Source organism: Lytechinus pictus, chromosome 9, assembly GCF_037042905.1.
Source record: "Lytechinus pictus isolate F3 Inbred chromosome 9, Lp3.0, whole genome shotgun sequence".
NCBI classification, from domain to species: domain Eukaryota; kingdom Metazoa; phylum Echinodermata; class Echinoidea; order Temnopleuroida; family Toxopneustidae; genus Lytechinus; species Lytechinus pictus.
This window is the reverse complement of record NC_087253.1, coordinates 5,488,259-5,632,437: the sequence shown is the minus strand read 5'-3', so window position 1 is coordinate 5,632,437 and position 144,179 is coordinate 5,488,259. Positions and strand designations below refer to the sequence as shown.

At 35.9% G+C, this 144,179-nt stretch overlaps 6 protein-coding genes across 7 annotated transcripts; 4 read left to right on the top strand and 2 right to left on the bottom strand.

Annotated features, from left to right (window-relative positions):
* The first annotated feature begins 6,575 nt into the window (after positions 1–6,575).
* Positions 6,576–24,308, top strand: LOC129267925 (ets DNA-binding protein pokkuri-like). Of its 2 annotated transcripts, XR_010294630.1 has the most exons (9): positions 6,576–6,907; positions 7,798–8,004; positions 9,355–9,423; positions 9,869–9,994; positions 10,438–11,109; positions 12,706–12,837; positions 19,489–19,738; positions 20,044–21,692; positions 21,939–24,308. XR_010294630.1 is itself a non-coding variant. In XM_064104550.1 (8 exons), exons 1-8 carry the CDS (start codon positions 6,751–6,753, stop codon positions 20,624–20,626), a joined length of 2,196 nt encoding a protein of 731 aa, XP_063960620.1. In that variant the 5' UTR covers positions 6,576–6,750; the 3' UTR covers positions 20,627–24,308. The 2 variants fall into 2 exon arrangements, 1 of the variants encoding a protein (XP_063960620.1); XM_064104550.1 differs by having other exon boundaries at positions 20,044–24,308.
* A 3,576-nt stretch (positions 24,309–27,884) lies between these two features.
* Positions 27,885–40,750, bottom strand: LOC129267929 (very long chain fatty acid elongase 4-like). Its single transcript, XM_064104549.1, has 6 exons — positions 40,632–40,750; positions 39,536–39,723; positions 38,249–38,329; positions 36,678–36,849; positions 35,671–35,798; positions 27,885–35,384 (listed from the first exon to the last, which is right to left on the bottom strand). The coding sequence occupies exons 1-6, from the start codon at positions 40,696–40,698 to the stop codon at positions 35,082–35,084; spliced, it is 939 nt and encodes a 312-aa protein (XP_063960619.1). The 5' UTR covers positions 40,699–40,750; the 3' UTR covers positions 27,885–35,081.
* Positions 40,751–52,410: 11,660 nt separating this feature from the next.
* LOC129268396 (very long chain fatty acid elongase 4-like) lies at positions 52,411–68,187 on the top strand. The gene is made up of 9 exons (XM_054905950.2): positions 52,411–52,513; positions 53,485–53,551; positions 54,743–54,930; positions 55,222–55,305; positions 58,896–58,952; positions 60,211–60,325; positions 61,085–61,212; positions 62,035–62,169; positions 63,732–68,187. The coding sequence occupies exons 2-9, from the start codon at positions 53,494–53,496 to the stop codon at positions 63,867–63,869; spliced, it is 903 nt and encodes a 300-aa protein (XP_054761925.1). The 5' UTR covers positions 52,411–52,513; positions 53,485–53,493; the 3' UTR covers positions 63,870–68,187.
* A 10,140-nt stretch (positions 68,188–78,327) lies between these two features.
* On the top strand, positions 78,328–92,889 carry LOC129268403 (ubiquitin-conjugating enzyme E2 variant 2-like). Its single transcript, XM_054905954.2, has 4 exons — positions 78,328–78,461; positions 80,979–81,130; positions 84,190–84,315; positions 87,090–92,889. Exons 1-4 carry the CDS (start codon positions 78,455–78,457, stop codon positions 87,228–87,230), a joined length of 426 nt encoding a protein of 141 aa, XP_054761929.1. The 5' UTR covers positions 78,328–78,454; the 3' UTR covers positions 87,231–92,889.
* A 1,325-nt stretch (positions 92,890–94,214) lies between these two features.
* LOC129268401 (ubiquitin-conjugating enzyme E2 variant 2-like) lies at positions 94,215–105,247 on the bottom strand. The gene is made up of 5 exons (XM_064104548.1): positions 105,151–105,247; positions 102,018–102,163; positions 101,390–101,512; positions 98,998–99,194; positions 94,215–97,566 (listed from the first exon to the last, which is right to left on the bottom strand). Exons 1-4 carry the CDS (start codon positions 105,158–105,160, stop codon positions 99,054–99,056), a joined length of 420 nt encoding a protein of 139 aa, XP_063960618.1. The 5' UTR covers positions 105,161–105,247; the 3' UTR covers positions 94,215–97,566; positions 98,998–99,053.
* An 18,234-nt stretch (positions 105,248–123,481) lies between these two features.
* LOC129268882 (CD151 antigen-like) lies at positions 123,482–137,845 on the top strand. Its single transcript, XM_064104547.1, has 8 exons — positions 123,482–124,106; positions 128,069–128,221; positions 128,594–128,800; positions 129,291–129,365; positions 131,524–131,628; positions 132,347–132,562; positions 132,829–132,912; positions 133,910–137,845. The coding sequence occupies exons 2-8, from the start codon at positions 128,090–128,092 to the stop codon at positions 134,096–134,098; spliced, it is 1,008 nt and encodes a 335-aa protein (XP_063960617.1). The 5' UTR covers positions 123,482–124,106; positions 128,069–128,089; the 3' UTR covers positions 134,099–137,845.
* Positions 137,846–144,179: the final 6,334 nt, after the last annotated feature.

Below are 144,179 nucleotides of genomic sequence, written 5' to 3'. Positions count from 1 at the left end.
TGATATTATGCCCCCCTTTCCAAAAAGTGAGGGACGTGTCCCCCTCGGGTTCCCGCCCATGAAGAAGAGAAAATAAGAGTAAAGAATGAAGTATTCAGAGAAGTTTCAATCCAATTCAATTAAATTTTATTTTCATCTGATATTTTTATCAAAGTCCACATGAATGAAAATGAGAATTATTATTAAATATTACCCATGAAAACTAGAGCTTATTTCCAAAAGGAGTTCTTAAGAAAATCTTAAGTTTATAGAAATATTGCAAATATATATTCTACGTTTTCTAGTCACTTTTTTTCAATGCATATCACACATTTTTAAGCCATTTTATGCAATGCACTTCATACTAATTCGCCATTTCGTCTCAGTTTTCTCTCCCCTTTTCTCTGATTTATACAATGCACTTCGTACTACCCATTCGCCTTCTTTTTTTTCTAACCTTTTTTTCTTTGTTTCATGCTCTCACCTCTTACTACTCATCTGCCCTTTCTCTCTGTTTTTTTTTCCTTTTCTCTCTGTTTTCCCGCCATTTTCTCTCCGTTTCTTGCAATGCACTCCTTGGGACCGATTCACCCTTATCTCTCCGTTTATGCACTGCACGCCTTACTACCCATTCGACCTTTTCTCTCCGTTTTCTCGCCCTTTTCTCTCCGTTTTATGCAACACACGCCTTACTACCCATTCGCCCTTTTGTCTCCGTTTTCTCGCCCTTTTCTCTCCGTTTATTAGCCGTTTTCTCTCAGTATCTTCACTCCTCTAACAGGATCCTTGTCCTTAACATTCGCCGTTTTCTCGCCGTTTTCATGGGGAAATCAATAGCTCCGCTTATATTGAACAATGATGGCACTCCATAATAATTCAAGGTTTACATAGGAAACCTAATGTAGCCGTTTTTTGGCCGTTTTTTCTCCAAAAATTCTCCCTTTCTTCGCCCTTTTCTAGCCGTTTTCAAAACGGCGAAAAAACTGCAACTTTGAATTTCCCATAGGTTATAACACACAAAACGGCGAAAAAAGGGCGAAAAAACTGCAGTGGCTCACTGTGTTAGTGCGAGTGAGCATTCATGTATTCTTTTTTTTATCAAAGAGTTCCTCGACCTTTACATCTAATGCTACGTTCTGTAAGCACAGACTCAAATTCGACACATTAGCAGATCATAAACAGGTCTAGTGTGAAGACTAGACTCCAAACTCTTATGTCTGTCAGCCATAGCATATGAGTAAATCTAGTCTCACTCCTTCAGACTCTACATTATGCACTATGCGAAAATAAAAGGTCTTTGCCTGCAGACTACACAATTCCAGGTATGCAGTAATGTCCCCCCCCCCCCTCCACCAGCCGCCCTCACCCCTCCCAATATCATGGCCTCGTCATGACCTACATACATGTTTTATAGGTCATATGACACTAATGAACTTTTTTTAAGATGGGAGGGTAATTCTTGGAATATGCAACTGTTTGCATTTAACATACATGTATGAACTTTCATCTTATATTTAAATGTACCTGCTCATGACCTATGCAAATGAGTGTCTATAAGCTCTCATGACTTGTTTGATTTAAAGGGATAGATCAGTCTGATTAGTGGTTGTTTACATGTAGATGAAAGAAATTAAAAGAATCAGAGTAATTAATAAAGCTCTGGTAGATCCGTGAAAGCATAACATTTAGGCCTGTATTTTGAAGTCAGGTTTAACTTAGACCATGGTCTAACTCTGTGCTAAAATTATGAGGAGCCAAAAACTAAAAAAAATCTGTTCATATTGTATATTTCATATTTTTACTGTTTTATTTCCATTTGCTTTCAGAATGAGGAAAAATACTTCAGTTATCATTTCCAGTAGTTAAGAATGAATTGAATTCATGTGAGTTAATAAATTGAATGTGTATTGATAGAGATTTGTGCCCCAATTGGCTATCCATAGTTAAACCACAACTTTCTTTAAACCAGGGTTTAATTTAAACTCGAGCTCAGAATATGAGCCTTAGTCTTTAATTTTGATTTTTAAAATGATGATTTCATAATTTTGCATGCAAGCAGCCCCCCCCCCCCCCCCCCGGTCTGCAGGCACAGACGTTGGTTTTTGCATAGTGCATAATGCAGAGTCTGAAGTAGTAAGACTACATACACTCATGTACTGCATGTATGGCTGCTTCTGACACACAGGCTCGTATTCTGAGGTCAGGTTCAACTTAGACCACGGTCTAACTCTGTGCTAGAATTAATGGGAAGCCAAAAATTCTGCTTATATTGTATATTTGTCATATTGACTATTTTGTTTCCCTTTGCTTTCACAGTGAAGAAAAATACTTCAATTATCATTTCCAGACATTTATGAACAATTTGAGTATCAAATGAGTATAATAAATTGGATGTGAACTGTTAAAGATTTGTGCCCAAATTGGCTCTCCGTACTTGAACCACAACTTTAAACCAGGGCGCCGTAACACAAAGATTAGCGATTGCATCCATCTACCTATCCATCCATTCACCCAATCAAGATCCTCGTTGCATGCGCATTTTGCTAGGTAGACTGACTATGAACCAACCAGAATTGTTCTTTTAAATTAGCGATCAATCGCTAACCTTAGTGTTTATATGGGACCCTGGGTTTAATTTAAACCTGAGTTCAGAATACGGGCCGCAGTGTTTGGATACTAGTCTTCACTCTAGATGTGGTATACATGTGATTTGTTTAAGCGTCAAAGTTTGAGTCTGTGTTTGCAGACTAGCATCCCTTGCCTTACATGTACATACTGTATGTCATTTGATATAAATTCCTTGAAATACTATTTCCTCAAAAATTGAAAATAGTTGACAATCTACATGTACAAGTAGTACCATTCATATTTATTAAACACATCATTTCATACACAATTTATGGGAAAGATATGTTTCAGTCATCACAAAACATTGAAAATTGGCAATTAATAGAATTTCGATTTCAGAATGTAATTAGCAAAATGCGTTTTGTTCCGAAATCGCATCGTTGACCAGTCGTAAGGTGTGGGGAGGCCTCAAAACATCCCCTTATATTTAAAGACTCTTTCCTTTTCTGAGTTTTGTTTCATATCCTTGTTCGAAGCTTTTACCACATCCGTAGATTACTTCATGATGTTGCTGTTTAAATTGGAAATCAAAACTTGAAACTAAACAAGTGCTTGATAGAAAATTCCCTCACAATGAGTGTAGCAGAGTTTCAATTTATATTCATTTCCAGGGCTGGAAAGAATTATTTCCAGAAATTGGGACTTCTCTTTCTCCGAAACCCCCCAAAAAGTGCTTCATACTTGTACTTTTAAGAAATTTCCCTCCAATGAATTACTATATAGATTTTGTTTCAACATGTAGCAGAGTTTTAATTAATGTTTGTTTCAAAATGTGGACAGACATATTTCAAGAAAAAGGGTCTACGTACTCTCGCTCTCTCTCTTTCTCAGAAATTTAACTGAGGAAATTTCTCAATGAAGAATTACTATTGTTGTTGCACAGTTTCAATTTGACACCATGTTAAGCAACATTGTGTAAAGACCACGGAGCATACATGTAGTTTTTTATTATTTCTAGGGCGGAAAAGGGTTGTGTCAACTTCTTTCATCAGAGATTTCCTGAAGCCTGTTTTTACGGCATTGTTTCTATTGATTCATTTCTAGTGTATTTGCTGTATTTGAGAGCTGGTATGACATATGTTCTTAAGAATAAGGACCTAATTTATCTCATCTTTGTAGACAAATAATAAGTAGACCGCCTCGATAAGAGTACCTGTTTAAATTAGAAGAACTTGTTCAGCCTCGAAAATACCAATTTTTTTTTCTGCTTTCATACAGACCGGAAGAAGACCCTTTAGGGGTAAGTTCTTGAAGTTACGAGCATGCGCAGTACTCTTATAAGCAGGCACGGTGCGAGATTCAACATCGATTAAAGTCAGCAGCCACCCACAGCGTCCACGCCCAACTACATGTACTCACTGGGCGTAGGAAGTTCCTGTAATTTGCTTTCACACTACCAAATACACCCTGTACCTGCAACATTGGTATTGGTGGTGATTTTTTACCTGATTGCTAAGCATGAATGCTTGTAAGCAAGCAACCAGAGGACCGACAGCTTAAGGTCCCTTCCGAAGGACCTGGTAGTGAGGATTAATGCCTTACCAAAGGGCACTAGTGCATCAAGTGGGAATCAAACTGGGTCACCGGAATACGAATCCCCCGCTCTACCGACAGAGCTATTGCGCCTCAACATTGAAAAAATCCTTGCAAAAGTTCTGAAATTTGACAAGTACCTACTATTTTCATCTTCATCTCATATCTTCATCTTCATATTATAATATTGCATTTTATGAATTCATGTTTCGTATTTGAAAATATATGCCCATTCTGCTTTATAAATGTATTAATTAATTCAATTAGTATAAGTTTGGGATTGTCATTTTTTTCAAGCAATCTGCTTATGATGACAATCCTTCTCCTGCAAATTGTGAATATCATATAGTTAATCATTTTTGTCTGGAATTATCTTTTTAATACTCTTTATTTATGATTCATGACAAAAATGCTAGCATATTATGTTTATTATGTTATGAAAAATGTATTATACGAATGTTATGGATGCAGAAGAAAACAATAAATCAAATCAAAATCAAATATTTAGCGGGTATTTTCTTTCAGGGATATCATGCATAATCAGCTATCACACTGCCCAAATTACCAGGTATTTTCTGATCGGGGTACATATATAGATCAAGGCGAATTCCCTGATCAGGTAATACCTCGAACAATACTGTAGGTCCATGCTCGAACTGAGGAAATTCAAGGCAGTCTTTAGACCTGACAAGAATGTAGTACATACATGTACAGTGTATATATGCTGTTCAATGAATGTTAAGTAAGTACTAGAGAATTATCTGACAAATAAAGAGCACAGCCTTTGCAACCCACAAACAGGTGTACATATACATGTATAGTACAAATTATATCTAGCCTAAACATATTTCTAAGCTGTCAAACACTTTGGAATAATGATTAAAAAAATTATTGACTCTTCTCCGCTCTATGCTGTACTCTTTGCTCTCATCAAGGGGCGTTAAGTTCTTGGAAGAAAGAAAGATTAAACGTAGCCTGAACATATTTGTTTTAAGTTAATAAATATTCTGCATTGCTGTCTGGGTAGGAAATAATTTTATTTTTCAGGGGCTAGCTTTTTCCCACATTGGGGCGATCACAGAATTTTGGGGGGCTAGTTCTTTTATTCTTATGCTACGTTTTAGGGGTAATGAGCAATTACGCAGTAAAAGAAAATATCATTATCCTTCCATCGTTAGAATATTGATTAAATTCTGAATAAACTTGAATTGTTTGTGACGATCTTGGGCTACTCTAGAAAGAATAGTTGCCGCAATGCTTGCATTTCGGGGGAATATTAGTGGGCAATTGGGGCCGTCATGAGGGTGAAATGGCCCGTCGCCCTCATGTACATGTATTTCTAACGCTAATTTCGGCATTCTTTTGTTTTTCATACATAATTTGTACAATTCTCTGATTTGATTCTTTTTTATTTCATAAGAATCTTTTATGATATAAGAGCCATGCATCTACGAACAATATTCCTGAACTGAACACACACAAAAAAAGAAATCACTTTATTGTATAGCTCATCCGAACCCCCCCCCCCAATCACTTTACATTGTGCAAACAATTCCAAGAACCTACTTATGATAATTCGTATCAAGCATGTATGAAGAATTACAATACCCCTTGACCAATGAGCTTCAGATATATGACAAAGGTATAATAATATCTATGTAAATATACATACACATATATAATAGTAGAGTGGAGAAAAGGCGGGAGGATAGAAGAGAGAGGAATGTCCGATCCAACAATTTGACTTTTAAGATGGGCTTGTGAAAGAGGAAATTACATTTTGGTGTGAGTTATTTATTTCCTTATTGTGGAATTATGTTGCTAGGTGTGCATTATAAAAGTGTGTTTTGAGATTTGTGCTTGCTCTGTATGTTTTTGAAATGTTTTGTGTGAAAGATACTTTTGGAATTCAAAATGCTTGTAGTATAAACTACATGTAGCTATTTGTTGAAGCAATTTTTTTTCTTGCTATATCAAAATGATGCATTGTTTTGATGTAGGTCTCTCTAATTTGGTTATAATCTGTTCTTGATTCTCATTTTGTTTGATAGATTTAACGCATTGTAAGGATTAGCAATAGTAGTATTAAATAGTAGAAGTAAGTTGTAGTAAGAAGTAGTGATTGTGGTGGTAGAAATGGTGGTTGTATTTGTAGTAGTGGTTGCAATTTTAGAAATAATAATATGCAACATTTATATAGTGCTTAACACAAAGTGCTGCATACTACATGTATTACCCCAGCTGTAGCATAAACTTGATCAAGCACTCAAGAATTCAACAACAACAAAATCTTTTGACAGGGTATACATTTACTACACCAGGGGGTAGAGTGGCAAATGCAGATAAACACCTTGCTGCAGTGGAAGGTTTTTATTTGGATAGCCAGTATTTTTTTGGTCAGGTAATATCTATTATTGTCTTTTTTTCAACTATGCAGATCTATTCAGATGTGTCCATTCCACCTGATGATCTGAGAAAGATGTCTTAGGAAGCGACGCCTTCTGACAGCATCTTAAGAGTCCTTCAGGTTCACAAGACCAGGACCCATCCACCAGGAACTGCCCAGGACCAAGAACCGATCCCACCGCTGCCACTAAAAGTCAGGCAGTCATGGAGCAGGCATCCACCAGACAGGTTCCGCACCAGCACCACCACTCTCCGCCTCCCATGATGCAGGATCACCATCACCATCAGCAGCGTCCGTCGGTCGGAGCAGAGAAGGCCAGCGACACGATGGTCCTACAGACCAATTCTCCCATGCCTACGAGTAAGGGTCAACTCCGAATCTTTATTCTTCCACATAAATCTCTCCTTGCAGTCGGATAATAATTTCTCTGACTGCTGTTATTCCGATGGCAATTCTATTGCTGAATATAACGATATGTGCTTCCATAAGAATAAACTCAGAAGTAGATTAATTGCTGACATGGGTTTTCTTGTAAATGATTTTCCAACAAAGTGAACAATTCCCATCTCTTGCCTCTTTCAAAGACAAATAAAAAATGCAATAATTTATTGATGCCGATAAGCCCTGAAATATAATGAGAACACCAATATTTACCACCCACCCATATCTGTAGTTGTCTTTGAGTACTGTCTATTTTTCCTATAATTATTATCTTATGGTTTCAGGAGCCCAGTCTTTGTAAGGCCTTTGGCCTATACTGACTCCCTCACATATTCTTCTCATTTTTCTTATTTTCTTTACATAATACAGAGTATACTGATTTCTACAGTGCGAATTGTGTGTAATTTGCTTTTATTGAGAATTTGAAATAAACCAATTTATCAGAAATGCCACTTTTCAAACTGAAGTCTGATTTCAGACATCAACCATAGAAAACACATTTTTCATGTAGGAAGAGGTCATTCTAAAAGATTTTCAGACTTTAAAAAAATATTATACCTGTTTATAAAGAGTGCTTTTTGATAGACATTGACTTATTGTTCAGACATGTATCATATGTAAATATTTTTTGTCATTCTGCTCTGAAGCGCCTTGAGCATCTACTCAAGATGGAAAGTGCGCTATATAAATCTCATGTATTATTATTATTATCAAACGTAAGTGGTATCCCTGATTTATGATAGCTGGCGAAGTGATATTGTAATATTCACATGTACTGGACTATGTTTTATTTGGTCTATTTTTCCTAGACCAGGACCCAGTGAAATGGTCCAGGGAGGAAGTCCTGAACTGGTTAAAATGGTGCCAAGAGGAATTCTCCCTCGACAGCGTCAATGCCGAGAAGTTCACCATGAATGGGAAAGCCCTGTGCCTCATGCCCAAGCAATCGTTTTGCGACCGGGCGCCAGAGTGTGGCGATATCCTCTACGAACTTCTTCAGAAACTGTTCCGTAAAGGTGAGTTTAAAAGGGGATACCCAATGGCTTTATATTATACAGCACATATTGGCATTTAACCTGGTGGATGTTTCATTAATCTGTTTGGAAGTTAGGAATGACTTTGCAAATGACTTTGCAAATGACTGGTGATCCTTTCTTTAGGTGATATTAAAATCAACATCATTGAAGATTTGCTCATTTTGCTGTATATCTTTTACCACAAGAAAGGATCACCAGTTGTGCTTTAGTGCATATCACTGCCAAATGCATCATTTTACGCTTTTGAAAAAGACAGAAAAAATTATGAAGAAAAGGATTCAAAATCTTAAATGCCGCTTCATTCCTTTCATCATCTTCCTTTACTTAACATTTCTGTCTCTTGAATGGCTGGGATTCGAACCCACGACCCTCTGAAAGAGAGTCAGAACTACTAGACCACGACACTCCCACCAGTCATAACAGTAAACTACATCCATGCCTAAGCTCCCAAGGCTGTCATTGACCTTTTTATTTTGAAAGAATCCTATTATCATCACGGACCAGGAAATGAATTTTCAGCTGGGCTGGGCTGGGGTTCGAACCCACAGAACCCACGGAACCCACGACCCTCTGAAAAGGAAGGCGAGAGTCAAGAACCACTAGACCACGACACTCCCACCAGTCATAACAGTAAACTACATCCATGCCTAAGGTCCCAAGGATGTCATTGACCTTTTTTATTTTGAAAGAATTCTATTGTTATCACGGACCAGGAAATACATTTTCAGCAAGAATATTACATTAAAAACTAGGCTGCTGGTGGTCAGACACTATCGGCGTTCTAGCTTGAGAATTCTTAGTGTTTATCGCAATTTTATGGCAATACACGGTTTATGGAGGCATAGTAAATTGTGTTAAGCTGAAAAGGATTGAAACATCATGTAATTAATAAAACAAGATTGAACACGGAAATTAGCAGAAGTGCGATTCTTCTTTGAAAGGAGTTGTGTTTGAAACGTTTTTCATTTGAAAATTAGTGGCGGTCAGAAGCAGTGTTTTATCATGATGAGTGGTGGTCAGAAATCTTCTGTGCCAGTTGGGCCCATCCACTGCTGACCATAGCTATAATACTGGTCATTATGCACAGTTTGGATTTTAATTACATTTTCAAATATGTTTTTTTTTTAATTTATCTTATGATGGCTCAATCTTTTATCTTTGAATGTGGTTTGAAAATGATTGAAGATGGGTTGTTTTTGTGGTATATTTGGATGATGCATTACGGCTGAACATGTTTCTGACTTTGTACAAGCAATGAGGTATATGATTTATGTATATCATTATTTAAAGACTTATCAATGTTCTTTATGAATATTACTTTTCCTCCAGAATGCCGGTTTTATCATCCGAATTCTTCAGAACCGAGAAGATCACCTGACCCTCAGTTTAACAGAATAAGTAAGTAGACTTGAGCCTCTAAAGAAACTTGTGAAACAGTGAAAATAGTTAGTAATTGAGTACACTGAAATTCCCTCAAAATTACAAACACAGATAAGCACACACGGGCACATATATTAATCATTGTTTGGAAGATTACCCGTCTAATTTCAAAATTCCATGCTTTTCCTATTTATTACTGAGTAGTTACTGATTCTTTTGCAGTTATTTTTAGCTGAAATTATTTTTAATTTTTTGTTCTTGAAATTTAAAAGAATGAAAATTCAGCCTCTGCGTAGCGCCAGATAGACGTTGCTCTATCCCTTAAATCATTGATCGCTATTAAAAGGGCCATAGGGACTTCATAAGAGCACTTGGTAGCCATTAGTTTTATTTTATTGAAACTCATTATTCATTAAACCGTTAATGGAAGTTATCTTCAACATCATATTCCTTCCCTTTGAAGGTGGATCTTCGGAAAGTCAGAATGTCTCAGGATCATCGCAAGAAACGCTAGGATACCAGGGGAACTTGACGATACCCCCCTCAAACTCCAGTCCACGTTTACCAATCGATCTTTCTGCTCAGCCAGGTACTATACTGTAGACATGATATCTCAATAGTTCCTCCGCAAAACAAGAACTGAGCGAGAGTGTATATTTTAATTTCTTACTCTGTCACTCACCCCAACCCCTTTGGCTCAGTGACAGGTTTATAGTCTTACCTTACTTTTTAAAACAAAATGTTGAAGTCAAGAAGTAAAATTTTCACATTTTCATGATGTGTCAACCATGATCCCTTCTTATCTAAAACATTGTTCAGCAAATTCTATGAGGGACGTTTTACTGACAAAATTGTTCTGAGCCAATCAGAAGTAAGGATTCCGGTAGCTTATAACAATATTAAGTATAAAAAAACACTGACAAAAACCTAACACTCCATGAACATTGATTTTGTCATTTTACTCAACTTCGAAAGAGAGATACCCAAAGAGAAATTCCAAAAGTAGTAAACTGTTTTATTATTTTATTTCAGAAAAGCCTAACACCCCATGCAGTGATTCAGGTCACAGTTCACCCGACACGGCAGAGGACCTACGACTAGCCGCAACCAACAACCCTGCTTCTGCGCCCCACTACCGTCGTGTAAATGTACCACCCATGATTACCCTCACTTCGTCAAACCGTAGCTCACCCCAGCGCATGTTTGAGAAACAGTCCCCGCGACACCTTGGCGGGAAAAGCCTACAGGACGGTCTGAGTGAGTCAGTGATGGATACCACCGCAGTTCCGCCTTCTCCGACAAAGCGGCTTCGGATGGAGTATGGCCATCCTGGCGGGGTCGCGTCAGCATTCCCGCAAGTCAACACAGGCCACATTGAGCTCCGGCATCGCGCCAACACGGCAGAGCGGATAGAGCAGCAGAACCTGCATCAGGGCTCGCACCAGAGCCTGCATCCTCACTCGCATCCACGGCTCCTCGGGCGACGGAGATTGAGCTCCGACGACGGACTCGCGACAGGGAGGGCCCCATCCACGTACGGAGTGGAGCGACACAGTACCGGAGCCTTGATCAGTATGGGAGGACTTTATAGTCATAGCGGTTTACCAACGCTTCAGGTGCCGTGTACGGTACCTAGTCTAGTAGCAGGGTCGGCGATTCTTTCCAGGTTACAGCAGAGGAGAAATAGCACAGGTGGTGCAGAAGGTCAGTTCCATGCAGGCAAAAACTTAATATTTTATTTTCAGAGGCTTCCTAAATCTGCAACATTGGATAAGCTTTAATATTGCAATGAATGGGGAGTTTCCGGAGCTCTTTATAGCATTTCGGGGGCTTAATCGCCCCGAGCCCTGTTCTATTTTTTCCCTGGTTCAATGGACTTTTGGAAATTAATCACAGCATCAAGAGACTCTGAATCAGAGGTGTATTCTAAAGATTCACCTAGAGTCCCCAGTTTTGTGAGGTATCGAAAATGTGAAGAATTTCATCATGAAAATCCAATAAAACAAAACTGTACTTATTAAAAAGTAAAATTTAAAAAAAAGTTTAAAAAAATCAGCCCACCAAACCTACTTGCAGTGTTTAGCATGCATTCGCTGAGCTTTGCTTTGTTTTTTTTGTTTTTTTAATATTTTCACTATCTACAGTTGCTTTACCTTATGTTATTACAATGTATGTCAACCGAGACCACAGAATGTAATGTTTAGAACCAAGGTGTTTAAAACGGAAAATGTGGACTCCAGGTTAACCCAACTGATATCAAACATCTACATGTACATGTATAGTCAGAATTAGGTCAAGTTCACCCCAGATGAATGTTGACTTGAATAAATTGAGTAAAATCAAACTACCATAACACTGAAACTTTCATCAAAATTGGATGTAAAATAAGAAAGTTATGACATTTTAAAGTTTTGCTTATTTTTCACAAAACAGTGATATGCACAACTCAGTGACATGCAAATGAGACAGTCAAGGATGTCCCTCACTCACTATTTCTTTTGTTTTTTATTGTTTGAAATATACAATCTTTCATCTTTTACAGATTTGACAATAAGGACCAACTTGACTGAACCGTATAGTATATTAAACAATGCTAATACCACATGTTCAGGGAGGAATTAATCGTTGTTTCACTTGACAATGAGGAGAAAATTAGAATATTTCCTATTTCATATAATAAAATACCAAAAAAATAGTGAGTGGATGATGTCATCAGTCTCCTCATTAGCATACAGACCAGGATGTGCATATAAATGTTTTGTGAAATTAAGCGAAACTTTAAAATGTCATAACTTTCTTGTTTTACATCTGATTTTGATGAATTTTTTAATGTTATGCTCGTTTGATTTTTCTCTTTTTTATTGAAATCAACTTTTTGTCGGGGTGGACCTGTCCTTTGATAAACTGTATTGGGATATTATATACAATTAATTGAATTCAATTGAATTCATTTATATTAATTCATTTATATTAAATTCATTTTATAGTTCATCATTCAGATTTGAATATGGTCAATTTCATTTTGGTTTGTTTTTATTCGATTCGGTTTTCTTTTGTTTGGATTTGTTTTGTTTGATTTAATTTATGCGGCCATAATTGATTTAAGTGTCAAATGCGCTGGTAAATTGAAATGAACCCGAACTTTTAGAGACTTATGTCACAATGTTATATCCATAGATAAACTACAACTTAGACCAAGGATTGGAATTAAATTTTTGGAGTTTAGAATATGGGCCAATAGGTTTAATAACAACCACAATTTATAGTTACATTTGATCATAATTGCCTCTCTCAACCCAGGTATAGCTGATAGTCTCAGTCAGAGCCCTCATCATCCCGGTAGCATCTCGTCAATGCCGCGGCGACGGAGCATGGATCCAGACGACGTCTTTCTACTCGACGAGGACGGGTTTGAGACGCGCAAGGCTGCAGGTAATAGATTATTCTGCTTCGAACGATGTTAGATTTGCACTAAGTGATATACATGTAAGGGTACATAATGAGCATTTACGGGTATCCGTGGGCTAATATTACAGGCCAAACGAACTAGTAGCCTTAATAGCCCCACCTCAAGTCCTCAAAGGAGAATGAAACCCTTGAAACCAGCTGAATCCATATCAAAGAGAAAAATCAAAGAAACATATTGTTGAAAGTTTGAGGAAGATTGAATGAATAATTAGAAAGTTATGAGCATTCGAATTTTGAGATCACTAATGCCATGTAGATCCTCCCATTGGCAATGCGACCAAGATCTGTGATGTCACACACATACAACTCCCTCATTGCTTTAGTATTTATTTCACTTATATTCTCACTTTTATAGAATCTATCACAAGGTGAGGTGTTCTCTTTATGAGAGGACAAGTACAGAGGTTTCACAACATTATATCATTGATGAATCGTTTGTCATATAATTAGAATGAGCAAAAAGATATGTTTTGGGGTATATTTTCAGTGTCCAAAAGGGTAGAGTTGTTCATCTGTGATATCATAGATCTTGGTTGCGTTGCCAATGGGAGGATCTCCATAGCATTAGTGATCTCAACATTCAAATGCTCATAACTCTTCTATTGCTAGTCCTATTTTACTCAAACTTTTGTTGATCTTATTCTTTGATTTTTCTGCTTTCACAAAAGCTAACTTGCTCCAAGAGTTTCATTCTCCTTTCAACTACTTATATCTGGCCAGGTTTATTACCAATAATCCACCATTTCCAGCAGTGTAGTACGTATTGTGAATATACTTGAATGATAACACATAAACTCACTATTCAATGCATTCATTTCAAAATAATTTTGTTACCAAGTATAAAAAAAGCTTCTTTCCACTCAGAAATATATTAGTTTATTAGTATGCGTTCATGACATATTTTTCCCTTTAAATTGGGGATTAATGAGGTGTCAATTTTTTTTTTTTTCACACGGTAGTTGCCATTTCTTGGTTTCTTCTTCCTGCTCGCACATGACCGTAAACGAAAATCTATGCCAAACGAGGGCTTATAACACGAAGCTTTGCGATTAATCATACATTGATAAGATTGATTGCACCTAATTACCAACGCAATCCAGGGAATAATTTTGCTTTACAAATTTGAATAGCATTTTTTGGTCATAAGAGAAAAGCTCTCAACTAAGTAATGTAAAGTCCTATGTAAAAATATGCTATACAAAAGACTTAATATGCATAGCAGTCTTTCAAAAATGTGGAGCAAATTGCGATAACAGGTAAATTATTCCCTGTAATAAATGGTTAAAATCTTTTCTGCAATCAATTTTGAAGCTTTGTGCAAGGAGATCTCGGTCCTATCTTATATTAAAGAGTTATGATTTACATGTATCGGATCAACCTCAACTTTATACATGTAGAAATCCACCATTGTCATAATTTTTTCCTGCAGAGAATTCATACAGTGTCCTTTGTAAGCAAAGAGGAGTACACACTATAATAATTGTCCAGACAGCGATGAATGTATTAAGGGGATGGTCCAGGCTGGAGATATTTCTATCTCAATGAATAGAGTAAAATTCACAGAGCAGAATGCTGAAAATTTGATCAAAATCGGATAACAAATAACAAAGTTATTGAATTTTCAAGAATTGCATGATTCTAGTGAAACAGTTCTAGGCATTTCTTTATGAATATCCATTAGGTAGGCTGATGATGTCATATCCCACTTTTACTTTTGTATTTTATTATATGAAATTAGGTTTATTCAAAATTTTTCTACCAAGAATAAACAATTGGATTGGCAACTGATTAAATGCATTAGTTATTTATTGCCGCAACTTATTTCATCATAACGGAGACACATTATTTACACATGTATAAAAAAAATGAAACATTTATGATTTCATGTAATAACATAAGAAAAAAGAAAGTGGTGATGTGACATCATCAGCCCACCTAATGAATATTCATGATGATGTACATACATGTATGATCTGTTTTCACACAATATTTAGCTAGTGAACACTTTTTGCGAGAGTGATCACGAATTTCCTTGTTGACCATAGTAGATTGCAAGACAAATGAATACCCTCTAGCGATGAATATTTATCAACTTTAAAATTCAATAACTTTGTTATTTGTTATCCGATTTTGATGAAATTTTCAGCAATTTGCTCTCTGAACTTTACTCTATTTATTTAGATATAAATGTTTTCAGCCCGGACCATCCCTTGAATATATATCATATCTAGAATTTTTTTGAACTAGCACGCATCTTAAGGCGACCGCACACCTTACGACTGGTTTGCGACCCGATTTCAGAATAAAATGTAATACAATTTTATGCTTATATTGAGACTTGGAATATCTTACTGTGTAATGTTCTAAATCATCGTACGAATACCTACATGTATGATAAAATTCGTGACTATGCTATCATCCTTCTTAGAATAAAAGCGAATTTAATATCTAGTCGTAATGACGTCATAGCAGTCGTACGATTGACTACGATTTGAAACTAATTTGGCTTTTACTCCAAAATAAAGGCTTGCAATCTTTCAAAATGGTTATACTAGTATTCTTTCAATTAATATTAACCTCAAATAAAATGATAAGTTCCATTCACATCTTCAGAAAATTAGCAAAATGCGATTTGTTCCAAAATCGGGTCGCAGACCAGTCGTAAGGTGTGCGGTCGCCTTTAGATGTTAACGTTGCTGGTTTTCCATTGTTGTGGTTAATCGGATCAATGGCAACCCCTTGTGAGGCATGGCCGAGGGAAATGTTCCCGGCAAAGCTGACGAAATCCCCAAGTTCTAAAAATAGCACCACTTCCCCCTTGTGGTTTATACTGAACATAGCGCACGTACACAAACAACCTTTGTGGTTTGCAGACAAGTACATGTAGATGATGATGAAATTATTCTTCATGATGATATGGCAGAATTGTTTTGGGCTAGGTTCCAGTGATAATTAATATTTTCCAAGAATCATAGTGAAAAAAAATGTAATTCATGTAGAGGATGATGAACAAGTTCTTATTGATGAAATGGCAAAATTATTTTAGGTTTGGTTTAAGTGATCATTCATGTTGTCTCAGAATCATATTTTCAAAAAAAATTGAATGGGAAACCACTTTTCATGCGCTTGTTAATGGCACTAATCAAATTTATACTCTGTATGAATGCACTCTCAACAAAATGTTATGATTATTGAAATTTAGAATGCTGACCTTAATAATACGGATCTCGGTCTCAATTTTGCCCATTATGCAAGGAAATAATTATTGAACTATTTATACGTGATGTACTTTGGAGCATCTACACTCTTTCTCCTTCACCATGGAAACCTATAGAAATTACATATATTCATATTCCGAATTATACAACTCCCAAGAATGTTCTGTAATCTGATTGGTCTGAATCGGATCACATGATATTCAGCGAATTGCATTATTGCATCCTAAATACACTATCCTTGCCATCTGACGTCCGAGTGCAGGATATTGCGAGTTCTGGAATTATCTAGAATTTAGATCAAATATAGCATTCGGGGCAACTCAGTAACATGGATGACGGGGGGGGGGGGGGGGGGGGGGGTATAATACAAACAATACACGCATTCTTGTGCATAGAGGACCTCGGTGCGGTATATCCATTGGCTCTTCTCCCACATCATTCATTATTTGGCCGTGCATGCACGCGCTTACGTGTATTATTTGTATAATATTGTGTGGGGCAATTCCATAAAGTGCACATTCAAACCCATATATTCCTGACATCATTTGTCTCCTATTTCCGATTCTTATGACCGTCTGTGATGCTATTGAATGATCATGACTTTGATAGGCAGAACTCAGAGGTGAAGTAAGCATGAGAAAAATGGGGGCCGGATGTAAAAAAAAAAAGGGTGAGCATTTTATTGATTTGCCCTTTGACTTTATTGCAACACATTTTGGTAAGGAACATTGACTCTGGGATACCCCTGCCATCGAGTACCAGTATTTCTCTGAACAATATAATTTCTTTAAGAAGTCTGAATGATTAGACTACATGTACTTGGCAGAAAGTGAGTGGTTCTGTTTTCAAGACAGTTTTCCAGGAAATCTGTACGTCTTTCCTGAATTTCTTGTGCAGTGGGCATTTTCATATTCATTCATCACTATATATCTGTACATGACATATAAATCTGTATACATGTATAAAGGTTATTTCCATGTACATGTAATTGTAAAATATATTTTCTCTCTCTCCCTTTTAATCACTTCCACATTTTGCTTTCATTAGGTATATTGAGCACTGCAATTCAAGGAATATTTTTCTTGTATTTTTTCACAATTTTGCATTATATATATTTTTTCAGTTGAATTTTAAACAAAGTGAAGCAGGTTTTACTTAGAACTCTACAGAACCGTGTTGAATTTTCCTCATGAATCCTCCCCCTAAATAGCATAGCAAACATGGGAAGTAATATTATTTCCTGAAATTCAAAGAAATGGCTCGTTTTAGTCGGCAGAGTCTGCAAAAAGTGAACCTTCCTGTGTTCTGGCAGTATGCCACAAAGTGACGCAAACACAGGCCAAAGACACAAGTTGTGAGCCAGGCTTAAATAGGTGTTGGTCCGATGACCCGGGCTTAATCTGCATTCGATACCCTTCGACGATGAATGTAAAAGGGGTATTGTGGTTTTTGAAGGATCAAAATAAATTTGCGTTTCCGTTTTGGTACTTCTGCAAAATAGATATCCTGTTCAATGCCATATCGTGGGAGATATTCTGAGAAAAGCAATAGAATAACAATTATCAGAAATATGGAGGAAGAATTAGAACGCTTTAATACGTAGTGCTAGATGAAATAAACAGAGCATTTATGCTCATATTGTGTTAATGTGATCATACATTCCCTGCGCTTAATTGCTTTTCAAGGTTAGGAAACATTATTCATGTATGGGCTCTTATGCAGTGCGTGGAGTAGGTTTTAAAAGGGAAATACCTGTTTATAGTTTCATATGCATGAAATGATTGGTATACATGATCACATATAATCAGGAGAGCTAAAATTAGAGTGAGTAATTTTTAATCAAATTTAAACAAATTAAGATGGACACTGTTATGTCCCTCCCCAAATCTCCTCAAATCTCCCCCCAAAATAATCTAATAGATATAAGAGTACCGAAGTGATGACGTCACAAAAAACTTTTTTTGCATTTCAGAATATTTGATACCATGTTTTGGTAGAGCATGATAAAATGCCTCCACTACCAAAATTTGTTGCAAATTGGACAATCGGTCCTTGGGGGCCTGAGATATGACCTCATGAATACGTAATTAGCCCCATTGAAGTCCATGTATAATTGGCCTTTTAGAACCAGGCCAATAATACATTGACTTCAATGGGGCTATTGTATTCATGAGGTCGTATCTCAGGCCTCCAAGGACCGATTCGCAACAAATTCTGGTAGTGGAGGTATTTCATCATGCTCTACCAAAATATGTTATCAAAAAATGCTGAAATGCAAAATTTTAAAATTGATGACGTCACATTTCAGTACTCTATGTTAAAGCTAGACTAATGATCAGTTCTAAATAGCTTAACAGCAAAGGTATACATGCACTAGCCTACCTAAGGGGGGGGGGGCAGGGGAGTCCGACTGCTCCCCTGACGAGTCAAAACTTATCCCTGACGACCCACAAGTGGCCCCCTCCTTTGAACTTGAAGACCCTTTTTTTTTTGTGCTTGTCAATTTTTTGGGCGGACGAATTTGCCCCCCCCCCCCCCTGTGGAAAATCCTAGGTACGCCACTGTATACATGTACATGAAGCTGAATCCTCTACCTAGATGATTGCTAACCTTGACCCTCTAGTGTTAGCTAGTGGCTCAGTACAGATTACAGATAACAAATGTGGAATTTATTTCAACAAAATTGAGAACATGTTTCAGAGTCTTTAATTGTGCATAATAATATTCATTAACAATAGATTGAATGTATGTTGCTACAAAACAAAAGCTAAACTTGAAGAAATTTATGTCAAAATGGGACAGTTTTGCCAAAGAACGCTAGAACGTTGGGATTCAAACACATGACCCTCTGTTTACGAGACGAGAGCCAGAACCACTCCACCACTGCTCTTCTATTTGTCGTCAGCGAGACAGTATTTGAAAAGATTCAATGAAATTTTCTGAATATTTTGACAAAATTTGATTTTTGTAATAAAAATGTCAACATTTTTGCTCGCTCACAACGTTTTATAAATTGGAACAAATTACAAGGACAGTCAGTGGTTCAGTATGTAAATAAAATCCCAGAAAGATGGCTTCCAAAAATGGAGTCTAAAATGGCTGATGTTTTTACTTATAAATGGACATTCTTTATTTAAATCCACCTGGGAGATATGGATCCGGTGTCTACACTGTGATTTCAGGTGTGAAATAATACTTTTGGACGGGTTACAAGGACAGTCATTTGTTCTGTAAGTACAAATTCCAAGATGGCTTCAAAAAAATGGCTTAAGTTACATGTACTTACAAAAGGACATTGATTATTCAAATTCCCTGTGTCTTGCCTTAACTCTGCTTGTATACTTATCAGTATATGATCATCTTTCTTAAATAATCTTTAATCTGTCTTTTGAAATAGGTGGGGATTGTCGTCTTCTCTGGGACTTCTTGGTCCAACTCCTAAAGAATAAGACCTACATGCCATACATCAGATGGGAGGACCGGCGGGAAAGGGTCTTCCGGATCCTGGACCCGGTCCAAATCGCCAATCTCTGGGGACTGCAGAAGAACAGAACCAACATGACCTACGAGAAACTCTCGAGGGCGCTCCGCTACTACTATAAAATGGGGATATTGCAGAAGGAACAGGGCCAGAAGCTCACCTATAGGTGTGTAGTCCTAGTCATAATGAAAGATGTTGGATTATCATTCGTAATCACAGCAACAGGCAATAAGCAACAGGGAGGTTAAGAACTCTACAAAAATGATGGATAATCAGCTGAATTGTAAACTTATACAAAGGGAATAGGATTTTTTTTTTTTATTTAGATCACTTTTTTCAGCATGCAACGGCGCATGACTTCACCCTTATAGAGCAAGTATTTTCCTTCTATGTTTTGTTACGTTGTGTTTCTTAGTGCAAATGTCTTCAGTTCTTTCTCAACGACGCAATTCTCAATTTCTATTGCTTCAGGTTTTTGCAAGACCCTAAAGATATTGCCAACAGCCAACGCTTCTCAAAGATGGCCCGAAATAAGGACAATCCAGAACATTCCGAGGTCACGGGATCACAGGCCTCACCAATCCATCCCTTCTCGACGGCATCGTCGACCTCGCCGCTGGTCATGTCATCAACCCCTTCGACAGCGACGTCGATGTCGATGCATTCATCGGCCATGATGTCCTCAACGATGATGCCCTCATTGATGACACCCTCATCGCTTGGTTCAAATAGAATGTATGGTCTGCCCACTCAAGTTCCGCACTCGACGGACCGCCTCTATCCCGACCACGAAGACTCATGTCCAAGTTCATCCATAGGTCAGAGGTCGTCCGTTCACATGGCCTCGACCTCATCCACCCCCTCCCCATCGCCCCCTGTAGCTGGCGATGACCCCGTCGCCGTCGCAACGCATCAGATGGAAGGCGTGTCCATGATGGCGCTGACGGCACAGTGGCAAGCCGCTAACTCCGGAACGTCGGAGACCAAAATTGAAGGGTTAAAGGTCAAAGAGGAACCGAGTAGTAGACCCCAGTCACCGGAAATGGAATGCTAGATAAAAGCAAGGACTATTTGTATTGCAGCAGTTGAGGAGTCTGTTTTGGGGCATGGAGATGTCATCAAAGACATACAAATTCATGAAGCACAGTGTAAATCATATGCATCTCATAAATCAGAACATAATCTCACAGTTAAAACGTTGGAAATCATGTAATTGCATATTCATAGCTGTGTTTTTGTAATACAACTACTACGACTACTAATAATTATACTTCCTTGTGTTATGTAGCTGCGCTTATCAACTGCTTTATCAGATCTCTGTAAGCGCTCTACAATATTCCTGCAGCATAATTGTATTACAGTGAAACCAGTCTGCAAAGACCATGAAAGGAAGACAAGGAAAGCAGCCCATAAAAGCAAGCAGTCTCTATGGGCAAGTTCTTGTCACAGAGGCCCCATCTTACAAAGTTGCGATTGATCGGATCAACCTCAACTGTATGGAAATCCATCAATGTCATAATCATCTTTCAGGAAACTTGCACAATGTCCTTTGTGAACTAAGAGAAGTACACTGAATTTTCAAGAAAACATTATATGAATATGTAGCATACATGTACCTAGTATTTTAGATGTTGACGTTGCTGGCTTTCCATAGTTTTGGCTGATTGTATGATATGTAAAGAATGGAAAGAGTTTTTCTTTTTTTTACAAATGGTCATGATGTAATGTACTCTACATGTATATTCCACAAATGGGCGTCAGCGCAGAGGATTGTACTTTGTTCATGGGGGGGACATCTATTGTTGCGATTGATCCGATCAATCGCAACTATGGAAAGCCAGCAAAGTCAACATATGAAATGCATGTTTGTTCAAAAGTTTTTCTAGATATGAACGTATATCCATAAAGTCATTGATTTCTTGACAAATTGGTGTGTTTTCCTTTGTTTACAAAGGACATTTTGCAAAATTTCCTGGAGAAAAAATTATGACACGGATGGATTTCCATAGAGTTACGACTGATTAGATCAACTCTTTGTAAGACTGGGCCCTGGTGGGTGTTTCATAAAGCTGTTTGTACCAAAATCAGTAATAAGTCTTGAAATTAATTGGCAACTTTGCATTTCACAGTAAGGGCCAATTTATTATGGCAACTAAACTGGGGCCGTTTCATAAAGCTGTTCGTAAATTAAGAGCCACTTTAAGAACCACTGGTGATCCTTTCTTGCGCGCTAAATAATCACCAATGAACATTGAATGGTGAATATCATTTACCACAAGAAAGGATCACCGGTCATTCTTAAAGTCACTCTTAACAGCTTTATGAAACAGCCCCCATTTTAGTTACCATAATAAACTGGCCCTTACTATGAAAAGCAAAGTTTCAAATTAAGACTTATAACTGATTTTGGAACCTACAATTGATTTGCAATAGATAATTTTTTTTTTTTTTTTGGGGGGGTGAAATTCGCTCTTATCAGAAAGAAGGAGAGGGATGTACAAGCATAATAGTTGTATGTGGAATGGTGTGTACAATTTGGTTCATTCAATGTGTACATTCACAAATTACCTGTTACCAGATGTTCTGATAGTACGGAAAGTTGCTGGACAGTTGTGGATATTTAAATGATGATCATTATTTCAATTATTCAACCGCTATTACCCGGCATATGATAATAACTTAATATGTATATATCGTTATTGGCAGAAAATATTATTGCAATTGAATAAATGAATTTTCGCACTTACGTGCACCACATCACAAATTTGATATTTAAGGATTTATGAAGTCATGTATTGTTTATTTATATAAATTACAGTTTGTTGTGCTTTGACGTTACAGAGTCTGCCATCGACTGGTATGCAGATTGATTGCCTAAACTATTAAAAAAGCCAAAGTTTCACTTTTTATTTGGAATTCAATAGTCATGTTAATACTTTTGTCATATTCAGAGTTGAATTACTGCCTCAAATTAGCTCAGTTTTGCAGCAAAGCAAGGGAATGAAAAAGAATTTTTATCTGCATGCACTCTTGACACTAAAAATCTAAATATTAAGCTCACACATTTTAGACACAAGTGTATGATAAAATTGTTTGCATCCTTTTGATATCTTGAAAGCAATTACTATTAAACACAATTGAAACAGCAACTTTTGTATGCCACTGGAATTCCTCTGCAAAACCGATATTTACTGAAAGTCTTGCTGCAAAATGTATCATAGTTTAAGTCACAATTCCTACTGTTTAAAAGAAATGCATTGTTCCAATGATGTCAAGTGTTGACGTCATAATCAGGGACGATGGCATGCATGTATCTGTTAATAATTGATTTTCTAATCCATCATATCTGTGCGAGAAGGCCTTTAGCATCTAATTTTCACACATTGAATATCCACGTAAGAATGCATTTAGCACTATGAATTGGTGCATTGTGTAAGATCGTTTCCGTTTTGAAATGCATAAAAGTTGCTACTAAGAGCACTTACATGAACCGCCCTGCTTTTGTAAAGAATTCTGTCACCTCAGTGCAAAAAGGCCTTAGCATCTATTTTCACACATATTATCAACTAAGGGATGCATTTAGCACTACTACCAATTTGTGCACCTTGTAAGATCATATCTGCTTTGATTAAATGTGTGAAATTCCACTAATAGCACTTTTAAAAAGAATTTCTTCACATCAGTGCAAAAAAGCCCCTTGCGTCTTTTTTCACAATTAACATCCAAGAAGTAACGTTTTTGCAGTCCACATCCATACATTGCATAAGAGCATTTCTTTGCTGATACAGTGGGCACTTCCATGAAGAAGCAATGAGTTTTCTGCTATTATTTTGTATATTAGCAAACACTGGTAAACCGTCAAAGCCGCTATTTCACATAAGAGTATTATAATCATGATTCAATAAAAAAAAAGATGGCAATATTGAAATTTGATTTCTTTATAGATATGTACATGTACCTTTTGATATGTTATTCAATGCAAATGAGGTGATTCGATGGAGGAAATTTGAATCGACATCAGTGTGGTATATTTAGAGAGTCTAGCCAAGTTTGTCTGTCATTTTGTTTAATGTCCGGGGGGGGGGGGGTCACAAAGATTTTAGTGTGATTTTTTTAGGGTGTTGCAAGAAACTTTCAATTGATTGCAGGTCAAGTTCAGGTCCTGAAATCAATCATAAGTCTTGCAATTGACAGCAAATTTACAGTTGATCAGTGGTCTTCTTGCATCAATAAAAATAGATTTATTTACTTTATTTAAAATCGATCCATCACTTGTAAATTTGCAACTGAAATATGCAATTAATAAAAATGACATGCACATGATATGTAACACTTCATCTTATTGATTAATACGCAGTAGTGCGCGTCCTCTTTAAGCATGATTTGACCAATGCGGTGATGCGTTTAATACTGCGCGCAACTGGAATTATGAGCGCGACTCAAAGTCACAGTGAATTCTTTGTGAAACAAATGTCGTCACTGGTCATTAGTAAATCTACGCATTAATCCACCAAATAAATGACCGGTCACGTGTGTGTGCAACCAGTTATATCATTTTGACCCACTTCACCGTCTTATAAATATACATTCACACCTGTTAAAGAGGTATGCATGTATGAACAATACACGTTTGTTGTGCATTTTATAGGGAAGATAAGTTGTGATCATAATTTAAGATTTTATATTTATTGTATTCCAAATGTACACTCAGAGAAATAATTATTGTGATAACCAAAGATTTCATTGTTATGTTTTTTGCCTTCTTTGTGTGGTGTATGGATGGCAATGGGGAAAGGAATCTAATAATGGGTGATTTCAAGTTCAGTGTTGACCTCTTGGTGTTGGTGTTAGGTCAACTTTTACATGAGTATGACACCAGACATAAAATGAAGTTGGTCCTGAAAAGTCACTCACTAGGTGTTGAGCTGTCAATACTGTTCGTAAGCTAAGAGCGACTTAAAGAACGACTGGTGAACCTTTCTTACGCGCTGAACCATCGCCAATGGTGTATACCATTTACCACAAGAAAGGATCACCAGTCGTTCTTAAAGTCGCTCTTAATTTACGACCAGCTTGATGAAACACCCACCTGGATTATTTGTTTTAACTCAGAATAGGTTACGCATTCCAAAATGTGCTTCCAACACCAAAGCCGAACTTGAAATCACCCAATGTAACTACGGGTAGTGTGATAATATCAATTGCAAGGAAGTACCGGGAGGCCGTTTCATAAAGCTGTTCATAAGTTAAGAACGACTGGTGAACCTTTCTTACGCTCTAATTAATCACCAATTTACATTTAATAGTGATTATCATTTAGCACAAGAAAGGATCACCAGTTGCTCTTAAAGTCGCTCCTCACTTACAAACAGCTTTATGAAATATGAAACGGCCCCGGTACTGGTATAACTCCTGAAAGCAAAAAGTTATGTAGCCCTCATGAGCCCATAATCGGAAAGTTGGGTCAGTCGATCGCTTTTCTTTTTTTTTTTTTAATACCTTCGCTGCTGCGCGTCATAAACAAATTCATGCATGGGATGGCTCATTTATGATGTCAAACATGTCAAAAGTGTCTTTTTTAAAGCCATTTAATACAAATTTGAGCAATTTCTTTGCCCAAATCTGACATAATCTCACAAAAACACTGCATGTTTATTTTAGGTCTGCTAAAAAAAAAAATTTAATAGCAACATTGTTGTTTTTTATTTCTTTTCATTTTAGGATCCGTCCGATGAGGTGAGGAAAACATTACAAGGGGGGGGGGCTAAAGATATGACATAAAGAGAGAAGAAAGACTTATAGACAGTTAAGTGAGTTCCACAAGAAAGGAAACAAGGATTTCCAGTTATTTTCTTTTTTCAATATAGCCAAATTTAATATTGCTACTATTTAAATTCTTATTTACATCATAGAATTTAGCTTTTCTTCTTCATTTTGATATCAAACAGGATCTTCATTTACCTCACTCTCACAATCACATATCTACTGTAACGGCACCATTTTTTTTCTAAAATCTCTTTTCGAATCGTTTCATGAATGCATTTTCATTCACTCTTCTCTATCAGTCTCCTTTTCGTATTTCCTCCCTCTCTTTGAATCAACACCAAAGGAAAGACTAAAAATAGATTATGAAATCAATCTAAGTTTCAATTTTAGCACAACACCATCCTGTTTTGATTCAATTAATTCAATAACAAGGACCCTTTTCTCAGAAAGACTTAAAAATTGCTTTACCGCAATTTCGTAATTCTTTTGGAGGATACAGCTCGAACATTTACTGTGGGGAAAAATACTATGACGTAAACTTTCAAGACGTAATGATTCTGCTTTTGGAAGCTTAAAATCTCATTAATTATCTGGTTATTGTTTAGACAACCTTTTTCTCTTGCTCTCTGTCCCTTTGGCTATTTATTCTTTATTTTGTCGATTCAACCTTCACTTTATGGGCAACAAGCAGGGCTGGATCCAGCATTTTCCAAAAGGGGGGGGGCACATTTTCCCGATTACAAAAAAGGTCCTCACTTGTGTACAAATGACATAGGGGGCACACCTGTGTAAGAACAGTATATTTGCATTAAAAATTTTGATTGGCTGTCAAGGGGGGGGGGGCATGGCCTGGATGTGCCCCCCCCCCCCCCCGGAGCCACCAGTGGCAACAAGCGTTATCATGTGCATGTATATCAGGACATCTCACACTGTGCTCATGTAGATAATAGGGTTCAAAGCAGATTCTCCATTTATTTTTTGCGGAGCGGGATGTTTTTACTGAAACTCTAGTACTTTTAACAACAGATAATAAAATGTTCACAGAATTGAACAAAACTTACACAGAATTATAAACACTATGAATAAATGATATCTGCCGAATGATTTTCAGAAAAATGTTTAATAACAGAGTAATGAGCAAGTGAAGATCAGAAATATTACTGGAAAATTCTTTTTTATAGTGTGGTCCCACACCGGCAAAAGAATGCGGTAATGCAATCAATATAATTTCAAGCAAGCATGAATTATTTTCATTAAGGAGTGTTCTAAGTATTCTGGGATTATGATAAACATTTAGGATTGCTTCCAACCACTCACTATCAAAATTAGAATTGTATACCAGGGGGGTGTTTCACAAAGATTTAAGTACAACTTCAAATGCAACTTATCGGTAAAACTAAGTCGCACTTAAATGCCGACGCATACATGATATGCAACGATGCAACGTGCAAGCTTATTGGTCATTACGCAGTAGTGTGCATCCACTTGGCATGATCTGACCAATGTTGTCATGCCTTTTATACAGCGCGCAACTAGGCATTTGAGTGCTACTCTAAGCCATACTTAAATCTTTGTGAAACACCCCCCAGAATTCGAACTTGGCTTTTATGCCATTAGACCTCCCTCATTCTCTCTCTTTATCCTACATTCTCCTCCTTTTTCGTCTTCTCTTCTTAATTACAGAGTGTCATGGTCCAGTGGATTAGTCTCTTGACTTTGAAACAGAGGGTCGTGGGTTCAAATCCCAGCCATGGCGTAATTCCCTTCAGCAAGGAATTCATCCACAGTGTGCTGCACTCGACCCAGGTGAGGTAAATGGGTACCGGCAGGAACTAATTCCTCAAAAAGCTGTGTGCACCTGAATAGGTAGTCTAGCTTAGCCGGGTAATAATAATAGCAGGGCCCGATGGTAGAACAGTTTTCGGAACTGAAGTGGCTACCCTGGGTAAATATACCGTTATCATTATTATTATTAATTTCTTCTCCACCTCCACTTTTGTTTCTCTTTCTCCTCACTTCCTCTGTTAGCTGAATTTATTTCCACCTTAAACTTTTCCTTCCCTTCCTTCACCGTTTTTTTTCTCCCTCAGGCCTCTCTTCCTTCATCCCATTCTCCTTCTTCTTTTCTTTCTAAAGTTGTTTATTCTGAGTAACATGTAACAATTCTACTCTTCATATCTCAATGGGAAAATAATCACTGTGGAGAAATTTCTAGCAACGTGTCTTGCATCGCTCCAATTTGAGCTCGAGCTTTTTCCATTAAATGAAAATGAAAACAGAACATTTGACAGCCAATCACAGCTCGTCGTTTAGCGTCCATTGTCTTTTTTCGGTTCTATCATATATTGTTTCCTTCTAGCGTTCTGTTCATTCATGCGATATTACTCTGATGAGTGCATTCAAAATGTTAAGTATGTCCGTTTTTAAGGCTTTTTTTTCAATTTCACTGTACAAAACATTTAATTACAAAAATGAAAACCCAAACGTTCTGTCCATGTACAGTGCATTTCCATTTGACAAAGAAATGATACACATTGAGAATCGAATTATTTGCTCACACTACACTGAATTTAATTCTTTCTCGGAGACCATTCTACAAGATTCTACTCCAAAAAGTATGCAACTATATACAGAATTAAAAGTGCACTTGAATGGCACTTAAAACAGGTTGACCATCGTTGACATATAATGCACTTTGTAATGTAATAAATATCATATGAAATACAACTGATTACAAATGAGATACTGAGAATTGATTTGTTTAAATATGAATCACAAGTTCATCAAATATGATTGCATCTAGAAATGAGTTGTTTATAATTGACGTTGTAACACACAATAATCACATATTCTAAAGAGTACTGACAATTTTTGATACAATTATACATCGCATGATTGATAAATTGAAAATTGTGCTCTTCAGCAAATAAAGAATAAACAAATGAAAAAAAAGAGTAAAAGGAAAATGTTAGTATGAGAAGTCCCATCTTTTCTTTTAGGAAAGCTCTCTCCATCTCCATTTACAATTTAACTCGGACAAGTGCAATTAGGCCTATATGAAAATACATATACAGTAAAAAGACACATTTACACATTCATAACATGCATTTAAGGCAGACATGTCCATGCACAAAAAGGGCTGGATGATTGCAAATCAGGGCCCCGTCTTACGTAGATTTACAATTGATCCAATCAATCGTAAGTCTATGGAAATCCATCAGCATCATAATTTTTTCAACAGGATATTTGCAAAATGTCCTATGAAAACGAAGAGAAGCATACTGAATTGTAAAGAAAACAGTTGATGTATGAATATACATCATATCTAGAAAATATTTTGAAGAAACATGTATTTTAGAAGTTGATGTTGCTGGCTATCCATAGTTGTGGTTGATTGGATCAATCACAACTCTTTATAAGACGGGGCCCTGTGTTGATGGCTGAAGCACAAATTGAACTGTCTTTCAAAATTGTGAGTTTGTATAAAAAATGATCTATATCGCATTATTGAAAGCTCAAAACCTAGTGAATTTCATCACCAATATTCAACAATCTGGGTAGCTTCACTCCATATGCATATAAAACTAGAGCTTTGTCATCAAATATTTACTATTTAATGCGATAAAAGGGAAAACTTAAATGCTCTTCTTAATGGCGGTTTGAGGTTCTACATATAACTATTGTACATGATTGCATCTATTTAAAAAAATACTAAAATATGTATAATGTTATGTTAGTTACCATTACATTGCAATTAATATATTTCAGACTAAATCTTATAAACTTCAAACTAACAACCAAATATTTTTTATTCAATTAAGTGTCCATGGCGGCATCGGCAATCATTAACATAAAAAACAACTTCGAATGTCCAGATAAAATGATTTTATTTTTAACCAAGCAAACACAACATTATCAGAATATTGAAAAATTGTCAAAACTTCTAATTTGAAGAAAAAATGTTTCTAATCATTCTGAAAACATTTTTTTTTACTAAAGGGTGTTATAACATTTTTTAAAACCTAATTTAAAAAATATAGCTTTGCTTGGAAATACTGGTTGAGTACTTTCTGATGTAACTTTTAGAGATACCATAATGTCATTTTTCTTGGCATATACATCAACATGTCCAAAGAGGGATTATAACATATGATATTCACATAAACAAAACTTATCCAAAGCCTGCTGCTTGAACCAACTACAAAAGCAATTAAAAAAAAGACTGTCAGTGCCAATGTGCATACAAAAAAACAAGTGAATGCCCAAACATATATTCATGCACATGAGAAACTACATTATAGAAAATATTCATATTTCTCCCCTCAATCATCTGGAGTACAATGCTACGCTACACTACAAATCAGACACATCCAAGAATGAATCAACAATGATACGCCAGGCTTCACAATCTGACATGAGAGTTGGTAAATCATGTGACAAATTATTTGTATCCCTACATAACAAAATTTAAAGGTCTCCGACCTCTCATTTTATGAGGGAGTACGTAAAATATATAGAATACACAAAAGTACATCAGAAATAACTTCCTTCTCACTATGGAAACAGTGACCAGCAAATCTCATACTACGTTTAATTACTGTGTTGGAGATACATGTAGGTGGAAGATCTCCATAAATTTCATCTTTTGTTTTGTACTTGTACGTACAATGCATGTAAACTCTATACCTTGGCAATCATATCATTAAAACGGATCATTTTTTTTCAAATATGTGACCTTTGATCCATTTTACATTGCACATCAAATGAGGTTTAGACTTTACTTTTTATTTCATTTTTTAACTTTACATCAAATACTGTATTGCCGAGGGGAAAAGGGATGCAAATTTGGGTCACTACATGGACAGGTCCACGCTATATCACATTAACAGCAACAAAAACTTCCATCAATTTTGTATAACTAATTCAAGCAAGCAAACAAAAAGATAAGTTATGTCGAAGATAAAATTACCCCTCTCTTAAATAACGGGAAATATCCATAGTTACGTGTATGAAACATGATTTAAAACTATAACATGAGATGTACATAGTATGTCCTTTACATGCAAATTTCATTGTTCTACTATCTAAATTACAATCTAACTCTTCGAAATCATTTGCTATTCATTTTCGTTCAGATTATTGATCCATTACAGAAGTTTTTGATCGGGTTTCAATATTGCATCACCATCACAAAAACAAACACTTCAAAAACTTCATATAACTATTCCATGAGAGTAAAAATATTGGTTAATGCATACAAATTCAGAACAAACTTTACAAATAGCCGTCAACTACCATTAAATTCTTAGAAACCATTTGCTCAGATCAGATCTACCAGCGACACTTCATTTGTACATGTAATTCACTGCTGGAATTGGGAAAAAAATACAAAAAATCTTTGCATATTTTGAATATTACTCAGCCTTTAAAATATTTGTTTACTTCAAAATAATATTCAAGTACTGGTATGAAGCATACAGTACAAACTATGGAAGCAGCTTTCCAATACATGCAATGAAATGAAACTTGCCTATGTAAAGACAACTCTGTATTAAACAAAAGGGCCAATGAAAATCTGCAGTATACAAAAAAATGTAACACTTCATATAGCCGTTTGCAAAGAATGACTTTGTGAACAATTGCTATATGAAAAGCTAAAGTGCAAACCAAATGTTTATTTTGATACGTTTCATGTTTGCCAAAATTCAAAGTGATTTTTTTTTTACTGGGGGCAAAACACAATCTGTGATGTTTACAATAAGAATGAGAATTACATGTAACATGTCAATAGTTACCTTTACCTACAGTATTTGGAATACAAAGACAGAAACCCACTTGGCATCGCAGGCCCCATTCATTTGCGAAGGCCTTAGTAACTACACAAAAATATCTCTATACATTAGAGCTATAAAGCTTGAAATAATTGCAGTTTCAAAAAAATTAAAAAAACTTGTTAAGTGCAAAACAAAATACAGTAGTGTCTGTATAACATGCTGCATTAGATCGAACACAAAAAACCAGGTATAACTCCTTCGATGAAATCACTAATAATACTATTTTGTTCATGAATAGAAAGAAAAATTTGAACAAGACATACAGGAGGGCACTGGATCTTGTCCATTGTGTGAAATGTCTGTAAATACTACAGAGACATTTTGTCCAGAACTATTCCATCGTTTGCTCTGAATAAATTGGTACATGCATATATGTGTGATTGGTGATCAAGTGGAGACACACATACTGTGGTGCTAAAAAGTTTAATAGTGAACCCCACCAGAAAATGCACTCCTGCATGCCGAGTGTTGAACGCAGACAACAATGCTACAAATTTGGCGAGCTCAGAGAAATAAATTAACCGCCCTTTCACACGGTAAAAAAATTGTAATTTGAATGATGGTTCCAGTAAAAGATAAGGCTAATGATGAATTTTTAGCACGTGTGAAACCAAAGTAGAATCACGAATGCTAATCAAAATCACAAATTCAAATTCTACTCCAGAGGTGAATTCCAGTTAAGTTTCACTGAAATTATACAGTACGAATTTTCCGTGTGAAAGATCCGATGATTCTAAAGACGAATTGCAATCATCATTACAATGATGATTCATGTGTGTAAAGGCCCTATATTAAATGAAATATTCTTTCATCTTAATACCTCACAATTAAATATCTAAAACATGGCAGAATTTTGAATACTTTAAATGTTCATTTTCTGGTGGGGTTCACTAACTTTTTAGTGGCACTGTATATCATTAAACATAAAACCCTGTGCTTGCTATGTGTCTTTCAGCTTTACATCATGATTAAGAGCGAAAACACTGTTCAACTATAAAATCCACAATGGTACATTGTAGAATTGCCCATAATTATCTAAGCTCAGGGAGATAATTCCTATTGCAAGATAAATAATAATAATAGGCATTTATATAGCGCCATCTATGTAGAAATATTCTATTCCGAGGCACGTTGTTATTATCATTACCCCGGCTTTAGCTCGAGCTGCCTTTCAGCGCTCATGCATTCCAGGGTACCCATTCACCTCACCTGGGTTGAGTGCAGCACAATGTAGATAAATTTCTTGCAGAAGGAAATTACGCCATGGCTGAGATTCGAACCCACGACCCTCTGTTTCAAAGTCAGAAGACTAATCCACTGGGCCACAATGCTCTACATTTTTAAGATCAAACTGAGATCACACTACATGTATGTGTAAACTAGTGACATGCTAAATCTATACACATATACTATAGAGTTTATACACAAAATACTCATCTATTCATTGCTGCTGTTCGTTCATTTGGTATCACCTGTGCCAAAGCAGCAACTATCATTATATGATATTGAAATCATGGTTGTTAATATGTAAACATAGTTAATTTAAGTCACAACTGACACATATTAGAGAATTTTGAACTTCCTCATATTCTACTATCACAGTAGGTTGGCAAGTAATACACAAATTAATTTAATTTCTTTAGAATTATCATTCCAACATGATTGATTTAAATATACATGTACTTGTATTTTTTTATACAGTATTTTAAAAAAATCACACATTTTTGTAAAAAAGAGAGTTGTAAATTGATCTTTTTTCTCTTATGGCAAGTGATTTTGTGAGTTGCAATGATCAACCATTATATCATCCATTGCAATTGAGATACATCTTTCTCATTCTAAATCATCACTGGTTTATGTTCACTGATAGACACATGGACGAAACTGTATGAAATATAGTGCAGAGCTGCCAAGTTGTAGAAAAAAAACATTAAAACATGTGTATATCTTCACCCTGGTTTTAACAAAATGATTGAAAAAAATATAAGTTACCTGAAATTACATTGATCTACATGTAATAACCATATTTGTGTACGTTTTATGAAATGGAGACATATAGAGATTATTTTTCTCAATAAATTACGATTTAGTAAAAAAAATACGTACTTTTCAAAGAAAAAACGTACTGCCGGATTTTGGTTGCAAGAACATACTAAATATGGCTAAAACGTACTGGTTGGCAGGTCTGATAGTGTACCGAACATAAAAGAGTCCTGAATCTCCTCTGTTTTGGTAATTAATCATGACAGGTGATTTATGAGTTGTAATGAACAAATACCATCTTCATCCTACAGTTGATTATTATCACCATTTTATAATAATGTACTAGTATGAAGATAAAATAGTGAGATTTTAACGAGTTGTTAATTTGCCTATTCTATTTTTCGATGCATTTGTTTTATCAGTTACCAGAAAACGAATGTTAATCAAAAATGTTCTCCTAGTCTCCTGCCTCGCTATATCATCAACAGATATATATACGTGCACATGTGTACAGTGTCGTAGGACACGAGTCCAGACTGGGACTAGAATCCCAATTTGTAGGACTCTATCTCAGACTCATACCACCAGAGGGCGGTGTAAGTTTTGTGATTACACAGTCCGTGGGCGGTAATCTGTAAGGAGGCACCGACAGAACAGGATCATATATAATAACAGTATTAATCCCATTATCAACCAGCATACATGTAGTAGGACTCCAGTGCGAACTCGAGTCCTACAACACTGCATATGTACCTACACCAGGGGGGTGTTTTACAAAGATTAAGTATGACTTAGAGTCGCACTTAATGGGCTAGTTGCGTGCGTTATAAAAGGCATGACCGCATTGGTCAGATCATGCCGAGAGACTGCATATTGACCAATAAGATTGCACGTTGCATATCAAGTACGCATCGGCATCACCACATTTTAGACTTACGGTATTTGTGCAAAGCTGAGACTATACAGCTACAATAGCAAAGCAAAGCTGAATACAGTTTTCAATAATATTTGTTTACAAGTTGGGCCATACTGGTGACACTCCGTTCACACAAAGGCATTCTCATTGATAAGACTTGATAACTCATTGGCTAATAATAAATAACATCTCTGAACACCACAAAATAGCCTGCATATTGGACTACATGCATGTTTCTTCATGCAATGGTAACCACAATAGCATCTTAAATCTCATCCCAAAGCATATTGAATGGAAGCGAAAGGTGTGATGCCTACTTGAAAATGAATGCATCCTTCATGAAAATGAATGCATTCACTGTGAATACCAATGCACTCACTGTGAAAATGAATGCAACCTCCATGAATATGAGTGCATTCACCATGAATATGAATGTATTCACAGTGAAAATGAATGCATTCACCATGAAAATGAATGCATTCTCTGTATATGGATTGCATTCACCATGAACATGGATGCATTCACTGTAAAAATGAATGCATTCAAAGTGAAAATGAATGCATTCACCATAAAAATGATTGCATTCACCCAGAAATGAATGCCTTCACCGTGAACATGAAATGTACTCTCTCAAAAAATGAATGCATTTTTATTTTTCAATACTTGGAACTACATGTATACACGTACAGTCAAAAACTCAAGTTTGGGGAGAAGACTGAATCAATGGTTTTTCCAGTATTCGGTATCTTGCATCTGAACTTACTTCAGAACACAGCTCGTTTTTGGATCGGATGTTGGTTCAACAGCTTTTTCATGCTCACAACATCAACACAAACACAGAAAGCAGATCTTGAAATCGCAATAATTATTTTGTTCCACATACAATCTATACATGTATAGATCTATGGGACAAAATCTTGTATTGTTCCATGTATTGAAAAATGTGTACATACAGTATGTACATCACATTCTTATATCACAACTTACTTCGATAACACCTAGCCCATGATTTATTTCACCTTCTTACTTTCTCCTATACTCTTCTGTTTCCCACGGCCATTCTGAACACCGTCGCCATCCGCGCCGTTTTTCAGCACGTCCGTTTTCGAGCCGTTCTTCTTCAATGCGCGGACAAGCTTGAGCTGCGCCTTGGGGAGGCGTTCGCCCTTGATGTATGCGTGGAGGTAGAAGTTTGCAAAGAGGAGGAACATGGATGTCGCGTAGCCGATGAGGCCGTACTGCATCCAGAGGGGGAAGGGGCATTGCACGTAGAGGGAGTTGATTGCATGAAACATACCAAGACAAAACTGGACCTGTAAAGGAAGAACAATATTGAGAGGGTTTTATATAAAAGCTGATGCAGACCTCCCAGCCCATGAAACTGGTTAAAAGTGATGATTTTGCTCAAAAAGGGGGAAACAGTATTTCCCATCTACATGTAGGTTACCAAGAAAAATAGGAAAATCATATTGAAACAAAGAGCTCAGAATGGTTAAACATTCATATTCGTTCCTCCAAATAAGAATAGTTTAGACATCTGCTAAAGGAATACAGAAGCAGCAAACAAGGATATCATTAGAAGTAAAGGATGTGACTTACAAATTGCAACATGGTGAGGTACTTTTTCCACCAGAGGTATTTGTGAAATTGCTGCCCCATGGCGGCAATGCAGTAGTAGCTATACATCACCACATGAATGAAGGAGTTCATGACGGCTCCAAACAAGGCTGGTGAGGAGAGAAATGGGAGACAAAAAAAGGTCTTTGAACGTACATGTAGTATTACAGATAATTCTTAATTTCAAATTATACAAATTTCTACCACTATCATGATACACAATTGTTTAACACAGAATCCACAATAATCACAAACATCTTTTGTCTCCAACACCATCACTACCACCACCATCTTTACACCACCAACCGCCACCATCACCACCACCACTAGTCGTCATTCTCACCACAAATGCATCTTGAACATCAGCCGCTCAATACATATCCATCACCACCATAAACGTCAATACCACCATCATCAACATCACCGCTGCCCTAACAACTACCACACGCACAACATAGCTTACTTGGTCCACAAGAAATATATTTGACGCCTAACCACAACCACTACAAACAACATCATCACCTCCTATGACTATCGACACATTTACCACTACCACCACTAGATCTGCTGCCACCGCCGTCACTCAAACACCTACAACGTTATCTTACCCATTTGATGCCTATCCACCAGAGCACAAACACTATTACCACCACCACCACCAACCCTGATCAAAACCACCACCAATGCCGCAACCACTACCACACCTTCATCACATCTACCCTGTCCTCCGGCAACCCACTTGATGCCTATCCACCAGAGCACAAACACTATTACACCACCACCACCACCTTTACCACCATCAACCCCAATCAACACCACTACCGCTGCAACCAAAACATATCTTACCGTCCTCCGGCAACCCACTTGATGCCTATCCACCAGTGCAGAAACACTATTACACCACCACCATTACATCCATCACTACCAACCCCAATCAACAACGCCACCATCAATGCCGCAACCACTACCAAACCTACATATCATCTTACCCTGTCCTCCGGCAACCCATTTGATGCCTATCCACCACAACACAAACATGGAGGCGTGATGGTAGACATGAAGAAATGTGACTTGGTTGTTTCTTTTCCTCAGTATAAAGAACGTGGTATCCAACATCTCAAAGAATTTAGAGAAGTAAAACCACCAGAGAGCTTTGGCGATCTGTCCAGGAGAAAATATGATTTAATTAATATAAAACATAATTTTTTAATTACACATGATATATTACTGATAATTATAAAGTATATTTGACCAAATTAAATACAATTCATTAAAACAAAATTACTTTATTCATCCTGGTGTAAAGTTGGTTAGAAAATAAGAAAAAAAAAAAGAACCATATTTGTGAAAATTTTGCAAATCCATAAAAATTAAAAGAAATATGGATTCTCAAAGTTTTGAAGTAAGAAGCAGCAAAAAAAAATTGACCAACTTGTTTGTGATTTGGTTGCATAAAATTCAGGATGTAAAGATGAAAAAACTTTGAAATAATAAAATAACAACATTATGCAACATTTCTAGAGTGCTTAATACAAATGTTTCTGAGTGCTGCATACTATTACCCCGGCTTTAGCACGGAGCTACCTATTAAAACAGATGCTCGAGCATTCAAGGAATTCCTTCCTACCAGGTACCCATTTACTACACCTAGGTGGAGAGAGGCAAATGTAAATAAACACCTCACGAGTGCTTCGGTGGGATTTGAACTCCGGACCTTGTGGTTTAAAGTCCAGAGACTTATCCACTGAGCCACAACACCTCTTACACTTCTGTAATTGCATATACTATACAAATTTATAGTGGATGATGATTACAATTAATTCATGCAGATTTGAACTTTCAAGGTCACAAAGCAATTATTCCTCTTGACATACATGTACTGTATATACAATTAAGGTATGATCTTCATTGGATTATGCATGCTTCCAATTTATGAATTGGCTTAATTAATTAGCAGATACCATCACCGCAATCGCAATACAAAGCCAAGTGTGTGACCTTTCTGGCTACTAAACCATACTAAATACTTCATAGACGTACATATCTGTTTGTCATATTTATACAGACATCTAACAAAAACTGTTATCTACATGTTTTTGCCATATTTGTAAAGGCATCTATGGAAAACGACTACGCTACAGCTTAGCATTAAACTCTACATTGGCAACATAAAGAGAAGTATTATGCAAACTGGCAAATTTTCCTTATGAAATCTTGCAAATTTTGTTTGTTTTAAATGTACATGTATGGCATCTTGTGTGTTCTATCCAAAATTCTTCATTTATTTTGAAAGTATAAGTGTAGCGTATCCAGGTGGGTGTTTCATAAAGCTGTTCGTAAGTTAAGAGCAACTTTAAGAACAACTGGTGATCATTTCTTGTGTTAAATGGTGTACACCAAAATGTTCATTGGCGATGGTTTAGCGCATAAGAAAGGATCACCAGTCGTTCTTAAAGTCGCTCTTAACTTACGAACAGCTTTATGAAACGGCCCCCAGGACCAACTACGATAGAAGGCCCGTGTATGGCCCGTGATAATGATGAAACAATTATTCACTTACCCTATGCTCATATTCATCGTAGCTATGGACCACTTGTTGGCAGCTTAGGCTGTACCCTGCCTTGTATCCACAATATATACCCTGCAAAGATATAAAATGAGTTCATCATACTGTATATGCCTGTATTCTGAAGTCAGGTTTCACTTAGACCACGATCTAACTCTGTGCTAAAATCATGGGAAGCCAAACGTTTCAAAACTTTGTTTACAGTGATTGCTTCTCATGTTAACTGTGCTCTTCACTAATTATTTAATGGTGAAGACAATTGTCATACTTATCCTTCCCAGGCAGTTAATAATGTTTTGGGAGTCAAATGAGCTACTGTTAGAGTTTAATGTAACAACTGGCTTTCCATAGTTAAACCACAACTGAAAACCAGAGTTTACATTAAACCTGACTTCAGAATACAGGCCTTATTGTCCAATTCATTAATAACTTTATATGTCGCAGTGTAATTATTTGAAAAGAAACAGCAAAAATCTCTACAAATATCATGCCAGTCATATAAAGCCAATCATTAAAAGAAGCAAACCTCTTACAAAGAATCAAATAAAAACATTTACGCAATAAAATTGTTCTGGGACCAGTTTCACAAAGAACAATAATGATTCTGGGTCAAGAGCATTGTTGGCTCAGTCGGTAACGCGTCTGCCCGTCGAACCAAAGATTGTGGGTTCTTGAGCATTTCTCTTTCTAAGTAATTGTAAACCTCGTTTAAACACAGCAGTTTTCCTGCATTCTCACTTACAGACCCGGAAGGGACTGGGCTATTTGAGATGTATTGAGGGCACTCAAATTATAATTTGATGGGGGTGTGCCTCACGAAACCCTGAAATTATGGGGGTCTATTAAAGGAACTGACCACAAGGGTAAAATACGGGGTCTTGGGAACTAAATATATACCAAGCGGTGTGAAAAACAGGGTCTACGGAACGGGATCGCGGTACAGTAGGTACGGTGCATGCTATTGCTCTGCACGTATATGTGGGCGTTAGCGCTGGCGGTGCATGGAGCTGCTAGCGAAGAGAGTTGTGAAGCCATGCGTGCAGCTCTTGCATGCGGTGCTCATGCTGGACAATTTGGGCAGGGCTAGGGAACTGAGATCTTTTCGTAACGGGGGTCTTGCGAGCGGGGCGGGGCGGCTTCTGAATGGAACTTTTGTCATTCCGAGTATCTAGAGAACTGAAAATTAGGTCTGAAAAGGGGGTCATCAAAGTGGCACATCCCCGTACCAACAGTATATGTGAGTGCCCCTCCCCCCCCCCCCCCCCCGGGACGACTCCTTACCTCTATGACGATGTAACCAGACAGGACGACACAGGCGAAATTGTAGAGGATCATTGAGTTCTTGAGTTCCAGTGGCTTGTGGTTCTCCATCATCTTCGGTCCCACCCGGATCATGATGAGGTACAGAGCAGTGATGACGATCGTCGGGATCGGACTGTCCATGAATAACCAATCATTTACCCTGGGATCTGAAGAACAGAAAATATTAATATTAACAATACTAGCATTTTTCTATAATTGCCTCTACATGTATTTACGGTGACACAACATTGGCTCCTGCGACATTTGCTACGGCCTTGATATCTCAGAAGGCATAGGGTTAGAGTTAGGATTGTAATAGAGTTGTTATTTCAGGATAATGTAAAGATAAGGATAAGGGTTTATTTAGTTTCGGAGGTTAGGTTTTTTGTTTGACTTAACATGCATATTTTCCATTGGAGCACTTGTCGCCGGAGCAAATGTCGTGGAACCTTATTTACCCATGGCAAGTGGTTCCCGTCATGTTCGCCCTGATCACGATGAGTTATATGGCAGTGATAACGATCATTGGACTGTCCATAAATAGATGTACCGGTAACCAATCCTTAACCCCGGGATAATAGCAAATATCAAGTAGCGGTATTAGAAGAGATAATTTCTGCATTTTTTTGTTGGTCTTATATTCCTTAATTTTCTATTACTGCACAAGCTATCTTGCTCCAAGGGTTTCATTCTACTTAAACATGTAAAATGATGTAGTTTTGTTTTCCCTTGCAAATTTATTTTTGAAGGTATGATGTCTGCAATAAATACCCTGTTATTATTATTATTAATAACAATAATAATATTGATAAAAATAATAATAATAGTAATGATAATAATAATAATAGCTGGATTTATAAAGCGCTTTTTGCCTGAGGCAACAAAGCGCGCTGCTATTATACCCCTGTTATATAACTGCGCTGCCCATATAAGCATTCAAGGAATATTTTTCTGTCACCTCACCTAGATTGAGTGCCATGGCTGGGAATCGAACCCACATCCCTCTGATTGAAAGACGCGAGTCATAACCACTAGACCACCACACCCCCACAGGGTAAAAAGATTTTTTACTTACCACTGAATGTTAATGTATAGAGGTAGAAATTGTAGGTATCGTTGACCTTGTCTATGATGGCATCCATCTTGGTTTTGTTGTGTAGGCCCCCCTGCAAAGAATTCTTTTAAAACCTGGATAAAGATAACAATGAAGAAAATAACAAGATGGTAATGAAGATAATATCATGTATTGTATTACGTGAGGATGACAGCATTTGGTGTCCAAGACACCGTTCTCACTACCTTCCTAAGAATTTTAAAGGAGAATGAAACCTTTGGAACAAGATAGCTTGTGTGAAAAAAGAAAAATCAAAGAAACAGATCAACGAAAGTTTGAGAAAAATCAGACAAATAATGAGAAAGTTATGAGCATTTGAATATTGCGATCACTAATGCTATGGAGATCCTCAAATTGGCAATACGACAAAGATGTGTGATGTCACTTGTGAACAACTCTCTCCATTACTTTATATATTTCACTTAAATTGCCTCTTTTATCACATCTATCAGTAGATCATGTGTTCTTTTTATAGGAGGGCATGTAATACAGATTTTTAAAGAATACATCATGGATAAAGAGTTTTTATCACCATAAGAAAAAGCAAAAAGAGACATTTTGAGGGTATTTTATAGTCCATCAAAGGGAAAGTTGTTCACATGTGACATCACACATCCTTGTCGCATTACCAATGGGAGGATCTCTATAGCATTAGTGATTGCAATATTCAAATGCTCATAACTTTCTTATTGTTTTTCCGATTTTTCTCAAACTTTCTTTTATTCTTATTCCTTGATTTTTCTGTTTCAACACAAGCCTACTTGTTCCAAAGGATTCATTTCCCTTTAAATGATCAATTTAAACCATACACCGGATTCTCTCACAACTAATCATATAAACCAAATTCTTCAAGAACATGTAGATGGGGGCAAAAGTACATTATCTGTAAACATACATTGGTGTATGTACATGCAGTGCTTTGTTATCATCCTAAAACTTTAATGATGATCACTTCAATGTATGCAGCGAGCAGACAAAGAGGATATGTCTGCTGGTATGTTATGTAACTTGAATCAAAGGCCTTATCATGGATTAAATTTCTAATCTAAAAAATGCATGTGACACCAAATATTCATACACGACATGTACATGTACAAAAATATGGTCCTTAAATCAAATAATGTATGCTTCCACATAGAATAAAGCCAATGCTGAGATTTGCTGTTTAATTATCTGGCTCTAGTTAAAACTTGTCAAAGGCTTAATACTGGAAGGAGGAAGGGGGTAGGGGTAGGAGGTAGTGGTAGGGGTGGGGTAGGGGTACCGTAGGGGTAGGGGTAAGAGTAGGAGAAGAAGAGGAGGAGAAAAAAGGAGAAAGAGAAACAGAAGAAAGAAAGGAAGGAAGCAAGGAAGCAAGCAAGCAAGCAAGAAAGAAAGCAAGAAAGAAAGCAAGAAAGAAAGAAAGAAAGAAAGAAAGAAAGAAAGAAAGAAAGAAAGAAAGAAAGAAAGAAAGAAAGAAAGAAAGAAAGAAAGAAAGAAAGAAAGAAAGAAAGAAAGAAAGAAAGAAAGAAAGAAAGAAAGAAAGAAAGAAAGAAAGAAAGAAAGAAAGAAAGAAAGAAAGAAAGAAAGAAAGAAAGAAAGAAAGAAAGAAAGAAAGAAAGAAAAGAAAGAAAGAAAGAAAGGAAACAGAGTAGGAGGGGGAAATAGAAGAAAGATGTGTAGGAGGGGAAAAGAACAAAACATAGAGATGTATTAGAAGGACTTGACAAAAACATTCATACAAGATTTTTTGGAGTAAAACAAGAACAAATAATAATTTACAGACAATACAGAACGTATGACCATACATGTATTGTCATAGGACAAACGTACAGAGCACTTCATAAGGAAATCTTGTTTTAATGGGTTAAGTACATAATTTTGATAATTATATGATAATCTTGCATTATCTTTAATAACAATTTCAACATCAAGTACTTGAAGCAGTTCAAATATGAGTGATCAAAGTTCAATGCACAACCACATACTAAGGTACATTCCGTCCTCATACAGAGAAATTCACAATTTAGAGGGAAATTTATGCCCAATTCAAGTTGGTTTAGATAAAATTAACAAAAGAAAGGATGATACAGTTTATTTTGTGCAGTCTGTAGCTTTTAAAACTAAAGGCCACCGCACACCTAACGACTGGTCAGCGACTCGATTTCAGAATAAAATGTAGTAGAATTTGATGCTAATATTGAGACTTGGAATATCTTACTGTGTAATGTTCTAAATCATCGTACGAATACCTATGTTCAAATCTGTGACTATGCTATCATCCTCCTTAGAATAAAAGCGAATTCAATATCTAGTCATAATGACGTCATAGCAGTCGTACGATTGACTACGATTTGAAACTAATTTGGCCTTTACTCAAAAATAAAAGCTTGCAATCTTTCAAAATGGTTATATTAGTATTCTTTCAATTGATTTCAACCCCAAATAAAATGATATGTTCCATTCACATTTTCAGAAAGTACGGTAAGCAAAATGCGATTTGTTCCAAAATCGGATCGCGAACAGTCGTAAGGTGTGCGGTGGCCTTAATAGTGTGGAGCATACAGTTTATTTCCTTGGACCGATGAACAGGCACAACCCTACAATCATCATTGGATTAATAAAAGTAAAGTAAAGTAAATGGTATTAAAGGTCCAAATATTGGACTTGGAGTACTTAAGAATTTGAATTCCAATCTCACAAATTTCATCTGCCCAGCCTAAAAAAAATTGAGCAAAAAGACCAATAAAAGGGGGTATTAAAACCTCTATCACAAGGCTTAAGCTTTGAAAAAGATTTGAAATGCATGTGTTTTGGACTTGGAATTTAGTACTAACATTCTAATCTCCCAAAATTCATCTGTTAACACCTCGTGAAAATACTCTTTAGGAATTTAATCCTCTAATAGTTTTTAAATTGATTCATTGCAAGTGCAACCAATGACATGACATTAATGAGTGGCCTCAAAGTCAGTGGGGGGATTTCAAGTTCAGTGTTGACCTTTTGGTGTTGGTTGGTGTTAAGTCAATTTTACATTCTGAGTATAACACCAAACATAACATGAAGATGGTCCTCAAAAGTCACTCATTAGGCATCGAGCTGTCAATATTGTGATCTGGATTCTTTGTGCAAACTCGGGAACACTTTTGGACCTATAAAACACAATCCGAATTGTGCTATAAACCCCGGGGGGGCCACTTCCATTCACGAGTGGATACCATGCGCGACCATGGGGTCTCGAAAAGCACCCTAAACACGTAATTTCCATATTCTGAAAATGCACCCCTTAACAAGTATTGGCGTGTGAAACCCTACCCTTAACAAGCATTGGAAACAAAACGATACTCTTGGCAAATATTCCTTGAAATGAACCCCTAAACAAGTACAGGAATGTTTTATTGTTACGGGTCCTTCGGTCGTCGGCTTTACCTTATTTGGTTTAGTACGACCCCACCTTCTACACCTCGCGCAAATCGGACTCTAAACACGAAGTGTTGGGGCAAAATGGACATCCTTTATAAAACATTTTAATTTTGTTTTATCATTCCCGCAAATTCGACCCTAAACACGTAATTTTCCTAGCGAAATAGACACCCTTTTTTCATTATTTTTGTGTTTTTGACACCCTTATCACGTTACGTACGTAACGTGCCCTATCGTGAAAAGGACATCCTTTTTACGTGTTTTTTTGGTCGCGCATGGTATCCACTCGTCAATGTAAGTGGCCCCCCCCAGGCTATAAACACCAATACTGGACTTGAAATCACCCAATGCCCCTTTTCATTGGCCTTGAATATTTTGTGTGCCCAGTTTTTTCACTATCTCATTTACACTGTAATGACAAAATGTGCCCCACAGAAAGTGACCATGCCGTAGACATTATTCAGAAATTTTCAGACAATTCCTTGCCTGAGAAGAGGCTTTATACTATAAAGAAAATAAATATATATTTCATCTTATGACCAAAATAATTTCATGTAAAGTAAATGTCAAATCTCATTTCAATATGAGTGAACGTCATAAATGTAGCATCTTGGATTCACCAAAAACTCAAGAATTTAATGAAGATCTTGTGTTAAAAAGAAAAAAATCTAAAAATAAAAATATACCACCACCTAAAATGTTACTGGTATTGCTACAGATGTACCATATGCACTCAAGAAGTATAGTGTTTCTTTTATACTCAAAATACTGTTGTATGAAATTGTAAATTGATGTGGTTTTCGGCAGAACAATAAACATAATCTCATACTGACTATGTGTGTGGGAATGATTTCTTGTGTTCTGTATAAAAACACATTTGGTCATACTGTCATGCATATAGAATTCACTTAGTTCAGAAGAAAGTTTCACCGACTTCTTCATCGGACAGGCTGCCTTGAATGCAAGGTCTGGATATGAAAGTGACCTTGTAAATCTTGCCAGTAACACTTACATTGTATGGGTACAAACTTTGATGTATACAAGTGCATACTGTACAGTATGTGTGCTTTCAGACATGCACTATCATGTAAAAATACAAATTTTTAAAACTTGTTGAAAAGGAAAGAACAGAGTACTTAATATCCCAGCAAGTAAAGTACCTAAAAAAAAATCATTAGCCTCATTTCAGTGTTATTTCTAAGCTCTCAATAGGTGCATTCATACCCACTCATTATAAAAAAAGGATTTTCTGAAGATCAGGAAATCTACCCAAGCCAGAAAATACCAAGTGTGAAACAATTGTTTTGATACACAATATCCCCTAAAATGAATTTCACTTAAATCATTAAAGGTTCTTTCTAAAATTACAAGAACTTTTGAAGAAATTTTGAAATCATACAAGGACTTTGAATAAGAGATAAGAAGCATGCATTTATCCAATTTGCAAGAGCGCGTATTGTTGCTGCCTCATAAGTATGGGTAATTTATCCGGTCCAGGTGGGTGTGAACACACAAGAGGGATTGAATAAGTAGTAATTGACAGGTATTATTGTGATGGGCTAGAGATATTTGTAGAGTAAATACGGAAGGTTGAGGCAAGCAAATTTTTCTTCACAGAATGTAAAACAAGTGGAATGCCTCTGGCCGTCTCACCTGCATCACGCGATTCAATATAGCAGCAGTGCTGATTTTGAAAACTACTATAACTCGCACAAGATGTTCAGTGATACTTGGTTACTCTTATTTCCACGTTTTATGAACTAGACCAATACACTTATAGAGATATGATGGCAATTCAACAAATACCCCCAACGTGGCCAAAGTTCTTTGACCTTACATGACCTTTGACCTTGATCATGTGACCTGAAACTCGCACAGGATGTTCAGTGATACTTGATTACTATTATGTCCAAGTTTTATGAACTAGACCAACACACTTTCAAATTTATGGCTGTAATTCAACAAATACCCCAATTTGGCCAAAGTTCATTGACCCTAAATGACCTTTGACCTTGATCATGTGACCTGAAACTTGCACAGGATGTTCAGTAATACTTGATTACTATTATGTCCAAGTTTCATGAATCAGATCCATAAACTTTCAAAGTTATGATGGTAATTCAACAGATACCCCCGATTCGGCCAAAGTTCATTGACCCTAAATGACCTTTGACCTTGGTCATGTGACGTGAAACTCATGCAGGATGTTCAGTGATACTTGATTAACCTTATGTATAAGTTTCATGAACTAGGTCCATATATTTTCTAAGTTATGATGACATTTCAAAAACTTAACCTTAGGTTAAGATTTTGATGTTGATTCCCCCAACATGGTCTAAGTTCATTGACCCTAAATGACCTTTGACCTTGGTCATGTGACATGAAACTCAGGCAGGATGTTCAGTAATACTTGATTAACCTTATGGCCAAGTTTCAAGAACTAGGTCCATATACTTTCTAAGTTATGCTGTCATTTCAAAAACTTAACCTCAGGTTAAGATTTGGTGTTGACGCCGCCGTCGCCGCCGCCGCCGCCGCCGCCGTCGCCGCCGCCGTCGCCGTCGGAAAAGCGGCGCCTATAGTCTCACTCTGCTATGCAGGTGAGACAAAAATTGTACCGGTATCCCGTTAATGCATGTTAAAGCTAAATGAAAGTAGTTGCAGTAAAACACTGATTTCGTGAGAAAGTCTGTAATACCAAGGTTATGTATTAATTACGATATCATCATGGATCTACATCTGGTACAGTTACATAAAATGAACTTTGTGAAATCATAAAATCTAAGCTGAAAAACGATCACACTGAAGATCGCCAGCACCGATAGGCACACATGGGACAGTATATTATTATTGCTGGAATAAAGACCCGACAGAAGTGCCAGAATCCGCACTTTTTTGCTTATTTTTCAGCAATTACACAATTTCTTCCAGAATCCTTTGGCACATATTTTTTATTCATACAAACAGACACTTGGGTGGTCATTATATTGGATTCTGTAAAAAGTCATTTTGAGATCATTACCACAACTGACATTTATCTCTTATAACATTAGGTCACTTGAGGCCCCGATACCGGTATATTGATGTATTTTTTGCTAATTGGACAGGTATGAAGGTATGGCTTTTGCAAACTTGTGCATTTTCAATCCCAACATCCCACTACAAGTGTACTTTATAGGAATCTGTATTTGCTCTCACAAGTGTAATATAAACAGTACGTTCCAAGGCAGGGTCAACAAGATGGGGATAAGTAGAGGCGCAGGCCAATATTGGAGACTGTCTCCAATGTGGGAGATTATCTCCAATATCAGAGACTTTTGTAAAGAATTTGGGTATCCAATTTCAGAGACAGTCTCCAGTTTTGGAAACCAATTTCCTTTGTTTACATTTGCTGCAAAAGGATTACCTTGGCGGCAAATAAAAATGTGATAAGGAGATTCCTCATGAAAAATAACCCCTTTTCACCGTCTACTTCAAAATTCACCGTCTACTTTTGTTTTGATAAGGATTTTTGTTGTCAATCACACACAAAAACAAATGGGCTTCTGACCTCAGTGAGACAAAATTTTTGGTGGAAAAAATCATGCTTTTGTTGGTGTTGTTTCTTTTGTCCTTTTGCAAAGCAAGTCTCCAATTTGGGAGATTGTCTCCCCTATTGGAGAGAGTCTCCCATATTGGCCGTGCGCCTCTACTGGGGATAGGCACTTTTGAATGGAATAGTTCATGGCAATGACATTGACAGAATTGATGAACTTGCTAAACAAATAGGTGATAGGGCCTTCTCTACCGTTGCCCCTAAAACATGGAACTCCTTGCCGCCTTCACTAAAGACTTCCCCAACACTTTCCTCATTTAAGAAATGTCTAGAAAAACTAACCTATTCTAATTTTTCTCTACGGTTTCCATATAATGTTCATAATTTTGTAGTTATTATTCTTTAATATGTTTCATACTCCCTATTTGTGTTTCTGTTATTCTTTCTTTCTTTAATGCGCTTTGTATCTGATGAATAGGCACTATATTATAAATGAAGTGTATTATTATGTATAATTATTATTATTTTTTTATTTTTTAATTAACTGTTCTCGCTCCGGTACTTGATACAAACCCAATACGTTTTGATAAAACAATAATTTGTTTGCTTTTGTTTAGAACTGCATTCCATATTCATAAAAAGACAAATTTGAAAGAAAAGAGACACACAAAGCCAGGGACTCGGGAAGTGAATAAATAACCTAAGTTAAGTCAAGATCTATTCATCCACTCTATTGTATTGATGCACACCTGCCAACCTCTGGGAATTAAAATCTGTATTCTGTGATAAAAAACTGTATTTTCCCCCCAAAAAAAAAACTGTATTTCATAATAAAATGCGTATTGCTATGCCGATAGCAGGTCTGCCAACATTTGAAAAAAAAGGAGTCCCAATCGCGGCGCGTGCGCTCAAGCTGAAATGCGCACTGCTCTTGCAGATGAAAAAAAAAATACATTGAAACATGTGTATATCTCACCCTGGTTTAAACAAAATGAAAAAAAACAAAAGTTACCTGAAATTACATTCATCCACTAACCATATTTGTATAGGTTTTATGAAACAGAGACATAGTTAGATGATTTTTCTCAATACATTACGATATTTGTAAAAAAGAAAATCGTACAAAATCGTATATTTTAATACACAAGGGTCCGAGATAAGACCCTCGCGTATGAGCATGCGATGTTTTGAAATATGAATATGAAAAAAATTATATTTTCCCCCCATAAAATCCCACGTACCTTTGTCACTCGGGAGTATCAGACCGAGTTTTTGCCTGTTTTGGGGCTCGATGTTCGGGTAGCTGGAGCCTGCACGAACTTCGCTTGAAGTACCTCGAGCAAAGTTCGTGCAGGCTCCACTTCACTACCGCTACACTACGCTCCACCCACTCCTAGTACCAGTGAGGTCCAAACAGTACATGCGCTCCACCTACCCGAACTTCGAGACCGTGAACTCGATCTGATACAGGTGCGCTAGTCAGAGGCGTCGATCCTGGGGGGGCAGGGGGGGCGATCGCCCCACCAATGAAAATATTGGGGGGGCAAACATATCGTTTTTCCCGCAAATAATTCCGAATGCATGTGCAAAAATAAAATAAGATTGCAGTGTTACACAAAAATCAGCAAGCGAGATTGAGATACACAACTCGTTCTTTATTTAAAATCGTGCTCAAAATGTCCGTTTTTCAGATTGGAATATAAAAATTTTCAGCTCGCGCTTCGCGCTCGCATCATTTATGTACCAAAACCCATACTTTTCATGATTAATTAGGTGAACAGAATGTCCCGTTCTCAGTTCTAAACCTAAAAAGAACTCCCGCTCCGATTTGCAATAATCTTGTGTTGAATATATATCTTGATCTTTATTAACAACGTCCATTAACCTGTCAATTTTTTCAGATCAAAATATCAAAATTTTCAGCTCGCGCTTCGCGCTCGCATCTATTGTTATTTTAGATACCCATTCTAATCATTAGTTCCAAAAAATGAATCTTTCAGGTCAGAATATAAAGAAATTTCAGCTCGCTCTCGGTACTCGCATTATCTGTGTAGTGAGATATGTATCCTCCACATGAGTTACTGCTACAAACAGTCCTAAACAGGTACCATTCCTGTTTTCAGGTCAGCATTCTAACAACTTTCAGCTCATGCTTCGCGCTCGCATTAATTTGTTGGTGAGATATGTGTCCGAGTCTCTTTCTCATATATATATATATATATAATTAGGCCTGTGTGTGTGTGTGGGTGAGTTTGTTTGGTGTGATCGAGCGCCTTTAGAACGATTCATGATTTTGCCCCCCCATCTGAAAAATGGATCGACGCCCCTGGCGCTAGTGCCCTTTGGTAAGGCATTTATCCTCATTACCAGGTACCCTGGTAACCCAGGGAGCCCAGGGGCTTACCGTGTATTTGACCATACTCACGGGACTAGGGTGATTTATGGTCTAAATATTTCTCCAAATGAATTGTGAAAACAGAAAGTATACAATTACCACGATTATATGGATGAAGGTCTAACGAGTGGCAGTTTCCTGACATCTGGGCACAGACTGGAACCTCAAAAAACGAAAAGTTCTCTCCTTCTACCCCAGTCTCGATCGGCCATTTTGTTAGGATTTTTAACAAAAATGGCCGATCGAGACGGGGGTAGAAGGAGAACTTTTCGTTTTTTTGAGGTTCCAGTCTGTTCCAGTCAGGGAGCTCCCTGGGTTAGTAGTAGTACCCTGGTTGCTTGCTCACAGGCATTCGTGCTTTCTTAGCAGTCAGGTAAAAAACCTCGGTAAATAATTCGCTGCCGATTTCAAAACATCGCATGCGGATGCGATATGCACGAGGTACCGGGTCCGGTTCGAGTTTGGACCCTCGCGCATGCAATGTTTTGAAATCGGCAGCGAATTATTTATACGTGTGAGGAACTTCATGTTGGCTCTAAATCACCAATTTTGAGACTGAGATAGTGATAGAGCATTAAAAAGAAGTGAAACTTTGTATAAAGAAAGAATATTAGTTTTGTTTTTAAAGATCGTGATGTTGCATGAATTTTATATTTTCCCCCCATAAAATCCCACCTTTGTCACTCAGAATATCAGATCGAGTTCACGGTCTCGAAGCTAAGTTTGGGTACATATAAATAATAATAATATGTAAGTTTGTAACTTGTAAGTGGAGCGTAGACCGTAGTGTCTTGAGTGTAGCGTTAGTGATCAGTGGAGTGGAGCCTGCATGAACTTCGCTCAAGGTACGCTTGAGGTAACCATACCCAGCTCAGACTCCAGACAGTAGGCAGTACCCACCACCAACATCCAGGCCCCGCCCTCAAATCTTAAAGACCCTGACCGGTGTAAAAACAGTCATATATCAAAATAAAGGTAATGATTCATACAATACAAATATACCAAAAATATTACATATATATCCTTCCATTTCTGACAAATATTAAATAAAAATCAAAGAAACTGCTCCTCCAAAGTACGCTTCGATTGAGCACCCCCACGTCGCCTGGAAATGATGACGTCACGTTGTGTCAGGAGGGTTGTGATTCCATAGGTTTGTGTACAAAAGCATTGGGTATTTTCTTCCATTTCCATGTTATGAATCCATTTTTTTTTTCGTTTTCAGATGAAAATGGCACTCAAAATTATTCACTGTTCAAATTGTTGTAAACCTACAACTATTCACTACCTTTTTTTGTGATTTCTTTGTTTGGCTCTTATTGGGCCTAAATTGCTATGTCAGGAAAAGTTGTTATACATAATCTAAATGCAGATAGAATTGAAATCTGCGCCAAATAAGCAGGAAATAAAATATGGCAAAAACTAGTTCAAAACTGTAGATTTCACAAATTCAAGCTTGTGGGTAAAACTATGTGATATCCCTTTGTGATAGAAGTGAAGAGAATGAAATGCGTTATCTGGAAAGCAAAAAATCACCTAGTTTTTCTGTGTACAAACCTATGGAATCACGACGCTTCTTACACAACGTGACGTCACGGTCTCGAGGCAGGTGAAAAGCACAATAAAGCCTATTAGTATTTTCTAAGCGGGGTTCGAAGCCCGATAATTGGAATATTCACAAGCAAAATACTCAGCTGGGAAGCGGTGAAAATGCATAAAGCATACCTTGCTGTATTTAGTAGCTTATAAGCTTTCGATTGGTATATAATTTATCAATTTCATTTTCGGGTCCGGTCTGGATCTTTAACACTACAGTTCCCCGACTCGACTCTGCCCAGCTCAGCCAGCCCTGCTGGCGACCCCGACTCGAACCCAGCCGCACCGAAACGAAACTTCGAAAGCGAGAAAGACCGGTCGCGGTCGACGTCGACAATACACACACCTCTCCTTTGTCTGGAATTCCGTTAAGTATTTAAAATGCCAAAGATAAAGTCAATCAATAATAGAAACATGTGAACAATAAACCTCAAACAATTGAATTACTTTACCTGCCCAGCCTGTGCCTGCGCCTGGTCTTGATCTTCATGCATACAGATTACAGGTGCAGCAGTGCACATTGCCCTATAATTGTGAAATTGGACGAGTTCATTATTTTAAAGGGAACAAACAGGCCTATTTCTATTGACATATGCTTTATTTAACTGCTTTTTTATTAAATAAAAAAACATTTGAATTGATCAATATTTTTAATAAAATATATTAACATTTTTAAAACTTATATTTTATTCTTCATTACAGATCTTATTTACAAAATAGATGTAGAATTTTCCCTTTTGACGAATCGATTTACCCATTAAGGTCAAGAGTCAAGAGATGGCCTGGAAACGCTGGGCCTATGCAACTAGTTTGCATACCAATCAATTACCTTATGCATATGTATCAGTCGATAGCGTCTCGGTGCCGTGGACTCTTTGGTCTGTTTGGAGCAGCAGTAATATTTGAACATTAAAGGTAATAATGCGGTTTGAATTTAGGATATTAGCGAAATCCTAAATAACGGTCAGTTAGAAGAATATGTAATGGTTACAGGGGAATGTTGCTGGGTAAAAAGTGAATTAGTTTTGAGCCGCAGGGAATGTGGAATGTCGACCGCTTGATTAAAAAAAAAACATAATTTGCAAGGGGTGGGACTTGGAGTTGGATTGGAATTAGACTCTAGTCTAGATCCAGTCTACATTAACATTTCTTATTGAAATCGACGCAGGCAGTTTGGACCTCATTGGTACATTAGACAGCTGGCAGCCGTCTGTTTCCATGGTTTCGAGGAGTTTTTTGTACACAGACATCTCGCGATCGTGCAGCCACCATGATTAGCTATAAATATAAGCTAAGTTAGGCCCTAACTTAGGGGGTTAACATTATTTAAATGCAAAAGTCCCCCTGATCTGACGAATGACGTGATGGGGCTCAGAGATTTTTGTTCAAAGATTTGTTCAATTTTATTTTCCTTCGACCCTTTATTTTTCTGCTTCTCTGTTTTCTTCCTCTTTTTCCTAATCATACGTCCTTTTCCTTCTTTCTCCTCCTCCCCCACCAAATCCTCTTTCTCCTCCCATTTCCCCTCCTCGTCTTCCCCCTCTCCCTCCTCCCCCTCCTACTCTCTTTTCTTTTGAATCTTTCTTTCTCTCTCTTTTCTTCTCTTCTCCCCTCTTTCTTCTCTTCTCCTCTTTCTTCCTTTTTTTTTCTTTTTTTCTTATTCTCCTTCTCCTCCTTTTTTCTCCTCCCCTCCTTGTACGTTTCCTCTTTTTCCTTCTCCTTCACCTCATCCTCAATCCTCCTACTCACATTTTTTGTTCCACTTCTTTTCCTTATAGTTTCTGCTCTCCCTTTTCTCATTTTTTCTCTATTTTTTTTAATTATTACTTGCAATACTGAACTGCTTTACACTAGAATAATGAATTGTTTCCTTTTTCATGTTATAGATCTTCAGAATGAGCGGTTTGTTTCAACAACTCAGGGACTATGGTCAATGGGCCAATAGTGTGTCTGGTGAGTAACTCCTGCACAGTCATTCATTCTTTTGTTTATTCATAGATCTCTTAAAGGGAAATGAAACCGTTGGAACAAGTTGGCTTGTGTCGAAACAGAAAAATCAAAGAATTAGAACAAAGAAAGTGTGAGAAAAATCGACAAATAATGAGAAAGTTATGAGCATTTGAATATTGCAATCAGCTAGCACCAAATTGAATTGCCCTGAATGAACCGAATATCAATTTGACAAATTAAAAAAATAATTGTTTACAAAGGGGAAATTAGATGGTATGGCCATTGATTTGTGGAGCATCGTGGCCCAGTGGATTAGTCTTCTGACTTCGAAACAGTGGGTCTTGGGTTCGAATCCTTGCCATGGCATAATTTCTTTCGGGTAGAAATTCACCCTCATTGTGCTGCACTCGACCCATGTGAGGTGAATAAGTACCTGGCAGAAATTTATTCTTTGAAATGCCTCCGCACTGTAAAAGGCTGTAAAACCAGGGTAAATAAATATCTATTAAGTCCTTTGGAAGCCCGTAAGGGCGTTATGTTATAATCTACTATGCACTATTCAAGAACTCAGGGGTTATTGTCATTATTATTGTTATTGGAATTTAAGTTACAGTAACAAGTGGGTATTAAACAAAGTGTAATGTACACCAATCAATGATTAGACCCAGCGTGCTACATAAGCACTTACCCGATTTTCCGGGGCAAGTAAAAGTTAGAGCCGGGCAAGTGTTATGTAGTAAAGACCAAAACTACTAAATTCTCACACTAGAATGACCAAAATTAGGGTTGATGATATGATATTGACCCTAATTTTGGTCATGGCAGTTAAGTTAAAATCACTTTGGAAAAAGAAATGCAATGACAAGGTAGATCAGTTCAGGTCAAAAGAGAGAAAAAGGTCAATGGTTTATAAAACCACAAAACTTTCTTCTGAAGAGGTAAAACTTTTTTCAAGGATTTTTTTTGGGCAATCGAAATAGATTTTTGGGCAAGTATATTCCAACTATTTAAAAATTCACTTGCCCGACTGGGCAAGTGCTTCTAAGAGTTATGTAGCACCCGGTTAGACCAAATCTATGTTATAGACCAAATGGGTATAGCCCATGTTGTGTTACACTACATTATCTGAGAAATACATACCAATTTCTTGTACACCAAGTGAATATAAATTGTTCTTGTACCATCCTTTCATAGATCCCAGGACCAAGGACTGGTTCCTTATGTCTAGTCCTCGCATAACCTACTCTCTGGTGGCCCTGTACCTGGTCCTGGTCTACTATGGGCCTAGATTCATGGCCCCAAGGAAAGCCCTGGACCTCAAGCTCCCGATGCTTGTTTACAACTTTGCCCTGGTGGTCCTGTCTGCATTCATGTTCAAGGAGGTATGTTGGTGTATTGATTACAACTCTTTTCAGGGAATAATTTTACTTACCAAATTCGGTTAGCATGTTTGTTCATAAGAGAAAAAACCTCAACTGTACAGTCTTATGTAAAAATCTACGACACAAAAAACTTCTGAGACTAAAAATGTGAATTAAAGACAAATGTGTAAAAAGAAAATTTCCACTTTGATAATTTCCTCCAAGTAGATTGAATATTGACTTGATTTCAGTAATTCTTATTATGATGTTATAATAAATCTTTAATCTTGAATATCTCCTACTCTCTCGCAGTTCTTTGTGACCACCGTACTTAATCCCAAGTTCAGTGTATCTTGCCAATCCGTGGATTACTCCGATGACCCCCTGTCAGTCAGAGTAAGTAGAGATGGTGCACATATTGTTTAGGAGGAGCAATGGCTTGGTGGTCAAACAGTGTTCTCAAGGTCCTGTAACACAACGGTTAGCAATTAATAGTAAGATTGATTGATTGTACATTGTAGTCAATGCAATCAATCGTAAAAACAAGTTCCAGATGATTGTTAAGCTTTGTGTTACAGGCCCCAGCACCACCTTTTACAAAGAGTTATGATTGATTCGATAAACCTCAACTATATGGAAATCCATCGATGTCATAATTTTTTTTCTACCAGAAAGCTGTACAATGACCTTTGTATTCAATTCAATTCAATTCAATTCATTTATTCTTTTCCATTAAAAAACAACAAAATATGTACATTTGAAATACACATGTATATACAAAAATAGATCAAATACATAAGCATAGTAAATTAATATTGTAAGTAATAGAAATAAATGGAAAATGGAACACCTGTAGAAAGCTTTTTTAAAAAAGCTTGTAAATGGCAGGAGTCCAAAAGTTAACAAAATACAAATATAATAATGATAACAATATTAGATGGCTAATGTATTTGAATTCAACGTCTTGCCCCCCTATCCCCACCTGCCCCCTGTCCCCACCCCCCTATCCCCACCTGCCCCCTGTCCCCATCCCCCTATCCCCACCTGCCCCCTGTCCCATCCCCCTACCCCCATCTCTCTCTCAGGTAGAATTCAAAATTAATATAGGTTAAAATCTAAATTGAAATAAAATTAATATGACAACAAATAAACTTTAAGATTTTTTTTGAAAGTATTCAAAAAGACATTCTCCGTAATCGAAGTTGGTAATGAGTTCCATACTGTGGGCCCTGTATATCTAACTGTTTTTTGCATATACTGCTTATCAATATTCCAGATATGTAATTTTTTACTATTTCGAGTGTTATATTTGTGAATCATAGAATTAGTTTCAAACATATTGGCAAGAGGAGGCAAAACGGTTCCTTTGATACACTTGAATACAAAAATGGCAATTTGATAAGTGTTCAATTTATAAATATCTAATGTGTTTAACTGTTTGAATAGAGGTTTAGAATGAGCTAAATAATGCGAGTTTGTACAAATACGCAAGCAACGCTTTTGCAGTAAAAACAATGGTTTCAACTTTGAAGGGGTTGAATTTGCCCAAACGATATTACCATAGGACAAATAAGATAAAATTAGTGAATTATAAATAGTAAATAATATATTCAGTGGTAAATAGTGTTTAAGTTTTGAAAGTAATCCTGTAGTTTTGCTGATTTTTGAAGAGATCATTGTAATATGAGGCTTCCATGAGAGATTCTCATCCAATAGTATACCTAGGAATTGTATGTTAGATACTCTTTCAATAAGAGTTTCATCTATATATAATGGGGGTACTTCATATATTACTTGCTTTCTATTACTCTGTATTGTTTTGAAAACAATTTTTGGTCTGACATGCACTTACAAAATGTTGCGTAATTTCGTAACCGCGTACCCGGGCGTCGTGAATTTGTAAACAAAGAGAAGCACACTGAATTTTCAAGAAAATAATGAATGTAAAAATACGCATCATGTCTAGCAAATTTTCTAACAAACGTGCCTTTTAGATGTTGACGTTGCAGGCTTTCCATAGTTGTGGTTGATTAGATCAGTCGCAACTCTTTGTAAGACGAGGCCCAGATCAGATGACACCGGTTCAAAGCAAAGTCATTGCCATAGTTTCCTTTGGTAAGGTGTTTATCCTAAGCCAAAGACCTTTGTTTAAGATTTAACCCTAAAATGGCCGGGGGGGGTTGAATCAACCCCCCCCCCTCAACATTTTCTGCGATCATTCCGCCGCGCGAAATTTTTTGACCCCCGCCACTTGCAGAGTTTATACTTTTAAGTCTTGCGCATCTTTTGAGACCAAATTCACGACGCCCGGGTACGCGGTTACGAAATTACGCAACATTTTGTAAGTGCATGTCAGACCAAAAATTGTTCCAAAACGTGATTTCATGTACAAATCCAATGCAAATTGTGTATTTAGCCAAAATTCATAAATGTATCATTATTTCTACTTTTACTGATTAAACTTAATTGATTTTGCCTTGTTTATGATCAGAATTAAGTCTGGAACGATTTCCATCGAAAAACAATAAAAAAACAAAAAGTAAAAAAACAAAGAAATACATAAGAAATAAAAAATAAAAAAAATTTATTCATAAAGATATGATTATTTTTACTTTGAACAGCTGAAAGCAATTGATTTTAGCATAATTATGCTTCAAAAAAGGTTGTGCAATAAATCTGGTGAAAAAAACAAAGAAAAACAAAAGGTTGAAAAACAAAGAAATACATAAGAAATTCATAAAACAATAGAATACATAAGAAATTGATTTCCAAACCGAATTTTTTTTTGATTGCCATTGTTAAGAATGCTACAAAGAATATTTTTACCAAAAATTAGCATTCTAGGAGCTTTATTTAGTGAATTAGAGCAAAAAGTATGATTTATGCATAAATTAGCATAATTAATTCATATAAAATAAAATCTCATTATTTTGGAAAATTTTACCATACAGCCTTGTAGATTACATCGCACACCACCAGCGTGCAAATTTTTGCGGCGCTCGCGCGATCGGCGGCCGAGATCTCAGGGGGGGTTGAATCAACCCCCCCCCCCCCCCCCCCCCCCGGCCACAGAACAGCCAAAAAAGCCTGGTCTAGTTAGGGTTAAAGCCATAAGTCCTCTGGTTACATTGTAGTCATTAAAATGATCATTGTCAAATCTCCATCTTCATCACCACCTCCATCATTTTCGTCATCTAACCCATCAATGGCATCAACGTTATCAGCATCAGTATCAACATCATATCTTCACAATAACCACTATCATCGTTACCACCTAGCCCATCACCACCATCATCGTTATCACCACCTCCATTGTCATCTAACCAATTATTGGCATCATCAGCATCATTATCAACATCATATCATCTCAATAACCACCATCATCATCACCATCTTCATCATCATCATCATTATCACCATCATCATTACCACCATCATCATTGTCATCGCCATAACTATCATCATCACAATAACCATCATCATTGTCACCATCTAGCCCATCATCATCCTTATCACCATAACCTTTGTCATCATCATCATTATCATTGTCATCATCATAACCATCATCATCATCTTTATCAACAATCGTCATCAATCATCATCATAATCATCATCACTATTATCATAACCATCATCATCATCATCGTTATCATCACCATTACCATTATCATCATCATCATTATCATAACCATCATCGCTTTCATCATCATCACCATCAACAATCCATCATCATTATCACAAAATCATCATCACCATCAACAATCCATCATCGTCACAAAACCATCATCATCATCATCCTGTTAGCTAAAATAATTGACCTGTCACATGACAAATTTCAGCCAATCATGTGATTATAATCCATAACACCATTTTATAATTGTCATAATCACCCTGGGTTGCCGACCGCCACCCCATCTTTGATTATTCTCTTCCTGATATTTGATAACTATTTTTTTTTCCCTGTTATATATATATATTTGTTTCAGCTTGCTGGTGCTTGCTGGTGGTTTTTCTTCTCCAAGATCATTGAACTACTTGATACGGTAAGTGGGGGTCCATTCCATTCATACTCTTTCTCTGTATCCAATTTTATATTTTAGAAGAACAATCTAACGTTAATCAGTGCTTCAGTGAAATCCATTACTTACTATATTCCTTGTCTTGAGATTTTTGCCTTGAGAATGTACTCCAGGGAATAATTTTGCATACCATATATGATTAGCATTTTTGGTCTTTAAAAAGTCTTAAACCAAGTTCTGTGCAGTCCTATGGGGAAATCTGCTACACAAAAAACTTTTTGTTTAGCATTCTTCTAAAAATGTCAAACAAATAGTGAGGCGATACCAGAAAAATTGTTTATGTACACAAGGAAAAGAGGAGTAGTTTACAAGATAAAAAGGTTTCTCATGAAATACATGTAGTTTATTTTGCTTGCAGTTGTCGCGCACAATTCTTTTTTCCCCTGGGGGAAAATGCGAACTATTTCTTTGTTCGGACCCCCATCCCAATATGTGCATCATGCTCAAACCACTCTGCATCTTTTGTACTCACTTGAAGTGCCTGGCTTGGCTGCCTAGCTAGCAGCAAATCCGAAAAGTTTGATCAGTGCCTCTGTGATATCCATAATACTTAGTGTCACTTATGCTGTAATGTTTTTATTTGCTATTGAATAAAGACTGAAATGAGTTAACCTTTTGACAAAGTTAAAACAATGCAGCTGCAGCAAAAGTCTTTGAAATGAAGTTTGATTGCCACCCTATCATCATAGATCGATATCAGGTGGGTGTTTCATAAAGCTGTTTGTAAGTTCAGAACGACTGGTAATCCTTTCTTGTGGTAAATAGTATATTCATTGGCGATGGTTAAGTGTGTAGAAAGGTTCACCAGTCGTTCTTAAATTCGCTCTTAACTTACGAACAGCTTTATGAAACGGCCCCCAGGTCCATTAGCATGAAGTTTATTTCGTGAAATCATGAAATCTTAGCCAAAATCCGATGAATCTGAAGATCAATAAAGTCACTTACACAGAGGGAACAGCGTATTCATAATGCTTGGAAAAGGACCAAAAAAGTATGGAATGTTGTGCTAATTTTGCTTATTTTTTCAGCAATTACCCATTTTCTCCCAGAGCCACTTGGCACATACTTTTTATTTTCACTCACAAACACTTGGGGTGTCATTTCATTTGTTTTCAAACTTATTTCGAGATTGTTACAATGACGGCATTTATCTTTGAATTCTGTGATGTTCATCTTGTTGATTGATTGATTTTCTTCATCCCCTTCTTTTTTTACTCTTTAGGTCATTTTCATTCTGCGTAAGAAGAACAATCAGATTTCTTTCCTTCATGTATACCATCATGCCACCATGCCATTCCTATGGTGGATCGGAGTGCGATGGGTCGCCGGAGGAGCATGTGAGTATATTCAAATGATAATAATAACAGTTGTTATACTTGCTTTTAATTCTCTACACCTTTTTATCAGATGTCTGAAAGCTTTCTTCATAGCATAATGATAGGGGGGGCACTTCCATTGACGAGTGGATACCTGGGCCCCGTCTTACAAAGAGTTGCGATTGATCTGATCGATCACAACTATGGAAAGCTAGCAACATTAACATCTAAAAATGCATGGTGGTTCAAAATATTTCCAAGATATCACAAAATTTCAGTGCGCTTCTCTATGTTTACAAAGTATTTTAAGCAAATTTCCTGAGAAATGAATTATGACATGGTTGGATTTCCGTAAAGTTGACATTGATCAGATCAATCGTAATTCTTTGTAAGACGGGGCCCAGAGCTCAGTCTTACAAAGAGGTTTTTTTTTTTTTTTTCTGTTTTTATTATAATAAATTGAAATAAATCACAAAATTTACAAATGATTATTAGGTGATTGCAAATCACATAAACACAAGTTAGTTACACAAAAAAAGAAAAAATAACAACCATTATAATAAAAAAAACCTACCCACTTATCCTCCCCCACCCCCCAAGTCTTACAAAGAGTTGAGATTGATCTGATCGATTATATGTTTTGTCACGCGGCAGAGGCCCACACCCCTTCCCCACCTCTCAAGCCGATTAGGGTGAAACTGGGGTTCTGAGAGCTGAGCATACACTCGTGAATTCATGTTATAATGCATTTATTTGATTTAATTTTTTATTTTAATGAAGCATTTTTCTCGGGGATGGTGAACTGTTTCATCCACGTGTTGATGTATGGATACTACTTCCTGTCTGCACTGGGCCCATGGATCCAGCCTTACCTCTGGTGGAAGAGATATCTGACATCCCTCCAGCTGGTATGTATTAAAACACCCCCGGGTTTACATAGTGGAAGATTCCTCATAGTTATTTCACTGTAGAATGGAGTTTGTTCTATTATGGTAGAAGGGGTGTTTCATTTCATATACTTGATGAAACCATTTCTATTTCTCTGGTGGAAGGGATATTTGATGTCCCTTCAGCTGGTATGTATTAAAACACCCCTGTGATTACATAGTGGAAGATTCCTTGTAGTTTTCTCATTGTATAGTGGAGGTTTCATTACAGTGTAGACGGGGTGTTTCATTTCATATTCTTGATGAAACCATTTCAATTTCTCTGACGTAGGAATATTTGATGTCCCTTCAGCTGGTATGTATTAAAACACCCCTGGGTTTACGTAGTGGATGATTCCTCTCAGTTTTCTGACTGTAGAGTAGAGATTATTCTATTATGGTAGAAGGGGTGTTTCATTTCATATTCTATTTCTCTGGTTGAAGGATATTTTACATCCCTCCAGCTGACCCATATTAGGACACCCCTGGATTTCAATATATAGAGGAGGATTCCTCATTGATCAATTATCTGGTTGCCATAGTTTCCCTGCGACAAATATTCAAAAAGATGAAATGGAGTTGATTCATGCTTGATGACAATCACTGAAAGAGCAAAATTAGTGTGATTTTTCACAATTGCGTGATAGCTCAACAGGAAAAGGCATTGTCTAAGGCCTATGACAATTTATGTTGCCCTCATAAGCCCAAAATTGGAAAGTTGGGTCAGTCGGTTTTCTTTTTTAACGTTCTGTTAAATGATGGTTCAATTTTTAATAATTTTTCCTCCCCCCCCCCCCCCCACAGCTCCAGTTCTTCACAGTTCTCATCCACTGCATGTTCGTAATGTATCAGCAATGCGGCTTTCCTAACGGCTACGTGTGGGCTCTCATTGCGTATCTCATCTCACACATCCTTCTTTTCTCAAACTTCTACATTCAGGTGAGTAACAAGTACAAAATTAGCTTTTTATTGGACATCCCTAGCTGAAAAGTAGGGATAATTAAAAAAAAACACCCTGTTTTATACAGTGGAGGGTTCTTGTTATTTGCCTCACTGTAGAATTGAGGTTATGCCATTATTGTAGAAGGGGTGTTTAATTACATTCTTTTCTCAAACTTCTACAATCAGGTAAGTAACAAGTACAAAATTAGCTCTTTATTGGACATCCCTCGAGCTGAAAAGTGTAGAACACCCCTGTTTGTAAATAGTGGAGGATTCTTCTTAGTTGTCTTATACCCTTTTTACACACGCTAAAATTTCCTTAACCCCGTACTATAGGTGGGGCTAAATTGCCATTTAGCCCCACCTATAGTACGGGGTTAAGCTTAGCCCACTTTCTTTTTACACAGTGGGCTAACCCCACCTTTAGTACGGGATTATTTGGCCCTGCAAAAAAGCAGGGTTATCCCAGCAATTGCGGTGCTAAGAGCGATAGTACGGGGTTAAGATCGCTAGTGTAAAACGAAAGTGGGCTAAGCTTAACCCCGTACTATAGGTGGGGCTAAATGGCAATTTAGCCCCACCTATAGTACGGGGTTAAGGAAATTGTAGCGTGTGTAAAAAGGTACGAGTGAAGTACTTGTACTACGAATGATCGACAAAAACCACTAGTCCGGGGTTAGCGAGTTTCGTGTGTGAAAAGCAAGCATTCCTTATCCGGGGTTAGCGATAACAATTTGGCATGTGTGAAAAGGAAAAAAAATAGTACGGGGTTAAGGATAGTACGGGGTTAGCGATAGTCCGGGGTTAAGAAAATCCTGTGTAAAAAGGGTATTACTGTAGAAGTGAGGTTATTCCATTATTGCAGAAGGGGTGTTTAATTACATCCTTTTCTCAAACTTTTACAATCAGGTGAGTAACAACAAGTACAAAATTTGCTCTTTATTGGACATCCCTCCAGCTGAAAAGTGTAAAACATCCCTGTTTTATATAGTGGAGGGTTCTTCATAGTTGTTTCACTGTAGAATTGAGATCATTCCATTATAGTAGAAGGGGTGTTTAAATACATCGTGCTTTTCTCTAACATCTACATGTATAGCCAGGTGAGTAGCAAGTAGGCCTATAGAATTAGCTCTTTGATGGACATCCCTCCAGCTGAAAATACCCCCAGATGTATTAAGTGAAGAATGAGGTTAGATTTGGAGCGTCGTGGTCTAGTGGTTACAACTCTCGTCATTTCAATCAGAGGGACGTGGTTTCAAATATACAGGCCACTGCATATTTTCCTTCAGCAAGAAATTTATCCACATTGTGCTGCACTCACTCAGGTGAGGTGAATGGGTATCCGGCAGGATTAATTCCTTGAATGCACCAAGCACTATTAGCAGCTGGAGCTATTGCAGGGGTAATATATAGTGTGCCATTGAATAGGCAACAACAAATTTTGAGGCAGGGGCCTTTTAAAGATCCCTGTAGTCTTTTATTGTGTAATATTGACATATAGTTGTGCACTATATAAATAACATATTTTATTTATTACTTTGTCATCCACCCTCGTTTAGGCTTACGTCGTTAAAGCAAAGAAGGGAAAGAGCAAGAAGAGCAACGGACATGTTGAGAATGATGTCCCGTCGACCCCCGGCGGGAACGGAAGGTACAACCTACGGGAGCGCTCTCCCCGGACCCCGTACACAAAGTAGAATCGTTTGAATGGTCGTCAGCTTCAAAAGACGCGCCCCTGGACTCCCTTTCGGCATGTACAATCACGTGATTACTACATCACCACTTCTCTCCATATTTATTATTGTTATTATTATTTTGTTTGGCATCACCTGTGCCTGGGAGGCGAAAAGCGAACCGACTTTGCAAAATTGGGTTACTTCAAAATTTGAGAACCTAGGGTTTATTTCAAGAAGCACCTTTGCAGTGAATTTCACTGACAATTTATTTTGCTCTGAGCCAATCAGGTGCAAGGATTTCAATGGCTTATAACATTTTTTCCTGTGAAAATCACCAACTATATGTTTCATGAAACATGCCTTAGGGGTGGAAGCTGACTAGAGGGGAGTGTTTCCATAAAGCACCATGTTAGTAATTTTCACTGGCAAAGTTGCTCTGAGCCAATTAGCTGCAAGGATTTCGGTAGCTTGTAACAGTTGTCTCTGAAAATTGTTTCATGAAATGCGCCCCTGATTTAAAAAAAAAATCTGAACAAAAAGAGCAAAAAATAAGTAAAATTAAAAACATGACAATCCTTTATTAACACACCTAAATATAAGATTTTGAGTGCAAAAAACTTTCTGAAGTGTGATTTAATCCTTCTTTAAATTGACAAACATTTGGAAACGTAGTTGTGCACACTGTCATTGCAAACAAATTCAGTGTAACAGATATTAATAAAACATTGTAGAAATGAGAAAATATTTTATGGAATCATTTTCTCAAGTCTGATCCCATTTTCTCTGCAAATTGGCAATTAACTTGGAAACGTTGATGTGCACTGTCTTAATGCCAGCAAATCTCAGTGTAACTAACAAATTATAAAAAATTGTTGAGGTGAGAAAAATAGTCTTTGAATAATTTTCACAAGTATGATCCCCTTTTCTCTTTAAATTGGAAATTGCTTTGGAAACGTTGATGTGCATCTCACAATGCAAGCATAAAACAATATAACAAAGATAATAAGACATTTTAGAGATGGGAAATATTGCCATTGCAAGGTTTCTTTATTTTGAAATGTTTTTTTTCTCTTCAAAAGAAAAATTCAGTGTAACAAATACATGTAACAACGAAACATGGAAGAAATGTGATAGAATTCCATAGTTGGATTACCCCAATATTACCCTCCATTTTATCTCTTAAAATTGTCAATTATTTGCAAAATGTATTTATTTTGTATAAAGATTAATGAGAGATGATAAAGATGTCAAAAGAAAGACACGTTTCTATTTTAGACAGTAAAGAGGATTGGTAGATGCCCGATCCATGAATTTCCCATGCAAGATTTTTTTCACAAAGAAAAATTGTCTTATTCCATGCAAACAACCTGTATCACAAAGAAAATCTTTTGATCATTTTTATTTATGCAAAGAAATTATATGTAAAATGTCTACCTCTTTCAAACATATTTTTATAAAGATTGATAATATTGTAATATGCAGGTTTGTTTCTCAAAAAATGTAGGATTTTTGCATGTGCATTCATAATGCATAAATCCTAATTTTTTAAAGAAAATTTCCATAATTCCCCAATAATTGTAATGAATAATAAGTCATTGATAATTGCAAATATTTTGTATGAATACAATCAATGTTATATCAAACTTTTGAATTTATTATCACTAGAATGAAAAACTATTTTTTCAGAAATAATTAAGAAGTACATGTATACCATGTTAATGATCAATTTAGATTAACACACCGTGACAGGTATCCAAATTTTTATACACTGATATTTTTAATGAAATTGACGAAATACATTCTCTTTCTATTTTTATACATTGTGTGAATGTATAATATTGAGGATTTTTATTTAGCTGATGTAAAATTCCTCCATGTAAGGGGATAGTTGTAGATATACATCAATATATTCAAATTAGAAAACCAAGTCCATCTCAACAACAGGAAGACTGGAATTTAAAAGAATGAATAAGTGTAGTAGTTTTCGCACTTGCCTTGTTTTTAGTCAGAGGGTCGTGGGTACATATCCCACCATGGCCTCGGGCCCTTTGGCAAGGCATCAACCCACACTTTGCCACTCTCTACCTAGGATGTGAAAGTCCTTGCAGCTTGTCCAGTGTTGTGTCTGCCTCAGTAGCGGCTGGCTGGAATACTCCCCAGGGAGTGGAGAATGTGCATACCTTGTGTGCTGGAATAACTGGGTTAATGATACATCTGTAAGCGCTTAGATACATGTAGTATTTGTCTTATGTGCTTTATATATATAAAGCCAAATTATTATTATATATATCTTATTATCTATCAAAAAATGCCCGTAAAATCGGATGTTAAATATGATCGATAAATATAACAGCCTTTAAGTTTTACTTTTTTTCATGAAACAGTGATTGTGGGTGGTCTTTAAAAAAGGAGAGCCAGTGAATTCATGTAGTATATGAATGTAGGAACAACCCATATCAATGAGAGTTAATTTCACGTACATCGAGTTAAAGGTATAGTGCGAAATTGGTTAATCTCAGGCAAGGGCAATGAATCAATTTTTAATTATATTAATTGAATATCAACATCAATGCTCTTATCACTCAAAAGAAATTTGTATAACCTTCCAAGAGCAACAATATCCCATGTTTAACTCAAATTGGCCAAGAGAAGGACTTTGCACTGTTCTTTTTACTCATATATTTTCAATTTCAAATCAACCTGTTGTTGGGATGGGCTTGGTGTTCAATACAAGTTCACTGTTGTTGATATGCTGGTATCTTTTATTCCTTGTTTGATTAATTTTTATTGTGTGATTCTAATTTTATGATTGACGTGATCTTTCTACTGTTTGTTGTAGGTAGTGAACCCTTTGCTAGCCGGGTCCAGGTTACACAAAATTGTTCTTTCATTAGTGTTTGATTCTTACTATAAAGTTGAATGTGCCAATGTCGAGACTTCCCCAACTCTGCCCCATCGCCGTGCCAATCAAAATGTAAACAAGTCTGGATGCTCCGAGGATTTTTTGGTCTCTTTTAATTCTCTGAAAAATCTGTTTCTGTTGTGGTAATTCCCGTAGGAACTGGGTAGGACAGCTTTTGCTGGTATAATGCCGATCAGTTGTATAACCAATTATTTGGAGTCCACATTTCATAAGTCAGAATTCTTGATTTGCTTGTCTATTTACTTAGAATAATTACTATGTGACTCTTATCATGTTTTACCCCCTTTATCAATCTCTTAATTGTGCCAATCTTTGAATTTAAAAAAGATGCCTAACCTAGTGTGAGTAGTGTCAAATTCATTCAAAGCAATATATGTTGGACAAAGTAATGGGTAGCAAGTTCATGATTAATCATTCATTTACATCCCAGTTGATTTTCAACTTTTATTGTTGTGGTTGAATTACTTTTATTCATAATATAAATGATGATAATAGTGTCTGGATTTACCCCTGCTTTAGCCTGAGCTGCCATTCCGGCACTCGGTACTTTAAAATATGAACATTATGCTTTATACTATTTCTTTATTTCCTTTCGTTGTAAAGAATAATTCTTTCTTACATTATAGCTGACATGATATATTACTGTCATTATTTATTTTAATCTTAGCTTATTTTTATCTGTATATTTGTGGTGTTAATGATATGTAGTAGTGCATCTGTGTGTAGAATGTATTATGTATTATCTGAAATTATAGAAAGTTTCAATTTTTTCCTTGAGTGCCAACTTTGCTAACCAGGGCCCCGTCTTACAAAGAGTCGCGATTGATCCGATCAACCTCATCTATATGGAACTGAAATCCATCAGTGTCATAATTAATTTCAAACGGAATTTGCGCAAAGTCCTTTGTAAACAAAGAGAAGCACACTGAATTTTCAAGGAAACAATGAATGCATGAATATGCATCATTATAGAATATATTTTGATCAAACATTCCTTCATTCATTTCAGATGTTTACGTTGTTAGTTTTCTTAATTTTGGTTGATCAATCGCTACTCTTTTTAGACCGGGCCCAGTTCTACATTCCAATCTTTGAATTTGATAACAATATTTTACCTTTGTGTGTTCAATTAATCAATTTTAAATTATATTTTTAACTCTCTTAATCAACTAAATTTGCCCTCTATTAATACATACATGTAAGTCAGAATGTAATCAAACAAAAATATATACAGTACATTATATATTTAACAATATTTTGAGTAAAGTATTTTAAGGAGACTATCTATTTTTGAGCTACAAAGAGATCCCCATTTTTGTCTCCTCACCGGAACTCTACATGCAAATTTTAAAAGTTACTTTGCTTGGAGTTTCCATAGCAATCTAAATGTATCAAACTATCTGATTTACATGAAAATGCAGGAATTCTGTAGTTAATTTAAATAGAATTACACTGAAGCCGTCATAGAATCTTAGTGCTAGGAAATAGGATGCTGTTTGTCGCTATGTTTGGTAATCAGTATAGGTTGCCTTACGTAGCGCCATGGTATGGAACTTAGTTAAGTGTAGATTTGATTTGCATGTATTCCATGTACTCTTTCAAATTATTGTACCTCGTTAATCCAGATGGAAGACATTGTAATAGCTACGTTGGACTAATAGTGTGGATTGCCTTACCTAGCAACACAATGCTGGCTTTTGAGCATTTTAGACATCCTACTCATGCATTTCTTAACTCTCATATGTACATGTAGGAAATCAAGAGGGCTGTTAAAAACCTTGTATTTTAGAATTTAACAATATAATTGGATGGCTGAGAAAATAATGAATAATAATACATAAGACTTGTGTAGCGCACTTTCCATCTTGATTAGATGCTCAAGGCATTTCAGAGCAATCGAGAAAGAGCAGAAACAACAATAAAAACAAACTTACACATGTAATACATGTTCAAACTTTAACAATTAGAACAATAAGTTGATGTCTGTCAAAAAGCACTCTTAAACAGGTATTTTTTTTGGTTGTCCCTGAAGGTGATCACGGACGTCCCCGGTTTTCTAACTCTGTGGAAGAGACTTCCACAGGGTCGGCCCTGCATGAGCAAAGGACCGATCCCCATGGTTTCTTAGAAACTGGAATTTGTAAAAGTGTAGATGATGAGGATCGTAAGGTTCTTGACGGTTGGTAGTTATGTATCAAAGACTGTATGAAAATGCTCTATTTTGTAATAATTTAGGTAAAAGACACTATTCTCTCCCATAGAGGGAGTTCTTTACAGGTATTGAGAGGCTGGTTTAGACAATGATGTGGTTGTCACAATTGCTGTGATTCTAAAATGCATTTTCTTTCTGAGCTATCTTCAAAATGTTTACATTTTGATACACAGGATATTTTATTTTCTTGAATGGATGTAGGATAGGACAATGGATAAGATGTAAGCCATAGTTGAATATAGTCACTTGAAGTGCAGTTGATGAAACGGCCAGGAGATGCCACTTTATGAATTTGTGTATACATGTATATTTATTGTGTTTGCCGTTGCGTTCTGTGGTCTTAAATGCTGAGTTCAATTATGTAAATGAAGACCAAACTATAAATATCCTTTTTTGGGCCAGAATTATGCATATCTAAATCCTTTCCCACTAAAAATCATGTAAATCATATGTTACAAAGAATGATATCACTGGGATATATTTGATATTTTATATGCTGCATACTTTTGAATGAAATAACAGAAAACCAAAACATTGTCCATAACCCGAGAAAACTTTTTGTCATTATTTTTGAAGTAGAGTTGAAAAGCTTGAAGTAGCTGCATGAAGTTTATTGATATTGAAAATGCAGAAATATTTCACTTCATGAGATGTTATTTATTGAAATTTAAAAAATGTAGAAATTGGTGTACAATAGGGTAACGGGTTGTAGAGAACTTTTTAAAAAGTCTGAAATATCTTGAAGCATTTGAAATATTTGTTTGGACAATAGATCACCTTGATAATGTATTTTTCAATGCTGCATGTTACAATTCTATTTATTTGATCACAATTTCAAATTATCCATGGTCATTGTGAATTCAAGCTCATCTGTGACAGGTATTTGAGTGGTTACATCTCGTTATTCCGAATGTTCCTTATTCCAAAATTTCATATACTCCAAAGTTTTGATATTCCCAAAATTTCAATAGTCTGAATGTTTTCTTAATATGTGGTTTTGTTATTTTTATGAAAATAAAATAGGATTTGATATCCCAAAGGTATGTTTATCCACAAATGAAATAATATGTGATATTCTTGGGGTTCTATTCTCCAAAAATGAAACAAGGCTCATAAACCAATGCTTATTTTTGTATTAAGGGACCTGTGGCCTGTTTCATAAAGGACTTAAACTGTTGTAACTTTGCCATTATGGCAACTACCATGGTTACAGGGCTTGGCAACCAATCAGAATCAAGGTTTCCATGGTAGTTGCCATAATGGCAAAGTTACCATACTTGTAACTCTCTATGAAATGGGCCCCTTATCAAATTTTTGGACTGTAAAACCTTTGGAATAACAAACTTTATTTTATTTTTGGAGAAATAAACCTTCAGAATAACGAGCCCTACTTTCTTTTCAAATTAATGAAATCCTTGGTTAATACAACAAATTGTTTGAATAAAACTTTTTTATCAGATTAGTGAACATCTTGATTCTTGGTGTATTATGCAATCTGAATAATGAAGCCTTGTAGTATTCAAACATTCTAAATGAAAAATGTCGCCTATTTGAATCGGGTCGTTAACCAACATGTAAAGTTTTATGTGTGAATGTTACATGTTCTTGTCAAAGGTATTATTCATAACTCGGTATTGTGTTTTTTGGGTAACAACATTTACTTTCCTTCTGAATCAGAATTGTGATTGGTTTTAAGATCATCATCATTACAGTCATTGTTTCATTGACATTGTTATCACTATCACCATCATCATCATTTCTACCATCATCGTCATCATCAACATCATCATCACCGCTGTCATCACCATCATCACCACCACCATCATCATCATCATCAATGTAATTATCATCACTATTTTCTTCATCATCAGTATTATCACCATCATCATCATCTTCACTATCATCATCATCAATGTAATTATTATCACTATTGTCATCATCATCACCATCATCACTGTAATCATCTTCAGCACCATCGTTACAATCATTATCATCATCATCAGCAACATAAAAATTCACCGTTATTGATTCTTTTCTGTGCAGAGATGTAAATGCACCTTGATACTTCCCGCGTTAATTCAAATCTAGACTCGAACCTTACTTTTGAAATATGCTGAAACCTTAAGTCTTGTATTGGAATCTCAATCCTCAATTTCTTCCAACGAAAGAGGTGTTTTGTGTGTGAATAGTTGCAAATGGTTTTGCTATTATTCTTGTATGCCGTTTTGAAAAAAAAAAGTGAATAAAAAGAAGTCTCCTACAAAATAAAATGTAATGTTTCTTTTATTTTGTTTAAGTGCTAAAGAGTTGTGTATGACAAAGGCAGGGGCGGATCCAGGATTTTCCAAAAGGTGGGGAAGGCACATTTTCCGGAGGAAAAATTTGACAAGCAAAAAAAGGGGGTCTCACACAAAATTAAGTATATTTTATCCACGAAAAAATTTGACAAGCAAAAAAAAAATTCTTCATTTTCAAAGGGGGAGGGGGCACACTTCTGTTAACGGCATTTTTATTATTTGATGGATTTCCCTCAAATCTTCGCTAATATTTGTTCAGGTTTTTTTGTTGTTGCTATTTTTACTATAAACTTTTTGTCAGGGTGAAATTTCCCTTTAAGGGCAAATGCCACTTTCTGTTTGGTCGAATCCCACAGAAAATTGAAGTGCAGGAAATAAAATCTGAGATATTGTATACACGTATTGCTCCTTAGTAGTTTTTTTCCTTATTCCCCATTATTTCTTTTAATAATCGTTATGTGCTATGTAAGAAATGTTTATTGTTAATATCATTATTGAAAATATTGGCAAAAATCCAACAAGGATTAATGGATACGTACAGACATCCCTCTGTGCATGGTTTTAAAAGAAGACAAGAAATGGGGAATAAGGAAAAAATACTGAGGAGCAAATACATACGTGTAGCCTGCAGCCTTTATTTCCTTCACTTCAATATTATGTGAAATGTACTGTACGTGTAAAAGACAGTGATACACATTTTGTTTTTACTATATTTACAGGAAATAAGACTAGTGTTATCTGCTTCCTTTTGTCATAGCAAGGCACGGGGAGCTGAAGCCTACTCAGCCCCCCCCCCCCCCCCCCCCCCCAGTGCTTCCACTCTCCAGGAATCCGGGAAATTCCAGGAAGTTTTACTATTTTCCAGGATCACATTAAGTTATCATTTTCGGGAATGATATTATTTTCTGAATATTTAGTCAAAATCTATCACAAAATTGGGTCTTTTTAATCAAAATGCAATTTCTGCTCGCTCGCAACACTTTATAACCTTTGCCCGTTACGTCATGTTTCGCCCCCTCAAAATGTTTGGCTCCATTACGACACGGGCCCTATATATTGCATTTTCTGTGGGTGTGTAGAAGATAATTATAACTTATGGAAGACTAGAGAACATTTCGGAAAATTCTAGAAACTTTCAGAGTAAATTCCAGGTAGTTCCGTTTTGAAAAGTGGAAGCACTGCCCCCCCCCCCCCCCCCCCCCATCGGTTCCGCGCGCGCGGCCGGCCCTGATGAGCTGCGTAAAAGAGTTTCATAAATCAGGACCATCATGGTGGTGTTTTTATTTTTTTTATGGATCACGAGCATGTTAGGATTTGGGATAAATTTGAAGATCTTTATATTGTTGAATGAAGGTGAAAGCAAGCGTTACATGTTAATTAGATACGCATAATTTGTGAATATATACATTATGAATAGGCCCCGGAATAGGCCTTATCGTTTCTAGGGGTAGAAACTATATACACGGGTGTGTGCATGAGGCCCAAATCCTGAGTCCGACCAAGGGCGGATCCTTTTATTTCCGTGGGACGGATCCAGGATTTTTTAAGGGACTCGGAGGCACATTTTCCCATGCAAGTAAAATTTGACAAGCAAAACAAAATTAAAAAACATGAAGGTCCTTTTGTCCCGCTAAAATTGAAAAGGAAAAAAAATGTCCTCTCTTGTGTACGAACGACATATTCCCATACAAAAACAATATTGACTGTGACTCAAATAAGGGGGGACACACTGTGCATGAACGACAAATTTACTTTCTAAATATTAAATATGTGACTCTCAAAGGAGGGGGTATACGGCAGGAAATGCCCCCCCTTAGATCCGCCACTGAGTAAGACGTTTAATTTCTACAAAAGGTCCTATACATTTTCAACACTTCTAAAACAGGTACATGTACTATAGCCAATTCAAAACTGGCAACCCTTATATTTTCAAGACTATAATTTTTTTAACTTTGCTTGTTAAATCACCCTGACAAATGATTGATTGTAAAGCAGAAAAAAATAACAGAAAAAATATTGGTGAAGGTTTCAGGAAAATCCATCAAAGATTTTAAAAAGTTAATAGAATTCCGGGATAGAATTTTAATTTTGATTGTGTATCGTGAATTGAAAAAAAAATCAATGAAAAGTCATTTCTCAGAAAAATTTGTTTTTTTTTACATTCAGTATATCAAAAGACAATCGGTTCAAATTCAATTCTGAAAGAAGACATATTTTAGTCATCATGATTCATTAAAAATGTGGATTTTATGTATTCTATTTTATATGGGCAGCTGCTCGTATATGACTTCACAAATCAAAAATTTAAAATTCACATAGCTTTCTTAAGCTCAAATGGATTTTACTCAAACCTTCACCAATATTTTTATTATTATTATTATCATTATATTTTACAGCAAATTCTTCGTCAGCCTGAAGATGAACTTCCTCTAAGACAAATCCCCATGTTTATACCATTAAAGGAGAATCCTAGTGGAAAGGGAAAAATAAAAAGTTGATAGGTAAATGTTTGAACAATATCGGACAAACAAAGAAGTTAGGAATGTTTAAAAGTTGTAAATATTGGTAATCATTGCAGGCTAGAAGAAAAAAAATTTCAAATTATTTTTTTTTTCATGAGGAGATAAACCAATGTGCTACCTGGGTTAAATTTTATAGATTACTGCCCCAGGGGAATTGGAGAAAACCACGTCTCTGTTATCATATCCTATGGAAAAGTTGTCCTTGCCCCTGTCATAATTTACTTGCCAGTTGCCAATTGAATTATGTAACCTTATAGGGATCTCAATTTTAAAGCAGCCATAACTTTCTTATTGCTTGTCCGATTTTTTTTCTTCAAACTTTTCACCATTCTGTTTTATCTATTTTCCCCCTTTTCAACACCGTAACATTTTATGACCAAGGCTGGATTCCCCTTTAAAATTTAGTCTTTACGCCTGAAATGTGGGTATATAGGCCTATAAGGTTGAAGTCCCAGGCCTTGCCGCATAGGCCTACGTACATCACCGTCAAAACATATAAATAAATAAATAAATAACGAATTCCAAAAAAAAAACACTCAAAAGACCCCCCCCCCCGAAAAAAGGTTTTTTTTGGGGGCGAGGGGATGGGGGAGTCGGGGGTGACACAACATATTTGCTCCGAGATCCGGGCTTTGTTTCGCCAAAAATATAGGGTTATGGTTTTGCAATAGGGACGTTTTATGTTAGGTTTTGGACAGCGGCGTAACAGGGGTCGGTGGCCAGGGGGGGCAAGAGCCAAAAAATTTCCCGGTCATATCATGGTATGAACAGGCGTATAAAAAATGAGGCGACTATTTTGAGAAGGCCAGATATTGCGTATCGGGCAGAATTCATCTTTTAAAAAAAGTTGCGAGCGAGCGAAGCGAGCGAGCAAAAATTTTGACCTTTTTGATACAAAAATCAATTTTTGTGATAGATTTTGACGTAATATCCAGAGAATAATACATTTCTCTCTTCTCTTTAGATTCCCTTTTTTGTGGTCTGTACGCCACTGTGAACATGATTCTTTGCGGCAGTAGCGTGAAGAGTAAAAAAAAAAAAAAAAAACGAGGGGCACAGTATCGCACATGTGCTAAAAAGCTGGTTTATATAAGTCCCGAGCGAGCGAAGCGAGCGAGAAAAAAATCGCCTTTTCATGAGAATCTAACTTTGAACAATTTTTTAACATTATATTCAGTAAATAAAATCACATTCTACACTTTTCCTTTGCTTATCTTTCCTCCTTTTTTATTTTTGTTCTTGTTTGTAGAACTTTTGGGGGCCATGGCTCAACCCTTCCATACGCAGTGCTGTGCGTTTGGGATCCGGGGCAGAGCCCCCGGAACTTTTTGATATCAAAGCCATTTAAACCTCGCAGATTGCCGCTATTTTAATCAAATCGCGGGCATATACAGAATATAGCTTTTACACAACACATTTATTCAACCAAGTTACGTAATGAACCAAATATTTTGAGGGGGCAAAACATAGCAATGTGGGAAAAATTTTGAAAAAGTTGCCAGCGTGCAAAGCAAGCTGGAAAAAAATGCCTATTGAAATTAAATTCTAATTATGTGATAGATTTTTCCATTATATTAAGCAAATAACACATTTCATTGTTTCCATTAATTTCATTATACGTTGTCTCCTATTATTTCCTCTAGGGTGTGGAACCAAGACCCCCTCCCCGCGCCTGTATGTCAGTGATTGAACGGGGGGGGGGGGGGCGTTATAGAGCCATTTGAAGGTTATAAATGAAGAGCCCCTACTGCGTGGGGTCTGGGGCAAAGCCCCGGTAGATTATTTGCATAAAATATAGCAAGCTTATAGCACAATGTTGTTTGCAGTCTATGTTTCTTCCCGCTCTTTAATTTCAATAATCGGCAGTCCGGTCGTGTTATTATTTTGTTTTTCTTGTCCCTTTTCTTTGTTTTCCAATTTAGCTTTTGACTAATTACATTCTACTTTCGTTTCCCGCTATTATTTGCAATTTTGTCATCTTTTAATTTATTTCCCACCGTGCATGCTATTGCATTACATAGGCCTATTTCGGAATGATTTGTTCTTTCTCAAATGTTCTTCTTTCGTACATTTTCCCGCTTTCCTTCCTTTTCCATTAAAAAAAATGTTTTTTCTTCGTTTTCTTTTCACTTTTCCCTTTCCCTTTCCTTTTCCTCCTTTCCTTTTCCCCTTTCCTTCCCCTTTCTTTTTCCCTCCTTTTTTTCTTTTTCCCGTTTTTCTTTTATTTTCCCGGTGAAATCTGCCAGGGGGGGCAACTTGCCCCCCCCCTGCCCCCCCGCCTGTTACGCCACTGGTTTTGGATATGGTATAGTGCTAAATCCAGGGTTGAAGTTAGCCATCCCATTAATGCAGTGGCGTACAGATGCGGAGGGGCGGGTGCACTTGCTCCCTCCCCCCCCCTCCAAAGAAAATCACGACCAAGAAAAAAAAAGAAAAGGAAATAGCGAAGGATGAAATAAAATATAATTTTCTTAATATTAGGCCTATAACCTATTATCATATTTTTGTAATAAAAATTTCGAAATGTTTGCTCGCTTGCTTTGCTCGCTCACAACTTCTTCTAATTTTTTCCCGATAGGCCTACGCCATATTTCGCCCCCTCAATTTTTGGCTCATACGCCACTGCATTAATGTGTGCAATTTATAGCGGAGCAACTGAACAAGCACAAACTAGGACTCTGTCCCAATGGTTAAGGTTGGTGAATATTTTGGTAAAATATTTTATATGGATGTGAAGTTTAAAGAAGAAATGAACTACAAATAAATATTAAGCAAAATAAAAAAAAAGTTATTCAGTTGGTGGAAGCAAATAGATTTGACCATATAATATTAGGGAAAATTCATCTTCTGAAAACACTATGCACTTTCAAAATTGATTTATGTCTCATCTTTGATTGTGGTCCCCAAGTGGGTTAATGTGGCCGTGGAAATATATATTATTAAAATACAACGTGTAATGTGGATGAAAAGATTAATATATTGTGACAATCAAATGAAATGGAAAATGCTGTTCAATAGTTTATGTAAATCAATTGGTGGTGTGTTATTTTTTCAATGTAATTGTAACACTTAATTTTATTCAAATGGTAGCGTTGATGTATCGAGTGTTATCGGTACAACAAAATGAAGCAACAGATAATAGTTGATATTCTGGCTTTTATTATAACAAAATCGGATGAACCCAATATTGACCTCTGGGTTTTAGAGGCAGGTCTACACCTGATGAAGTGGGAAATAAGATTGATCTCTCCTTGCTTTCCCTGTATGATTTCTAAATATAACATAATGTTTACAGGTTTTTCTTAACTTAAACTGAAATGAAATGGATATTTTACTCTTACATAATTATACCGGCAAGATCAAAGCAAAGTTACCGACATTCTATGTTGAAATGTTAACAGTTTGGCAAGGAATGGAAGAATGTAGGATAAAGAAGAATGATTGTGTTTGAAACACTATAATATTTAATAACAAATTAACATGTATGTATTGATAGCAAAATTGTATTTGATATAAAACTCTATACTCAGAACAAATTTAAACTTATCATTTGATTGATGAAAACGGCCTGGCCAGTTAACCGCGGTTTTGACTCTAATGATATTTTGAAAATATATGATGCTCTGCTAAACGTTCATTCAGGCTCAATCCATTACAAAGTAATCAGTCCCATGACGACCGTATCTCTTTAGAACTATTTGGAAGAAATGTAAGTAACACTAGACAAGATCTGTTCAAAGCAATTACTCGTATATAAATGTATTAACGGTTTAAAAAAGACCGATGACATGCATAAAATCAATCGGATTTTTTCACGTTTAACAGTAAAAAAAATTGGCATATTTTTATGAGACCTCGTTTTTTCTACCGTGCATTGTAAACTTAGGGAATTTCAGTTTAAACAGTTACACAAATGATAAACTTCATACAATAGGTTATATTTCATCTAACAAAATAATGTTCGTTTTGTTATCAATTAAGAGGTTGAAACTCTTGATCACTTATTTAAAGGTTGCCCGAATGTTCAAGCACTTTGGGAAAATATTGGACATAAATTAAGGTTAACAGAATTGGAGAATCTCTCCTTGGGAGACACTTTCAAGTTCAAATAGGATAAAATGTTTGAATACAGTAATTTTAATGGTTAAAAAAGGCAAGGCAGGAAGCTGTTTTGCCACCTGTTGGAGCCATAATAAAACATCTCCAGAAATGGGAACAGGTTCGTTTAGAGTAACGAATGGATGCGTATGGTACATTTTTATCATGACTTTTTTTTCAAAGTATTTATCAATATTTATAGTCTTTATGTTCTTCAGCAAGTGTGATCAAAATGTTACCTTTAATTATTATTTGCCATATTTATTTCGTCTTAATGTTTTGTGATACATGTATGATTTGTTTGATTATGAATATATTGAAGAAAAAAAAATTGTAAAAAAAGGCATGGAATGGTATCGGGGGGGGGGGGGGGGCTGCGGGGGCACTCGCGGCTAGCTAGCTAGGCTACATGCCGATACTGCTTCGCATGCTATCGATCATTTCTGGCCTGCGCCTGTCAAGCGACTTTGTTCAACCTGTGACTGTGACTGCCTGTCGTCGAATAAAACAGAGAGATTTCTTGAGAAATAGCTGGTTTTCATTGGATTTTCACAATGACAAGTAATTGTATATTATAATAGTGTATTCTTAATTGACAGTTGATTATTTTCCATTTTCATTATGTTCTCTATTTCCATATAAATGTGAGCAGAAATATTATCATTTAATTGCGTGCATTATTTTCATCTCGGTCCCGCCTATTGGAATGTGTGCGGTGTGGTTATTGGTGATGTACTCTTGCATTTTTCCCTCAACAAAAAGGCTCAAGAATCAGGCAGCTTTTCTTTTTTTGTAACTTAGAATACTGCCTAAGGCTCATGAAGGTGCCAGCCCAGCTTTGAGCGTGTTGGTGTTGTTTTTACTGTCAATGACATTGACGGCAAGATTGTAAACTAGGCCCTATAAAATAATTGACGAAAATGTGATTGTGAAGTGGGTCAAGGGGTTTCACCGGTTTCGCGATCTCAAAATTATATTCCGATCGATGAATGCGTGCTGCGCTGGAAAACCGTTTTGAAAAAGTGTGACCTAACTTCGCTGACCAAAGTTTTTGTGGAGATTTAAACAAAAATTTAAGCTCATAATTATCACCCATGGCTACATCTCAGCCGCCGACTACAGAATAATTGAAGGCACGGCGCATTCAACAAATAACGTTATTTTCTGAAAAATGAATACGAGGACTTACAGAATGAAGTCCTCCTACGAAACTTACCAAACAATGTGAAGTCAATTCCTCATAATTTGATGAATATCCCTCAAAATGCGTCATTTAATCGTTGATTTTTCTTCTCGTTGACAAAATACGAAAGCCACCTTTCTAGCTCTCAAATTTTTCGTTTAATGAGCGAAAGAGGGCGCGCGATTTATCTTCATATCAAAGACACTACAAGGGAAAGACTAGACACAATAATTATCTTACACGTAAATCGATGCAAAGCGTTATGCAAAGTCGGCAAAGTGTTCAATCTTTTTACTGTACAGACTTTGGTGGAACGTTAATTGACAAACGAACGGTAGCACTTGCGGGGCTTTGTTCAAGGTACATAGAATTTTCTATATTTTTTGTTTAATTTGTCATCATCTTGAATATTTTACAAAAAGTATTATCGTCAGCAAAAATAATAAAAAAGTATGTTTTTGAAGTTATTGCATTTATTTGGGTCTCTATTTTATCAAACAATTATTGGAATTGCGCGTACAATGAATCATGAATCTAGTTTTAAAAAAACACCAAGCTGAATTAAGGTTGTGAACTGTATTAGCGCCACCAACGACATTCTTTTTATTTCCGTGGAAGAGACGTGCGAAGCCACTTTCCAGGCGGAGGTAAGCGATTTTGCTCTTTTTTGTGTCCTTTTAAATTAAAAAAATATGTTAAAAATTGAAAATGGAACACTTTATACCAGAAAAAGCCCTGGTGAGTAGCGGAATGGGTTTCGGCTAACATCATTCACGTTATGAAGCGATGTTAACGACAACTCTAAAATCCACTACAAAAACACGTTGGTTGTGCGAGGTTTGTATAGCATATACTAACGTCGCAATAGTGTGAGTGTATATTTATATCAGATTGACGACAAAATGCTACAGAATCAGTCAGTACCATATTTTTTTGAACTCATATTTTTGGTGATATCTGCTTGCAAAATGATGATATCGTGATGCTTGTTGAGAATTTTAGATTTCTTCAGAACTGGTCGTAACGATGACAAATTTTGCTGATCTTTTGTCAATATTTTCATGAATACTGAACTCATCCTAAAGAAACTTACGCCAACGGGTGATTTTAGTTCGCTTTTCACGTTGATGATGTTATATTTTAAGGATATTGGTTAGTTTTTTATATAATGACCATCCACGAAGTATGGACACGCACGAAATTTGGACTCACTTCCATAGACCGAAAAATCAGTCTATTTCTGTCACTCTTTTGATCTCCAGACTCCACTGACTCCTGAGTCACTTGGTCAATATAGCAAAGTCTCCCATAGAACTTTTAGTGCCGGTGTATTGCACTAGGGGCCTACACTTTACTACAGCGTCTATGGAGAAAAGGGTGCGCTACCTACTGTACCCCCTTCGATAATTCCCCCTTTTGTTTTGTCATTCGTTTTGACAGGAAAAGCGTGCAAGCGTGCGCATGTGATTATTTGAAGAAACCAATTAGCTTACCAGTTTCTTGAAGTGTGTGATTTAAGATCCAAAAATCAAATTCCAAAGAGCAGGTGTGTCGGGTTCCAACGATCGACCGTCGTCATGTTTCTGTTGCAGCTTGAGCATATAAATGCGTCAGCCAATCACGTTTGTGTTACCATTTTCGGTTTATGATGGTTACTCTGGTAATAGGAGCAGTATTTATCACATTGTCAACATTCTATGTTGATGCGATACACTCTAGGCCTACAGCGGAAATGCATTGAAAATCATGTGTGTTAACACTTGAGCATGACCTTTAGTCAGGCTTAACTCATTTTGACCCACCCCTCCCCCCCCCCCCCCCCCCCCCCCCCGTCTGATACTTTAAAGCAAAAAATATTCAATGCAAGATATTCTCTTTTATGTATGTTCTTGTAGGTCAATACATTGTTCCAAGGAATTTTCGGCTCCTTGAAGAACTGGAGGATGGGCAGAAGGGCTCTGGAGATGGAACGATCAGCTGGGGTTTGGTGAATGATGATGACATGGCCATGACAGATTGGAACGGCATGATTATAGGCCCACCAAGGGTAAGTGGCAATGGGGCCTCGGGGGGGGGGTGGCAGGGGGGAGTTGACCACCTTCTGACTATTTGAGTCTAGTGAGAGTTATAAAAGGGGGGGAAGAAACCGTCTGTGACTTTTTGAGTGCAGTGAAAAAATGGGGGGGGGGGGAGGGGAAGGAACAAAGAAGAGTTAAAAAAGAGAGGGATGTCAGAGTTATGATCTCAGGTCCACCAAGGGTAAGTGACTTTGTACTTGGAGTATAGAACTTTGGGGTTAGCTATTTAAAGGTGTTCATTTCATTCTTTGTTCATCAGACTACACTTGAATGAAAGATCTACAATTTATCTATAAAGTACTTATGGGATAAAGAACTTGTACTTGGAATATAGAAGTTGTGGGTTTTGATAGTTAAAGTAGTAATCAATACATTGCATCATTTCCAACAATTTTTTTTTTTTCAATTCTTTCTTCATCAGACTGCATTTGAGGGATTGATCTACAATTTAAATATAAAGTACTGGTGGGATAAAGAACTTGTTGTGTTTGCTAGTTAATGGAGTAATCAATACGTTGCATGATTTTCGACAATCTCTTCTTTTTTCATTCTTTTGTCATCACATTGTGTATGAAGGAATGATCTATAATCTAAAGATAAGTTTCTTGTGCAATAAAGAAGTTGTATTTGGGATATAGAACTTGTGGGATTAGCTCGTGTGTTGGCTCAGTTGGTAGAGCATCCGTCTCACAACCGGGAGGTTGGAAGTTCAAACCCTGGTTGTGTCAAAACTAAAAGACGTATAGAGAAGGGAGTTGCTGCTACTCTATTTGGCGTTCAACATTTTAAGGTCAAGTACACCCCAGAAAAATGTTGATTTGAATAAAAAGAGAAAAACCAAACTAGCATAACACTGAAAATTTCATCAATTCGAATGTAAAAAAAGAAAGTTATCACATTTCCAAGTTTCGCTTATTTTTCACATAACGGTGATATGCACAAGCCAGTGACATGCAAATGAGACAGTCGATGATGTCCCTCACTATTTCTTTTGTTTTCTATTGTTTGAATTATACAATATTTCATATTTTTTTTACAGATTTGACAATAAGGACCAACTTGACTGAACCATATAGTATCAAACAATGCTAATTCCACATGTTCATGGAGGAATTAATTGTTGTTTCACTTGACATTGAGGAGAAAATTTGAATATTTCATATTTCATATAATGTAATACAAAAGAAATAGTGAGTGGATGACGCCATAAGTCTCCTCAATTGCATACCGACCATGATGTGCATATATAACTGTTTTGTGAAATTAAGCAAAACTTTAAAATGTCATAACATTTTGTTTTACATCCGATTTTGATGAAATTTTCAGTGTTATGCTTGTTGGATTTTTCTCTTTTTATTCAAATGAACTTTTTGTTGGGGTGGACTTGTCCTTTAAGGGATAGAGCCTCATCGATCTGACGCTGCACAGTGGCTGCCAGGCCCATCATCAATTGGGCAAAATGAATTTTTAGAATATTTCTACTTTCACGTTTCTATTTCGAACAATGAAATATGGATTTTCATTTTTTTTTTTTCATTTAAAGGGATGGTCCAGGCTGGAAATATTTATATCTCAATAAATAGAGTAAAATTCACAGAGCAAAACGCTGAAAATTTGATCAAAATCGGATAACAAGTAACAAAGTTATTGAATTTTAAAGGTTTGCATTATTTTGGTGAAACAGTTCTAGGCATGTCTCTACAAATATTCATTAGGTGGGCTGATGATCTCCTATCTCCACTTGTTCTTTTGTATTTTATTATATGAAATTAGGTTTATTCAAAATTTTTCTACCAAGAACTAAAACAATTGGATTGACAACTGATTAGTGCATTAGTTCACAACTTATTTCATCATAATGGAGACACATCATTTACACATGTATGAAAAAATAAAACATTTATGATTTCATGTAGTTACCTAAGAAAAAACGGTGGTAGGCCGTGAAGCCCTCTCAGGTGGGCCGCGAAAAGCTCCAGGGGAGATAAAAAAAACTAGTAGAAAAACTCAATATATTTCACAGACCTGTCCGAATATGGTATGTCCGATCAGTCTGTAAGGGTCAAGCAAAACTGAAGAACGCTTCTAGGTATCATGCATGTTGCAAAGCATGCACATGCACACTATGATGGTTTTAATGCAATTGTCGCCCATTTACCGGACATTTGCGAATGCAGATTAGTTCTCAATATGTTTGTTTCAAATGTGATTCAGAGCTTTGTGTTCAAATTTCACGATACATTTTTTCATCAAAATTGATGTTTTCTTAAAATTTTGGTAGGTGGGCCTCGAAAAAAATCTGAGAGTCAAAGTGGTCCTCGAGTAAAAAAAGGTTGAGAAGCGCTGCTTTAAAGGACAAGTCCACACCAACAAAAAGTTGATTTGAATAAAAAGAAAAAAATCCAACAAGCATAACACTGAAAATTTCATCAAAATCGGATGTGAAATAAGAAAGTTATGACATTTGAAAGTTTTGCTTAATTTCACAAAACAGTTATATTCACATCCTGGTTGGTATGCAAACGAGGAGACTGATGACGTCATCCACTCACTATTTCTTTTGTATTTTATTGTATGAAATATTCTAATTTTCTCCTCATTGTCAAGTGAAACAACGGGTATTTCCTCCATGAACATATGGAATTAACATTGTTTAATACCTTATGGTTCAGTCAAGTTGGTCCTTATTGTCAAATCTGTAAAAAAAATGAAATATTGTATAAATCAAACAATAGAAAACAAAAGAAATAGTGAGTGAGGGACATCATTGACCGTCTCATTTGCATCTCACCGACTTGTGCATATCACTGTTTTGTGAAAATAAGCGAAACTTTATAATTTCATAACTTTCTTATTTTACATCCGATTTTGATGAAATTCTCAGCGTTATGCTAGTTTGATTTTTCTCTATAAATATATTCAAATCAACATTTTACTGGGTTGGATTTGACCTTTAAAGGAGTGATCCAAAACTGTCCATGATTTCCAACAATGTTCTCTGTTCTTTCATTCTTTCTTTCTTCACCAGACTCCTTTTGAAGGAAGGATGTATAATTTAAAGCTCAAGTGCGGTCCCAGATACCCGGATGATCCCCCCACTGTCGTTTTCACCAATAGGATAGCACTAAGCTGCGTCGATTCACACTCGGGCGAGGTAAGTGGTGACGGAGGTGATAGATAGATAAATGGTATTTATTAAAATTCTCCACATATTGCAGTTAAAGCTAAATGACAGCAGTTGCAGTGAAATACTGATTTCGTGAGAAAGTCTGTAAAACCAAGGTTAAGTATTACTATATCATCGTGGATCTAGATCTGGTACAGTTACATAAACTGATCTTTGTGAAATCATAATATCTAAGCTAAAAAACGATCACACTGAAGATCGCCAACACAGATAGGCACACGTGGGACAGAGTATTATTATTGCTGGAATAAAGACCCGACGGAAGTGACAGAATCCACGCTTATTTTGCTTATTTCTCAGCAATTACACAATTTCTTCCAGAATCCTTTGGCACATATTTTTTATTCATACAAACAGACACTTTGGTGATCATTATATTAAATTCTGCAAAAAGTCATTTTGAGATCGTCCCCACAACTGGAATTTATCTTTAACAAACTGAATTGCATGTGAATTACAAAGCTAAAAATACAAGTATACATTTCATTGAATACATTTTACAATACAATGTTCAAGCGTGTAAGTAGATAAAATACAGTATACTGTATACCATTGATCTTATGATACAATTAAAACTATTAAAATTACATTCATGCATAACTGTATTGTCAGGATCAAGAAAGGTTTTTGGAAAGGAGAAGGCGAGGAAAGAGTACAGGGTTAGAGAATTGAGGTAGAAAAAAGAAGAAAAACCATTAGGAAGAGTAAGATAGATCCTGACAAGAACATGTAACAAATAGATCCTGGAGGTTCCAGGAGGCCGAGTATTCCGTACTTTTATCCACATCAAAAGACTTTCCGTTTATTAGCCCAATCTTCAACGAAATGGGCCATTCTTGGTCACACACGTGACTGAAATGATGACAATCTTGACTTTAATTAGTTATAAATCTTATAATTTTAGACATTTACAGAGCTGCCAAGTAGTACGATTTTTCCGTATTTAGTACGTTTCTGCAACCAAAATACGGCAGTACGTTTTTTCTTTAAAAAATACGTTTTTTGTATTTATTTTTTTTTACAAAATCGAAATTTATTGAGAAAAATCATCTCTACATGTCTCTATTTCATAAAACGCACACGAATATGGTTATTAGATCAATGTAATTTCAGGTAACTTGTTTTTTTTTCAATCATTTTGTAAAAACCAGGGTGAGATATACACAAGTTTCAATGTTTTTTTTTTTTTCATCTGCAAGAGCAGTGCACATTTTAGCTTGCATGCAGCTTGAGCGCCGTGATGGGCGAGTGCGCCAAGCATTTTTATTATGAAATACACTTTTTTGGGGAAAAATACAAAATATTTATCTCACACGGTAAAAATACCGATTTTTTTGTCAAAATACTGATTTTGGGGGATAAGAATACTGAAAATGCAAAATACAACTTAGCAGCTCTGCATTTAAAACTAATTATGATGATTTTGAAAGTTTAATTTCATTTTGAAATTCACAGGAAACTTTTAAAATCATGCATCTGTGTGAAGTCACACACGTGACCCACTTCCTTTTGTCCTCTTGACCTTGAACCTGCATATTGGAGACAGCAAGAAATATTTCCAAATGATAGCTGGCTGAACATATTAATGTTATATGCATTTTGAATTACAAAATCTCTAAAATTATTTTAGATTTATAACAAAAAAAGTCAAGATTTGTCATCATTTCCGTCAGTCGGGCACACACTTGACAAAGAATGGCCCAAATATACACACCAGAAAGTACCTGTCATTGTGACCGCGTAAACAACAACTAAGCTACTTGGGTCATATTTCGAAACCAAAAGCAAGGTTTATGAGATTAGGCTTAGTAGAAAATAATAGACAAGTGTGGACCATCGGCATCATGGGATGAAACCACAAGGTCAAGGGTGTGGGGGACTTCTGGGCCCCGTCTTACAAAGAGTTACGATTGATCCAATCAATCACAACTATGGACAGCCAGCAATGTCATCATCTTTGATAAAAGCATGTTGGTTCCACATGCTTTCTCAATATGTTGCATATTCATAAATTCACTGTTTTCTGGACAATTTATTGTGCTTCTCCTTGTTTTCAAGGACACTGCAAGTTTCCTAAAGAAAACCTAACGACGTTGATGGATTTCCATATACTTAAGGTTGATTGGATCAATCATAACTCTTTGTAAGACAGGGCCCTGGAGGCTGAAGCATATTGTTCTTAATACTAAATAGGTTCATTATTGCGGACTGAAATAATCGCTAGAGGGTATTCATTTGTCTCGCAATCTACTATGGTCAACAATGAAATTCGTGATCACTCTCGCAAAAAGTGTTCACTAGCTTTCTAGGAAATTCGTGATCACTCTTTATCAAGTGACGAAAATTATCTGATAACGATGTCTATTTATACCAATCCCCAGGACCGTACGCACGAACGCGGGAACAATAGGTGGGCACTGATCCGTTATGTGATTGGTCGGGCATATATATGCAAATGAGCCGGAGGTATATGAATACCCTCTAGCGATCATATTGTTCTTATGCTGTGTTGGTATCCGTCAAGAGATTCATCTGATTGGTAGAACTCAAATCAAACAAATTTTCATCTTTTCACAATCAGTTTGGTTTTTACCTTGTGAGCTTTCGCGTACTTGTTTCTGCAGGCTTAGCCCCCACCCCATTCATCAATCGCCCCGATGTAGCCCCCAAATTAGCCCCTTCCCGGATTAAATAAATGTCCTGTTGTTTTGTCTTTCCTCTTTTTTTTTCTTTACGTAAAGGTTTTGAAGCGGAATCTATCAGTTCTAGATAAATGGCAGCGGTCGTACACTATCAAGACTATCCTCTCTGAACTCAAGCGTACAATGACGGCCAAAGACAATGCAAAGTTACAACAGCCTCCAGAGGGCGCCAGATATTAGTAAATTACACATCTGTTATGTTGCGGCTATCTCTTTGTATCCCTTCTCCACCCTCATTTTCTAATCCCTTTTTCTCTCTATCTCTCTTCATTATTTTGCTCTCTCTCTCTCTTTCAAGGTCTTCACATCTTAATTAAGGTCTTAAGATCTTGATAGATCTTAATTGAGATCTTGATCATAATTGATCTTAATTTCTCTCACGTGTCCATGCTCTCAATTATTCTGGATTTTTTTTAGCACTGTCCCCCCTCCACTTGTGTTTGTTTTTTTAGAAGTAATTACTCGTTATGGTGATATAATCACCATATCCATACATTCTAATCTAAATCCCTCTTCTTGACCACCCCACCCCCCACCCACTAACCACTAACTACTGTAGTTATCTATTTCTTTAGGAATGCTCATGTCATTTTCTTTGCCTATACATGTATTATTACATACCGGTACTTTATATAGAATACTCTTTTTCTCTTTGCCGTATGTAACTTTCTACATCCAAAAAAATGTTCTTGTACTCCTCGTCTCTCTTCCTCTCTCTCTGTCTGTCTGATTCCTTTGTGCTCTCTCTATCTGCCCCTATCTCCATCCCATGTTATCCCATTTTTTTCTCTCTCTTTCACTCTCACTTTCTCTCAGTCACTCTCTCTACTTCACTTTCTCACACACACACTCACCCTTCAATTTCTTTCCTGTTCTCTCTCTCCCCCTTCCCCTCTTTCTCCCCCTCTCTCTCCTTGCCTCCCACTTTTAATTTACCTAGTACATGTAATATCAACATTATAACAAGGAGGTATGGACGCCTCAAGTGTATATTTCTATTATATGTATTAGACAGATATCTCCCATTAGTATATGGAAATAATTGTAAAAGACGCTCCCAAAGGTTGAGATTAAATCAAAACGTTTGATCAGCCTTTAAAAAGAACAGAAGGAAGGACCACTTTTGTTTTGAATATGTAAAGGCAAAGTAAAGTGAAGGTTTTATAAATACTCTGATTTTGCTTTAACCTATAAGCCCTGGTTTAAAGTTGTGGTTTAACTATGGAGAGCCAATTGGGGCACATATTCCTAACCGTACACATCCATATTATTAACTCATTTGACACTCAAATTGTTCATGATTTTCTGGGAATGATAACTAGTACTTTTCTTCATTATGAAAGCATTAGTAAACATAAGAGACATACAATATAAACAAAATTTTTGTATTTTTGGCTCTCCATAATTTTAGTTAAACCGTGGTCTAGGTTAAACCTGACTTCAGAATACGAGCCATAGAGTTATAGTGAGTCTCTCCTCTTGAGACACTTCTGCACTTTTCTTTTACCCCTGTATTTGTAATCACATATGGAATGATGTGAAAGAGATGATAATGTACTGAAGAATTTCCGTATCCGGCGCAGTACGTTGTGTCGTTCGGGAATAAAGGCCCTTTAACTAGCTGTCTACCGGAACCAAGTGATCCCTGTACAAAGCCTACGGGAATGACAGAATTCCGTAGTCAACAGGTTAACCCATTGCCTACTGGGACCAGGGTCCCGTAACACAAGGGTTAGCGATCAATCGTACGTTTGATTTTCACGATTGATCGTACATTGTAGTCAATGCAGTCAATCGTAGAAAAAATTTGTACGATCATTGCTAAGCTTTGTGTTACGGGCCCCAGGTGGCTGCTGTACAAATCCTATAAAATAACAGAATTCAGTAGCCAACGGGCTAACTGAAGCTAATCATGATCCCTGAATTGGCAACACCATTAGAACGATGAAATCTCAGTTCTAAGCGGAAATCTTCAACTGTGATATGTTGTGAAATCTTGCAGTGGCTGTTAGGTTTTACCGGTTCCAGTATTTTTTCTTTTCAAATTTTGTATGATGTTTATAAAATGGTTATGAAAAAAAGTTGCCAATCGGATTAGCAGTCATAAAAGCAGATTGATCGTAACCTTATAACAAATCTGTACCTCTATAAGTTGGATGGCATTACATTCATTGATATTTATGGATAATACAGGCCATGTTCGATGAAGGTGATCAATTATCATCCCTTAGAAGTCGTCAGTTGTTCACATTTGTCATGGCAACCGTGTTTCTCAGCCAATTGAAATCTAAGATTGGTGGTGAAAAGATTTGACAATATCTTCACGATGATGACCTTGAATCATGGCCCCATAACACAAAGGTTAGTAATTAATCGTACGCTTGATTTTCGCGATTGATTGTACATTGTAGTCAATGCAATCAATCGTAGAAAAATATTCTACGATCATTGCTAAGCTTTCTGTTAAGGGTCCTATATTTCAATGTTGTTGATGTATGACTGTACCCTAGTGTTAAGTCCCAAGACTGTTATTACTTTATGGAAAACGAGTGTAATTTGGGAGGAATACATCATTTCACAGAATTACTTCATGAAACAAAATTCTGTCAACTTATCTTAACTTATGCGCCCCCCCCCCCACCAAAAAAAAGATAGGTCAGAACAAACAAGTGAGAAGAAAGAAGCCAACAGAAAAACATGCGCTGCGTGAAACATCACAAATCTCTTTTGCAGTGTTAAGCCTGTTTGCAAAGCTTTTAATAGGGCTGTTAGTGGAAGACAACAACGATATACAGCAGATATATGTGTATACGTGTCCTATAGGTCTTGTAAGTTTTTACTACATGAAATTACTTTGTTGTATATTTTGTACATGTATACAAAGTTTAGATCACTGAGAACATAGAGTTTGCATATTAGAATGAACAGAAAACGGGGGACTGTGATGTAGAAATAATCCTTGCAAAGCAGTTACCTGACAAATATAGTAAATATGTTGAACGAAAACTGTAAGGAAACTACAGAAATCGTTCTGATCTGCAGAGCAATATTACTAGATTTCATTTTTGATCGATATATATGCTGCTCCTATTTGAAAATCTGCCAGAAATATTTACACAAAGGACCATTTTCTTATTCAATGTTTTATTAACTCATTGAATGTGAGAAACAATATCTCTCGTATGGCTTGTCAATTGAGATATTTAATTTGTTATTAGCGGCGAAAAGATTTGTAATTAAATCATTATCAGCTTATTCGGCATAGGCCAGTGTTGTACAGTATCAAGTTTCGTTTGTCAATTTATTTAAGTCCTTTTGCTTTCCAAGCAAATGTATGATTTTCAATACTTGTTGGTCACAGACTATCTGTTAGAAACCTTGTTTATATATAAATGAAAAAAAAGGAATTGGGTTTACTCCTCGGTCCATAAAAATGGCTGTTTGTAAACATTGGAAGTGGGTGCTTTGATCCGCTGGAAATACAATGCGTGTAAAAGTGGGTGTGAGCAGTCAATATTAATTTTATAAAAGGGGGCTTTTGACTCGATAATCTAGGTGAAATATGGGATTAAACCTGTGATTATTATTCATGGATTTATGTATGATAATGTATGATATCTGTATACATGTATTACTAATAAACTGCTACTGCATTGTCAATACTTATTTACATATTAAATGATTGATATGGGCAGATAGTATGTTGGAAACGTGAACTCGTATAGCCCAACATCTTCTCTTGCAGTTCCCTAGCAGTTATTAAAAATACTCTATATAAAAGGAAGAAAAAAGAAAATCTACATGTAGATATACTAAGCCCATTTTTTTATTGCATAATTAAGTACCATTCATTCAATACTTAAAAAATGGTTGAAAATGTATAAAATCACCCAAAATAAATTGCTATGGAAATTGAAATCACTGTTTTCCACCCAAATTGGCAACTTTCCAACATACAATGACATTCTCAGTCAGTCTGTATTTCTTTCTGATGCATACATTTTAGAATGAAAAACTAGCAATGAAAGATAAAACTGAAGTTGCCAATTTGGAGATTGAAAACTAATTAATCAAGGAATCTGTAGCCATGCATGCATTAGCATTGGGCCATGCAGTTGAATGTTTAATAATGGTTGCAAATCATTATCAACAGATAAAAAATAATGGTTATGATAATGATTATCTAAAGATACAAAAAATGTTGCTTATAATGCAGTACTAGAGATAGATTACAAACAGGTTTCCTCATTATTTTAAAAGCTGATTAATAAACAGAAACCAGGCAAACAAAACGAGCATTATCTGTTCTTTGCAAGTTTATTTGCAAGTCTGGAGTAAGATGAAAATACTGTTTTGTACTTGAGATTCATGTTTTAAAGTTATGTTCAACTTACAGTTTATTTCGTCAAAGGATGGGGACACATGGGCCATGTAAAACATAGCCTAACAATTGATTCATGGGACATACTATACGATTGATTTCATTGATTACAGTGTACACTCTTTCATGAAAATTGATCGTATGATCAATCACTGATCTTTGTGTTATGGGATTGAAATTGCATTCAATTGAGTGATTTATCAGATTCTCGTGTGGGCGCGTCGTGGTCTGGTGGTTACGACTCTCGCCTTTCAAACAGAGGGTCGTGGGTTCGAATCCTAGCCATGGCGTGTTTTCCTTCAGCAAGAAATTTATCCACACTGTGCTGCACTCAACCCAGGTGAGGTGAATGGGTACCCGGTAGGATTTATTCCTTGACGCTTCAGCGCCGATATGGCGGCTCAGCTGCAGCCGGGTTAATAATATGATACCACGTATCATAGCGCAGTTGAGTACATGCACATACATGTAGTAACAGCGCTATATAAATGGACATATTATTTTCACCCTCATTTCTTCTCAAAATGGTCCAGATATCGACAGAGTACATCGTAATTCTATTTTTTTTTAAATGGAGGTAAGGTCCCGGTTTCATGAATTGTGCTATCAATAACAAGGTATAAGACCTGTTGTAAGCTACTGTAATGGTGGTATGCGATTGGCTGTGAGCAACCATCATTTCAAACTTTAGTAGAAGTTATAACAAAGTATGTGAAAATGGGAACTCGTATAAAAGCATCACAGTTGTACACATTTTTTGTGGAGTTTTGATTTCAAAATGATTACATGTAACTGACTGCATGGGTGCTGCAAGAAAGTGGCAATCGATTGCAAGCAACTTGCGATCAATTGCCAGCAACTTGCGATCAATTGCCAGCAACTTGCGATCAATTGCAAGTCAAATTCGGTCCCAGAGTTAATCATATGTCTTGCAATTAAAAAAAAAAATTGTAGTTGATTGCAGGGCCCCGTCTTACAAAGAGTTGAGATTGATCCGATCAACCACAACTATGGACGGCCAGCAACATCTACATCTAAAATGCAAATTTGTTCAAAATATTTCCTAAATACGATGTATATTCATACATTCATCTTTCTTTTGAAGATTCAGTGTGACACTCTTTGTTAACTAAGGAGATTGTATGAATTTCCCTGTAGAAAAAATTATGGGGTGGATGGATTTCCATACAGTTGGGATTGATTGGATCAATCGTAACTCTTTGTAAGACGGGGCCCAGGTCTGCTTCAAGAAGTGTTAACTTATTTACTTTAACTAGAATTGATCTATCGATTCTAAAATTGCAACATAAATTTGCAATCGATTGCAGATATTTTCTTGCAACACCTCAAAGTTGACTGTATATTGAGAGTATAATTCTCAAACTTGAAAAAAGAAAATCATGTTTTTCTGTACATGTACTATAAGTAAATAAATACAAAATGTTGGTGTTTGTTTGATATCTTGAGTCTCTAGTTGTTTGTTTTGTTGTCTCAAATATGCATGGTGGGTTTTTTTTTTTTGGGGGGGGGGATTTGTTAGAAACTTGCAATCAACTGGAAGTTATTTTTAAGGCCCCAAAATCAATCTAGATATTGCAGTTCCTTGAGAAACTGGCATTTGATTGCTGGGGCAGCTTTTACAAAGAGTTGCAATAGATTCTGAATTTGTAATCAAACCCATACAGGGATTAATCACAAATTGTCAACGAGGAGATGATTTGAGATTGATCTTAATTTTATTTTCTAGAGTGACTCTGTAGGTAAGGCTTCTCTGATTTATGCTCTTTCTCTTCCATTTCTTTTGCTTTCCACCCTTGCTATTGTCTCTCCCCTTTCTTCTTTCCACCACTCATCTCTCTCTCTCTCTCCATCTTTCTTTTTTCCACCCTTGCTATTGTCTCTCCCCCATTCTACTTTCCACCACTCATCTCTCCATCTTTCTTTTTTCCATCCTTGCTATTGTCTCCCCCATTCTACTTTCCACCACTCATCTCTCCATCTTTCTTTTTTCCACCCTTGCTATTGTCTCTCCCCTTTTTTCTTTCCACCACTCATCTATCTCTCTTTTTTTCCACCCTTGCTATTGTCTCTCCCCTTTTTTCTTTCCACCACTCATCTATCTCTCTTTTTCCACCCTTGCTATTGTCTCTCCCCCATTCTACTTTCCACCACTCATCTTTCCATCTTTCTACACTGTCTCTTCTCTGTTTCTTCTTTCCAACCCTTCTGTCTATCAATCTCTGCCTCTTTTTCTCCCCTCTCTTTTTCCGTTCCTCCCTTTCCATCCATCTTCTGTCTCTCCCACTCTTCTTTTTTTTCTTTCTGCCTCTCTCTTTCTATTTCTACCTCTCCCTCCCCCTCTCTCCTTTTACTCTTTCCACTCATCTTTTCTCTGCGAGTCTCTCCCTCTTTGCCTTTCTCTCTCTCCCTGTCTCTTTTCACTCCTTTCTTCTGTCTCTCATCCTCTCCCCCTTTCTGCTATTTCCACCCTCTCTCTTTCCACCTCTCTCGCCCTGCCCTCTTCCTCAATCATAATTATCACCCTCAACACCATCATTATTACCTTCATCATCATCACCACCACCATCACCACCATTATTATCAATATCATCACCACCACCATCATCATTTTCATCATTATCAATATCATCACCACCACCATCATTATTTTCATCATTATCAATATCATCACCATCATCAATATCATCATTATCAATATCATCGTCGCCATCATCAACATTTCCATCCTTATTATGCTCACATCAATCTACAAAACAAAATCATTTATTTTGAGACATTGTTTAATACATCAAAAATAAGAACAATTAATTGATTTGTATATTTTATACATTAATCAAACAAAGGTATGTATGTACATGCTAACAATGACAGCTTGTGCCAGGAAGTTCTATCAATGCCGGAATAAACCTCACATATCAAGTTGGCTTTAACAACAGAGAAATGAGAGAAACTTCAAAATTAAAATTAAGTGTAAAGTCCACGAAAGAACAACTTTTTTTAGTTATTCATAGCAGTTCCCCACATGTCAAACAAGTAAATTCCATAAATTGCCCTTTTTTAAAGTTGAAATCATTTTATAATATGTTTACATTTAATATATCACCAAATAGATACATTACTTTTTACATGCTTATATGGAAAAAATACATTCAGTCATCATTAAAAAAAAAAAGCAATTTATAGAATTTTTATTACATTTGGGGAAGCTGCTCACATGTGACATGTCACAAAAGAAAACATGTATGTCCCCAAAAGAGGGCTGGTATTCAATTTAAGTATTTTACTTAGTATTTTACTTGGCCAAGCAAAATGCTTAAACTGGTTTTCAGATCACATAAAGTATTTTACTTTATCAAGCCAAATTTAAGCAAAACACTTATACTCGTAACCATTGTGACCTCATTAAGTTTATGCCAAAATAATGCACAATGTATGTACCTAACTGTGCACAAAATATGTGACTGCGCACATCACGTTTGTAAATACATGTAAGCCAGGTTGGCCACTGACTTAGATTTAAGCTAAATACTTTACAGCCAAAAAATGTGATAGAAAAACAAAGATGGTCAAGTACTTTACTTAAGCAAAATACTGAGTAAAGTACTTAAAATTATGGCGTAAGTATCGATTGAATACCAGCCCAGGGTTCTAATATTCTTCACTTTACTTAAGCAAAATACTGAGTAAAGTACTTAAAATTCTGGCTTAAGTATCAATTGAATACCAGCCCTGGGGGCCGTTTCATAAAGCTGATCGTTAGTTAAGAACAACTGGTAACCCTTTCTTGTGCTATATGATACATCCCTATGTAGCTGACTTACGTATAAGAACATGTTCCAGTCGTTCGTAAAGTTTGTGCGTAACTTTACGAACAGCTTCATGAAATACCACCCAGGGTTTCAAATATTCTTCATACATGTAATAAGGTTTCTCTCGTTTTGTACTTCCGTTAAATCCAACTTGACTTCACAGAGGAATTACCCTTTAACATACTAAAATTACACAAAAAACCCTCATCTGTCTATGACAGGCTACATTATACATGATTTATCTCTGCTAAACTGATTTTCATGTACATTATCTATTTTCTATACATGGTCATAGCTTATAAAATACAATGAAAAAGGATTAAAGATAACTAGATTATCTTGATTAGAATTAATACATTACAAAAAATATCAAACATGGCATATAAAGATGATATTGAATTTTTCATGAAAAGTTGAGATCATGGACTATAACAGATTTATCTTGTTATATAACAACGCATGCAGTAATGCAGCAGTGAGGGTCAACGAGGCTGATTTTTATGTATGTTTATACATCTATGTATACATCAAAATATTTTCTGCTCATCAGAGCAGTGCCCCGTCTCACAAAGAGTCACAATTGATCCGATCAACCACAACTATGGAAAGCCAGCAAAGTCAACATCTAAACTGTCCGTTTGTTCAAACTATTTTCTAAATATGATGTATTATATTCATACATTCATCGTTTTCTTGAAGATTCAGTGTGCTTCTCTTTGTCTACAAAGAACATTGAGTAAATTTCCTGTCGAATAAACTATGACATTGATGGATTTCCATACAGTTGAGACTGATTGGATCAATCGCAACTCTTTGTAAGATGGGGCCCAGATCTTCAGTGTAAAATGAAATTATAATAGTATGGATTATACTTGCTTATATAGCGCTGAACGAAACACAGTATCTTAACATTCTTTTCTGCATGAATGCATATTAAGCATAAACTATTCTAATGTTTTTAAAAGCACAGAGTATGATAGTATTCAAATTGCACTACTTGACTACAAACAAAATGCTTTGAGTCTGAAGATGAGGCTACAGATATCACCTCATTCTCCAAACAATAAAAGCGGGACCTAATCTTGATAATAAAAATGTTTGCATGAAGCATACAACAAAAAAAACAGAATGGCGAAATTTTTTTAAAGGAATTGGGCAAGGAACAAGAAATATCAAGGCAGTTTGAAAACCGAGATCACTATAAAGACTATATTATCTCAAATTGGCAAACTGGCAACGGGTTTGTAATCTCACATTTGCTATGTAATAAACAATAATCAGGAATGTAATTTAGGGGTTTCTCCTGTAACATTCAATGCCCGAGGAAATAATCAGCAGATACATTTAATAGCATATTGATGTATGTCTTAATAACAGTGTTGCGATCGAACGCCACTTCCTGCAACCGGCCCCTGGTAGCTTCTAAATAGCTGGCGGTGAAAAATCACCTTAAATTTGTTTCACGAAAGGTTAACCCGGGCCCCGTCTTACAAAGACTTACGATTGATCCAATCAATCTCAACTACGGAAAGCCAGCAACGTCAACATCTAAAATGCATGTTTCATCAAAATAGTTTCTAGATATGATGTATATTCATACATTCACTGTTTTCTTGTCAATTAAGTTTGCTTCTCTCTGTTTTCAAAGGACATTGTGCAAATTTCCTAAAGAAGAAATTATGACATTAATGGATTTCCATATACATGTTTTGAGGTTAACTAGATCAATCGTAACTGTTTGTAAGACGGGGCCCCGGTTTCATGACAAGTTGGTCAATGGTTTCCACCGACAGATGTTACAAACTTCTGCACAAACTTTATATGATTGGCGGAAAGCACATTAGTCAATGAAAATCACTGAATGCCGTTTCATAAAAGGTTCCCCGGTTTCATGATGAGTTTTATCAATGATTTTCACCGAAAGATGTTTATAAGCTACTGTAAATCCTTGCATATGATTGGCGGAAAGCACATTAGTCAATGAAAATCACTCACTGAATGCTGTTTCATGAAGGTCCCCGGTTTCATGATGAGCTTCATCAATGATTTTCATCAAAAGATGTTATAAGCTACCGTAATTCCTTGCATCTGATTGGCTAATTAGTCAGTGAAAATTTGTTTCATGAAATGCTTCCCAGGGACCCCCAACACAAAGGTTAGCGATCAATCGTACGGTTGATTTTCTTGATTAATTGTACATGTAGTCAATGCAATCAATTGTAAAGATATTCTTCTACGATGAATGCTAAGCTTTGTGTTACGGGCCCCTAATTTGCAGGAGACTTCGGCAGCTGACTGGATCTTCCTGTGAGGGGGGGGGTAGAAGATGACAATAATAAAATAAAGAATGAGAATTATGTCAATGTGCATGTTTATAATAAAACAAGAATGATATAGACATTTTTTTTTACCTTCTCTTCCAATAAAAGTTTAAATGGGATTTACGTCACTGGTGCCTACTCACGTTTGTAAGCAAGGATGGTACAGACCGCATTTTGTCACCTCTTGTTCACATAAATGGGGAAGTCCACCCCAACAAAAAGTTGATTTTGATAACATCAAGCAAGAAAAACTCATTAAGTCAGATGTCAAAAAAAGAAAGTTATAAAATTATATGCACATTCTGGTTGGCATACAAATGAGGAAACCGATGACGTCACCCACAAACTTTTTTTTTGCATTTAATAATAAGAAATAGTCTTGTTTTCTCCTCATAATGTGAAACAAAGTTGTAACTGTCATTATTGTAAACTCATCATCAAATCTGAAAAAAAGAGGAAATATTGTCTAATTAAAACAATCAAATACAAACAAAACAGAGTGGGTGGCATCATTGTACATGTCACTGTTTTGTAAAAAATAATCAAGCTTTCAAAATTTTGAAGCTTTCCTTTTTATTGGAATCCACTTTTGTTGGGGTTGACTTGCTCTTAACCCTAAAAGGACTGGGTTATTTGAGAAGTATGCGGACTCGGCCTCCATTCGTGTGATCGCGCCAAAATTTGGCACGCACATTCTTTACCACATAAACTACAAGCCAGTATAAAAAAAATCTGAAAAGAATAATTTTTCATTTATCATAAATAAAATAAGAGAATTTATCAGAGAAAAATACATTACTGTATTTGCAAATTTAACACCTAATTTCACTTCAAATTTTCTTTTTTTCCCAGATGTCATCTTGGTAATCTAATTTAAAGGTTTCCACCAAGAAAAATGCGAAAGCCACTTTTTTCCTTATGTTTTTCCTTATGAATTTTATATATTTCTTTTTTATTCATCTCTTGTTCTTCATTGTTTTTTTTTCAATGGAAATTATTACAGACCATTTAACAAGGCGATTTCCACTCCACTAAAGATTTTCCTTTTCTGAACAACTTCTTTTTCACAAGTTTAAAGGTCCAAAAGGCGACACTTAAAATGCCCATTATCATTATCATCTCCTAATATGATTGATAACTAACCTGCATCATCATCACCATTATTTTTTTCATAAAAACTAAACTTATGAATTTTATATATTTCCTTTTTATTCATTTTTTGTTCTTCATTGTTTTTTTCAATGGAAATTATTACAGACCATTGAACAAGGCGATATATGATTTTCCACTCCACAGAAGATTTTCCTTTTCTGAACAACTTCTTTTTCACAAGTTTAAAGGTCCAAAAGGCGACACTTATCAAAGAATCACCCATAAATGCCCATTATCATCTCCTTATATGATTGATAACTCACCTGCATCATCATCACCATTATTTTTGTCATAAAAACTAAACTGGTTGGGTTGGCCGTTAAAACATTGATCCTTCGCTCGGCTGTTGGGTTTTTGAATTTTCCTTTGCGCTCATTTTCTCTCGGAGCTTCGTGAGTAAGTCCTTGAGGGTGTAATTCCTCTGCCAGTGTTTCAGCATGTCAAAATTCCTAGAACTAACCTGCATGAATAACAAAGAAATTTTTATTCATTTGTTTATTTAAAGATAAATGCCAGTTGTGGTAACGATATCAAAATGAGTTCGTGCAGAATCCAATGAAATGACCACCAAAGTGTCTGTTTGTATAAATAAAAAATAAGTGCCAAAGGATTCTGGAAGAAATTGTGTAATTGCTGAGAAATTAGCAAATAAGCACGGGATTCGGGTCAAGAGTCTGGCCGACATTCAAAGCAATGATAATACACTGTCCCACGTGCGCTTATCTGTGATGGTGACTTTCAGTGTGAACATTTTTCAGCGTAGATTTCAAGATTACACAAAGTTCAGTTTATGTAACTGTACCAGATCTAGATCCTCAATGATATAGAAACAATTAAGCCTGGTTTTGCAGACTCTCTCGTTCTAAACAAAATGAACCCGGAGCGTGTTTCTCATAGGAGAAAATGGCTGCTAACGGAATTTCATCGCTTGCAACCTCAGAATGATTGGTAATTTTTGCAATTTTTATATAAATGTGTATAGACGATCGTCAGCTGCGACTCTGTTTAGAACCAGCCAGTTCGTTGTCATGACAGTGACGTCACACTTCGGTACTCTATACATAGCTAATTACATACTGTGTACAATGCACAATACAAAACAGTGTAAACAAGTACTAGTATTCAAAATGTGTGCAGTCGAGCACAAAGAAAAAAATGATAAAATACATAGATCAGACCTGGCAACCTTCTACAACCAAAAAAAGTATTCTTATAAGGAAAAAACAAGTATTTTTTGACAAAATTGAGTATTTTCAAAAATTTGTCTCAACATAACAATCGCCAGCCTGTTGTATTGAGATCGGTGAAAAAACATGTGAAATGACTCTACTTGAAATCTTGATAATTCACCCTTTAAACATGCGCTCGTGGGCAAGAATTTACTCGTTCTTTTCATGCAACAAGTTACTGGCCCGACAGTCATACCGGTCTGGGACTGTCGGACCGGCGCTGGTGTCAAGCACTGTGAATAATTCATACTCCATGATCGGAAATTCAAAATAAAAGTAACAAATCACACAAAAAAGGTATTGGTGTATTTATAGCAAAAAAGAGGAACAAATACTCTAAAAAGGGAACGGCTGGGATGTGTGATAGATGGTAATAAGCCAGTTCACGGTTAGCTCATGATCAACTTTTCTCAAATGACCTTTGTGATTTTTCATTAGGATAAGCACTATCATTTTCAAATGTAGATGTTGCGTAAGCTAAGCTTACAGGTAGAGTATTCGAATTCTAAGAACAAAAGGCATTGTATAGACCAGGTGACTAGAATAGTACATCAGGGATAAAGTTTGGAAATCTGTTTTATTGTCTGCCTTTGGCACATTTGACTATTGTTTAGGCTACTGTCAAATACCAGTGATTATGAAGGCTCTATTTATTACTCTTCAGCTTGGATGTGATAAAATGAATATTTTGAAAGGAATACATGAATAATCATCAAATCACAAATGCCTATGTCAGTGAATAGACCAGTTCGTAGTTACTCATGGACAATTTTCGGTCAAATGACCTTTCATTTCTTTCATTATGATAGGCAGATTTCAAAGCAAAATATTACGTAAGCTTGCCTTACATAGCAGGATGAAGAAATTGAATAGACCAGGTGACTAGAATAGCACACCAATGAACACTTTATGAAGGTATTTGTTGCATTCCTACTTTAAATGCATACATGATCATAGCATGTTGCACAATGTACTTGGCAAACTGTGAAAACCAGTCGTTCGTGGACGCGTTGTTTTTTGTGGATGTAAATGAAAACCACAATTCAAAAGAATATATGAATAATCAAGACATCAAAGTTGGTGCTTATCTCATTAGATTTTAAACCACCATGTCACTTTAGTACAAATGACCTTCCTCTGATCATGCGTAGAATCTTTTGATCATGCGCAGAAAGGAACTACGAACTGGCTTATTTGAAAGCCACCTTCATGGTTGTCTCCAATGACCTTTTTCTGCTCGTGCGCAGTTTACAACCGTGAACAGGCTTATTGCGGTGGTATGAGCAATTTAGTCCGTTCAGGGCGTGCAACGAATCGCTATTAGAGCTTTAGTTGATGACCGAACCGCGGAAGATATTAATCACTGCGAAAGTGAACACAATTAACAGAAAACTTGTCACGTTATCTTGTCCGCAGGAATACTTACGGATCCTTCAGATGATACACAGCTCATGTTAATCTTCGTTACGAATCTAATCGTCGGTGGTTGATCGGGGTACTTGTCTCCGCAGTGAATCGACAGCGAATACATCTTGCCTTCATATGGTGTCTGACAAAACAAGATTCAAAATACTTATCATCTGAATATGAAATAAATGAAAATGAAATGGACGCGACCACGATTTGAACTAATCACGTAAGAAAACGCTGATTCCGGTCTGAAAGGGCGAAGCATAAACACGCCCTAAGTCTGCCAACCTGTGCCCCCACAGCAATGCAGTGGGACAAGAATGCATTCCAAAATTTGAAAAGGTATGTATAAATTATAGAACATAATTTGTTCACAAAACTTTAAACTGACATTATTTTCTCAATAGATATATATATATTTTTTTCATTTTCATGTCAACATTTGGAGTTAATTCACTTAGAAACAATGATGAAATCAACGTCGCGGAGATAAATAATTAAATGAATAAATAAATAAATGAATGAATAAATAAAATAAAATAAAAGGCATACCGTAGTCCTACCTGTAGATTCCCCACAGGCAGGATGGTTGCAGTGAACAAGTAAATATAAACCAAAGACAGTGAATGAGTTATATTACATACCCTCACTGGTCCAATAATCATTCCATTCCATTGTCTCATCATCATATCTTCATCATTTTCTATTCCCCAGCTGACCACGCCCCCTCCTCCTTTCTGCCCCGCCTCTAGCTCCTCCAGCAGCCTGAAATTCCTTGGGATTTCCACACCTGAAGAGAGAAGGGAAAATAATGATAGTCATTCAGGGTGCTATATAACTTTTTAGAAGCCTTTGTCCGGTCGGGCAAGTAATTTTTTTAAAAGTTGGAATATACATGTACTTGCCCACAAATTTCACTTTAATACCTGAAAAATCCTTGAAAAAAAAGTTTTACCTCTACAAAAGAAAATTTTGCAGCTTTATAAACTAATGACTCTTTTCACACTTTTTACGTGAATTGATCTTCCTTGTTATTGCATTTCTTTTTCCAGACTGATTTTCTCTTGCCTGCCATGACCACAATTAGGGTCAATATCATATCGACCCTAATTTTGGTCATTCTACTGTGAGAATTTTGCTTTCTACTGTGTGAATTTTGCTTGCCCTCTTCGGGAAAGTAGTTCCTTTACTTCAAAACAATTGCCCGACTCTAACTTTTACTTGCCCCGGGCAATTGGGCAAGTGCTATGTAGCACCCCGTCATGATAATATTCCAACTTTTGAATCATTTAAAGCAGATACGAACCAATAGTGCCATCTCGAGTCCTCAACTACTTATACCTGGCCAGTTTCCTGACCCATCATGCTAGTATAGTCCAGTAATATAGACCCACTTGAATGATAACAAGTTAATTAACTACTCAATACATTTATACAACAATAATTATGTTACAAGAAGCATAACAATTACTTTTCCTCTCAAAACATTGTAGTTTATTATAGGTCAATTTATTCTATGTAGTATTAGTAGTTCTGAAAACGTATATTTTAAGACTATGTAGTATGTACATGTATTCATAACATAGTCAATGAGAGTCCACACACAGTTCACTCCCCCTTTAAATCATCATATTGGAGCGAACGAAAGACTGAACCAACCAGAGAACATCGCCTATAATTCAAACACCACCATTGTAGACTAGAATCCCTCTGCTACCAACAGCTTTTTCCCCCCAAGTGGAATGTCCTGCTACCAACAGTGATTTTGGCTCCACCAGGGACTATACTCATCCTCTGTTAGCTCTCTAGTCGAGATGCATCTTTTTACTTGCACTATAGTTTAGTTTTGTTCAACTGCGCCAAATGTCACGTGTTTTTGTTATTGCGGCCTCAATCAAGTACAACTACCTAGAGTCTATAGTACGGTACTTAAAGGTCAAGTCCACCCCGGAAAAATGTTGATTTGAATAAATGGAGAAAAATCAAGCTAGGATAACGCTGAAAATTTCATCAAAATCGGATGTAAAATAAGAAAGTTATGACGTTTTAAAATTTCGCTTATTTTCACAAAACAGTGAATTGCACAATCAGTAACATGCAAATGAGACAGTTGATGATGTCCCTCACTCACTATTTCTTTTGATTTTATTGTTTAAATTAAAGAATATTTCATTTTTTACAAATTTTTAATAAGGACCAAGTTAACTGACCATATAGTACATTAAACAATGCTAATTCCACATGTTCAGGGAGAAAATAATTGTTGTTTCACTTGACAATGAGGAGAAAAATAGAATATTTAATATTTCACATAACAAAATACAATAGAAATAGTGAGTGGATGACGTCATCAGTCTCCTCATTTGCATACCTACCAGGATGTGCATATAACTGTTTTTTTAATTAAGCGAAAATTTAAAATGTCATAACTTTCTTATTTTACATCCGATTTTGATGAAATTTTCAGTGTTATGCTCGTTATATTTTTCTCTTTTTATTCAAATAAACCTTTTGTTGGGGTGGACTTGTCCTTTAAAAAAAGTATAATTTGTTGTAAATGAGCAATGTGTGTTCGTCATTTACATAGCCTAAAAGCATATTTCCTTCAATATCTTTCCATAGAACGATAATTTCTTCCCCAAATTTTGCCTAAACGTGCAAAATACAAAGGGTGTTTCAGAAACAACAATAACTTAAATTTGATTTTGACTGATGTGTCACTTGCTTCCTTTGCCTAAGTTGGGCAGTAGATAGATTTAGATCTACTCTACAAAGAGGAATGTACTCAACGGAAGAAGAAAGCCCATTTACATCAAAAAGGTGACTGTCTAAGTAGTCTAATGTTAGCTTTAATAGCTAAGATTATATGACACCTAGATAGATCCTTGTGATTTGATTGGTTGTTTGATATCGTTCATTCAGCCCATTTTGCAATGACGTCATCAACCGTGCAATTTTGGATCCATTCATCGTGCAATTTTGGATCCATGCGATTTTGTCCATTGCACTCTCGCACCGAGAATGCAGCTCATGCACCATCAGTGCGCATGTTGTAATGACGTAACAATCAACAGACTGAACTCGCACTGCATGAGCATGTTTTTTCATGAATTTCATATGAACAAAAACAACATTTTTTAGGTGTTATATTAACCAAATAATGAATGTATTTTCATTCGTGCAATGGACAGAATACTTCATTTGGTGAAAGATGAAATAATGATCAATTCAACTCGGCTACGCCTCGAGTCGTTGAATGGATCATTTTATCTTTCACCTCATGAAGTATTCTGTCCATTGGCATTGCACTCATAAACATTCATTATTTGTATATTAATTATCAGTCACCATGTGAATGAAAAAAGAAGAAAAAAAACATTTGTTGCCACAAACATGACAAAGACACAATCAATGTTTTGGAATCAATTAATTTCTTAATTATCATGATAATCCCCATTTACCGACGGTACTGGGGCTTAGTGCGAGCACGCATGTGTAATCATGTCGCCCAATTCGGGCACACCCAATCCAGATGGCAGATCTTGCCCATTCCTCGATTCTCTATCCAAAATTAAAGATTTCTTGCCTAGATTACAGTCCCAACTATTCACTTCTGTGTAAGTGCGCACATCCACAACGTCAAAATTCCATACATCGCCATAAAACTCAAAATTTCACACAAAGAATAGCAAGAAGCACCCTTTCATTATATTACAAAGTTAAATAATAAAATTCATCATTTCAATCTGATCATCTATTCACTCAAACCATTCTTACTGCCTGCCATTTTTGAAGAATATGTCTCCTCTTTGAAAATATCTCCTGCCGGGTGAATTCACTCAAGATTGATTCCGCATCAACGAACGTAGAGGGCAGCAACACACAAGCGTGTTGCTCTAAGGAAGGTCAACTCCGCTCGAATTTTGTGACCACTTTAAAAAATAAGGTGGGGTTTTGGGAAATTTGTCGAGTTGATTTTTTTTCATTTGTTAATTTCAAATATTTTTTAATGAACAATTATTAGATCGGATATTCTGAATATAAATATTAAAAATACTACTTTTAGTTTTAAAGAAAATATTTAGCTTAAATAATCATGATTTTGACATTTTCCTAATTTTTGAATATTAAGTCTGTAACGAGGATACCTCATATCTCTTATTTTCTTCTGCTGAATTTCGCTGCACCACTAATAAATGCATAGACAACCACCGTAATAATCGAGGTCATTTTTCTGGCCTGGGTGCGCCGAGTCTGGGCCGGTCGCGCAGCTAGCTATATACCCAGGTAACAAGCCAACGTTGGCTCCACGTTGGAAACTTGAAAGTCGTTGGACGTTGGGAAAACTTGATGGATTAACGTTGAATCGACGTTGGAAACTAGTTTGATGGAAAGATGGTGGACAATCAACAATGACACGACGTTGGCAACGTTGGAAACTTGTTAGTCGGAGAGTTGTTGGACAGTCGACAATGTCACAACGTTGGAAACACGTTTGATTGGATAGTTGTTGAACAGCCAGCAAAGGCACAACGTTGGCAACGTTGGAAACTAGTTCGCTGGAAAGTTGTTGAACAACCGACAATGGCACAACGTTGACAAAGTTGGAAACTAGTTTGTTGGAGATTTGTTGGACGGTCGACAATGGCACAACGTTGGAGACTAGTAAGTTGGAGAGTTGTTGGACAGTCGACAATGTCACAACGTTGGAGACACGTTTGATTGGATAGTTGTTGACAGCCAGCAAAGACACAACGTTGGCAACGTTGGAAACTAGTTCGCTGGAAAGTTGTTGAACAACCGACAATGGCACAACGTTGACAAAGTTGGAAACTAGTTTGTTGGAGATTTGTTGGACGGTCGACAATGGCACAACGTTGGAGACTAGTAAGTTGGAGAGTTGTTGGACAGTCGACAATGTCACAACGTTGGAGACACGTTTGATTGGATAGTTGTTGACAGCCAGCAAAGACACAACGCTGGCAACGTTGGAAACTAGTTCGCTGGAAAGTTGTTGAACAATCAACAATGACACGACGTTGGCAACGTTGGAAACTTGTTAGTTGGAGAGTTGTTGGACAGTCGACAATGGCACAACGATGGAAATTAGTAGGTTGGAGATTAGTTGGATAGTCAACGATGACACAAGGTTGGCAACGTTGGAAACTAGTTCGATGGAAAGTTGTTGAACAACCAACTATGGCACAACGTTGTCAAAGCTAGAAACTAGTTCGATGGAGATTTGTTGGATAGTCGACGATGGCACAACGTTGGAAACTGGTAGATTGGAGATTAGTTAGATAGTATACAATGACACAACGTTGATAAAGCTGGAAACTAGTTAGATGGAAAGTTGTTGAACAACTGACACTGGCACAACGTTGGAAACTGGTAGATTGGAGATCAGTAGGATAGTCGACGATGACACAACGTTGGCAACGTTGGAAAGTTGTTGAACAACAGACAATGGCACAACATTGGAAACTAGTGTGTTGGAGATTTGTTGGACAGCCAACAACGTCACAACGTTGGAAACGCGTGTTTGATTGGATAGGTGTTGAACAGCCAACAAAGGCACAGCGTTGACTACGTCGGAAACTAGTTCGATGGAGAGTTGCTGAACAACCGACAAAGGAACAACGTTGGAAACTATTTTCTTGGAGATTTGTTGGACAGTCGACAATGGCACAACGTTGACAAAGTTGGAAACTAGTTTGATGGAGAGTTGTTGAACAACGGACAATGGCACAACGTGGACAGCGTAATTGGAATAGTTTATTGGACAGTTAACATTGACACAATGTTGGAAACTATAGTTTGTTGGATATTTGTTTGACAGTCAACATAATATCCTGGCATAATATACACAGTGTTGAGAACGTTAGAAACTGGTTCATTGGAGAATTGATAATTGATAAAGTTGGCGGAGTACAGCAAGTCTGCATATGCCGACTTAACCCAAGACAAGACAAGACTACTGGCATAATTTCCAATGGGGCCAAGGGGGGGGGGGGGTCGATCAAGTAAGTTTGCTTGTCTATCCATGTCACCCTTGGTATCCCCCAGCAATAAGGGGAAAAGAAATCGAGAGAGAAGGAAAATAATGGGAAGGGAAAGAGGAACTAAAACTAAGTCTAAGGGGAAAACAAAAATAAAGATGGGGTAGAATAGCTGAGGCTGCATGCATGCACCTGGGGATGCAAATGTGTCGATTAATATAGAAAATAAAGAAGAAAAACAAGAAAAAAAATGTAGTTCAAGACCAGAATTTCCAGAAACGCCCTCGTCGATCCTTTGCAGCTGGCAAGGCCTTTCACAGTAAGTACGAGATATGTCATAGGCCTACCGTCACATAACTAGAAGAAATTGAAGAAGGAAATACAAGCATCAAATGTGCCTATTTAAAAATACCATACTATTCTGATGCGCAGAATTAGTCGCGACGTCGGACTCCTTCTGTCATGTCTGTGTAGTCTGCTTCCTTCAATTTTGAACTTGAAGAATCTGGCAGAATTTGGACTGGATAGTGGATATAGATAAGTAAATTCCAGAATATCTAGTGATCTGGAACAGTACTTATAAGCTGTATATTTAGGACCTACAATCTACAGTTGAATTTTCTTTGCACTTGCAGATAATCGGTAACTGCAACCATTGATCCCCTCCGAAAGATCCCGGAGTCAGCTTCTGTGTGCGTACAGTCCGACGCTAGTATATTCGTGTACTGTAAGTAGTAGTAAAGTAGTACTTAACACCAGTCACTGCACAGTATAACATACTAACTAACCTCGTAATTAGCTTGTGTGAGTGACTAATACTAACCTCGCAATACGTGTGAGTGGGAACGAGTATGTGATACCAATGGCAAGGCAACAGTCATTGGATGATTTTCAAAATTCAAGTACGTACAGTGTTGAAATCTGGTGTTGGTGTAACCCAGTATACTAATAATACTAACCTGGCAATACGTGTGAGTGTAACCCAGGGAGCTCCGGCCCGCTGCGCGGGCCGGAGCCCAGGGGCTTACCGTGTAATTCACCATACCCACGGTAGTAGCGTGAAGTATGGTCTAAATATTAAATAATTATCCGAATAAATAGTTAAAACAGAAATTAAGCACTTACCACGATTATATGGATGAAGGTCTAACGAGTGGCAGCTTCCTGACATCGAGGCACAGACTGGAACCTAAAAAAACGAAAAGTTCTGTCGCGGTAGCTCTCCTCTTTCAGAATTCAAAACAAAATGGCCGATTGAGACCTCGATGTCAGGAAGCTGCCAATCGTTAGACCTTCATCCATATAATCGTGGTAAGTGCTTAATTTCTGTTTTAACTATTTATCCGGATAATTATTTAGACCATACTTCACGCTACTACCGTGGGTATGGTGAATTACACGGTAAGCCCCTGGGCTCCGGCCCGCTGAGCGGGCCGGAGCTCCCTGGGTTAGTGTTGGTGTTGTGACAACACCGTACTTGAATCAGGCTGGTGTTAAGATTGACCTCGGAAAATATGGTGTATTTCCGGCAGTTTGTGTTGAAGGCTGGTGTTGATTGTCATCTGCTGAACCCAACACTGCACTGTGGCTGCATGGTGTTGATGATCTACAAGCAATTTCCCCATTCAGCAACACCGACGTACCCCAGGGATTGGGAGAATCGTGATTTAAAGTTCAGTGTTGGTGTTGATGAACTGTAGCTATTACGAACAGGGGGCGAACACGACGAACCATCTCCGTAAAATTATCTTTTACATTTAAGATGAGAGCAAATCATTAGAGTTTTAATACATTTCAATGAAAAATAATATTACGCTTGGTGTTGGAGCTCAGTTCAGCAGCCCTTTCACGCACTCAACACCGTACACCGTACTTGAAATCACCCAAATGACTTGCTACCTGGCATTCCTGCCTTATTTATTATACGCTGCCTTGAATTGACTTGGTCGGTCCTGCCTGGCCTAGCCTGGACCGAGTGTTTTCCAACTGCAGTCAAACCTGTAGTTGCTATGTGAGGCATGCTACACTTGACGCTGAAATATCATTTAATAGTTATGGCACGAGCGAGACTAGGCCATGGCCATGCATATTGAGATATCAGTTGACTTCTATCTTAATCAAAAAGAGGCACTCTTTAGTTACAGTAGGCAGTAGCTACGTTACTCTGAGTGAGGCCAAGTTACGCGACCTCCTTTTTTGATTTTGTAAATACTGAAAGACTGCAATTACACATGTGAGTTTTTGTGATGATTACTGACGTTGCAATTGGCATTGCATACCGAGTCATTAAACAATTGTAGACAGAAACAGAGATTGCAACTCGCAAGAAAATGTAATACATCTTAATTTTTATTACATATGCATATGTTTTTTTGGTATTAGTCTTGTTTGAGAAAAAGAGGATGTCAAAAAAGTTTGAATGCTACAAAGGCCTCAATAAATATCACACGTAATTATCTTGATTTCTCTTAATTATGTGAAGAGACTTGTAACAGAAAGAATGAAAAGAAATGAATAGCTGTAATAATAGTTGTAATGTTTTTTGATAGAATCATGAACAGATTACAGATGATGATGGCACAGTGTTGAAAACTGTTTGATGGAGATGGCGCATCGTTGGATTTGTTTAGAATTAGACCAACAAAGAATCAACGTTACAACAACATTTAACCGATATTAGACAAACATTGAATCAACGTTTACGCCAACGTTGGACTAACATTGGACTAAAGTTGAATCAACTTTCCATCAACATTGGACCAACATTATACCAACGTTGGATCAACGTCACCCAACGTTGGACCAACATTGGACCAACGCTGCCATACCTGCCTCATCTGGACAATGATTATGCACTCATGAATATTCATTACATCAGTAAATGACCAAAATTTTAGGTAATATTGCTATAATAATTAGAGTATTTATGTTTATTCAATATTTCCACCATGAAAAGTTTCAGAAAAGTATGTGGCTCCATTACCATATCATATATAATCAAAACATATTATTCTAAGTGAAATATTCAAGGTTAAGTGTGGAAAATGATATTAACTGTATTCTGCCAAGTATAGCAAAGTTGCTCTATATATAGGAGTCAATGACAGGTTACAGTGGATAGGTGTAGGATGATAGGAATAGGATATAGGATTAGGATGTAGGATTTTAGGATAGGATAAGACATATGATGATAAAGATTTGAGTGTAGAGTTGTAATGGTGGACTTCACCTTGAAACCAATTAATGTTTTGTTAATTACTGCCATACGTTGGAATAACGTTGGAGCAATGTTGGAGCAACGTTGTGACAACGTTGTAACAATGTTGGAGCAATGTTGCCAGACAACGTTGGAGCATTGTTGCTGGACAGCGTTGAACCAACGTTGTAAACATAGTTGGACTGACGATGTATGCAAGTGCACGTCCATCGCTGCTTCAACGTTGCCCATCAACGTTGCAGCAACGCTGTTATTGATGACTCAGCCGACATTATACCAACGTTGGAGCATTGATGGTGGACAACGTTGAACTGACGTTGGAAATGTTGTTGGTCTGACGATGTATGGACGTGCACTTCTATCGATGATACAACGTTGCTTACCAACGTTGTAGCAATGTTGTATTTGTCTATTTAGCCAACATTGGATCAACGTTGCCAGACAACGTTGAAACATTGTTGCTGGACAACGTTGAACTAACGTTGGAAATGTTGTTGGTCTGACGATGTATGCGCGTGCACTTCTATCGATGATGCAACGTTGGCCTGCCAACGTTGAGGCAACGTTGGGAAAAAAATTCCCAACGTTGATCCATCGTTGGTCCAACGCTGTATTGTTACCTGGGTAGTGACGTTGATGATGCGCTGGGGCTTCAGGCGACTCGTCATAGATCTAGCAACTTATCCCAATGACGTCTAATTTGCCTGGCCTGATTTGAAGTGCAATGGCTTCAGGACTGATGTTTATCAACGATGATTGTTCAAGGTTAGATTTCAAATTTTAAATGTCATTTGACTTTTAAGTCTATAAATCTGAAATAAAGGCGCTGTATCCCCGAAATCCGGGTCTAAATTTCAACTCTGAGTCCGAGACCATGGCATGGACGGCGAAAAAACAACCCATGCATCGGATGCATTGCATTGGCTGCGCGCTGCGCTGCAGCTGCACTGTGATGATGGGTTCAGCGAAGAGCTCAGAGAAAATAAGGTGGTTACATTCAATCCCGAAATGCTTTGCGAGTGGTCACAAAATCGTCTCGGCGCAAATCACCTAATACAGCCGTCTGGTGAAATCGCTGATAACAACAATCACCGATTTGGCAATGATTTTAGTTTCCTGATACTTATATTTGTAAAGTTTTAAATATCAAAGTATGTTTTCATATTTATGTATATTCCTCAACATATTTTTTAAGTTATCTTTGATATTGTTGTAGTCATATTCTTTCATATTCGTTTCTTGATCGCTACTAATTTGTTGTTGTATTGGATCGGCATTTGATTTCGTTGGCATGAACAATAAAATATGCGCGCAGCTCAGCTGCATGCGCGTATCGAGTTGACCTTCCTTAGAGCAACACGCTTGTGTGTTGCTGCCCTCTACGTTCGTTGTTCCGCATTAAACCCTTTGGATAAATCGGATACTGTAATTGGAAAAACTCTTCAAATTTCGTATATGAATTATATCCGAACTATATAAAAAAATTGAAGTTTTTATAATATTTTGTCGAACTTTATGGGGGAGGGACGACCCAAAATTTACGTACATTTTTTAATTATAAAAAAAGGGATATGTAGAGCCAAATCAAGCCTTTCTAATAATTGCATAGCTTCTCTGTTTCTCAGAGTCCCTTTCTTCTCAGGGCCCTAGTGGGATCGAATTATTTTTTTTTTCACAGGTTTCAAGTTCAAGTTTCAAGTTTATTTATTCAAAACCAAAAACATCATATCATAATCAAAACAGATATACATACAACGTAAATGAGTACATGAACATACATCAATTAGATTATAGCATAGACGAATTGGTTTTATAGGACCCCTTTAAAAGCAAAGCTTGTGAGTAGGGCCCTGGAATACTTATGATTATAACATAGGATAAACTAATCTACAAAATACAAAAGGAGAGAGAAAAAATAGATATATAATAAGGTTAAGATGCTAAAAATAGAATGGAAAACTATTACAAACACAAATATATACACACACACACCCACACACAACCGCATATTCACCCAAATATGCACATACTATAACATACATTCTGAGTAGGACATCAACTTTAATGCAAATACATCAACTTAAAATATATATTGAAGGAAAATAATCATAATCTGTCAAGAAAGCAAGTTTTGGATAATCTTTTGAACATGAAAAGAGTTTTACTATTTTTTATATCAACAGATAAATCCCCGGGGAATATCGTTCCACAGGGGCCTACTATCACGTTAGTAATGTAGATTTGACAAGCCAAAAGTTTTGGCATTTACTTATGATACATTTCTTTTTCATCTATATGAATCTGTATTGTATTTCAATATTTATTTATAATCTTTACTTTATATTTTGTTATGTTTCTTTTAATTTGTACATGTAAACAGTCCCACATTTCAGTCTTTGACTGCTTTTAATTGTGACTGTATTTTGATAGTTTTATCGCAATAAAATCCAAATTATGTATAAATAAATAAATAGATAGATAAATGAATAAATAAATAAATAAATAAATAGATAAATAAATAAATGGGTTCACAACAAAAATAAGGTCATTTTGGTCCCGAGAAATTTGACAAACAAAATAATAACAAAGAAAAATAGGGGTTTCTGTACAAAATACAGATCGGTTACATATCTTAATTTTTCACACCTACCAAATTTCCAGGAGGCGCTGTCTATGGAGAATACACGCAGCACCCCCCCCCCCAAAAAAAAAAAAATCTTGGGGTGCATGCTGAAGTTCCCAGGATTATATTTCTTGTTATTATACCCCAAATCTCCCTGCCCCTAGCATGCCTATAGGCTAGTATATCCCCTCTAGGCTAGTATATCCCCTCTAATGATGAATTCACTGCAAAAACTGTGGTGGTAAACTCTGACACCACACAATTAGTTTGGTGTTAATAGATCGGACCACACCCTGTGTTAAAATTACACCCTAGAGATTGAACAAAACACCAAAGAGTGAAAATGTAACAACCAAAGGTGTAGTAATAGCACCTATAAGTGTTAACTAACACTGTCAATTTAACACCGGTGCCAACTGGTGTGATCCTCTATAAGTACACCGGTTGAATTTAAAATGTCAGTATATAGGCCTATCTTCCTGCACTTCCCGAATCCAGATGGCATCTTTACATACACAAAATGAATAGGCCCCACAAATAAAAAAATGTATAGGCCTTATTATATTTGCGGGTCTTGCATTCTTTAATTTACGAATGGAAAATTCTGTTGACAAAAGCCATGCATATTTTAGATAAAGAAGAGGTTAATTTAATTCAATTTAATTTTTTTATCAGTATCAGTACGGTGTTGAAATCTGGTGTTGGTGTTGTGGTCTCCTGAACCCAGCTCTGCATTGAGCTCGTTTCAGCAGCATTTTCACGCTCTCAACACCAACACCTACACCGAACGCCGAACTTGAAATCAACCAATACACTGTAAAAAAAAAATTGGGGTAAGATTTTAACCAGCACGAGGGTGATTATGTGTCCAACCAATTTAACTGGGGCAGTATTTTACCCAATGCGGGAAGCATATTGTCCAGTAAGGTTTAAAAAAAAAGCAGCAAATACTTTAGAACGGGGCAAAATTTTAATCACACTGGATAAATAAAAAATGCCCAAAAGAAATGTCCAACTTAAATGTTGGTTGGACACATTATTACCCTCACGGAGCATTTTTACCCAATATTTTTAGAGTGTAGGCCTATCACAATATGTCTGGTTACAAATTGCAAACTAATAATAAGAGCAATATATCCCTTGTTTATTTTGAGATCAAATTTTTTAAGGGATCATTCATACAATCATGGAAGATTACTATCATTCAAAAACCTGTAATTTCAGAATAGAGTTATTGCACAGTATTACGTGTGAATATATGTATCCACTGTCATGTTTAAAGATTTAAAGGACAAGTCCACCCTAACAAAAAATTGATTTGAATAAAAAAAGAAAAATCCAACAAGCACAGCACTGAAAATTTCATCAAAATCGGATGTAAAATAAGAAAGTTATGACATTTCAAATTTCACAAAACAGTTATATGCAAATGAGGAGAGTGATGTCATCCACTCACTATTTCTTAATTTGTATTTTATTATATGAAATATGAAATATTCTAATTATCTCCTCATTGTCAAGTGAAACAGTGATTAATTCCTCCCTAATTAATTCCGCGCACACCAAAATAACCCTTCGATACGGCACAGAGTGGGGCCAAGGCCTTGAACTTTCTTCTCATTTGCATAATTTTCGAATATTGTGTGCTCACTGATGCATTAAACATCGGGATTTTCATAAAAATCTAATCAAATGAACTATGCAAGGAGGTTTGTGACAGATATCCATAGATACAAATTGCATTTTTTCCAATAACGTAAAAAAGAGCTAATCACATTCCACATGTTCATTCAAGCGTGAATGTTTAATTAAACGCCTTTGAATAATTGAAGTATATTTTTCAATTCAATTCATTTTATTTCCACAATTCAATAAAAATTACATCAAAATTGCACAAAGTGATTCAAAGAACAATGAATAATACAATACATAGACTTACTTGGTACAAAAACAAAATGATAAACAAAGTACGGAACATTAACAGAATATTAAAAAGTGGAGGGACAAACAAAGGCCCGGGGCCTATCAAGGGCTTGTCCCCAACATATAAAGATAACATATGACTGATCATAAACAAACAAGCAAATACAAAAAAAAAAAAAAAAAAAAAAAAAAAAAAAAAAAAAAACATAAAGCAATAAAGTTATTCAAAAATTAAAAATAGAAGTAAAATCAGGGAGTATAAGAATTAATTAGATTATTTATATACATCTTCTTAAACCTAGACAATGTAGGGCAACTCTTCATATCAGGATCTAAACAGTTCCATAGCTTTGGACCAATGAAAATGATTGTGGACCGAGAAAACTCATATTTTAATTTAGGGACACGGATGTGATTTGACTGCCTGGTTGTGTAAGGAACAGTTAAATTATTCTCATGAAAACAGTCATTTAAAAATTTAGGTAGTATATTGTGTAAATAAGAAAACATAAAGATTGCAACTTGTAATTTATGAATATCCTGGATTTTCAGTTGTCTGAATTTGAAAAATAAAGGACTGGTATGTGAAAAGGGAGCTGAGTCTGTGATGACGCGTATTACCCGTTTCTGCAACAAAAAGAGTTTATTGAGATGTGTTGAGGAACATCCTCCCCACACAATATTACAATATATCAAATGAGATCCTATTGTAGATTGATAAATGGACAATAGTATGTTATGAGGTAAGACCTTCTTCAATCTACTTATTGCACCAATAACCTTTGATATTTTGTTAGCAATGTAACTAATATGATTTTTCCAAGTTAATTTATCATCAATAACGACTCCCAAGAAATGAGTGGAATGTACTAATGGAATACGACAATTGTCAATAAATAATTCGATATCAGAAAAATTGATTTGTTTATTCTTTGGTTTAAAGAGCATACAACATGTCTTAGTGACGTTGATTTTTAACTTGTTAGATGCAAACCATTCTGAAAACTTTACTAATTCGGAATTTGCTGTGTTACACAAAAAATCACTTTTTCCCCAGACAAAAAAAGATTGGTATCATCGGCATAAATAATAGCATGAAACATTTTGCTTACAAATTGGATGTCGTTGATATACAAAAGAAAAAGTAAAGGCCCTAGGACAGACCCCTGGGGGACACCTATATTAATATTTCGCATAGTTGAAGATGTATTGTTCATATAAACATACTGTAATCGATTAAACACATAACTTGAAAACCAATCTAAAACTGTACCTCGAATACCATAATGTTCCATTTTTTTAATAAGGATTTGGTGATCAACACAGTCAAAGGCTTTGGATAAATCTAAGAAAATACCAATGACAGAATTTTTATTTTCATACGCTTTAGAAATATTATTTGTAAGTTCAAGCAAAGCCATATACGAAGAATAACCTTCTCTGAATCCGAATTGTTTTGAATAAAGAATATTATGTTTAAGCAAAAAAGTAACTAAACGATTATACATGAGTTTTTCAAAGATTTTAGAAAATACTGATAAAACTGAAATCGGTCTGTAATTATTCAACAAATCCTTGTTTCCTTTTTTAAACACTGGAACAACTCTAGCTATTTTCATACTAGAGGGAAATATACCTGATTGAATGAAGAAATTAAATATTTCACTTAATGGTTGGGCTAATAAAACAATTGCTACTTTTATTACACAAATATTAATATTATCATAACCAGGACTCTTGTTATTATCAAGGTTTTTCACAACTTCCATGATCTCATGAGGCTGTATAGGATTTATGTGCAAAGATTGAATATTACGTTCACTTGATAAAAAATATGAGAAGTCATTATGTGTATTAGGTAAAGTGCTTACAATATCTGAAGCAACTGTACAAAAATATTCATTAAATGTATTAACTATATCCTCAGCTTTATCAATACGCACACCATTTTTCTCAATATAATCACATTGCACTTTACCCCGGGCAGAGGACAATAATTCATTAATGATTTTCCAAGTTGCTTTTTTGTTGGAACGAACATGATCAAATTTATTATAGTAATATTCCTTTTTACATTTACGTATAGCACAAGTTACTTCATTTCTGTGTGTTATATAAACAGATTTCCGGTAATTACTGGGATTCTTGATATATTTACGGTACAACAAATTTTTCTTTTTACAAAGCTTTTTTAGATCAGGAGTAAACCAGGGTTTAGAAATGCGATTTCTCTTCCTATTAATATCTACTAAAGGAAAGCATCTATCATATATGTCATTCAATACATGCATAAAACTTTCAAATCGTTTATCAACTTGTGAATCATGTAAATGTACATTCCAATCAACTTCAGCTAACATGTTACAAAATTCAGCAATATTTCTATCATTAATGATACGTTTAGTAATAACATTCGGTTTATAAAAATCTTTTGAACCCTTAATACATGAAAAAAATTGGAAGGTGATCACCGACATCACACAGCAAAATACCAGCCTTAACAAAATTCTCTGGTCTGTTTGAAAATATATTATCAATAAGAGTTGCTGAGGTCTTAGAGAACCTGGTTGGCTTAAGTATAAAAGGTGTAAAAGAATATGTCATAAGCAGATCAGAAAAATTATCAACATGTGTAGAAATTGTATTGTGTAATAAATCAATATTAAAGTCACCAATATGTTAATTAGTCATGAAAATAACGAACAAGTTGAGAAAAGATCATTTTCAGTTATACCAAAATGAAACAATAACATGCCTATGATATTTAATATGATATGTAAAATAAGAAAGTTATGACATTTCAAATTTTACAAAACAGTTATAATGCACCCGGGATATGCACATCCTGGTTGGTATGCAAATGAGGAGAGTGATGTCATCCACTCACTATTTCTTAATTTGTATTTTATTATATGAAATATGAAATGTTCTAATTATCTCCTCATTGTCAAGTAAAACAGTGATTAATTCCTCCCTGAACATGTGGAATTAGCATTGTTTAATACAATATGATTCAGTAAAGTCGGTCCCTATGGTCAAATCTGTAAAAAAATGAAATATAAAGAAATGGTGAGTGATGAACATCATCAACTGACTCATTTGCATGTCACTGAGTTGTGCATATCACTGTTTTGTGAAAAATAAGCAAAACTTTAGAGGTCAAGTCCACCCCAGAAAATTGATGATTTGAATAAATAGAGAAAAATCCAACGACCAAAACGCTAAAAATTTCATCAAAATCGGATGTAAAAGAAGAAAGTTATGACCTTTTTAGTTTCGCTTATTTTTCACAAAACAGTTATATGCACATCTCAGTGACATGCAAATGAGACAGTCGATGATGTCCATCACTCACTATTTCTTTTGTTTTTTATTGTTTGAATTATACAATATTTCATTTTTTACAGATTTGACAGTAATGACCAACTTGACTGAACCATATAGTATTAAAACAATGTTAATTCCACATGTTCAGGGAGGAATTAATCTTTGTTTCGCTTGACAATGAGGAGAAAATGAGAATATTTCATATAATGAAATACAAAAGAAATAGTGAGTGGATGACGTCATCAGTCTCCTCATTTGCATACCGACCAGGATGTACATATAACTGTTTTGTGAAATTAAGCAAAACTTTAAAATGCCATAACTTTCATATTTTACATCCAATTTTAATGAAATTTTCAGTGTTATGCTAGTTTGATTTTTCTCTAATTATTCAAATCAACATTTTGCTGGGGTGGACTTGACCTTTAAAACGAATGAAAATAGACCCAACATGTCTAAAGCTTTGAAAATATTCAGTGATTTGAATTAGGCATACTTGATTATCGTCTAAAATCTTACAAATGTGATTTGACTTTTGTCTAGGCCTAATTGATGATTTTGTGGGTGAAAATCACTGATCAGTATACTATAGTATAGTAGATACAGATTAGTGGTGAAGATCACGTGCAAATACGTCACTGACCATTTATTTTAAAGTGCGCCCTCTTTCTCATTGCTGTTTATCATTTCTCGGGGGGTTTTAGAACCCTTAAAACACTTCTTACAAATTATTTTTTTATTGCATATAAACTACAAATAATTCGCCTCTTAACCTCCATATGAAGAGCTCGTGACTTGCAAAAGGGGGTTAGATCCATTTTTCATCAAATTTGCTTTTTAGAAAATTTGTCTCATGTATAAATATTTAGTAGCTCTAGAAGATGATACCAAAGAAAAGTTGAAATTCCCAATTAAAAAGTGAACAAAAAATGCAAAGAAAATCACGTTTTTTTCAAAAGGATTACATCCATTTCAGTTTGTTTGCAAAAGGGGCTAGATCCACAAAGGTAATTTTTGGGAAGAAATATATTTAAAAAAAACATGAAGACAAGCAGATTTCATTTCTACCCGATTTCATGTTCACATAGGATATCATGACAGTTTAGTTTCGCATAATAATATTGCAATATGGGAGATATTTAAAAAAAATTCCTCTGAATGGTCTAGAGTGGATCTAACCCCTTTTACAAGCAAACTCTTCTGAAGAGCTCATTTGCAAAAGGGGCTAGATCTATTTTTCACAAAATTTGAATTTTTTTCTTCAATGTATAAGATTCTAGAAGTTTAGTCGCTCTGATGATACTTAAGAAAAGTTAAAATTTCCATTAAAAAGTGAAAAAAAAATTGCAAAGAAAAATAACTTTATTATTCAATAGGGTTGGATCCATTTCAGTTTGCTTGCAAAAGGGGCTAGATCCATAATGGTAATTGTTAAAAAAAAACTATTAAAAATGAAGATAGGTAGATTTCTTTTATGCCCAATTTCATGTTCACTTGGTAGGGTAGTATATCATGTCAATACAGCTTCGTATAAGAATATCGCAATATAGGAGAATTAAAAAAAACATGATTTTCTCGGAATGGTCTAAAGTAAATCTAACCCCTTTTGCAAACAAACTCTTCATATCATCATTTCTATATCATCATCATCACTTCTATCATCATCATCATCACCATCATCATCATCATAATCATCACTTCTGTCATCATTATCACCATCACCATCATCACTTCTATCATCATCATCATCATCATCACTTCTATTTCATTATCATCATCATCATGGCCATCATCATCTTCATTATCACTTCTATCATCAACATCACCATCATCATCACCATCATCACTTCTATCATCATTATCATCATCACTTCTATCATCATCATCATCATCATCATGACCATCAACATCATCATCATCACTTCTATAAGTTCTATCATCATCATCACCATCACCATCATCATCACTGCTATCATCATCATTATAATCATCACTTCTGTCATCATTATCATCATCACCATCACCATCATCATCATCATCATCACTTCTATCATCATCATCATCATCATCACTTCTATCATCATCATCATCATCATCATGACCATCATCATCTTCAATATCACTTCTATCATCAACATCACCATCATCATCACCATCATCACTTCTATCATCATCATTATCATCATCACTTCTATCATCATCATCATCATGACCATCAACATCATCATCATCACTTCTATAAGTTCTATCATCATCACTTCTATCATCATCATCATCATAATCATCACTTCTGTCATCATTATCATCATCACCATCACTTCTATCATCATCACTTCTATCATCATCATCATCATCATGACCATCATCATCTTCAATATCACTTCTATCATCAACATCACCATCATCATCATCATCATCACTTCTATCATCATCATTATTATCATCACTTCTATCATCATCATCATCATGACCATCAACATCATCATCATCACTTCTATAAGTTCTATCATCATCATCATCATCACTTCTATCATCATCACTTCTATCATCATCATCATCATGACCATCAACATCATCATCATCACTTCTATAAGTTCTATCATCATCACTTCTATCATCATCATCATCATCATCATCACTTCTATCATCATCATCATCATCACTTCTATCATCATCATCATGACCATCATCATCTTCAATATCACTTCTATCATCAACATCACCATCATCATCATCATCATCACTTCTATCATCATCACTTCTATCATCATCATCATCATGACCATCAACATCATCATCATCACTTCTATAAGTTCTATCATCATCACTTCTATCATCATCATCATCATCATCATCACTTCTGTCATCATTATCATCATCACCATCACCATCATCATCATCATCACTTCTATCATCATCATCATCATCACTTCTATCATCATCATCATCATCATGACCATCATCATCTTCAATATCACTTCTATCATCAACATCACCATCATCATCATCATCATCATATCTTCTATCATCATCATTATCATCATCACTTCTATCATCATCATCATCATGACCATCAACATCATCATCATCACTTCTATAAGTTCTATCGTCATCACTTCTATCATCACCATCATCATCATAATCATCACTTCTGTCATCATCATCATCATCAGGACCATCACCATCATGATTGTGTGTTATGCACCCCAGTGTAAATACGTGTGTGGTTGGCTGGGCTCGGGGTGAGTGTGTGTGAGGGGGGGGCGTGTGTGTGTGTGCGTGAGTATGAATGTTTAATGAGTGCTGTGTGTCTTTGTGAATGTTTTTCTATCCTCTTTTCAAATTCATATTTTCTAATAATCAATATATATACCGTCAATTGTATTATACCTTTAATGTAAATTCATGGTTGAATTTAGTTTTTAAAACTACTATGTCTGTTTGTAATTTTTGTTATTCTTACTCAATGAAACCATTAATCTATCTATCTATATATATATCTATATATCTATCTATCTATCTGTCTGTCTGTCTGTCTGTTTGTTTGACCATGGACCAGGTCCATGGTTTGACCGTCTGTCTGTCTGTCTGTCTATCTATCTATCTATATATCTACCTACCTATCTATCTATCTATATATCTATTTACCTGTCTGTTTGTTTGACTGTCTGTCTGTCTATCTATCTATCATCAGTACCATCATCATCATCATCTTCTTCTTCTTCTACATCATTATTAGTGTTCAACTAAAAAAAAAACCGTCTTCAGTTTTATTTCTTTTATTGTTTTATTTGAAACGGGGCGATACAAAATAATGAGCAGGAAAAATACCTGAACTATGATTCTTTGCACTATGTACAATCTTAAAATAGTTGGGCAAAAATGCCAAACTTTTAACCAACCCTGGGCAACATACTGTCCACACAACTATTGGTTAAAATCTGCCCAAATCGGGTAATAAAAACTAATAACTGGGTAATGAATTTGCTCAATTGAATAATGACTGCCATGATATATATATATATATATTTTACCAACATACAATTTATATTACCCAACACGATGGACAGTATGTTGCCCAACATTTTAAGTGTGTAATATATAGGGTGCAAAATAAAATTACACCATTTGACGCAATGTTCCAAATATGGAAATGCAAATTGAAGATTTTCTGCAAGAAATAAACATGATTGGGACAATCATATGGATGAGCTGGATTGCTGAGAAAAAAATCATAAACATCATGAAAATGATAACAACTTTTCTACTTTCGTGACGAAATCAAATTAAATGCAATGCGAGGTAAACTTTGAACAACAACAATACCTCCTATAAAACCATTATTATTTTGTCTTTGAAAAGAAAACTCGATTTGCGTTGTTTAGAAAAGTTACAAATACCCAAGTTACGGTGGATATCATGGTGTTGATGACAATGAATTTGAATGTATACACCAATATTTTCATGATTTTTACGTTGTTTTTGGGTCGATTTTTATTGTTATTCGGCGACATTGTAAATGAGATTTCATATGTAATTTCATTCAGAACGTTATTCTTAATTAAGTTTTGAAAAAAAACTACATTTCAAAATAAAGTAGATTATGTTTATGCTTCTAGCCATCTAGGTAAAACATAATCTAATAGAGAATCTCCTCTCCAGGGGGGGGGGGGGCGCACGATATAATATGTTTGCATTGATATCAAGCATAACATAGCAGACCAAAACGAAGGACATTGGGGTGTCTAAATATCTTTTTCCTTCTCAAAAGAAACAGAAATCGTCACTTCTTTCAACCATCCCATTGTGTATCACTGTTTATCTCTCGTTGCTTCTGCTATTGTGCGGCACGACCCAAGAAGTTACTCCTATTCACAGGCAAGGATTGGAGCAGAAAAAAAAAGACGACGAAAATGGTTAAGGAATGCGAACGGTCCAGCGGCCCTTTTGTTGGGCGTGCGTATGAGTTTTTGTTCAGGACGGGCGTGTATGCCCCATACACGTAATATGATAAAAGATGAGTAAAAGTTTTGTGGATGAATGGGTCTGTATAGCCTTGCTATTCTCGTTCCATTCATTCATCCAATCCTTCCTTGATTTTAAAAACCGCCCTGTCATCACAAAAGCGAGCATTATACAGCATGCAATCTCGACGAATATGGTCTACATTTTTCCCCACAAAAATGTTCTTTATCTGAGCTATGTTACACCGTCCGGACACGACTCTGGAGGCCCGGGTCTGGAGGACTTATGATATCTCGCTGATGAAATACGACTGACGGAAATAAACACACAGGATAGCCGACAATCAAAATGATCTGGTTCAATTTGTATCCTTGTCGCCTGTTTTAAGTGGTAATCGAATCGGGTTTGGCGTTTTTTTCGTCGCTATTGTTAAAGGGCCTCCAGTTTTGAAGCGCCCCGATAAGAAGTTGATCTTGTTTATTGGGAGCTGCTATTCTGAATACACTATATTGCCCTAGGGGTGTGCTATTAACGTCATCGCATGGATTGCTTTAATTGATTGAATTGTGTTTTCGCTAAATAACTGACTGAAAGTATATCCATGATAATTAGAGCCTTCCACAGGACCGGGCATATACGTATTATTCATCAGGTTTATAAGGAGATATATCAGAAATTGGTATGTATTATTTTCTCTCATTTTTGTCATATATTCTATTGTTTTATGTCCTATACGCCTATTAGAATTGAGCAAAAACGTCATTCTTCTGACATGAGAAATTCAACCTTGAATATTGTTTTATAAAGGTGTTATGAATAATAACATCACGTTGAGTTTATTTTTCGGTGAAGCAATTCTCATTCTCGTTAGTTTTCTGGCCAGTTTTATGTAAGGTATACGTATGATGTTTTAGTCCATTATTGTTGAATATAGACACTTTCTGTTTCCTTTCTTATTCTCTCTAAACTCGTTTTCCACTTTATTCTAATCATCGGACTCTTTTTCATTCATTTTCCCTCTGTTTTTCTGTTCTTTGTTTTTAATTTCGTATTTATTTCTTTTTTCGTTATCGTTAAACTGGTTATATTATCACTTGCAACTCATTTTTCTACAATGTAATTAGTTTTTCATAAGATGGAGCTACTGTGGGATGCAAATAAAATGTAAGATCTTGAATGGTGTTTATGATGGTAGTGATGATGATGATGATGATGATCGTGATGTTTTGCTGCTACTGATGATATGGATGTGATGATGACGACAACGAAGGATGATATGTTGTTGTTGATAGTGATTATGATTACGAATTTTAATTATGGTGATGATTCAGGTGGTGGCGATGGTGATTAATCATGGTGACGACGACGATGATGATGGTAATGATGATGGAGATGATGGATATGAATTGTGGTAGGACACAGTCATGTTCTCCTCTTCATTTTTTCATTAGGGACAAATGATAGATGACTGCCTTTTACATGGTGATGGTGGTGATGGTGACGATGATGATGGTGGTGGTGGTGGTAGTGGTTATGATGATAACGATGATTTGGATGATTTGTGGTCAGACAGTCACGTTCTACACTTTATTTGTATTAGGCTCAATCACGTATTATTTCTGGTCCCATTTATCTTATTATCATTAAAAAAATATGTTCCATATTGTGACTTCTGTGCGAATTGCGGCATTGTAACTTGTAAAATTGTTGTTTGGTTAAAAAAAATAATGTAAAGTTCAAGTTATCATTGAGATAAATTCCATCTTCTAAATTATTTTCCTAACAATTGAATAACTAAATATGCAAAATTATTATCAGAGCCTGTCGCGGTTATGGGGGATATTAAAAAGGTGGAGATCTAGATTTTGAATAAATGGATATTTTTCCATAGAAAAAAATCTCAAAACTGTAAAATCACTGTTAACAACTAGGTAAAACCAAACTTTTTCTGCTTTTAATTATTCACTAAAACATCAAGGTTTCTTTTTGAAAATTCTCAATACGGATCCGAACATTTCCCTAAGTTTGTTCGATTTAATACTCTTAAGCTAAATCATCATTACAATGTTTACCGCAGCTGACCCTCATAAAGGATCAGACCGGTGTTTTTGTACGAAACGAATTGTCACCCCAAAAGAACTTTAAAAATCGATAGGCCTATCTATTGAGATCGATTCATAACCACTTCTTTAAACGTCTCCGAATCTTGTCAGACTGTATAGGCAGGCGTTTCCCGTATTGACATAACACGTTGATGATGTATTTGGATGAGTCAAAAACTTTCAATTTTTCGTTGGATTTCCTGATAATTTCGTGGTTTGGAATAAGGAATGTTATCTAACCTTAATAAGATTAGTCTTCTTATTTGCACGGTTAGACATCTTTCCATAACCATATTCGTAGAAGAATATGAAGGGTTGAAAATATTGTGTCAAAGTATACCCACCAATCCGTCTTTCGGATGGTGACGTTAAAGGTCGGTCCCAGACGTAAATAATCATATCTGATTGATACAGGTCAGACAATATTGTGCTAAAGTACACTCTCCCATCCGTCTTTCGGATGGTGACGTTAAAGGTCGGTCCCAGACGTAAATAAACATATCTGATTGATACACGTCTGACAAAACTCAAATACACACACACACACCCATCTATCTAAGGCGTCCCCTTTTGATAAACCCAATTGAATTCTTTACTTAAAATTACAGTTCGATATTTTTGGTATTCCTTTCGGGACAATGTTGTGGAATTTGTTTTGATGCTGATAATTTGAGAAATCTCCTTTATTGTTTTGTATATTTTCTTTTTGATGTTTTTTAAATGATTCATTATTGTTGTCTATCATCTCTGATCTACTTGTATTTTTTTTTACTACTCATAATCATCCTAGTCGCCCTCTCTTATGAAATATTATAATGTTTATCATATTTAAGATATTGTATATAGTACAATCCAATGCAGAATGGACAAAATAATACTGAATGGAATTTAAAAAATCTCAATTTAGATTAATATTGTACTGTGTCTAATCCTGAACTAAATATTGATCATTTGGAATACGATTGAACTTTCGTGGATCACAAAATAATGAAATTACTAGGGTATATTTTTATTGATAATTTTGAACGTATGTCATATAATCTTAATATGGTAATCCATTCAAGTATAAGTATGCACAAAACAAAATTGTACAGGTTGGTTGGTACGAAGGTTACTTTTGTTAGTTCATACTTCAGGAGCGGATTCATAAATTCACAATTTTTAGTTTAAATTTGACTTCATGTTACATATTTCACAAGTAAACATAATACAAAAACAATATATCATCAGAAGATTTAATAATGGGCAGGTCAAGAAAATAGATCTATTTTGTTTCGCATTTTGTAAACATCCTTCAAAAGGGAAAATAGTGAATATACACTGTATGAATCATTAAAATGGCTGAGAATATTTCTAGCTAAATAAATAGATTAAAATTCAAAGAGTAAAATGCTGAAGATTTCATCCAAATCGGATAACAAATAACGAAGTTATTGAATTTTAACATGTTTAAAGTATAGTAATATTTTGTGAAAACAGTTATATGCACGTCGTCATGAATATTCATTAGGTGGACTGATGATGTCACATCCCCACATTCCTTTTTCTTTAAGTTATTATTACATGAAATGATAATTGTTTCATTTTTTCATACATGTGTATGATGCGTCTCAATTTTTATGAAATAAGTTGCAGCAATAAATAACTAATGCCTTTAATCAGTTGTCAATCCAATTGTATAAGTTCTTGGTAGAAAAAACCTAATTTTATATAATAAAATACAAAAGAACAAGTTGGAATATGACATCAATAGCCCACCTACTGAATATTCATGAATACGTGTCTAGAACTGTTTCACCGGAATAATCAAAATCTTTAAAATTCAATAACTTCGTTACTTGTTATCCAATTTTGATCAAATTTTCAGCATTTTGCTCAGTGAATATTACTCTATTCATTGAAATATAAATATCTTCAGCCAGGGCAATACTTTTAATGGAGCACAAGCAGGTATGGGTAAATACTGGGTTATGATAACAAAACATTTCTTACTGCATGGTCATCAAAGAAACGGAAAGGAAAATTATCCTTGTTCCTACATCTGAAATATGACCAAAATAAAGGAAAGTTATTTTGTGCATGGGTTGAATAATAAAAAAGGGACGCAATATTCATTTTCTGAGTGACAGTGTAGATGATGCCGAGAGCGGGAATATGAAATAGCTTGGACAAGGGTAGTTGAATGGGGACTTGGGTATAACAGTGGACCTTCTCCGTTCTCTGTTTTTTATGTAAGATTTCTCCTTCATTTATTTTATTTTGATTCAACGTCTTCAAAGTTTTCTCAATTTTTTTTCAATCTACTTTTTACGATTTTCCTCTTCTACTTCTCCCTCTTTTAACGTTTTTACGACGAAGAAAGAGGAGGGAGAGAATGTGGATGGGGGGGGGGGGTGAATAAGACAAGATAAAACAATCCCGAAAACGTCCTCATATCATTTATTAAATTTACCAGACTCGATCAAAATGCCATTTAAGTGATTAACCAATAAACTCACTATAACATTGCAATTCCTTTTATTGTCCCTTCCTATTTCAGAATCCATGATATCATTATAAAATGACCGATCACGCTGCTACCGAGGTGAAGCCCTCGACGAAGAGTTCGACCACGGCCTCGTCTCCTGGATATCTCGAAGCAGAAGAGATTCGACTCATATGGTGCTCCCATATATTTAACGCAATCCTATTCGTAAGTCTACTCATACACACATAACTTGGGTGTACATAAATACCACACCAATCATTTTACTCTGGTGTTAAATTATACAGATGGTTAGTTAAACACCTTGGGCATGTTGGGTGTTATTGCAACGCCTGTGGTCGTTACTTTTATACCATTTGGTGTTATGTTCAAACTTTAAGGTGTAATTTTAGCACCAATTAGCGTGTGGCCTTCTAAGCATATCCCCAGGTTTCGGTTTTAAGATTTTTTATATCATGTATTTTTTTTAATGGAAAATATGTTTGTAATAATTTTCTGTGACCCCCTTTTTTAATTAAACTTCTTTTTTTTTATATATAACTTTTCAAAAATACTTTTTACACCGCCGTCTTCCAACAGTGTGCGTGCCTCGGAGCTGTTTGTATCTCACTTTGGGTATGGATTGAACTTTCAACTTACGAGTCACGTGATGGAATCATCGCTCTGATTGGTCCACTCTATTACGTAGCGAACTTTACCCCACTTGCCGAGGGTGGCGCTGTATTCTTCATCATAGCCGTAGGTGCCATAGGACTCTGTTTTAAATCCCGGTGTACTCTCGTATGGGTAGGTATTTAATATGTTTAAAGCAATTCACGAAAAAAGCAAGACAAATCTACAATTATAATTCTATGTTTTTCTATATATGACTCAAAGGAACCACGAAATGGTGACATGAATAATAGGAACATTTTCAACAGGAAAATAAGAATTTAGAAAGTTAATATATAGAGTAAAAATATGGCTTGTACTGTATTTGTTTACTCTTTACCATAATAATCATGATCATGTCATAACCTTATCAAAGTTTGTTTCATTATGTTTGTGTTTTTTGTGGAACTGTATGATTATAATTCATCTCTGCATATTTTGTTTCACATGCCATATTCCCCATTTAGACCATGTTATTTCATCTCCATCGAAGGTTTAAATCACAATTTAGCTTCTTCGAAATTCTTATAAAAACAAATACATTTCTGTCAAATTGCTATTACTCTTAAATCGCATAGCAATAACTGTAATGTTTTTGTCTCTGTTTTTTTTTCTTTCTTGGCAGTATTTTGGAATGCTCTTTCTCTTATGCATGCTTTCAGTGGTCATTGCAATAATCTCATTTGCCTTATATTTCGAGGTAAGTGTTTATCCTCTTAATGGTGATTTTATGATAAGTTCTATCTAATCAGTAAAAAAAAGTATGTTCACTACACACTCTTAAAACAAATCAGTCAAATTGACTAGACAAATAGTCAGCTGGGTGCAACTGATATGCTAGTCACATTTCTGACATATATTCTAGTTATAGAAATAACTCTGTTCTACTAAAATACGACTAGAAAATAGTCCAATATGACTAGAATAACGGTTGCACCCAGCTGACCCTATTAACCAGTCGTTTTTTTTTTACTGATTTGTTATTTGGGTGCATGAAATTTTAGTACATGTTTAACAGTTTAAACATGCGTTTAAAATCTTGAACAAACTTTTAATATTTATTCTTCAATGAATCAAGCAAAGATAAATGAAGAAATAGAGGAAATTATATGAAAATTCAGGATCGTGTACTTCTATAATACCAAAGTATTCCATTGAGAAGAAGATGGCGTCTCCCCCCATCAGAGTACCCTGGCTCTGCCCCTAACTCCACCAAACCTACATAATGACTGACCGAGACTGATTAATCATTTAGTCATAAAAAATCACGAAACATGTAAATCAATTTCAGCTTATCCAATACAGTGATAGTGACCTAAATTGATTTTATATAAGTAATGGACAAGAAACTGAACTTAAGTTGAAGTAAATATGAATACTTGAATCACAAAGAACTTAATTAATCAAGGACGCAAATCAAATTAAATAAAAATTAAAAGTGTATTTCCACGACGGTGAGGGTGTCACAAGATATTCGTGAATGTATAGGAGCTGAATAAAGATTAAAAGAAACAAATTTAATTACATAAATTTCTCTAAAAAAATTGGATATTAGATAAGAACAAAGTTCCGAGTGTATGAAATACACAGTAAAATCGCTCTTATTTTTTAAAAATAAATTACTGTTTACTATATGAACCTGGCAGTAGTTGTCTAAACGGTTTCAACAATTGCTTAAAATCTTAAACAAAATAGTTTAATTTTTAACATTTGGTCATCGATGAATTAAGTATGGATGTATAAAATATCGAAAGAATCTAAACAGCGATTTACTATGTACATCCTGAAATAAGTAAAATGAGGGTAAGTCTCAAACCCGAAATCTTTACCGCACAGTAAAAAAATAGCACGTTGTTTAAGCCTGTCACTCTAACAACAAGTTATTTAAACTTTTTATAAATGTATAAACTTTTTAAACAACTTGTTTAAAAAGTTTAAACAGGAGTTGTTAGAGTGACGGGCTTAAACAACGTGCTTAACATTTTAAACAGCATTTTTCAGTGCATTCGAACACACGAATCCCGATTATCATGAACAATTAATTGCCTTCTCGGTAATAATAATAATTGCTATAGGTCCCTCCATTGTGTGAAGGATCGAAATTCAGAACCATATTTCAATGTCACCGGACAATGTTTAAGCTCTCTCTGGTGATTGGTTATTCATTAATGATCATGATTATGGTGATGATACTGATTACGATTATGATAATCATGATAATGTTAGTGATGATAAAGTATTAAAGTCATAATAAAATGATATCATTTGTAGTACTCGTGTTATAAGTAAGTAGTTTGCAGAATCATGTTCATTCAATAGCCTATTTGCAAGATATGCAATGGTTTGGTGGTTAGAACAATGAAGTAATGTGCTAGACTAATGAGAATAGATAATGATAATAAAGATTGATGAGATTTATAATGATGAAAGTTATAATGATAATAAAATAGTATATAGTAGTCATAAAAATAAGTAATAATAAAACATCAGAACAGAGATATCAATCAAAGGCCCTAACAACTTTTCGATTTCATTTTTTTGACAGGTTTTATTTCACGGGTCGTCGATTTTTATTTATTCTTTTTTTAGGGAAGGGGGGGGGGGTGAACATGCAAACAATCACAACTAAATCTTAATTTTACATTTCTGTACAGGTATAATGAAAAATGTAGAAGGGGGGGGGGGAGAAAAAGAATGATAATGATAATCTGTTAATGATGATGAAATTATCGATTTTAAGAAATTATTATCATTGTTTTACAGTAGTACAATTATCACCTTCGTTTTTATTTTATTCGTTTTATCAGCATTTATAACAGTTTTTTTTTAATGAATGTGAACAATACTTCCATGTACAGTTGAGCGACACTCTGAAAACTTCGATGGCTGATAAAATAGAATCTTACTACTCGACATCGGGCATGGAAGATATCACACAATACATCGACGTTATTCAAAAAGAGGTTCGTTTGGTTTTTTGGTGATTTTGTTCTAATGTTTATTGGTGTTTTAATTTTCTTTAAAATGTATGTTTATCTTGAACACTCCCCCTAAGTTGTATTTATGTTTTATATGTATCAGATTAGAGGGGAAGTTCACTCGGACGAAAAGTGGTCCGTCATTGCACCACGTACCTTGGAAGTTTAGGCCATACCTCAAAATTTGAATAAAGTACCCAAAATTTATTTTGTCCTTTTTGTTTATTCAATAGGTAAATGAATAGGCCTATATTATTGATGAAATGGGAAAGTTTTGAGCCAGTGTTGAGTGACGTAATGATTCAAAACTTTTGAGGGTCATGACATTGAGTACGGGCTAGGAGGGGGGGGGGGGATTCAAGTGTCATTCGCTCAGATTTTAACATAAGATCCAGAAAATCATGTTATATTTTACCATTTTCCCTTTCCTTCCCTTCCCTTCCTTTCTTTTCATTTTTCACTCGGTCGTGGAACTTTTCTTTTTCCCTTTTCTTCGTTACTTTCTTTGTGTCTTTTCCCTCACTCTTATTTTTATTATTATTTTTTTTTGGGGGGGGGGGGTGGTTAGGCGCCCCACAAGCCCCAAAGACTGTACAGCGATGGTAGTATTGAATGATGTATGTTCTAACTTCCCCTAATATATCTCATTTAATCCCCCTCCATCATATTTTTTAATTTTAATTAAAAAAATAACTAAATACAGTTCCATTGTTGTGGATCAATGGCATACACCGACTGGAATTCATCGACCTGGAAACAAGACAACTCGGGCTGGATACCGTCCACGTGCTGTGTTAGAACGAATGCGACGTCGTCATCGTCATCATCGTCGATCTCGTCAAGGATCATCAACGCAACTGCGTGTACAAACAGCAGTGGAGAAGCCGGCATCTTTCCGAATATGTACATGTACTCAAGAGTAAGATCTCGTCTGTGTAATTTGTAAAACGTATTGGGGCAATTCCATACGTGTCGTACGGGATATTTTGACCATTTACAGTCTCTTAGCTGAATGCTTGAGTAGTAGTACTTTAATATTACCACAACACAAATCAAAGTTCCTTGTTTGTTTGGACAGCAGGTTGAAAAGTGTTGTGAAAAAAAATACGTTTCTTGTTAAGAATATACAGTATAACTCTTTACGACTAAAGCGGTCCATTTTTTGTATTATTATTTTTTTCTCAGGGGTGTCATACGTTAATCAAGGATCCAGTAGAAACACCCATTCTTATATTGGGTGGCGTAAGTGCAGCTCTCTTTCTTATACAAGTAAGTATTATGGACATTATACATTTCTAAAAATATCCACAAAACCAATGTATGAATAAATAGTAATTTTGCAAGCAGTTTCTTTAAGCAGAAGCTGAAGATCGAAGTAAAGCTCGTCAACATATTTTGCTTGTCATAAATTAAGGGTGCTAGCATTTTTAAGCACCTTTTTTCAGAGGTGTTTCTTCTAAGCCCTTAGCATGTCCTTTGGAAGATTTTCGAAGTGACATAAAATAAATAGCCATGATGGAGGCCTGGAAAATCCCCTAATGACATGATATTAAACCTTGTCATATATTAAACTATTCACACTTTCAACAACTTTTGTAAACGTATTGAAATTCCAGACGAGCAAGGCGACTTAACACAAATGGGCAATTGTTAACAAGCTTAAACATATCGGAAAGTCTGCTATCTTCACCACACTATAATAAAATAATATACAACATTCATTACGTACAAAAATCTACGGACAATTTTGAATAGCCTTAAACATAATTGAAACTTTGTTATGTTCACAAGACAATAATAAAGTAATATATAACATTTATTACTTACACACATCTTTCCTTCTATGGGTAATTTTGTTATGTTCACAAGACAATGAAAAAATAATATATAACATTCATTACTTACACCCATCTATCCTAATTCTATGGGCAATTTTGAACTTTAAACATTTTATTTGAAACTTTGTCATCTTCACATGACAATAATAAAATAGGGCCTAATACGACATTGGTGGTGATGGTGGTGGTGATTTTTTTACCTGATTGCTAAGAAAGCATGAATGCTTGTAAGCAAGCAACCAGAGGACCGACGGCTTAAGGTCCTCTCCGAAGGACCTGGTACTGAGGATTAATGCCTTACCAAAGGGCACTAGCGCACCAAGTGGGAATCGAACCCGGGTCACCGGAATACGAGTCCCCCGTAATTCATGATAATGACAACGAAACCCACCCAATGATTTTATATTTATCCCCCTTTTTTTCGTCAGCTCATCAGTCTCATCTTCCTCATCAACCTTCTGCGGAGGATGGGGCCGAGATCGCCGGCGCAGATGAAGTTTAGCGATCGGGACACAGCCCGCGAGACTCTGGACAAACTTGACTACTGGCTCGACCGGGAAGCCGAAGAGATCAAGCGGCAGAGTGCCAAAAGGAAGAAAAAGAGTCCAAAATCCTGAGTCCAACTCAAAGACGTTGATATCAGACAAGTAATAATCGAACAGTACTGCAACGAAACTGTGGAAGGGAATTCTCTTCCTTTCCCGACAATTCTATATTGTTGTCTTTTCGCTCCATGTATTTTTCGGTGATGACGTCGTATAAACCGTTACCGACTGAAGAACCCATGAACCTGCACATCGGATCCGACTCCGGTCCGGTAGATAGAACGATTCATAATAATTGAAACGAAATGTTCATGAAAGGAATTTTCTCTCCCCCCGACAAGTCTATTCTGTCGTTCTTTCGCTTAATCCATGATGGATTTCTCGGTGATGACGTCGTTCAAACCGTTACCGACTAAAGAACCCATGAACCGTGCACATCGGATCCGGTCCCGGTCCGGTAGATTGAAACGTATTATTCACGCACTCTTTCTCTCAGTGATCGGATAGAGGACCGGGTGACCCAGATCGGATTGCGTGCCACAGACAGTCGTAAGCTGTCGGTGTTTGCCTCGATCCGACGTCGAGAAGGGGATGCGGTGCATGATGGGACATTGTGATTGGATATTTCTATGTAAGTGCTCACACTCTTCCCAGAATCCACGAAATTCCGGGAAGTTTTCCGGGAAGATCATTTCCGGGAATGATATTATTTTCTGAATATGTCAAAATCTATCACAAAATTGGATCTTTGTAATTAAAATGACACAGATTTTTGCTCGCTTGCTCGCAACTCTTCAAAAATTTTACCCGATACGTCATATTTTGCCCCCTCATTTTGTTTTGCTCATCGCGGCACTGGGGCCTTTTTTGTGTATAGAAGAAAATTATACAATCCTTGATTTTTTTGTGAAATTCCAGGAACTTTCAGAGTAAATTCCAGTTGCGGCCGCACAGAAACGTTGTTAGCGTAACAGAACGCTAATAGTAGGGCCAGTCACATCTTTCACGGGCGACAACCGCCTAGACGCATTGTTTTCACTAAGAGAGTACTAACAGTAGGCCTATCGGTATCGATAAATTCACAGAAACTTAGCCGAATTCCTAATAATCTAACAATAAAAGGCCCAGCAGAAGCTAACAGTGGTGTTAATGTTAATACAAATCACTAACAGTGCCAAGGGCACCAATAGTGACGATGTTAGTGAATAATTTCTCCCTTTAAAACTTGTCTCCCTTTCTTATACCAAGTAATTTAAAATAGACCTCGACGGAATTAAAGGGGTATTCCGGGCCCACACAACATATGAATAAATGGAGTAAAATTAGATGAGCAAATTGCTTAAAATTAATCAAAATCTGATTAAAAAATAAAATTCTTGAATATTAACAATTTAACACTATATTTTGCAAATGATATTACTGAGCAGCATGTGGCCATGAATATGCAATAAATGGAACGATGATGCCATATCCTCTAGCTCTTTCCCCTTTTTCTGATTATTGAAATGAACTCGTAATTGTCTCAAATGTGTGTATGTCGCCCGAGTAACAAAATGATGATCTTTGAAGCAATATTCTGGGTGGACAAAATTTAAATAAGCCTAACTTTGTATGATGCAACAGACCCTCATTGCATATTCCTGAAGACATGAATATAAATTTCACCGAAATAGGACCTAATGCAAAATTGTAAGATACCATAATTTTTTGTATTCATTTCTAATTTTTATCAATTTGTCAGTGTTTTGTTTGTCTCATTTTACTGTTCAAACCTTATTATTTTCTTCAGCCTGGAGTACCCCTTTAAGAATGGGTATATAGCGGGGGATATTGATTAGTTCCAAGATAATTATGATCCTTTTCATCAAGATGTTTTTCTTCCAAGATACATCATTATTTTAAGTGTTTGAAGACATTTTTAAGAATAGACCTTACATTAGAAAGAAGAACAATAGCTGATGAAATTTATCGCATGATAATCATCAATGGCAAATACTCTATCATGAGCATGATGAGTGAAGTCTGTGAAGAGCATTTTCAAACAAAAGAAACTGATGAAAAGTGGGATTGCATTTTCTTTGGGTACAGAATCTCCATCGTAATATCGTGATAGGCTAATTTTCTTGATCTTTTTAAAGCTTATTCGATATTTTTTAAAAATTAAATTAGTAAATATATATTAACTACTTGTTGTCATTTCATGTTTAAAATGTAATAAGGAAAATTTTGTAGGCCTATTTAAAAATAAATTACATTCCTTTACCCTTTCCTAGACAAGATTTTAAACTTGTAGGATGTGCAAATAATCATAACTAAATCTTAAGTTAAATCTAGATCACTACGCACAAATTAAAGATTTTGCCTAACTCAAATACCCTAACAACACTCGCGCCTAACGGCGCCCTAACAGTGCTTTCTGTGCCTTCTCTGCGATTATTCTACCCATGTTGTTAGAGCTGATTTGTTAATGAATAAATGATATACAGATCGTTGATCCCAGATGTAAATAATGCATTACTCTGACATTAGCAATCGCGGCGACATTACCGGTTGTAACAGGGCCCTTTCTTAGCGTAGTGTTACGCTAACAGCGTTTCTGTGCGGCCGATACAGGATGTTTCGTTTCGAAAAGTAGAAGCACTGTGTGAGCAGAAGATGAGAGTACTACCGTCCCATGGTAAAAGGAAGCAACTCCGTGAAGTGAGTTTCTATCAGTAAAATGAGGAAAATGCATCATATTTTTATGTGCTATTGAAATGTCTATATTTCCGAAATTGAGGGCTCCAATTCCTTAGCATCATGTAGAGCATACAGAAAATGTCCTAAATTAATAAGGTCAATTTTGAAATAAAAAATCAGGGGTGCTATTTTCTGTCATTGGATGCTTGGCAAAGTAGTCTAAAATGCTAAATAACACTGCCTTAATATCATGAATATTTAACACTAAAACCGCCTCATAGAGCCTGTTTCATGAACAGTTACAACTTTGGTAAATTTGCCATAATGGCAAATTACCATGCTAAAAGGCAGGGCTCAGTAGCCAATCAAAATCGAAGCTCCTGTTTATGATAGTTATCATAATAACAAATTTATCATTTATGAAGAGGCTACGAGGACAATTATTTATTATTTGGCAGATATTCGAATGACGTAAAAAGTAATATTCGAATGCCGATCGGTGGAAAGTCATTTGAATAATTCGAATATTTGCAGTTCCAAGACAGATCTTTACCGGAATATCAATAACTGAAATTCTGATTTATTTGAAAATATTAATATATGGAACTTGCCTCTAAAGTGAAAATAGATGCCATGCCTTTACCGGTTTATGTATCACATAAATCTGGACTCCTATTCAAGTGAATAGACTAAAAAAATAATATCAATACTATAAAAGTTTCGATATGATATTATATGACTAAACTTTCTATTCGGAAAACTCACTCCCAATTATAATATATTATATGACTAAACTTTCTATTCGGAAAACTCACTCCCAATATGTTTCATTGATTTTGCATGACTGAAATTTAAAAAGATATGAGAGTTCGATTTCATATACATGTTAAAAATTTGAACTTGAAGTTAAAGTTATGTCTATAGAATTGCTTATCCATGTACAACTATTCGCCATTGACACTTCAAATATTTAAACACTGTAACAATTCACTTATTTTTATATGTTTTAATTATACTCAATACATTGTTTACCATTATCAACTTTTTGTATTCTTGTCAGTAGTGATTATGACTTTCACAATATCCGAATAAATATTCACTGCATTTCGTCGGTGAAGAATGATTATTTACTAATCATAATTTTTGAAGTTGTAATATGTGTTTGTCTTTATATACATTCTACATATTTGTTATTCACTGATAATCAATTTAGCTGATCCAATATCTTTTTTAGGGGAATGAACTAAAATATATATTACGGTATACCGAGAATAAAGAAACTAAAAGGAGATTGTTAGAATTTTTTTATTAAGTATATATAATCCTCTCCTGGAAAACTTCGCAATTTATCATTTTTTTGGTTTACTTTTACATCTGAATTTGATGACAATTTTTATGTTCAATTTATTCATTTATTTTATCAATTCATTCATTTATTTCTTTATTCATTTGTTTACTATTTTATAAATACATTCACTTATTTATTGGTATATACATATAAATATTGTCTAGCAGCACATGCTGAAGTGGTTAATTTACAAATTTGTAAATTACTATATAATTATAAAAGTATATCAAAATATAATTACAGTATTGTATCAAAATGTAAGATAAACTCGGGAGATGTATTTCATGACATGGAATGCAATAGAAAAAATGATAGGCTTAATGCTTATTGATTTGTTTTTATTTTCAACATTAAAAAAAAATCCCGTCCAATTTCAAAATATTTGCAAACAAAATCTGCTCGATCCTTCTCTGGTTTGATCCATGGAAATTTCCGTGGTTTGATAATGTGAAATTACCCCCTCTCTTGGCAAGTTTTGTTCAGGCATGGATCCTAGATGTTCAGGGTACATCGAACTTTCTTTCAATCTTTCTATTCCCCCCCCCCTCTTGTCCCCATGCACTCCCCTGCCTGTCTTGTCTTCCCACTATTCATCCATCTTTATATGTATCTGTCTCTTTCTATCCCGCTCCTGGGATCCCGCTTTCTAATTATCTACCTACCTATCTATCTATCTATCTATCTAGATTTATCTATCTATCTATATCTATCTGTCTGTCTGCATGTCTGTCTGTCTGTCTGCATGTCCGTCTGTCTGTCTGTCTGTCCGTCTGTCCGTCCGTCATCCATCCATCCATCCATCCATCCATCCATCCATCCATCCATCCATCCATCCATCCATCCATCCATCCATCCATCCATCCATCCATCCATCCATCCATCCATCCATCCATCCATCCATCCATCCATCCATCCATCCATCCATCCATCCATCCATCCATCCATCCATCCATCCATCCATCCATCCATCCATCCATCCATCCATCCATCCATCCATCCATCCATCCATCCATCCATCCATCCATCCATCCATCCATCCATCCAATTTTGAATATTTCCCTGTCAGATATTAAACGATTGGATGCAAATAATTCCATATTGTTTGGGAGAAGCATTGCTGTAATCACATCGACACGACGGCGACACGATTATCAATCATAAACACACATTTGCAGGCGTCAATGTCTCTCTAAAAAGTAAACACAGACTCGTCGATATTTTATAGGGGGTTAAACTTTTACTTTCTAGATCTATTCAATATCTGACAATAATGTAAAATTTGAAATTTTCGAATTAGACATTTTGACTCTAGTTTTAATATTATAAATGAATTGTGGATGGAGCTATAAATCACATTTTATTTTTGTATTAGTGTTTAAAAAATATAATTAAAAACTATGGCCCTACTTATCACAATGTAGTCGGCCAGGCGATTGCGCAATGAAATCAATGCACCTGCCTTTACAAAATCAATGCAAGTCAACTAAACTGCTGAGGAGGCCTGTTTGCCCGGCCGGACGTATCGTCTGTCGAAGTGAAAGTTTTACTATCATTGACACTGTACCTGAAAGTAGATCCGCAAGCGAATTTTGACAAGGTAAGAGAAAGAATCATTTTAAGAATTAATGATGTTGATTGATATACCGTTAACATGTTAATTTAACCATCCATGATTTAACCGTGGGCAACGGTAGAAAATTAGTGAAGTTGATTTGTTCGTGTGTGGGTGCGAGATCAGATCAGCTAGTGCCTAGTATCGGAGTGCAATGTGCGACCAGGGGACCAGGGACAAAAACCTTTCATTGTATGCTGTTCCGGGGTTTTGGGGTCGTGTGTCGCGTGGTGTGGTGTGGTGCCTAGCTGCTGAATGGTAGAATAGTGCATAATCGAAAAGTGCATACGCACGTTCTCCGGTGCACTGAGCTTCTGCTGCTGCTAGATGGGCCATTCTCCGAAAAGGGGCACCAAAGGACATTTTCGTGTCTCCAACCTTCTCTAGGCTATAAACCATAATTTAATTCATCAGGAAACCAATTTTTTGACTTTTATTTATACTACAGAATATGTTGAGTAAAATTAAAATCAACTGAGGTCACCACACCTCATGAAAAAATTATATACGACAGCTCAAAATATATATATGCTCATTTTACCCATGTCTCCAGCGACCTGTGTGATTATATTTCATACTCCCGCTCTTTACCGTAATATCCGAACTTCATGTTTTGTCCACTAATTTATAGTGCCTTCGGTGCCTAAATAAAAAAGCATATTGCTTAGCGAAAAAACTTTTGTATATTTTTTCCTGCGGTCTTAGCGAAGGTGTCTCCAAATCGGGATAAGATACGTTACTTTTTGTATGATGCCCTAAAAAGAATGAAGACAATAATGCAGTGATCTGTATTTCGGTGTAGTGAATGAAGTCCATTTCAAGGCTATATAAATACAAATAGTGTATACTGAATCTCTATAATAATGAATATATTCAGACACAAAGTTTTCAATTGTGTATGTTACCATAAGGTAAAATAAGATACGTTACTGAAACTTTGCTCTATAACAGAAAAATAACTTGGTTAACAAAGTTATAATGTATTTTGTATTAGAGCACTCTACATTGCTTATGGTAATACATGGGAGTTACGAAAGAAAAGGTTGTTATTTTGTGAAAACACAAGGTTGATCCTAAAGGCCGTCAAATACGTTACCGTCAAATACGTTACCGCATTGCGCGTTGATAGGCCCATTCGCGCATTCTCTAATTTTGCACACGCTTTTAGCGCTTCTCCACCCTTCAAAGCATTGAGCGTTACGTGCTGAGAGTCTGAGGGAGATGTAAGGCTTCTTGCCGTTTGTTATTCATCCCAGCTACGTGGTTGGTAAGAATTTTCATTTTTTGAATTTTGACAGAATATAGTTCATTTATCTGTTTGAGTACTATGATACATTTGAGAGTTATTTGAAGTTGATGGAACAGTTATAGGCTTAAGACATCTAACACGTATGCATGCGATTGTTTAGTGTGTGTGATAGCTCGAATGAACATTAGAATGTTACCAGATAGGCACGGTAACGTATCTTACCCGACTGGTAACGTATCTTATTAGATATTAATGTCATGTTTTTACGTACACGACGACTAACTATTTTATATTTATTTGTTATTAATTATAAAATAATGTACATATAAAACTCCCATGCTGATATTTTTCCTCTCTGTCTGTCTCTCGTTTATTTCAGAGAAAAAAAAAGACATGGGTAAAACGCGTGCTGAGATCCGGAAAGTCAGAGAGAAAATCTGAGTTAACCATCGAACAGTTGACACTAATCGAAGATTAGGCCAAAAAATATAAAGAAGCACAAAGTAAAAGGATCAATATAAGAATTTGCAGGTGACAAATATTTGGACAGCATTACTTGTATTTATGCACTTTCCATATCCTCCCATTTTTCGAACAATTTACAAAGAAAAGGAATCCTTTCCCTGTGATGCAAGAATGATGAAAATGGCATATTTTAATAAAAAAGGAAAATAATGACGTTATTAATTTTTTTTCGGAAACATTTCTTTTTTTATGAGCAAGTTAATGATGTAATTCCCTTACAATTTTCTTCACATTTAATTTACAGAAATCCTTTAAAAAATCCATTTATCAAATATGATACAGTAAAGTTTTCCTATTCAACTAACCCCAAATTAAAACAAAATGAATGAGAGATGCTATTTGTTCTGAAATATTTGTTCTGACATATCTTAAAGGGGTATGGTTGCCTCAATGCTTGCAAAAACAATCCAAAATGTCATTTAAACGTGACAAATTATGAGGGGATGACATTAACAACTTGCTCATTAGAATATGTTTTCTGAAAATGTGAAATTTTGAAATATAATATTTTCTTTACTTGCTGTCGGTTGTTATCCGGTTTGTATTTTCTTTCTTAAATCATGCTAATCATTTTTTTTACCCGGCTTTTTGCTTTAATACGTGCCACATTATGTACAAGCGGCAACATAATGTTAATTGTCAACTGATATGTGGAAGGAGAATATTTCGATTCCGTAGTCTAGTTGTTTTGTCTTGGCTCTCTGAATGTACAAAAATATGAAAAAGTAGAATCCGTCAGCTTTAATGTACCGATATATTTGAGTGGATGATGAATCAGATGTGCTACAAAGACATTTTAATTACTTGAGAGTTGTGTCTGCTACGTTAAAATTTTAAAAACAAATTTTATGACAGAACATGTGGAAATACATTAATTTATACAAATCTTTTTATAACTATTCAGCGTGATTAATTGTTAAGAATGAGATCTTTTATACAATTTAAGAAGGTTCTTTTTTTAGGAGCAGAGCTGAAACACCAAGTATAGCCCAAGTGAAATAACATTGTACTTATAAGTTTAAATTATCAACAGTCAAATACGTTACCCTACGTTGCAGTTATATATTTGTCTAAACACTCGGATGTAATCAAATTTATCATGTTTTTACAAACTGCATGATGTTACATATTTCATTAAAAGTTAACAAAGCTACATAATAGACTGTACACATTAGAAATCAAAAGCTTTGGTCATATATTTGAAACAGTATTATAATTATGTCTTAGGTTAATTTTGTCTGTGTTTGTTTATCGATGCATAATTTTATTTACTGAACTATGTCAAGGTGATCATCATAAATAATCATTATGTTCGAGGTGGATATAACATTTTGATGTAAGACAAAATGCAAGAGTGAGTTTACGCATGTTACTATTATAAGTCACAGTAACAACATTTTGTAGTATTGATGTCTGTAAGATACGTTACCATATTGACATATTACAGTTATATATTTGCCTTGCACTCGCAGGTAATAAATTTGATGATATTGTTCCATCTTAATAGTGTTAGATATGTTATCAATGAGTTTATAGAAGGAAATGGACTACGTTGTGCACTTTTAATCAAAAGTTTAGCTCATACATTTCAAACAGAACATAATTATGTTATTGCGTCACAGTAACAACATTTTGTAGTATAGATGTCTGTAAGATACGTTACCATATTGACATATTACAGTTATATATTTGCATGCACGTATATGTATGCTATAGATGAATACATGACTTTGCATTACTGAGTAGTGTTTTTTAATCGGGATTATAAATCTGAATGTTCGTAGTTGATAATTCGTTTGGATGTAAAATATATTGCACGATTGAGTTTATCGTTATCTTGAGATATAAACCACAGTAAACGAAATTTTGTGGAAGTATGTCAGATACGTTACCAATTTTCTCTTTTCTTGTAATTAAGAATGTATGAAATTTGTAGTAAAGTGTGCTTACAATGAAATTTCTTTAATAATTTCAGCATTTATGTATGATTTTTATTAATGTTTCAAAGCAATATAAGATCAAATTGTATTAGAGATATGAATTGCAATTTAGGTAATGTATTTTATCTGAAAATATACTATTTTTTTCGCGCTGATTTTGACTTACAGACTTCTAACATTTATCATTTTGATACATCTCGACCAATCAAATGTCAAGAATTACTTTTTAATCATGTGTGTATATTAGTTACGTTTACTTTGAAATATTTACTGATACTATTGGTCCACAAATGATACATCCACAGCGATTTTTCTTGTCTAAGGCCTAATGGTAACGTATCTGACGGGTGGTAAAAACTATGTAAAAAGGTGTTCAAGTTCAATGCTATTTCTTGAAAAATATGTTGGGGTCAAAAATCACCCGTTTGTTGTTATGTGTTCTCGAAGTATTTAAGTTTCTGAATTCAAATGAGTTTAATTAATTTTCGTATGTCAAAATTTGAAAGTTTGTCCAATCCTATTGGTGCACTTTTGTGGAGAATGTACCAGAAGTAGATGGCCTGTTATTCATCTGATGAGATGTTTATGCTTTGGTTTGGAGATGTGAAACAGTTTCACTTTCATTGTCGTAGTTTTAAAGGTCAAGTTGACACTATATGTTTACGTTGCAAGCATGAAATTGAAATTGAAAGTTTTGGAATATCACCATCCTCCTCATCAGACATGATCATCATCATCATCATCTCCATCATCCCCACCATCACCACCATCACCATCTTACCATAATCATCATTACTATT

Excerpts from the sequence above, each read along its gene's own strand:
- LOC129268882 (XM_064104547.1), top strand. The coding sequence starts at position 128,090 with ATGACCGATCACGCTGCTACCGAGGTGAAGCCCTCGACGAAGAGTTCG. Across the intron at positions 128,222-128,593 it reads TATTTAACGCAATCCTATTC|TGTGCGTGCCTCGGAGCTGT; the intron begins GTAAGTCTACTC and ends GTCTTCCAACAG. Across the intron at positions 129,366-131,523 it reads CATTTGCCTTATATTTCGAG|TTGAGCGACACTCTGAAAAC; the intron begins GTAAGTGTTTAT and ends TTCCATGTACAG.
- LOC129268403 (XM_054905954.2), top strand. Across the intron at positions 81,131-84,189 it reads TGATTATAGGCCCACCAAGG|ACTCCTTTTGAAGGAAGGAT; the intron begins GTAAGTGGCAAT and ends TTTCTTCACCAG. Across the intron at positions 84,316-87,089 it reads TCGATTCACACTCGGGCGAG|GTTTTGAAGCGGAATCTATC; the intron begins GTAAGTGGTGAC and ends CTTTACGTAAAG.
- LOC129268401 (XM_064104548.1), bottom strand. Across the intron at positions 101,513-102,017 it reads TGATTATTGGACCAGTGAGG|ACACCATATGAAGGCAAGAT; the intron begins GTATGTAATATA and ends TTGTTTTGTCAG. Across the intron at positions 99,195-101,389 it reads GTGTATCATCTGAAGGATCC|GTTAGTTCTAGGAATTTTGA; the intron begins GTAAGTATTCCT and ends TTATTCATGCAG.
- LOC129267929 (XM_064104549.1), bottom strand. The coding sequence starts at position 40,698 with ATGGATGCCATCATAGACAAGGTCAACGATACCTACAATTTCTACCTC. Across the intron at positions 38,330-39,535 it reads CTGGTTACATCGTCATAGAG|GGTATATATTGTGGATACAA; the intron begins GTAAGGAGTCGT and ends ATATCTTTGCAG. Across the intron at positions 35,385-35,670 it reads ACCTCACCATGTTGCAATTT|GTCCAGTTTTGTCTTGGTAT; the intron begins GTAAGTCACATC and ends CTTCCTTTACAG.
- LOC129268396 (XM_054905950.2), top strand. The coding sequence starts at position 53,494 with ATGAGCGGTTTGTTTCAACAACTCAGGGACTATGGTCAATGGGCCAAT. Across the intron at positions 61,213-62,034 it reads ATCTGACATCCCTCCAGCTG|CTCCAGTTCTTCACAGTTCT; the intron begins GTATGTATTAAA and ends CCCCCCCCACAG. Across the intron at positions 62,170-63,731 it reads TCTCAAACTTCTACATTCAG|GCTTACGTCGTTAAAGCAAA; the intron begins GTGAGTAACAAG and ends ACCCTCGTTTAG.
- LOC129267925 (XM_064104550.1), top strand. The coding sequence starts at position 6,751 with ATGGAGCAGGCATCCACCAGACAGGTTCCGCACCAGCACCACCACTCT. Across the intron at positions 8,005-9,354 it reads TCAGAAACTGTTCCGTAAAG|AATGCCGGTTTTATCATCCG; the intron begins GTGAGTTTAAAA and ends CTTTTCCTCCAG. Across the intron at positions 11,110-12,705 it reads TAGCACAGGTGGTGCAGAAG|GTATAGCTGATAGTCTCAGT; the intron begins GTCAGTTCCATG and ends CTCTCAACCCAG.